General features: G+C 38.3%; 7 protein-coding genes across 15 annotated transcripts; all 7 read left to right on the forward strand.

The window, feature by feature from the left end:
* Positions 1-13,931: 13,931 nt before the first annotated feature.
* siae (sialic acid acetylesterase) lies at positions 13,932-19,717 on the forward strand. Its single transcript, XM_079873975.1, has 10 exons — positions 13,932-14,135; positions 15,479-15,640; positions 15,768-15,928; positions 16,013-16,151; positions 16,346-16,529; positions 17,194-17,330; positions 17,413-17,546; positions 17,805-17,959; positions 18,063-18,249; positions 18,665-19,717. Exons 1-10 carry the CDS (start codon positions 14,006-14,008, stop codon positions 18,899-18,901), a joined length of 1,626 nt encoding a protein of 541 aa, XP_079730101.1. The 5' UTR covers positions 13,932-14,005; the 3' UTR covers positions 18,902-19,717.
* A 781-nt stretch (positions 19,718-20,498) lies between these two features.
* Positions 20,499-33,818, forward strand: clasrp (CLK4-associating serine/arginine rich protein). Of its 2 annotated transcripts, none has more exons than XR_013821508.1 (21): positions 20,499-20,639; positions 21,864-22,003; positions 22,124-22,221; positions 22,345-22,446; positions 23,139-23,218; positions 23,332-23,416; positions 23,505-23,644; positions 23,779-23,875; positions 25,046-25,124; positions 25,224-25,297; positions 25,639-25,680; positions 26,432-26,614; positions 26,941-27,258; positions 27,360-27,530; positions 28,535-28,578; positions 29,538-29,598; positions 32,318-32,376; positions 32,472-32,518; positions 32,625-32,713; positions 32,903-32,927; positions 33,028-33,818. XR_013821508.1 is itself a non-coding variant. In XM_079874059.1 (21 exons), exons 2-21 carry the CDS (start codon positions 21,905-21,907, stop codon positions 33,068-33,070), a joined length of 1,932 nt encoding a protein of 643 aa, XP_079730185.1. In that variant the 5' UTR covers positions 20,499-20,639; positions 21,864-21,904; the 3' UTR covers positions 33,071-33,818. The 2 variants fall into 2 exon arrangements, 1 of the variants encoding a protein (XP_079730185.1); XM_079874059.1 differs by having other exon boundaries at positions 28,535-28,574.
* Positions 33,819-34,201: 383 nt separating this feature from the next.
* On the forward strand, positions 34,202-47,975 carry znf296 (zinc finger protein 296). Of its 3 annotated transcripts, none has more exons than XM_079874767.1 (3): positions 34,202-34,591; positions 39,002-39,313; positions 45,894-47,975. In XM_079874767.1, the coding sequence occupies exons 1-3, from the start codon at positions 34,540-34,542 to the stop codon at positions 47,414-47,416; spliced, it is 1,887 nt and encodes a 628-aa protein (XP_079730893.1). In that variant the 5' UTR covers positions 34,202-34,539; the 3' UTR covers positions 47,417-47,975. The 3 variants fall into 3 exon arrangements, with proteins under 3 accessions (XP_079730893.1, XP_079730894.1, XP_079730895.1); XM_079874768.1 differs by having other exon boundaries at positions 45,897-47,975; XM_079874769.1 differs by lacking the exon at positions 34,202-34,591 and adding an exon at positions 35,811-35,963.
* Positions 47,976-55,828: 7,853 nt separating this feature from the next.
* On the forward strand, positions 55,829-79,609 carry capn12 (calpain 12). Its single transcript, XM_079873992.1, has 21 exons — positions 55,829-56,122; positions 57,272-57,341; positions 59,727-59,845; positions 63,434-63,567; positions 63,789-63,960; positions 64,273-64,356; positions 65,069-65,154; positions 65,251-65,328; positions 65,786-65,961; positions 66,789-67,048; positions 68,545-68,556; positions 68,671-68,879; positions 68,983-69,019; positions 69,130-69,204; positions 69,297-69,342; positions 69,855-69,916; positions 71,510-71,578; positions 71,883-71,961; positions 72,713-72,829; positions 76,649-76,701; positions 78,817-79,609. The coding sequence occupies exons 1-21, from the start codon at positions 55,937-55,939 to the stop codon at positions 78,841-78,843; spliced, it is 2,151 nt and encodes a 716-aa protein (XP_079730118.1). The 5' UTR covers positions 55,829-55,936; the 3' UTR covers positions 78,844-79,609.
* Positions 79,610-97,130: 17,521 nt separating this feature from the next.
* fosb (FBJ murine osteosarcoma viral oncogene homolog B) lies at positions 97,131-101,773 on the forward strand. 3 transcript variants are annotated; one of them, XM_079874626.1, is made up of 6 exons: positions 97,131-97,387; positions 97,530-97,717; positions 99,350-99,682; positions 99,764-99,871; positions 100,260-100,631; positions 101,491-101,773. In XM_079874626.1, exons 1-6 carry the CDS (start codon positions 97,324-97,326, stop codon positions 101,542-101,544), a joined length of 1,119 nt encoding a protein of 372 aa, XP_079730752.1. In that variant the 5' UTR covers positions 97,131-97,323; the 3' UTR covers positions 101,545-101,773. The 3 variants fall into 3 exon arrangements, with proteins under 3 accessions (XP_079730752.1, XP_079730750.1, XP_079730751.1); XM_079874625.1 differs by having other exon boundaries at positions 97,173-97,387; positions 100,771-101,773; XM_079874624.1 differs by having other exon boundaries at positions 100,260-101,773.
* A 3,498-nt stretch (positions 101,774-105,271) lies between these two features.
* cUnh19orf47 (chromosome Un C19orf47 homolog) lies at positions 105,272-114,332 on the forward strand. Of its 4 annotated transcripts, none has more exons than XM_079874184.1 (9): positions 105,272-105,369; positions 107,313-107,400; positions 108,087-108,201; positions 108,539-108,620; positions 108,776-108,889; positions 109,581-109,730; positions 109,879-109,955; positions 111,951-113,268; positions 114,090-114,332. In XM_079874184.1, exons 1-8 carry the CDS (start codon positions 105,351-105,353, stop codon positions 112,485-112,487), a joined length of 1,182 nt encoding a protein of 393 aa, XP_079730310.1. In that variant the 5' UTR covers positions 105,272-105,350; the 3' UTR covers positions 112,488-113,268; positions 114,090-114,332. The 4 variants fall into 4 exon arrangements, with proteins under 4 accessions (XP_079730310.1, XP_079730311.1, XP_079730312.1 ...); XM_079874185.1 differs by having other exon boundaries at positions 111,951-113,258; positions 114,082-114,332; XM_079874186.1 differs by having other exon boundaries at positions 109,587-109,730; positions 111,951-113,258; positions 114,082-114,332.
* Positions 114,333-115,864: 1,532 nt separating this feature from the next.
* Positions 115,865-143,198, forward strand: ttc9b (tetratricopeptide repeat domain 9B). The gene is made up of 3 exons (XM_079873982.1): positions 115,865-116,705; positions 137,820-138,002; positions 140,475-143,198. The coding sequence occupies exons 1-3, from the start codon at positions 116,258-116,260 to the stop codon at positions 140,567-140,569; spliced, it is 726 nt and encodes a 241-aa protein (XP_079730108.1). The 5' UTR covers positions 115,865-116,257; the 3' UTR covers positions 140,570-143,198.
* Positions 143,199-144,179: the final 981 nt, after the last annotated feature.

The following is a 144,179-nucleotide window of genomic DNA, read 5'->3' on the forward strand; positions in this document are numbered from 1 at the left end:
ACAGGATCATCTAGAGAGACCCAGTGATAATCCTGATGCTTTGCCATGAGCTCAAGAGAGCAATTCACACCAAATATCCCTAGAATATTGCTGAAATTAAACTGTTTTGTAGTGCAAAACTCTTCCTGATTGTTGTGCAGGTCTATTCTACAATTATGTGAAACTTTTGGTGGAGGTTATTAGAAAAAATAACCATATTTGGCAAGCAATCCAGTGCATATCTGTGTTTGCGCTCTGGAAAACGTCAAAGGTTTCTATTTACAACATGTTTTTGCAGCGTTGAGCAATGTAGCCAATCACAAAAATATCTGTTGATTTCTTGAACACAATAGCGTGTTTAGAGGTGTTTAAGTTAGCACTGAACAAAAACTGAATCTGAGTTCTGCACGCTTGCAAATCCTCTCATAACAAACAATATGCAAATAAGAGATTCATCGTGCTGTCAACTTCAGTGATTATATCGGAACTTTGTGAGATCGCAATGAAATATGAGTGACAGCTTTTTAGTGATTATAAAGGGGGTGATCTTTGCACGCTTTCTGCCACATCCCTAGTTGCTTTTCTGTTGAAATAAACAGTGGTTTGTGAACTATTTAGAGGAAATCTATTTCAAATGTGTTTTTAAAGAGGAAGAGCATCTTGTTAGCCTTACCCTGGAGCCTTACTGCCTACGAATGTGTTGTTCAATTATTGAAACATTATCAGATTTATACATTTTAAGAGTACACGTAAATATTTTAGGTTTTGGTGGACCAAACCCTTTGGGAATCCCTGCTTTAAAGGGATATAAATAATATTTTTTCCTCATCATTTACTCACTCTAAGGTCGTTCCAAACCTGTAGGACTTTCTTTGTTCTGTGGAACACAAAATAAGATTTTGTTAACAAAATGCCCATATTAATTAAAGTAAATGGGGTCCAAAATTATTTTTGACCCCAATGACTTTCACTTTATTGAAGAAAGCAATTGAAACATTCTTTAAAATATCGTCTTTTGTGTTCTACGGAATAAAGAAAGTGATATAAGTTTGAAACAACATGAAGGTGAATAAATGATGACAGGACTTTGGGGAGAAATGTCTCTTTAAATGCTTATAAAAACATCTGCCACATGTATACTTGTAAATGCAAACATAAGGATCGATTTATCCATAAATCTTCATAATATTTACTCTTTCTAACGGTTCGAGCTGTCAGAGCATAATGCTTTCCAGCTAATGTTATTTTCATGCAGGGCATACTGCATAGCGTTTAGATATGAAGATTGCCCACTAGGGATTATGTGTTTTCATCACAAATATTTCCAGCTTCAGATCTTCCCCGTGAGTTAACAACAGAGGAATGTTATCTACCAAGGTCTGAGACACTCTCTGGCCCCCAAACAATAAAAGTGATTAACTATAATGAGCACCAAAAGTGTTTGGACAACAAGCCTCTGCTGTGTACAACAGCTCATTATATTGAAATGACCTGGTAACACCACCACCACATGCATTGTGGGAGTGTCAGTAATTTATTGAAGTGCTGGTCAGCTGTGCGTGATTTTCCATACATTAAATAAGAGAGAAAGAGTGAGAGCATTGTGTAGAAGTTTGATTTTAGATTCAGAGCAACTGCGTCTCACATGCTAATGGATTCACAGCGGTCCAGGTTGGTGATGCTGAAATGCTCTGGGATTTTATGTGAACCCCACAAAGCTGTTTATGGGGAAACCTCAAAGCTGGGGTTATATCACAGCACTCCCTGCTCTTATCCATGCTAGGTTGCATGGATGTTCATGTTTTGTCCAGAACAGAACCATACCACCAATCCAAACTGTATGCTAATTGTCAGTTATCTTTGATGGAAGTGGTCCTGGCAGAATGAGCTGATTCTTCTCAATGAATCTGTTGAATCAGTTTGCACATCACACTGAACGATTAATTCGCTACTTTGGCTGATCCGATTGCAACTGTTCTTGAGTCAACAACAAACTCACTGGTCTGGTCAGAGTGAGTCTTCATGTCTGACTCAAATTTAGCTAAGAAGATCCTTGCAGCTTGAATGTCTGCACGACTAATGGCATGCAAAAGTTAGTAATGCTGAATTTTAGTACTAGTTATTGTAAATGAAAATCATATTAAGGGCATTTGTCAACTAACCCTGCTTTAAAAGGGTGATCATTGTAAGTCATTTGTATGTCATTGTCTATATGTCTATAAAAAACTGTAAAATAATGCAAATTAGCACCCACGAATCTTCCCCAATGTCAGAGCAAAAAAAATGGGCCAAGCTCAAAATGGCTAAACACTAAGCTTTTAATTTTCTTATCCACAAATTATTTTTTAACAGGACAATCCTCCTGCCCACACAGCAAAAACAATCAAGAAGTGGCTTGAACAAGTCCATCAGGCTCATGTTTTGGCCACAAAGTCCAGATTTGAACCCTATAGTGAATATTTGGTTTCACAATAAACTCAAACAAACTGGGAGACATTTTTCAACTACTCATGAACAGTTTGAAGTCATTAACATTGAGTGGAACAACACTGGCTCTTCTTCCTGTAAAAAGCTGTCTGTAAGTTAGGTAAGGCTCTTCCATGCGGTTACTTTAATTTGTTACAAGTTACTTTATTTGTGCAATTCTTGATAATTTCCTGACCAGTGATTTGTGATTAAAATGGTTAAGACCATTAATAGACCACAAAATATTTTGGCATTTTGCCCAGGATTGTACACAGAGATATATCATAAATTATATGGGAAAGTTGCTGACCACTAAAATAATTCCATCTTGCCGTCAACAATGATGTATAGACTGATCAAGTGCGCTCCTATTGGTTGTCGCTCCCAAACAGTCGCTCTGTATTTGCATAAAGTTAAGCATATCTCACTGGACACGCCTACATCCCGTCACTGTCACTCGTGTCGCCGGATATCGCCAGCCCTCCATTGAAATAAATGGGATCATGTCACTTTGTCGCTGCATGTTTCTGGCAGTGTGAACGAAGCTTTAGAAGTGCTTTAATCTAATGAAAGCCAAAAGCTTAATATAAATAGCATAATTCACTTACAAGGACCTTTATCATATAAATTACAATTTGACGTTCTCTAAAGAAAATGTGGTGTTTGCCCATGCAAAACTCTGGGTATTCTGGGTGGTTGTCGGTTGCAAAGGTGTTCTGAGTGGTTGTAACCTGTTGCTATGCGGTTGCCAGGGTTGTGGGCGGTTGCTTAGGTCTCATGTCAAAAAAGCCCATCTCTAAGACTCTATGATATTCTGGTCTAGACATTGCTGGAGTCCATCTATTGATGTAAACCCCTCTATTCACAAGGAAGTTTAATACTTAAAGGGTTTTAAAATAGTAATAGCAATGCTTTCCTTAACAAGCACATACGAATCAATTCTAACCCCCTATTTCTACAATCTTACTGTCCAGTGATGTCAAATCAGGTTGAGTAAGGATGCAAATTTCAAATGGCATTATTCCTTATTCACAAATAGACTTGAATAGATAACAGGCCTGCTGGATTTGAGTATGTGACTGGAAAAATAAACCCCAGATCTCCTACCCAGAGTAGATGAGCTTGTCAGAGTTTTATTTTTTATTTTTTTCTCTCCTCATCCTTTCTTTCTCCAGGCATATTTCTCAGCAGAACCATGTTGAAAATATGTGTGACTATTGTGTATGTCAGCTATGAAATTGGTTTGGATGCTGATAGGGCGGCTGCTCCACATCGGCCTGAAAGAAATCCGAGAAGTGTCATATTACAGTTGAGACAGCTTTTGTTTCGACAATTGCTTTATACTTTCCTCCCTGCCAAATTAGAAACACTATAAACTGCCTAGAAGAACCATGCACAGATATCCTTACGAAACATCATGCTTTCTAATTAAAGAGGGCAAGTACAGTCAAATTAATTAGAAATTAAACTGTTCGGAAGTGCACTCTGCAACTGAAGCACATTGAGAATTTTAAAGATGTTTGGTACAAGATTAAAACATCATATATCTTTCTAAAGCGAAACTTTGCCATATGCGAATTTCAGATACTGTCAGTTTTGAAATGCAAATGCAGATTGGCTGTGAATGTATAATCAGCTTGTTTATTCTGAATTGGTGCAGTTGCTGAAAGATCCTAAACGGCCTTCTCAAAGCCGACATTCTGTGAATTTCAATATGAATCGTGAAGTAATGAAATGCAAATACAGAGGACTGGTCCGTTTGTTTCACCGAGTATCATGCTTGAGCAAACCCTGTGTTGAATGGTGGCAGAACTTTGAACTTTTTGCGCTTTTTCCAAGGACAGCCATATGCTCACTCATGAATATTAATCTTTTCTCTGCAGGGTTTCATATTCTACTTCCCTGACATAGTTGTCATCGGCCATATTCATCCCCACCCCTGATATCCCCCTCTAACTAAAGAAGGAAAAGCTTTCAGGAGGCCAGTGGGCATGGCTGATAGGAGCTGGAGGGTTTGTGCAGATGGCTGGACCATGACGGTCCACAGGCGAGCACTGAGACAGCCCTGTTCCACTTCTTGCCCTCAGATAATTCCAAGACATCTGACTTGGGAACGGATTTCACAGTTGAAGTGTATATTGGCAAGGCAATCTGCAGCATTTTTCACTGTAGCCAAGGCCATGATTTGCCTTAAAGGGATTTGATAAAAAAAAAAAAAAAAAAAAAGATTTAATTTGCTCACCCTCATGCTGTCCCAGATGTATATGACTTTATTTCTTCAGAAGAAAACAAACCCATGTTTCAAACAACGTACATAATGCAAGTTTACAGAACCTTAAAGTTGACACTTCAAAAATCACAACCGGTAATTCATACGACCCCAGTTGATGAATCAATGTCTTCTGAAGCAAACAATACTAGTGTGTGTAAACAATAAATGAATATTTTAAAGACCCCCTGTGGTGTTTATATGTCTATGTGGTGTTTTTAATATGCTTTAGGACAAACCATGTGCAAATTCATCATTCAACACCATTGCTGAGTATTTTCTCCTTAAAACTGCAGTGAACCAAAGACAGTCTCAAAAACGCGGTTTCCTACCGTCACAAACATGTAATCAATCCCATCATAAACCCGCATTTCACAGTTGGCCAGAAGCAATGGTTTACAGTTTCAATTGTTAGAAGTTTTGCTTCCGAACACATTGATCCATCAACTTGGGGTGGTGTGGATTACTGTCATATTCACTTTAAAGTGTCAGCTTTGGAGGTCCTGTACACTTGCTTTGTATTGGACTTCCAGAGATGGATTATTTTTCAAAAATTCTTGGTTTGTGTTCATCTAAAGAGAGAAAGTCATGAGACGATGAGAATTTTTTCATTTTCGGGTGGAGTATACCTTTAACAATGCTTTCCCTCCACATGAGTCATAAATATCACTAGAGATTTTCCTCTTAAAAGGGAAACAGAGAATGCATTTAGCATACAGTATGTGCTACCAAAAAGTGGTTCAAATGAATACCTTTCACATGGCTATTATCCCCATGCTGTCCCATGGAGCATGCAATCAATTTTACCACTCACTGTTTTGCATTTGCAATGCATCATTAGAAGCACCCTGACTGTTTGCATGACACTACACACTGAAACGCTGCAATATGAGCTGAATACTGGCCATTAGATTGGGATCATACAGCATATTCCTGCTGCTGGGATTTATGATGGCCTTATTGCTGTTTGTGTCATTTTATTTGCCTACATGATAGAGCTGTCAGGCCCTGGTATGATGAAGAGCATGCAGTGGGTCGGACATTTCTGCTGGGATTTTCCACTGTCATGTTACAGAGCTCGTCTCTCTCAGAAATTGCTCACTGGTTTATTGCCTGCCTGTGAGATTAAATCTTGGGCAAAGACACACTCTTTTTGAACATTAGGCCAACAGTTTCCAAATACTGACACAGGCCTTTATTGTTAGCAACTTTATGTCAGTGGATGAATTTCTTGGGTGTCACTTTGTTGTAAAAAGGGCAGCAATAAATCTTACAAACTCATTCAATTGCTCAACCGAACATGTGAAATATTTCATTTCATAACCTTATCGTCCATCTTTGCCAACCATATTGTAATTTTCTGTAGGTCAGTGGATAAATACATAATTAACTGATGACGTGTAACCATTGGCAAGTTTTGTCAGTGCATGTACATTAGGAACGAGGACCAAATTTGCTTGCTGTAATCCTCTAATGTACCTTATTATCAATGCAGAAGTAAGCTATTTTACGTGAATATGCAAATGAATTTGCTGCCCAGAGTGTTACGGCCAGGATCCGCCACTTGACATCCTCATGAATTTAAAATTCATTAAGATGTTTTAAGGTTAAAAATATTGCTGCGTGCGATTTAAAGACATAAATTAATCAAATTTGGCAGTGTTATGCAAAATAACTTCTGTCACTTGTCGTCATTTGATGCAAAGAGGCTTTGTCATTTATTTATTTTGCAGGTTTTCAGCATAAGAAGTCCATGCAGTGCCGCTTCTGCAAGTTTTCATCACATCACCAAGACATCCTTTTACAGAATTTGCCATTGGTCAGTTAATGCAACTTCCTTTCCCTGTTTACAGCCAGAATGTGTTTGTATTTTCAATAGAATTGGGGCTTTAAAAACACATCCAAAGACTGGCATTAAAGGGGGGGTGAAATGCTCATTTTCACTCAATCTCCTGTTAATCTTGAGTACCTATAGAGTAGTATTGCATCCTTCATATCTCCAAAACGTCTTTAGTTTTATTATATTTATAAGTGAAAGATTGGCTGTACCGAGTCTTTCCGGAAAAAAACGAGTGGCTGGGGGCGGGCCGTGTGGGCGGTGTGCTATAGCTGTGCTAACTGATCTAACAACAACACAGAGAGACATTTGAAGTAGTTTACTCACCGTGACTGCTCGATCCTTAAGCATTAGACGATCTGCAAATAAGTCGATCTGGGCTTTGTTTATAAAACAATCATCGTCGAAATGCAGGGAACAAAGAGTCGTGCACAACCTCCGTTGATGCTTCGAAAAAACAAACTCCATCCACTATTCCCTTAACGCTGGGTTCTTTGGGAATCTGTGCAGGGTTGTCTTGCCCTGCCAACCAAAAACCCACTTCTTTGGTGACATTGACTTCCCTAAAAGCCGAGCAGAGCGCTTTGAGGTAACGTACTGCTTTCGCCCTCTTCTCTCTCTGGTCTGCGAGTGCGCGCGCGGCCGCGGAGAAGTGCCCTTAGGACCATAAGGAAATTCCGCTCTATCTTACGTAAGACAGAGCCATACTCGAAAAAAACTTTCCGAAACTTGTGACAAACCGGAAGGAGTATTTTTGGAACAAAAATACTCCTTCAAACGTACAACTTAACTTTTGAAACTTTGTCCATGTTTAGCATGGGAATCCAACTCTTTAACAGTGTAAAAAACTCAGTATGCATGAAACAGCAATTCACCCCCCCTTTAAAGAAAATGCCACATTTTCTTGTGACAATTGTGATTTTAAGGACATCTGCTCTCAATCAACATTTCTTTACCATTTAAGAGAACATCGTGAGCTCAAAGTACCTCCTGTGAGAATACTATAATTCAGATGAAATTACACTAAACACTGAGTGAAGTAACCCTGAAGTACTTCCCGGTTTTCCTTTTTGTGTGTGTGTGTGTGTGTGTGTGTGTGTGTGTGTGTGTGTGTGTGTGTGTGTGTGTGTGTGTGTGTGTGTGTGTGTGTGTGTGTCACATTTTATATTTTTTGATGTTTTTGCAGATAATTGATGTTTTTCAAATAAAAAAATACAATTTCTTCAAGGTTGGCAGGTCTGCACTCGGTGTCCGAATTCGCTCACTCATTTTCATCCTCTTATTCAGTGGACTAAATATATAAATAGTGAATGAGGGTATAGGGTGCGATTTTGAATAAGGCCTCGACCCATTTGTGGACCCTTTGATTGTTCATGACACCAAGTGTTGCTATGCAGATTGTATGCGCCAGAGAAACAAGCACACCAGAAACAAGGAGCCATATTTAGAATTTTGTGTTTGAGCTTCAATTTTTTGGGAATTCCATTTTTTTATTTCTATGGCATCGCTGTCGAAGAGTAATTAGCTAGTGAAGTGGATTTATTTATTGTAGACTTAACAAAAGTCATCATGAGCATTGTAATGTTTGAAGCGGATGTCATAACAAATGATTTTAAAACGAGCGGTTCATTCATAAATTCGTAAGATCTTACCTTCATGCTGTGGAAATACAAACGTGCTGAAAAGGGGCGGGGCTATAAGGTCTATAGACCTTATTCACAGCAGCGCCATCTTTAACTTTTAACAGGAATGAAAGTGAGGCTGTGAGAGATAGATATAGACAGATTGATCTGCTGACGAAACACTGCAAAAATACCTTTCCAGGACATTTCAGTAGGCACAAAAACTCCAAACAACATGATATAGGAGCTTTATTATACAGCTTTCTACAGCGAGCCTAGCTTTTATACTGTCATGGCGCTACTCTGAATAAGGTCTATTGATGAGGGCTAGTATTCAAGTACACTGAAATCAAGTATTCCAGAGAGCCAAGTTATATCAAATTCAAGCTGATCTCTAGAAAATGGCTACAAAAATCGGTACATTTAAAAATAATAATAATAATTTTATGACATTTTATGTGACAATAAAATGACATAAAACATAAGAACTCTGTTAAATTTCTCTTCACATATGAAGGAGCAACCGCTAGGCAATTCAATTGTTCTCTCAGTGCTCTCCCCAACGTGTTTTTAAAATGTTCTTCTCTCCTAAATCATGTTAATTATACCTACAAAGCCCTCAGCTCTCCAAATACCTGTCGGCATGATGAAACAGCTTAGCAATTCTCTCAAATTTTTAAAGCAAATTTAGACTCATATTCCTTTAAACCAAGAAGTGCAGCTTCACAGAGCGAGTTAAACGAGTTCTCCTTCGAGTACAGGCACAAATTTGGCCTCATTTAAGCCAGCAGTCTCTCCTCTCCTCATTAAGGGTTGCACTCAATTAAGTCTTGTTGGGTGACGGCAAAATTACAGCAACAAAATCTAACCTTCTCTCTTCTGTCCAGAATGAATGAGTATCAGGTGAGTAGAGAAGTAAAGAGAAGTGGATAATTGAATGTATTGCTGTAGAGTGGCTACTACATCTCTATTTGAAGGCACTGGTAGCTGTGTAGGATAATATGTCTCCCATACACACGTTTCAGTGTCATTTGAGCTCCCCCTGCTGGCCAGGAGTCTAACTGCAGCTAGTAGATCAACCATCAACATACGTCTGTCTTTGTACCACATCCAGCCTGATTTTCACCGCTCCATAACTCACAGACATGTGCTCCTGCAGTTTTAAAGTAGTCTATCTTTGCTGTTTAAACAATGCTTTATTTTATTAATGCCAGCCCTATATTTTATGTTTGAAAGCACTGAATCATTTAACAGAAGCTGGGAACATTGCCATCCAGTAGAAATGAGAATCTGTCCATCTAGATTGTGACAGGCAGACATTGGGGATTTAGATTAATAATAAAAGGCAGCTGAGGCTGTAAAATATTGTATTATTATTATTATTGAGTGACCTGATAGGTCATGTTGACAAGATTTAAGGGTCCATGACATGAATGACATGACATTTTTTCACTCTATTATTTGTCCTGTTGTCGACAGACTCAAGCGTGTGGAGTGTGTCAGAAACTGAACACACATCTGTATACTGTATCAGTGTAGACAGCGGCAGTGATTATAATGGGTTTTATTTGCTTTTGACGTGACGTTCACATCCAGTGAAGGCGAAAGCCAAACGTTAAGCGACTGAACGCCAGTGGGCGGGGCCTATGGTGTGATGATGTATAATTATTCGTCGATGTCTTGCTCTGGAGGCGGTCATATGCAAATTTATTTGATCATGTGACGTGACGTCACAGATCCTGCAATATCAAAACAAGCTGTTTTTGGAGCTTGATTAAATAAAAGCTTTGTTTATATGAGGAGGATGTTTTAAGCTATGAAAATTGCAGGATGTTTTAATGGTACAAAGACCTCTTATATGTCAAAAGATCAAGGCAAATTTGATTTCTCATGTCATGACAACTTTAACATGAAAACAAAAACCTGTGATTTGTTTCAGGCTAAAAGTCATATTCGGTCATGAAGCAAAATTTGATGTTACTTTTAGGAACACATCTCTGGGCTGTTTTTTTCCTACTAGCTAAATATCAAATGCATCACAGCAGATGCAACGGCTGCGTTCAAAATTTATTTAATTAGCAATGCTTGTCCTCATAGAAGACATGCAGTGAATCTCAGGTTAACATCTGCAATGGAGATAACAGTGACTAAGCGATGCATATAATTAAATTCCACCCAATTAATGAGATTTTTTGCTGTGAATGAACACGGTGTCATTGTCAGTCCAATTTCGTGCTGGAGTCTAAAGAGTTTGATAACGTTTTTTTTTTACAGAATGTCTTTTGTTTGCGGATTCTGTTTTTATAGAATCAATTTTTAATCTGCAGTTTTATCATTCTTCCTTTGCATTCATTGTAAGCAGAAGAAGATAAAAGGTTAGCAAATATGAAATTAACTCCGTTTGTATAGGCACTGTAGAGCATTATGTCTACATTAAGTCAAATGATTTGCACTTTCATCCTTGATCCACTTCCAGTTTTCTGAAGAATGTTCTTGATATCAAACATTAAAATATGCAGAGCACAGCAGGGTGTCATAGTAAGGTATTACACCAAATAAATCATTTATTTTCTAATATTTAAAAGACTTGAAGCAGAAAAAAATATGCATTTCTTTTTTTAAATGCATTCATTTTTTGCAACAGACAAATACTGACTCTGGACCAGCAGTTTTATCATGATGACAAAAGCTGTGTTAGATTTATGCTTGAAATTGGTCTGAAAATATATGATGCTGGTCAGTTATGACTATTTGTCAAACTAATGTATATGTCTTCAGTCTCGAGATAGATGGAGCTGATGTTCAAGAAACTGGCCCTTTTCCAAGCGCACCGTTCAATTGCATCTAATTAAAGCCATCTAATAGATCAGCATGCTGGTGTTAAAATTCAGGCCTCATGCTCCCTCTCTGACGCGTCTTGATTTATAATGCCGGAGGACTCAATTAAACGCTAATGGCCATTACGATTGCTCACTTTGCATTTAAATTTTCTTCTCAAATCATTCTTTCTCCCACCATCAACTTGTTCACTTTCCATTATAGAGAAACTTACACGGTAAAAGAGTTAGGGTTAAGGTTACAATTTTCTAACCAAATTTTTAAGATAAATATTTGAAATGTGAGATGTAATTATAAAACAAATAGTAGAGAATATATTAAAAACATGTTTTTAAAAAAAGGAGGACTGATGGTGCTTTTGTTCCTCTCCCAAGCTAAAGCTAGTGTGTAAAACATCTCCATTAACTGAAGTCCTAAGCACAGCATTTTCGTTTAATATAAAAGCAACTGCCTTAGCTATGTGCTTCAACTTCCCCTAATGACCTAATTATCCAGTAATGATTCGCTGACCATTTAAAACCCCTGTTTCTTCATCCCTTCCCGCTGGGTTTTAACTAGCTGATTGATCGACATATTTCTTGCACTTCATCCAAAGTGCAAACTGACTGGATTGTGTGGAAGTTGTGTAAAATGGCTCTCCAGTCAAGTTCAAATTACAGACATTTCCAGCTTATGTCACTCAAAAAGATGTGTAGAAGTCTCTCTCTCTCTCTCTCTCTCTCTCTCTCTCTCTCTCTCTCTCTCTCTCTCTCTCTCTCTCTCTCTCTCTCTCTCTCGAATACCATCCCATCAGCTGTAATGATGTTGCAAAGTTAGGCGGTCAATTAGCCTCTGCCAGGATGCAATTAGACTGATGGGATGCCATGTTTACTGAAATGTAAGCAAAGATGATGAAGTGGGTCATTGGTGTCTGCATTGACAGCGTGATTGGTGCTATTTAGATTCGACATGCACATTGCAATGCTGAAAAGGACACACTGTAAAAAAAAAAAAATATATATATATAGTGGAATTTTAACTGTAAAATAATGTAATAAGTTTGTTTTTTTATTATTGTTTTGTTTAAATTTAAATTGTAATAGATCTAACTGGACATTTCATGTAATTTTACAGTAAAATACTGTTAATTGTACAGTTTTTAGAGGAAAAAAAAAAGAACAAATCAATATATTAGCTATTTGGTCAAAACCTGTGACAGAATTCTATACGTAACACTTCACATTTGAAGGTATTTTGTTTAAATAATCATGTTTCTTAGTTTTTGTAATCAGTTATGCACATTTGGGTTTTATGTTACATCTTCTGTTGTTTAATGAATGTTTATTGCTTTATTCAATGTGTGTTACCGTGATGTTTGTGTGAATGACCTTCTAGATTAGTATAATTGAGCTTGTGAACACCACACCAAAAGAACACCACAGACACAGTGTAATCACCATGGGAAAATCTCAGAATTTATATGCCACAGGTGCTGGTCATAAAATTAGAATATCATCAAAAAGTTGATTTATTTCAGTAATTCCGTTAAAAAAGTTAAACTTGTATATTATATAGACTCATTACATGCAAAGTGAGATATCTCAAGCCTTTATTTGTTATAATTTTGATGATTATGGCTTACAGCTTATGAAAACCACAAAATCAAAATCTCAGAAAATTAGAATATTACATGAAATCACACAGTAATTACACAGTGATACCATGGTCATTGAACCAGGTTTTGGTTATTTTGCCAGTGTGGGCAGGTGCAAATCCTGCTGGAAAATGAAGTCAGCATCTCCATAAAGCTTGTCTGCTGAAGGAAGCATATGCTCTGAAAATGTCCTGGTAGACGGCTGCGTTGAGTGGACAGCACAGTGGACCAACACCAGCCGATGACATGGTTCCCCAAACCAACACAGACTGTGGAAACTTCACACTGGACTTCAAGCATCTTGGATTGTGTGCCTCTCCATTCTTCCTCCAGACTCTGGGACCTTGGTTTCCAAATGAGATGCAAAATTTGCTCTCATCAGAAAAGAGGACTTTGGTCCACTGTGCTTTATTAAATCCAGAGTCAACGCAGCCGTCTACCAGGACATTTCCAGAGCACTTCATGCTTCCTTCAGCAGACAAGCTTTATGGAGATGCTGACTTCATTTTCCAGCAGGATTTGCACCGGCCCACACTGCCAAAATAACCAAAACCTGGTTCAATGACCATGGTATCACTGTGTAATTACTGTGTGATTTCATGTAATATTCTAATTTTCTGAGATTTTGATTTTGTGGTTTTCATAAGCTGTAAGCCATAATCATCAAAATTATAACAAATAAAGGCTTGAGATATCTCACTTTGCATGTAATGAGTCTATATAATATACAAGTTTCACTTTTTTAACGGAATTACTGAAATAAATCAACTTTTTGATGATATTCTAATTTTATGACCAGCACCTGTATATATAAATAAACTTGCCTTGCCTTGTGGAAAAGCTATACTTGTGATGAATTTCTTTTACCACCTGCATTATTATAGTGGTTGTCATGTTAAAATTACAAAACTGATTTTTGTATTGTTGAATTTATTTGCATTGTTGAATTTACTGGTTTAAATTAAAATGTTCTTGTTTGTAAATTACAGTTTTATACTGTAAAGATTGTTATGTAAATATTACAGAATTATTCTGACAACCATGCACAGTGTCCAAAATATTATTATTATTATTATTATTATTTTACAGTGCAATCAGACATGAGATATGATTGCAATAACATGAGATATCAGACATGCAATAAATGTCTGGTATTAATATGCATTAATACCAAAACAATTAAGCTATAGACTGTAGGATAAAAAATTAATAAAAACGGCATGTCATTTAAGTTAGGCTATATAAAGGGGACAAAGGTCGCTTAGAAAATCCAAAGAGCCTATTTGGATGTGCACATTTGTGACAATATCCGGTAAAACTGTTGAGGAACGTTAAGATACTGGTTTGGCACCATGGTGTGAATGCTCAGTTCTGCGAAGACTGCACTGCGGTGTTCACACGCACTTCCTTGTTTTGAAGCACTTGTGAAGATGTTGATTCCGCTGATCTTCTCATTAGTTTTGAGCGCATTTTCTAGTGTTTTCTCGGCAGGTAGGTCACAATATAGCCTACAACTAATTACATTGATTGAATTGTTTCAGCGTGTCTTGCAATGCCTTTTTAAAGTAGGTTTTGACATGCATATGTGCATATTCTGTCTGACGCTGTACAAATGGTTTTATTGAACTCGAACGCAAACAGAAATGAGTTAAGCGTAAACTTGTGCAATTTTACATTATGTGAAATCCAGACCAGCTGGAAGTGCAAGTATGTGGCAATGCAGTATCGGTGTTTGTGAAAGAGTCTGGATATTTTCGGTGAACGAATGAATGAATGAATGAATGAATGGCCACTAAACCGGTCGTTTTGTTCACGAATCGGTCGGAACGAGCTGTTCCCTAAAACTAAGCTTGAGCTGATTCTAAACATTTAGTGTAAATGCGTATAAACGGAGTGTTCCAATAATTTGACTGAGGGACGCAAAGTAATTACTTTAAAAACAAGATAGCAGAAATACTACAAATAAAACATCCTGATTGTATAAGTTTTAGCAACGCGTAATAAACATCAGTGTGTGCTATAGCTGACACAGGATTTTTTTTTTTTAGGACGTGTTTGTAATATTTACAGCATGCATGTGACATGTCAAAAAAAAGCATGTGATATGTCACGCGGGCAGGGATGTGGAGGATCACGTCATGACGTATTAGCGTCATGACGTATTTTTTATTTATTTTTTTGCCCAGCATGGCTTAGTTTAGTCTTCCTCAGCATTAAATGCTAGATAGAATGATAAAGTCTAGTAATGCCGCCTTAAATACTCATAACACGGAGGTATACAAAACACAAGAATTAGCCTATTTTGTAAAAAATAAATAAAAAATAAACCCAAATAACTACATCTAAAAATGATTGCAATGCAGCTTGTAAATTAATGTACACTTAATGCAATACTGCAAATGACAACCAATCACGTCATGGGCAGTTTAGAATTATGTGACTTATTTACAGCATGCCTTCGTCTTCGAAAATGTTTTACATTTTTTCCTTGCGTTTCATAATGAAATTGGACAAGCTCAGTGCAGACTCATTTTCTGCCAATTTTGATTGTGGGTAATTGGGAGATGTGAATGATACACTTGATGCATCTTTCAAAATATGCCGAAATAAGGATGCAAAATAAAGATCCTTCAAACTGATACGGCCTTCAATGGTGTTTCAACTTTCATGACATGGCAGCCTTACTATAGGATGCAGCCAGAAACACCCAAAATCTTTTCAATTACTGTAACTGTTCGAAGAACCAATTCATAGTTGGTCTTCCCCATCACTACAATGCAATCTTATCTTACCATGATTTAAAAGCTTATGTTCATTTCTTTTTGTATTCCCAGCGGAAGTGTTACGATTCTCTTCTTATTATGGGAATCACATGGTTCTGCAGAAAGCCCCAGCCAAAGCAGTTGTGTGGGGATTTGGACAGACAGGAGCCAAGGTTGTGGTGTCATTGTCTGGATCACACAAAGTGTCTGCACACTCTGTTCCTGTAATCAATGGTAAGTGTCATATGAGTCTTGTCATTTCAAACATGTATGACTGACGTTCTTCTGCGAAACATAAAAGGAGATAATTTAATGAATAATTTGGAAGAATTCAGAACAATGACAGTGCAATGTCTCACAGGTATTTGGCGCACAACTCTCAATCCTGTGGAGGCCGGTGGTCCCTACAAATTGACTGCATCTCAGAGTACAACTAACAGCTCAGTCACTCTTACAGATGTGCTCTTTGGAGACATCTGGTTATGTAGTGGACAAAGTAACATGGCATTCACTGTTGGTCAAGTGAGTAAATTTATCTTAACTCTTAAAGTTGACATCTTTCAGATCTTTCAGTTAACCCCCAAAATGCCTCTTGTTCTTCAAAAGTTGATCAATGCAACAGAGGAGCTGGCCTTGGCGTCTAAGTTCCCTGACGTGAGGATCTTCCAGGCTGCGTTGGAGATGAGCGAGAAGGAACTAATTGATCTCGCAGGAGTGGAAATTCCTTGGTCCCGACCAACAGCAAGTATGGAATACCGAATACGTTCTTACAAATCAGCTAAAATGGGATATTTGTTGCATTCCATTATAGTTCTCAAGAACGATGTCCAACCTGTTTTTTGTTTTCTAGATGATAAATTGTTAGCAAAAGGTATGCATAACACTGTACATTTCCCTGAAGAGATATGTCTGTTTGTCTTTTTGTGTTCCTCATTCAAGAATTACTTGGTGGAAAGGAATTCACCCATTTCTCTGCAGTTTGCTGGCTCTTTGGTCGCTATCTCTATGAGACACTGAAATATCCCATCGGACTAGTAGAGACGTGTTGGGGAGGCACACCTGTGGAAGCCTGGTCAACACCAAGGTCGCTTCACAAGTGTGGATTGAAGAGCTCAATGACCGGGTATAATACTGAAACACCCAGTTTTTAAGTTGGAGGGGTGGGGATGAAATTCTGAAAGGAAAACTTTCAAGTGTTTGGTATAAGTAGGACTTTTTTTCCACAAAGATGCATTAAATTGATCAAAAGTGAGAGTAAAGATTTATAATGTTGATAATAATGTTTATAATGTTACAAAAGAGTTCTATTTTAAATAGAACTTTCGATTCTTCAAAGAAAATATTTTAACAAAACTTGCTGAAAAAAAAGGAAATTAAATTAAAATTAAAATTAAAAAAGAACCTTGCACACCATCGTGACTGTGTGTCTAGGTCAGTAAGTATATAGTGTCTAGGTCAGTAAGTATATAAAAATATTAGAATATTTTACCTGTGTATGACAAGGTGGGTTTAGTTCAGGTTTAAACTCCCCAAAAAACTTTAATAAGTACCATACCAAACGTTAAATGAACTTTCTTGAAACCAACAAGCAGTACATTTCCAAGAACTTGGCACATTTTTTTAAACTTCTTTTTTAAAAGATACTTCTTTTCTTTATCATGAACACTCTTGTATAATATGTTATTGACCTACATAAGCAAATGTGGTTGAATGAATAGTTTGTAAAATACAGACTTGAATTGCTTCTCATTTAACATTCTCATCTTCTGTACCTGAATTCACTACAGTGTTCCTTTTAGCCCTCCGCCTGTGCAAAGTTACTTCTTGGGGAACATCTCTGCTGAATGGAGGAGTTCAGTGCTGTGGAATGCCATGATCCATCCATTACTCAACATGACCATTACAGGAGCCATATGGTACCAAGGTAGTACTTTTCAGGTGAAGAATTATAGCCCTTTAAAACATGTGCAAAGACTGGCTATTTTAACCTTTGCTCTTTGTCTCAGGTGAGGCTAATACAGGCTACAACAGGGATTTATACAACTGCTCTTTCCCTGCCATGATCGACGACTGGAGGATGGCTTTCCATGAAGGCTCAGATGGCCAAACTGCACTAGACTTCCCATTTGGATTCGTACAGGTACTCTTAAATAGAGAGGCTGCCCACTGCAGAGCCAATGGGAGGAGCTTGACGTCCAGCTCCCCCTCGCTGGATGTAATGGGTGGAGCTAGAAAGTACAACAACACACTAAACATACTTAACTCCACCCATTACATCAAGAGAGTGGGATCTGACCATTTTCTTAAATAGTCAGTAATGGAAGGAAAATATCTTAAGAGCTATATGTCATCAATACTTATAACATGAAATTAAAATGAACTTCCATTTCATTTCTAGCTAAGCACATATCGCAAAAACAATCAGCTTGATGGGTTCAGAGAAATACGCTGGCATCAGACAGCAGACTATGGCTTTGCCCCTAATGAGCGCATGAAGAACACCTTTATGGCTGTTGCTATCGATCTACCTGATATAAAGTCCCCCTGGGGAAGGTGAGGAGGAGCAGAAACTGGTAGTTAAAGTGTTATTCCAATAGTTTAATGGAAGTGCTGGACTCTAACATGCTGATTTGCCTGTTTTTTGGGGGTTCAATAGTATCCACCCAGAGGATAAACAGGACGTGGCGTTCAGACTTGTGCTAGGAGCAAGAGCTGTCGCCTATGGGGAGAAGAACGTGTCTTTCCAAGGACCTTTCCCTACTCAGGCCATGCTCACCCAGTCTTTCATTAGCATCGTGTTTAATCAGGATGTTAATGCCATTCTTAAAGATGATTTTTTTGAGGTAAGGTAACCTTTAAAAACATTAAAGTACATGTTCAATTAGAAAACTGTGATTTAAAAAAAAAAAATATTCAAACAAGTGCTAGTTTTAAAGGTTGGGTAGGCAACACTATTTGTTATACTGGTGTAAACTATCTTCACATCCTGATAGCAATCAATAGAAGAGGTCTAATATTAAAACAATTATAATATTAAAAGTCTTCTGTGGAAAAAGATTTCATCCAATCACTGTATTCGGTCTGAATGCAATTATAGGCTGTCCTACCTGCCTGTCAAGCTAACTATTTGCATACCTCCGCGCACCTGCTCGTGCTATTGCTATTGCTAGCCTCTCCAAATTTGCCTACCCTTCCTTTAAGATGAGGATGCTACTGTTAGACTTGCCTTGACTGTGTATGTTTTCTTTTCTACCGTAGATCTGCTGCTCTGAGGATAAAAAGTGTGGATCGGACAACAATTGGTTGCCTGTTCCCATTATAAAACATGGCTTAAATTATGTCTTTGTATCTAAACCACCATGTACAGCTGCTTCAATCACTGCGGTGCGTTATCTCTGGACAGACTGGCCCTGTGAATTTAAAGCCTGCCCCATCTACAGCTCTAATGGACTCTTACCTGCACCACCATTCATCCTGGCCATTACAAAACCGTGACCAGCAGTATACTGAACCATCATGTTTTAAAAATGTCTCTTCATATCATGTAGCAGTGATTTAAAAATATATAAATGAGTAAAATATATGAGAGAGAGAGAGAAAGATTTGGATGCACTTCTACAAATCTTTTTGAGTGACATAAGCTGGAAATGTCTGTAATTTGAACTTGACTGGAGATCCATTTTACACAACTTCCACACAATCCAGTCAGTTTTGCACTTTGGATGTGTCCTTTTTTGAAAGGTCACACTTTTTGTGTGGTATAATATTAAATACCACTGTGTCTAATGTTTATGTTTCATAAATTGTTTGCGGTTTATTTTATTCAGTGGAGAATTCATATTATGATATTTTTATATTGATTAATAAAATAAATCAATGTAAAGTGGAGCGTTATCTGGCACTAATCAGAAAGTATGATTTGTCTTTCACTGAGATGCAAAACAGAGAAAGAGGTCACACTTTAATTTAATGGTCCACTTTAGACATTCTACTAACTATAAGTAACTTAGCAACTACATGTCAACTAGTAGACAGGTTAGGATTTGGGTTTGTAGAATAAGTTGACATGTAGTTGCAAAGTTACTAATAATAGTTATAGTTATATACACAGACAAACATGAATTTAAGACGAGGGAGTCTGGTTGATTTGAGACTTGAGGGGTTAAAACAGATGCACTTTTTGTATTTGGACATTTTTTGGTGGAAACGTTCAAACTACGATTTAGAATGTAGACGGTCGACGACGCCAGGTGATTAGAGTTCAATATGTAAAATATATATAATAAACTATTGTATATGTCATAAAATACCAATTCAAGTATTTTTATTCATACATTCCTATAGAATTAGTAGCAGAGCAGAGGACAACAATATTAGTTTGTTAAGGTTAAAGTTATTAACCTTATTGAAAAGATTTTCATCTCACATGAGATAAATGGCCTCTGTCATATCAGTAGCCTAATAAAACTGTTTTACTTTACATGGAGCAGTTAGCCGACATGTTGAGATCACACAACCATCTGTATACCTGTTATTGGAGTCTATCCCTTGCATAATTAACTGTGTTCAGAAATGGAAAGCAGTGGCAAGTGAAACTTTTAGCGTTTATGTGAAGTCCAAGACAAATCTCATATCAGGCAGCACAACATATATAGCTCTTGAGTGCATCTTTAATACATTTTGCTGTAACTTTCCAGCCATTGTGCCATATTTTATGACATAGCTTAGCTATAGTCCAAATATCTTCTTCTGACTCTTTACAAAAACACTAAAAAAAACAAAAACAAAAAACACTTTACAACCAAAAGTCTGATAACCAACAGTAGACAGATCACTGTCCACTTTGCTTACTAAACTCAATAAATGGCCTATTCTAGTAGATACATGCATCCTATGACAAATGATGACATCCTTATATGTTATTTGACTTTTCAAATATCTCTAAACAGCCTAAAACGTCTTTAGAGTATATAAAATTACACTGATATTCAAACATGGTCTTTATGAGCCAGAGTGTACCGCCTTTTAGAGAATCTAGATTCTCAAATACAACGAAGTGTACTAGCGCCTCTAGTTGTTTTCTCAGCTTATTGCTCTGAGCTGCGCATGCGCTGGGAGGCGTGTGTGCACGCGCATGTATGTAAACTAGCGGCCTGTTTCAGTTGGTGGTGACCGACGTATGTGCTTTTCTGTGACGAAAAATCAGATTATACATACTTGTAAACATAAACAGGTAATTCATTTGATCATATAAAGCGCAAAAGGAATTTGGTGACTCACACAGCTTCATCGTCGGCTGTTAGCTAATGCTAGATGTGAAATATAGCAGCTAGCACGTTAGCGTTAGCGGGTAACTTACGTCCTCCAGCTTTTTGCAACATTATACATAATCGCACGTGAGCTGTGAATCTTAACTTTGCACGGGAGTTAGGCGAGCTGAATACTCGACAGTCCTTGCTGTGTGTTCATAAATACAGTATGAATCACTTACAGAATTGGCATGTAACGTTAAGTGTTGTTAGCCTGTGAGGCTATCAACACTTCATTTGGTTACCGAGTAACGTTATTTAAAAATGTGTTATGCAATTTTAATGTGAAGACCAAGCGTTTCAAACATTGTTATATAGTTCTGATGTTATTAGGGTAGCGAACGCTACTATTTTTACTCAAAAGATGGCCGTGTCAAACTTTATTGATCAGGTTTGTTAATCTGTAACCTAACACCCTTGCCTTTAAGTGGTTAGGCACTTCTTCGGTGTTCAGCAATGACGGTTAATGACTAGTTTCCTTAATATTTTTGTGACAGTTGTATTGTTGATTGACACGGATGACACACAAGTGGCGTATTTTCCTTATACAGTTACTGCAGATCATAACGTGCAGTGGTGTATAATACCACATTTACTATGCACAGAAGGTGGCAAAGAAGCGCTTCTGAAGTGGCAATTAGGTGTCTTCACACAGATTGTTTAATGCTGCTCAGAGGTGGCATTAATGGATTTACACACAATTTTTAACTGCATATTGTTAGGTGCTGAGATGGGTTAGTGCAGGGATATATTAGTCTGGCTTTTATGCTGCAGTGTGTCTTTACACAGAACTGAGCAGCACCTACTCAAAATTCTGTGTGAAGATGCAATGCCACATAAAAGCCAGACTGAACTATGCCTGCTCTGACCCACCTAAGCCACTTGTTTAACAATATGCACTGCAGTTAAAACTGCTGTGTAAATGCATTTATGCCACCTCTGAGCAGCATTAAACGGTCTGTGTAAAGACACCTAATTGCCGCTTCAGAAAAGCTTCTGTTCCACCTTTGCGGTGTAAATTCACCATGTTTTCCCATGGTGAAATATACTTTTCTCCAAGTGTAAAGATTCAGAATGGCACTGTATGTGGCAACTATTGTGTTTGTAGGGTTGGTTGGTTGATTTGAATCATCTGTGTGCCCTAATAGCAGCCCTGCCCCGACGCGGCCCAACCCCAAGCGGAGCCGTCATGTGGCAGGAGGCCCGCAAACATGAGCGGAAACTGCGCGGGATGATGGTGGACTACAAGCGGCGTGGGGAGAGACGCAGAGAGTACTATGAGAAAATCGTAAGTCAAAAGTCTGTGACCTTGACATGACTTTCATGCTTTGTTTTCTGAGCACAGCTTAATCCTGGTACTGGACAGAGACTTTTGAATGAAGAAACGCTTTTCTCTTGTTCTGTGTAGAAAAAGGATCCGGCCCAGTTCCTGCAGGTTCATGGTCGAGCGTACAAAATCCACCTGGATTCAGCTGTGGCCCTGGCAGCTGAGAGTCCCATCAACATGTATGTCACTAGCATACAGATCAGTCTGCATAAATGTTCACAGTTCTCACACCAACATAAAATCAGCCCATTTTAATGGGTTTTCTTGGAAAACTGTCACAAATTCATCTTATGTTCTAACAGGATGCCTTGGCAAGGAGATACCAACAACATGATTGATAGATTTGATGTCAGGGCACACCTGGACTACATCCCCACCTATACGCCACCTCTCCTGAACACTACGTGAGTAGTCTGATCTGAATGCATCTCAGGTTGGAAAATAAAATAAATATGCAAATACACAGGCACAGTGTATTATTATTAATTATTATTCAATTTAACTCTAGTATTTCTCATTTAGGGGTCACACTTGTTATCCTCGGCATTCAAAACAGACCAAAGATGATAGGGATTCTGTTTCAGTATTATTTATTCCTTAATATTTAGGATTTTCAGTTGTACTAGACAGTATTCACCTCTAAATTATGCACTGTTTATTTCTATATAAAATAATTAAAATATATGATATTTGTATTTCATATTTTAATTCATAATATGACTATTCATTATTTTAGTCATAAGTAATTCTTGTTGCTTATAAGATTATTTACAGACATAACTACTTTTTTGTTTTGCATTTGAATATATATTTAGACATTGTCAAGTACTGCTTTTGTTTTGTTTTGTAGACACTAGACATTTCCCATTAATTTCCTATGGTTGTAATTTTGGACCATGAAGATCACAAGTGTGACTTTAAGACCATTTAAACTTTTCTAATCATGTTCACATTTTTGTTTTTCAATTGAAAATGTAACATTTCTGGCCTAAAATGACTGTAGACCACCAGATATTTAAAGATGTTTTGATAAAATTATGCAGAACTGGTTGCTACTTTGTGTCATTGTTGATAGAGCTCATTGTTTCTTTCACAGCACCCCAGAGCAGGAATCAGAGGAGAGGAAGTGCAATTATGAACGCTATAGAGGTCTGGTGCAGAATGACTTCGCGACCAGTGAGTCCCCTTTAATTTCAGCATGCTTCAATCACATTTTGACCCGTGTAATGTGACTAGATGCCGTTGATAAACTTGGAAGAACCCACAAAAATGTTCTTGTCGTTTTGTAGTCTCTGAGGAGCAGTGTTTGTACCAGATCTATGTGGATGAACTCTACGGTGGCCTACAGAAACCAAATGAGGATGAAAAGAAAAAGTATGATCTTATGAATCAGTAGTTACCAAATGTATGCCTGAAAATACATTCAGTCAGAAGGATCACATCTTATGTTTTTCTCTGTTAGACTCTCTGAGAAGAAAGCTCAGATCGGCTATACATACGAGGACAGCACAGTGACTGAACCAGATGAAGAGGCGGAGAAGGGAAACGAGGAGGACTCAGAAAACAGTGATTCTGAGGAAGACGAAGTCATCCCTGACATTGGTGTGTCCTTCATATACAATAAACACTTCCACACAATGCTTTTTTTTATAATTTACTAACACTCTAGATATGTGATTTACTTAAATAGGATATAGAAGGTAACCAATGTGTGTGAATGCTTTCTCATGTTGTAGATGTTGAGGTGGATGTAGATGAACTGACCCCAGAGCAGGTGACGGATATTAACAAGATGGGCACCACTTACGGCATGGCAGAGGGGGACTTTGTATGGTTCGTTCACGCATTCTTCAGCTAAACCATTATAAAGCAAATTGATTGTTATATTGATTGACTCTTAGGGTGCTTTCACGCTTGCATTTTTGGTGCTCACCTGGGTCCGATTGAGGCAGAAGAGTTCAGTTTATCTGGGTGATGAACGGGTACTGTACCCGAGTCCACATAAACAGGGTGATCTGGGGTACGGTTCGCTGCTGATATGAACTCAATTATACTAAATTGCGGACGTGAACCACTGTTGATGACGTGGGGTTAAACCACTGCTTCTTTGTGTGTTCACACTCTGCATGTTTGGTTGGATTAAAACGAACCCTGGTACGATTGCTCTGTTAGTGCGGCTCATTTGAATAAGTGTGAACGCTGCCATCTGAACCCTGGTGACACCAAACAAGCGGACCGAGACGCTGAAAAGATGGGTCTTGGTCCTCTTCCAAACGAACTCTAGTGCTGTTTTAATGAAATATGAACGCAACACGGACCAAAGACATGTATGCTAATCAAAAACTGGACATGATGTCACAAGATGCGACCCTAAAAAGGACAGAATGCTCAAGCATACCTGTTTTTTCTCGTGACAGTGGCGATGTTGCCCATCACAGTTCAGTACAAGCATCAGAACCGCGTCTCCTCACAGCAGATCTTCATTTGTGTGTGACGGAGGGATTCCTGATGCTGTTTTTACTCCTTTTACACATTTTATAAGCTCTTCACGAGTTCTCAGCTAGTCAAAATACCATCATATGTAGCTACATTCATACAACCAGCGCATTTAGCCCAGAACACAGCATCATTTTGTATGTTTGGCAAGTTCCGTCACGAAATATACGTAATAAAAGCTAAAAAACGATCAGGTTGTGTATGTATCCCTATGCCTTTTGGTCCGATGTTAAAATGGCAATTTGAACGCTAAGCTGACCAGGACTGAATGTTTTTGGGGGTTTTTGGTCCAGACCAAATGATGCAAGTGTACGGCAGCTCGGACCCAAATAATGTAATGTGAACACAGTCCGGAGGGGGGAGGGGGGAGCAATCGAACTCGAGGTCGGACCAGGCAATCGAAACAAGTGTGAAAGCACCCGTAATGAACACACTGTATTTTTCTTGTAATTCTTCTATAAAAAAAAACTTGAAGTGTAGTTAAAGTGTGATGTGTCTTTGTGGCAGGATGTTGAGGAAGGACAAGGAGGAAGTGGAGGCCATTAAGCATGCTAAAGCACTGGAAGCAGAGAAGGCCATGTACTCTGTATGGGCAGAAGCTTTTCAACTGTTCTTCTCTCCCATTAAGTTGTTTGCGTTTGAGATTCGTATTGGTAATACTGTATTGTTGCTTTGCATCCATCAGGGCCGGCGGTCTCGCAGACAGCGAAGAGAGTTTAGAGAGAAGTATATGAAAGGCCGGCAGATCAGCCCACCAAGGTAACAGCACCACAAATATGAGCTACAAGTTTTTAGATAGGTGACAAAGTTTTAATGTCTTTACTCATAAATAATAATCCCAGACTTCTTAGTAGTGTCTTGTATTGTTACTTGTATTCAGTCTCTTTTTCTGGTTCCATAACCACCACCCAATTAACTAACCTTTTAAACATTCATATATATATATATATATATGTATATATATATATATATACACACACTTATTTGACTCTGAAATTATTCCTAAAACGACAAAAAAAAGTTATGTTGCACCACCTACACATTGCTGATGTTTTGATTGAAAATGTATTAACTGAAATGAATGTGAATTTCATAAACAGCTATGCCAGAAGAGACAGTCCTACATACGACCCCTACAAACGGTAAGTGTTTTTGATGGATTGATATTTCGCACATTACTTTTGAATGATGTTCAAATGATGTAAAAATGAGCACAAAAACCATTACAATTCAGGTTGCATCTATATTCAAATTCTGGCCTATACTGATAAACTCATTTTCATGGTGTAGCTGATAACCAATAAATGGCCATTATTAAAAAGTATAAAGTATTTTGTCTAAAAAACTTAAAATCAATTTTAAATGCAAGTCAATATAGGTGTTATAATGTACATTATGATAAATTGATATTTTGATTACATGTAACAGTGTTAAGTTATTAGTGTTTTTAAAGATTCATTTTGAGGGTTAAAGGTTGGCAAAGGTCAAAATAGGGTAAATGACAATGCACAATACAATATGACCAATGATGATAAATAAATAAAAAACTCCACCATGAATAATTGCTATGGGACAGATATATTGTGCATTACTGATTAAAATTACATATTCTACATTTGAAAGAAATTCCTTCTTTTATTCACAATTTGACCAGAAGTGACAATGATGAAGTTTATAAAATCACAAAAGATTTCTTCGTAAAAATAAATGTCATTCTTTTAAACTTTCTTTTCATCCTGAAATTATTTTTTATCCCTGTTTCCACAAAAATATTAAACAGCCCAATTCCACCAGATCATATTAAAATGTAATGAGCCCAAACCTATGAACAGTAATGTACATCATGTATTAATGTGTCTTGCTACTCTCTCTTTTCTCTCCTTCATGTCCCAGGCCAGAGTCAGACTCAAGTTCCGAGTCACGCTCTCGTTCCCGAACCCCAGGCAATGATAAGATCACCTTCATCACCAGCTTCGGGGGCAGTGAGGATGAGGGAGCCACAGCTGCACAACCTCCGCCTGCAGCGGCGTCTAGCCAAACCTCCTCCAACACTGCAGGTCATAGCAGGGGCTCCCGGTCGGTAACTTCCCCTTTCTACTCTCTGGCTCCTTAGTGGCTTTTTCTCCATTTATTTATAAGCGTGTTCAGCTGTGATAGCATGTAGTCCACTGTGCGAAGAGAATTGCCACAGGTTGAGCTTTAAAATGATTGGTGATATGGTTGAGAGAGAGCCAACCGAGTTGGCTTTTTAGTCTGTTGATGATATTTTGTGGCATATTCAGGGTTAAAAACAGCTTGGAATCATTTAATCCTGAAAACTAGAAGCTCTTTGGCTTGTCTTGTGATTTAATCGGTTTTATAGGTTTCTCATAATAACATAGCGCTTTGTGTATATCTTTCAGCCGAAGACGGTCTTCCTCCAGTCACTCGTCCTCTTCCTCCCGCTCCTCTTCGCACCGGTCCTCACGCTCATCCTCACGTTCCCGTCGGAGTCGTCGTTCTCGCGGGGGCAGGGACCGGGACAGCCGTTACTCCAGGTCTCGATCTCGCTCTCGACGGCGGTCTGACTCTCGTTCACGGCAGCGCAGCGGAGGAGTTGGCTCGAGGAGACGATACGACAGGACGAGGTCTCGTTCCACGGATCGAGGTAGAGACAGAAACCGGGAAAGAGACCGAGACCGGGATAGGGGGAGGCGCTACACGGGCCGTAGACGAACCAGGCAAGGAACTTCCTTGAATTCAAAGCTGTAGATTCTTTGATTGTAAAAATGTATAATTTGTCTTTGGTGAATTTGATCGGATGAAACACTCCCTCCCTCAGGTCTCGCTCGCGTTCACGTTCGGGTGATCGTTACCAGCGTCGGAGTCGCAGCTCTGCGTACAGGAGGGGTGGCAGCGTCAGTCAAAGCCCCTCACACTCGCCTGCGATCAGCCACAGCCCCTCCCCCTCCTCACATTCTGCTACGCCTGCTTCTGCAGACAAGCTGAGAAAGTAAGTTGCGAAAGAACTACCGACTTGAATGTCAGGGATGTGATTTCCATATTTTCTACCCTGAGAAATATGAACCATATGAATTGTGCAAATTGCTACATGTCCGTCTTGTCAAAAAAAACCACATTAATTTTACTCGAGAGGCCCAAACTGAGCAGTTGTTATTTATTTGGCCAGAAAATAAGATGAAATCCTGATAGCTTGCAATGTAAATCTGATAAATCTTTTTAACAGTAGAGCAGACTAACACAAAATGCATGTAATTATCAGTTGTCACTCTATATCTCCCAATAATATGTCTAAGTATGATATTTAACTGCTCAGTTTTATGATCAAAGCTGTTGCATACAACTAAGGAAAGTATATAATTCAATGAACTACAATAATGCTTCAGAGATTTACTAATAAACACTCTTTTAAAGCCTAATGTATCATATTTGGTATATTTTAACATGAATTGAAACCCAAGTTGCTTCAGTCCTAGTAAGTGTTTGTTTAGAAATATTACTTGCAATATAAGTTATTCCCACAATTACCTTATAAAAATATGTAGCAATTTCACAGCAAAAAGACCTGAAGGTGGGTGTTTTTAGAATAATACTAAAAGGCATTTTGCTTGCAAAAAAATATCATCAATCAGACGTCAGAAGGCATGTAGTGGATTGTGTACAACTGGTTTTTCAGCAGTTTTGATCTTATTAATAGTTAAGCAATTTTCAGAAATCAGAAATTTGCAGCTCAAATATGATACAGTAGACCAGTGGTTCCCAAACCTGTCCTGAAGGCACCCCAATACTGCACGTTTTCTTTGTCTCCCTAATCAAACACACCTGATTCAACTCATCAGGTCATTATCACATGGGTTAAGAAAATGTGCAGTGTTGGGGTGCCTTCAGGACAGGTTTGGGAACCACTGCAGTAGACTTTATTATTGTCTTAAGCAGATCCACATGCCTGAAAAGTGACAACTGACAAAATGTTCTTCTTATTTCTCTCTCTCGTAGGCCTGAAACTCCGGGTGGTAAAGAGACTGGAGCTGCCAAAGTCAGTAAGAATTTGATATATCTCGATTTGTTGCTAAAGACTCCGCCTCCCTCACCCCTGACAGGCTGATGCAGTTAACAATCAGGCTGGGGCTCCTGCCCATCTCTCGGCTCTTCAGAGAGCCGTTCTCATTTGAAATGTGTGTGTGATTGGCTGTCCACTTGGTGATCAACTGCCCTCTGTTTGCAGAATGGCAGCCATATCTGAACTTACCTGACTTTTTTTTTGGTATGCGTGTAAGAAAGAGGCCGGGAGTGACCAGAGTTATCTCTAAAGAACACAATATTTCTGTGCTCTTCTTTGGAAGCGCTATAGATTTCTCTTCTATTTAAGGAAATGATACTTGTATTTAACTAAGTATAATTATCTGAATGATGGGTTGTTGATAGACACCGATGAATGGAAAACTACAAAGGAATAATGGTTCCTAGCCGGTTTGCCCTGAGTTTCCCAACTCAGGTGTTGCTTCTGCCCTGGGCTTGTCAAGACAGGCAGAGCAACTTCACTCGCTCGCACACCTAAACACACCTGCATAAGTCAATACACATTTTCCTTGTATGTAAAGGTTGAACAGCTTTAAGCTTCTTCTGCAATGGCTAAAGTTGCTGCCATTTTGTAACTGTTCCATCGAGTTGGTGTATCTGACCTGGAGAGGAGACGAGTCAACAGTTCTGTACTGTTCAAAATGGCTGCCTTCATTTGTCTGTTCACACCTTTCCATATACCTAAAAATACATCCAGAACATAAACATCACAGGCGTTTCTACGTAACGGGACCATCTGGTGCTATTCAACATGCAGAATAATAGATGATCTGTATGTAGTTTAAAGCTCTCTCGTATTTCTGCATGACGTGACACAAGCTTAACCCAGTAAATTAGATGTCTTGTTGTCAGTCGCTGTTCTTTGCCTGAACAAGAGCTTTCCCATCCTGCTTGTTCTAAAGTCTTTTGTCCATTGCAGCCCAAGATGACCCCTCAAGAGAAGCTCAAAATCCGAATGCAGAAGGCCCTAAACAAACAATGTGAGTTACTCATTCAGGCATCCAGGAACCAACATCTCGTACAATATTTATGCCAAGAGTAATATATCGGTACCATATCGGTTAGCATTTATTTATCAGTCGGAATTGGATATTTAAATGTACACTTATGTAACTCTAGCAGTTCAACAACAAAACTGCATGTATTTTGCATGTATATGTATTGCGTAAGAGGAACGTTGTTTTAGTTGTGCTTCGGCTCTGTGTGGATGAATATCGTTCTTTCTCATTTTACCTATTTACTGATCTTAAAGGGTTAGTTCACCCAAAAATGAAAATTCTGTCAGTAATTACTCACCCTCATGTTGTTCCAACCATGTAAGTCTTTCGTTCATCTTCGGATCACAAATTAAAGATATTTTTTATTAAATCTGAGAGCTGTCTCACTCCTCCATAGGCTTTCAGAGGGACCGAAACTCGCCGGCCCAGAATAGTTATTAAAAACATTGTTAAAATAGTCCAAGTGACTACAGTGGCTCTACATTACGTTTATCATGCGACGACAATACTTTTTGTGCGGAAAAACAACAAAAATAACAACTTTATCCAACTATTAGTGTTCTTCAATGTGGGCCTCTGACGAGAGTTCACGGGAGCGCCAGGACGCATGCACGTGAACTGAGATTACGGCGTTCTTCTTCTACTACTACTTGTTACTGGCTGCTCACTCCTTGGGAGTATTACCGCCATCTACTGTACAAGATGACGTCCCGACATCATCGAGACCTAAATCACAATAAGTGTCGAATTCAATAGCTTACATACAGCGCGCGTCTTCCTCTGCTTATAAACAGACCGTTTTGCGCTTCCGGCAATGTCGGGACGTCATCTTGTACAGTATTCACCTTATTCCGGAAGTAGCACTGGGTGGCGCCATCCGCGTAATCTCACTTCCTGGTTTAGCTACTTAGCGCTTTGTTTGCCCTGGTCCAATCTGTTATCTGTCTTGATATAAGTAGATAGACTATAATATTATAGCCAAATGCGTTGGCCTATGGTTATTAACAACTGCTGCAACGTACTTAAGTACATTTCACTTGAAGCTTTTGAAACAATGCCACAATCAAATTATTTAATAGCTGTGTCTTTCTAATAGCTATTACTTATTAGTTATGAAGATGTGCACAAACACTACTACATGTAAAGTTTGAAACATTATTACACCACAGTTTGTTTGCTTAATCACCAGATACATTTGCAGTGTATAGCCAACAGATGAGAAAAAAATAGCCACGAACTGGTGTAGAAAGAAAGTAGAGCCTCAACTAGATGAACAAGAGGGTAACGTTAGCTTAGCTAACTGCTAGGAGCAATTTCTTATGGTTTGATCTCTAACACAAGTAATGGCTGTAAAATAAATCCAGCGACTGAATTCTAGAGGACCATAGCTTTCAAACAAGGTATAGCATGTGTATGTGTCCTGTAGTGAGACCATTACAACATTAGATGTTTGTGGCTAATGTAGGCTAAACACTACACATCGGCCGGGCTGCGATCAGACAGGCAGACGGGTCATATAAACACCTAAAAGTCGTTTAAAAATTACCCCGAGAAACAGTGCATTGCTGTGCTGTTGGTACACACGTACATAGCACATTTGGCACAAATTAGCTCATCTTATGTGACATTTTATCAGTGAGACTTCTCTGCAGTTCTCCTCGAAATTGAATGAGGGTCCGCTAAACCGGAAGTTGGTTTACAACGGAAGTACTGGACAGAAGTAAAAGTGGGCGGGGCGGAATAAGGTGAATATGGCGGTAATACTCCCAAGGAGTGAGCAGCCAGTAACAGTAATATCTTAATTTGTGATCCGAAGATGAACGAAAGACTTACATGGTTGGAACAACATGAGGGAGAGTAATTACTGACAGAATTTTCATTTTTGGGTGAACTATCCCTTTAATACTGAATAATACAGAATTATAAGTGTGTGTGTACAGGTTTGACTTTACCTGTTGAGGGCTTAATGTCCATATAGTGAAATATTATGACAACCAACTAGTGAGGACATTTTCACTAGTAGTTAAAAAGCTCATAAATCTGTCTTTATTTAAATCTAGTGATTTGCTCGTTTCTGTGATGGGTTGGGCCATAGAAAATATCATTAACCTTATATAAAATCAATGCAAGTCTATGCAATCTCCTTACTAATATAGTGAAACAAACATGTGCTGTGTGTTAATTAAGGTTCATTCATTTGACTAGACATGAGGCATTAATGTATCAGCTTTTTTGTTTGATCTTATCTTTGGACCCTCTCTGTTTTTAAGTCAAAATCAAAAATACTGCAAAAAACAGTGATATTATGAAATATTACTACGACGATTAAATGTATAATTTATTCCTGTGATGCAAAGCATCATTACTTCATTCAGTGTCACATGATCCTTCAGAAATTATTCTAATATGCTGATTTGCTGCTCGTGAAACATTTCTTATTTAAGTTTTGCTGCTTATTTTTGTGAAAACCGTGATACATTTTTCCTGGATTCTTTGATGAAAAGAAAGTTCAAAAGAGCAGAATTTATTTAAAATGGAAATGTTTTGTTACTTCACTGTCACCTTTGATCAAGTTTTCAAAATCTTACTGACCCAAAGGTTTTGAATAGTAGTGTATACCACATGTTTCTAAGCTATGGGAAAGACATCTGAAATAAAAGCCTGTTGACCCTGCCTCACTCTCTGCTTTCACCTTCATCAGCCAAGGCGGATAAGAAGGCAGCGCAAGCCAAGATCCAGCAACAAGAGAACAAGCGGCAGGTAAAGGCATGGGTGTACATTTGGTATGTGTGGGTGGGGAGTTCCAGGTAGTTCTGAACTTTAACACTCATGCTTTTTCCCCCCTCCCATCACAGGAACGAGAAGGAGTTCTTCGCGCAATGGCACGGAAAATACGCATGAAGTGAGTCCCAACATGTATATACATGTGCAACGTGTTCATGTTGTGGGAACTGTCCTCTCGGTTTGCAACGGAGAAGATACAGTTTGGTCATTGTTTGGTCTTGTAGGGAGCGGGAGCGGCGGGAAAAAGAAAGGGATGAATGGGAGAGGCAGTATGGACGTCAGAGTCACTCGCCCTCTCCCAACGCTAAACACGGTGAGTTTAAATCCCATCTCCGTACAGTGATACTTGATGTTATCGTCCACATAATGAAAGAACTGAATCGAGACACTTTTGTGGAATTAATTGTGCTCTACTATGGTAAAGGATTCTGTAGGGTAATAAAACATATGAACAAAGAAACTCATGAAGAAGATTCTAATCATAAATCTTGAAAACCCACAGGTCGAGACTACGGCTCATCTAGAAGGTATGCAGAAACCAGTTTGGACCAGCCACACTTGTCCATTTGATCTAAACGTACTGCCGTTCAGGCTCATTTCAACCATTTCTACTGTCTTCCTCAACAGGAGATCACGCTCAAGATCACGGAGTCCGCATTACCGGTACTGAAGAATCGGCTGATAAAACACAAGACATTTTAGGAGTGAATGCTGACCAGAATGGCAAGAGTTTACATGCAAGTTGGGGAAAAAATACCAATAAAATTCATTTCACTCACTTCAGCTTCGTACATCTTCTGAAGGTTGCAATGGAAACAAATACAAATAATTTCTAAAAATGTGAAAATGAATACCACCATGCTCTAAAAACACATTTTGCCTCGATTTCTTGATATTTCACAGCAGGAATGCTTAAAGCTGCTATGATCCTAATCAAGCTTTGCTGATTGAGTTGGTCTGTGTTGAGTTTTGTGACATAAGATTGGGATGGACCTAATCTCTCCCTTGTGTCTCATACCCTATTTTAAGATGGAGTTCCCCCAAAACTGCAAATACTTGTCATTTACTCACTCTCATATTGTTCTAAACTCGCATGACTGACTGACTTTTTGTGAAACGCGTCATTCTGCCTAAGTACGTGTTCTATGGAAAAAGAAGTCAGTGAGGGTGAATAAATGACAGACTTGGGGGTTTTTTTGGCGGGTAAACGACGGTGAATCTGCCCATTTTACCTCATCATTTGTAAATAATCCCTTCATTAAAGAGTGAGGAAAAAATCTTTTACAGAAAACGCAGATTCTAAATGCTCATAATCTTTTTCACTCAGCAATGTAAATGTCTAGTGGTTATTTCTTGAATTGGAAACAATCATCGATGGTCACAGATTTTTGACATTGAAATAAAAAGCTAATCATGATAAAAAAAAACGTTGGTTTGTGTGTGTGTTTTTTCCCGCGTTCTCTTCTTTGCCGTCACGTGCTGTATCCGCCAGATGGCGCACGTCACTATTAGAACTACTCGTGATTCTATGCAAATTGCTGTTCTTAATGTGAATTTGATCAGTTTATACACAAAGACACATGTAAACAGTGGCAATCAGCCTGTATTTACCCCCGTCATTCACAAAATAAAAGCACGCCTCTGAAAGTAAAGCGACAGTTACTTTGGGTTTTGAAACAAGCCGGACAGCCAAACAAACACCTGTCTCAGTCGACCTCGATAAAGCCACTTCCTCTTCACCCACATCCTTAACCAGCACATTTTTATTGGTGTCAGAGTAGCAGCTGCGCGCCATCAAAACGACTATTTACATAAGTCCTCCAATACGACAGGTAGATAAGGAATAGAATGAGTTTGAATCATTTAAAGTGGCTCTAATATTGTTGCCTAAGCACAACAGAGTTGCTTAATGAGGTCAGTGATGATAAGACCGATGAGGATGATGATGATGATGGGCGGGCTGAAGGCGTTGCTCATGCCCTCCTCCTCCTCCTCCTCCTGTAGGGCCAGCACACAGACACAGTGTGTGAACTTGAATACTGACGGGGCTCAGCAGCAGCAGTCACACATCATTGCAGTTTTATGAGATTTAAAGTGTTCGCTTAGTTTTGGTGTAGTTCTAGAGGAGCTTGTCTCACTATGTCCAGACGCAAACTCGGCAGCAGACCGCAACACCTGAGCGCAATGCAAGGTAAGCTGGATTCAAGACAACTTCATTCACATTTAAACGACAAATCCCCAACATATGCATGGAGAACCGAATATGGATAATGTGGGAGGAGAGAGCATAACCAATAACGAGAAATCAATGTAACGTTAGCCTAATAACTTTTCACGTGGTTTGTGTCTCACTCAGAACTTGACATTGGAGTTGAAATGATAACATAACCTCATGTTTTTTATTTATCAATATTTAAATGTGTTGAAGTGTCGAATCATTCCGTGTTAAATATGCTATAGTTTTTTTTAGGTTAAAGTTCCGAGTTGGAGCAATAACATTGCACTTCCTTATTGCATCTTCACGATATCTTTATGTTTTGGTGTCGTCACTCATACCTTAGTGGCTACTTTTTAATGTTTACAATTAGTTTTTATATTTTTACACACCCTCATTCTCGGATGGTATCCTTAATTTTACCTGCTGACATGCTCTTGCTTCACTTCCAGTATTTCTGCTGTTGTTGTTGTTATTGTTGTTGTTTATTGATATTAATAATTGATTGATAAACAGTAGGCGTACTAAGACTTATGAGTGAATATGAAATATTGTTTTGATCATCGTTTTTGTTTTGTTTTATCTTCTAACTGTGGGCAGCTGTGCGTGCCTCACCTGACCACAAGACTTCAGTCTAGTTTGATGTGTGTGTGTGTGTGTGTGTGTGTGTGTGTGTGTGTGTGTGTGTTAGTGGAGTCTGATTTGTGAATCGGATCTGTTCAATGAATCGGTTCAACCAATTTATTGACTGACGGGGCTAAAAGGCAAAGTTACTTTAAAAGCCGAATGTCAAAAATATTTAAGTTAACGTACGTAAAATGTGTTTTTGTAATGTTGCTATGACATTTTATCAACACGGGTTTTACTTCATTGCATTTTACTAACATTTATTTATCTATTTAATTTGAGGTATACGTTTATTTTAGTATTCCAATGAAAGTGATCATTATATTTAGGATTTAAACGACCTTTCTTTGTGATCTGAACTGAGACATATGAAATTGTAATAAACATCCCTAATAATGAAAAAAAAAACCGTGATAAACCGCATTACATATGGCTTTACTGATCAAATATCCCCAACGAGATGCCAAAGGCCATGTGAAAACAACCGCTAAACGCGTGAAACGAACTGTTCGAAAGAACCGATTCATTTGAATAAATCGGACTTCCAGTCACTTATTTGTGAGAGAGAGCAGCCGCGCCTTTTGCGTGTCGGCACAAACAACCAGAGCTGTTGAAACAGGAAAGGTGACATTTTTGAGTAACCACAGGTGAAATCCTCCCCTTCCCAGGACTGTCTGTACCTGCATCGGCATGGACAGCCTAGCCCGGGCAGTTGGATCCAGTCCAGGCTCTCTCTCTCTCTCTCTGTGTGTGTGTGTGTTGTGTGTTGTGTGTTGTGTGTTGTGTGTGTGTGTGTGTGTGTGTGTGTGTGGGTGGGTGTGCGCTCTGGAGTCCATGACCACAGCAGCGGCACCCAGGTCAAAGGGCAAGTTCCTCTTAGCTCGCCGTCTTTACAGTCAAATTAAATGTGCTCTGAGCAGGATCTGTGTCTGCAGCAAATTCAGTGCGTATAAAAATGAAATCCTCCATAAAAGATGTAGCCTACTAAAATATGGAGATTTGATTCACCCCAGGCGGCCCTGATGCTGATTTGCTTCCGTATAATGAAATTAAGCAGCATTGCAGCCTTAAATGTTGCCTTTATCATCGCATAGTATTTGTAGTGTAATGTTTATATTTTCGTAATTCATATTTCAAATGTAAATTTCATCAATTATTTTTTTTTTTGAGTAAATTAGTTTATTTCATCCTATGTTTATGCAGCTTCTGTGTCACTTTCACAGTGCATGAAGGGGCAAAGGGCAATGCATGAAACTTTCAGTTTAGGCACAGATATTCATAAATACATATTTAAAACATTAGGGCCTGGTTTCACAGACAGGGTTTAGATTAAGCCAGGATTAGGCCTTAGTTCAATTAGGACATTTAAGTAGCTTTTCTAATCATGCCTTAGGAAAAACAAAACATTAGTGATGTATATCTTGAGACAAAACGATGGCACTGACGGTTAAAACAGCTCAAACATGCATTTTAGTCTGGGGGTAATTTGATTTAAAAAATGTAATTATTGTGTAAATGTATTTATTTAACCTCTTTACAGCAATAATCAGTGTTTAAATGCACTTTTTGTAGTACACTGTAAAAAATATTATATGATCAATAAGTTATGACAAAGGTTTTTACATTTCTTTAACTCAAATAAATGGGAAAAACAGCAATTTTCAACTTATTTTATAAGTTATACAAGATTCAACTCATTTTTTAAAACCAGAAATGACTTAAACATTCAAGTTGATTGAACTTAATTTAAGTCAGCAACTTTTTTCTTTTTTTTTAAATACAATCTACATGCAGCTTCTGTGCCACCGCAGTGTAAAAATGACATTAGATGCACTAAGGGACAGAATATGAAAGTGACTTTCTCTTTAGACACTTTGAAAAGTTTGTAAACTAGCTTGTTTTGGTAGCAAACTCATCTTTGACGTGGCTTGATTTACAGACTGCATTTGCTCATTCGCCCCGGCGGTTATGAGTGGTGTGAAAGACACCTTGTGTATGTCAGCAGACTTGTGAGCTTGGCAGGACGACTACAGTGCAAAGAGCCTGATATATCAGCATGCACTAATGGGCGAATTGCTCAAGCAGGTCGGAGCTGCATCGCTCTACTTCCTGTCACAGCAGCCCTCAGTGGCAGAGACACAGGAAGTGGTCAGTATCTGCTGACCAGACAGAGCCGTGCTGATGCTGACAGTTTAGCAGTACACCGACAAATGCAGAGAACTGAAAGTAGCACATTAGAAGAGAAGCGAAGCTGTTGCAAAGCCGCTCAGTTGGGTCATTTCTAGACTTCCCAGGGCTCCTTGCACTGTGCTTAACCCCTGGTTATGTCGTTTTAAACCCCGCTTGAGATTAGAAGTGGGATTGGCACCACCTTTTTACCCTGTGGTTATGAAACTGCTCAACTTTTGTGGTGTTGACCCTGAAAAACGAAGCAAAGTGAGAATGTTGCAGCAACAGGCTCCCAATCATGTACCTCACATTCACATGCTTTGGACAGTAACAGAAACACCCTGTACTGTGTATGTACAGTAGTTTCAGGATGTGTATTATATATGATATAATATTAGTATATTATATAAATATAGCCAATCACTGACATTGACACTGCGAATATGCAAATTAAAAGGGTTTAGAAATGTCATATTGTTATTAGTTTATAAATAACAAGCATTAATTGTTGACACCATGTAACATGAAAGGGTTGCTTTAACCCAGGGTTTAGAATGACCCAGGGTTAACTCTTATAGCGCTAAAGCAGGGCTGGACATTAACTTTTTTTGCTCTCCAGCCACTTTGGCTAGTAAGTTACTAGCTACATATACTAGATTTGTATGTACATTTCTGAAATACATAACTTGGACACAGTCACCTCTGATAACAGATCACTCTAAGACATGCATTTTTTTTTGTAAAGCTGATTTGAAACAATATGTATTGTGAAAAGAACTATACAAATTATCGAACAAATACAAATTGAATTGAATTGAATTGAACTCAGCATTTTCACAGGCCACAATTTTGACATCGATACCATGGGGAAAAACTGCCGTATAGATTTCTTTAATATTATCTCATAATTTGTAAGCAGGTTTATTAGGCTGCTGTCACTTTAAGACCCGACGCACGGATCCATTATACTGCTAAACATGCGTTTTCTTTATCAAGTATTTACGTTCGCTTAACATAACTGGCTCGATGGTGTTTTAAGCCCCCAATGGCTCCTTAGAGGCAGCTAACCCTACCCTCAACCTTAAACCTACCCATCCCCTCGCTGCCTGGAAGGCGCCGTTGGGGGCATAAAACACCAAAGACCACATAACTGACTGTGTTTACGTGAATACTCACCATTTTGTGTGTGTTTGACTGTTTAAAATCAATAAGCAGCAAAAAACTCCATTTAGTACTGAGGCGGCTTTATGTGCATGCACTAAAATTATGCTCAATATGTGCAATCCCACACTGAAATTCAAGCCCTGCAACACCAACAATATTCATCCGGAGAGACTGAAATGAGTGAGTGAGAGGAGGCGGGTTTGTGTGTCAGAGATGAGAGAGTGAGAAAGCGCTGCTGGAATCGTGTATTCTGTGGAAAATTAGTATCGGAAGCGTTTCAGATATTTAAGTATTGAAAAATGGCTATTTTTGACAACGCTACATTGCACTTAGTTTATAATTTCAGATGTTTTTTGATCTGGTGTTAAAGTCAAGCCCTGCACTAAAGTGTGTTTTTACAGCAATGTCGTGTTGTTCTGCTCACAGACGCTCCGGATCCCACGGTCGTCCCTGTCGTCTCCTCGCCGTCGCCCGAGCGGATGCCTCCGCCTGAGGATGGAGGTCGTGACCTGCTGACCTGTGGCCAGTGTGGTCAGGCGTTCCCGCTGGCACACATCCTCACCTTCATCCAGCACAAACAGGGCGGGTGTAGCACAGCCAGAGCCCAGCCTCAGGGCCACACCCCTCCCTCTCCGGCCAATCGCACGCAGGTGGAGGCGGGGTTTGTGGAGCTGCGGCGCGTGACGGGCAGGAGATGGAAGGAAGAGCCAGGTGTGAGGGTGGAGGCCAACCGAGCCGGTGAGTTCTAGCTGCTAATTAGTGTCTTTTTTTGTAAAACTGTCCCCTCGTTTAACAGCCTCGTCCCCAGTCCGGCTCATTAGGCCGCCGTTGCTGTGGCGCTGAGGCCTTGGTGAGTTGGAGAGTTAGAGACGCCGGGTCTAATTGTGTGGAAGGGATAGGTAGTCCTGCGACACACGCGAGCAAACGTACACTTATACACACACCCCAGGGGATGCTGGAAGACACCTGAGCACACCTGAGCATCTCCTTAGCTCTGTCTCTCAGGTGAAGTGGCCAGGTAAACACCGCACAGTCAGGCCAGCAAACTGCACAACTCCCAGAGCGCAAAGCCCTCATTATTCCTGCGCTGTCAGTCATACAGCTGCTGCTGACCTGGGCTGTTATTCCCACAGTCCCATCCGCTCAGAATAAAGTACACTCTTAAATATAAAGGTCCCAAAAGGTTTTTTTTGTTGTTGCATCGATTCCATAGAAAAACAAATATTTTGGGTGAAGAACATTTTAATAATCTGAAAAAGAACTGCATGGTTAATCAAAATAACACCAAAATCGCGATATGACCCCGAAAGGCTGCAAGGTAATTAAATAAATCATGAATGGGTGATTCTTTCCCACGAGCATCTGAACATCACAGTAAATGCAGTTTCCGTCAAAATAAAAGTTTTGAAGAATTTAAGTAACGTAAATATTAGTATTGTAATTTTGTAGTTGTAGTGTAAAATTAAATTATTATAATATTTTTTTTTAATTTGAGTCAAGTATTACTGTTGTAATATTTCTTTAGTTTTTTAGTAATGTCATTATTTTTGCAATAATAATAATTATTATTTTATAGCCACAAAATTGACCAAATTGTGAAGCACTACAAAAGAAGCACAGAATTTTTAATGTCAAACTATTTTTATCAGAAAAATACAAATTAGATTTTTTTTTTTTTTACCCCAATCGTGCGCCTCTTCTCTGAACACCTATGCCAATAAACCTTTAAGATTGTAAAAAAAAAAATTGGGGTGAAACACTGAACTCTTTCGACTGTTAAACAGGATGTTGGTGTGTGTGTCATAGTGTGTGTGTGAGTGTTTTTCAGTGCAGTAGTGGGCCGTAGAGGGACTCGTCAGCCTGTGCAGGTGTTGGTGTTTCTCAGTTTGATGCTATTGAACCGTGACCTGAACCGCTTCCTCATACGGGCAGGATTCTTTCCCCTTACAACACGAGCAAAGCAAACATTATTAGTTTATCATTACTGACCGTTTATACAGGCAAGCAAATGATCACGGTTGATTGTGATCAACAAAACGCATGCTTTCGGATCACTCCCTCTTACACATGTTTGCGCTTCCTTCCCTTTCGTGCTCTGCATCCGTCCGTCCACGTTTCTTGATTCTCTGGGGTTCATTCCCTCTCACGTTTTTTTTTTTTTTATGTGTGTGAAGGTGTATGTCGCTGATAAAGGTGTCAGGGTGAGAGGTGCAAAATATGCCAATGTGTTACTTCCTTTTGGGTTATTATTGAGACTATCAGAGACTGTAGAATGAGATGAGAGATGGGGTCTGATAAAGACATAAAACTTGTGCTTGAATTACAGTTCAAAATGAGTATGTGATATATGAGAGTGAGAGATAATTTGTTTAGGGTTGCCAGGTCTGCGTGACAAACACACTCCACTGGAAGAATATACACTGCCATTCAAAAGTTAGTGGTAGGTGAGATCTTTATCATTATTATCAGTGTTCAAAATTGTTGAACAGCATTTTTTTTTCTTTTTTTTTTTTTTCACTTTTGATCAACTTAATGAATCCTTGCTGAAGATTACTGCAAATTGCTGAGCGGTGGTAAATGCCTCTCCATAACCAAACAATTTGAACTATTTTCCATTTATTTGTAGGTATAGGCATAACATATAATGTAGGTTATCTCATTAAAAATAACAAAATGACAAGTTTGTAACCATAGAAGAAAGGGGAAGCCAAAGCCAATGTCATATTTATATGTATTTTACTTGTGCTACATGTAGTAGATTCGGAATATATCCATACCATATCGGTTATCTCTTGATATTAGACTTTTAAATAAAAATATATGCCCATATTTGATTGTAAGTATTTTTTTTCCGTAACACACACACATAGTTGATCTTTAAAAAATTATTTAATAACACTATCAAATGTAATCTTTAGCAAAATCATTAAATAATACTTTTTTCATACTGTATTATAATGTTGTGATTCCTATATTCGCTATATATATTCAGCATTTAAAACATTTGATTTTAGTGTTTTACTATTCATTTATTCAAACAAAATAGTATAGAATTTTAATATCAGCTTATCGGTCATTGGTCAGAACATTTTCAAACGTACACATGTTAAATTATGTAAAAAAGTGGCATCGCCATCTACTGGCCTGGCAGCAGAATGAGGCGTTTTTAATCGTTTTTCGCGGATTTTTAGTACATCGCGGTCGTGTAAACATACCAATAAAAACAAAATATTTGTATCAGTTATAAATGTATTATTACTAAACGAATCTAATTTGTTCCATTTAAATGCAACAACAAATCTATCGGTGACGGAGTTTAAAAGTAGCTCAACTCTTGGCAACTCTTGAACCCCAGAAGGATACATTTTTGTTCTGCTTGGATGAGGGCGTTTTGTATGCACGTCGTATTTGCGCTTTCATTTTGACTCATCCAATGAAAAATCAGTTAACCCACAAACCATTCAGACTGGAGTGTGTGTGTGTGTGTGTGCTTATATGTGGGTGTAAAAGAGTGACATAGAGAGATTTTGGGAGAGGAATGGATTATTGAATTAGTTTAGACAATGTATCAATAGTCTTATTTATATTTCCTCCAGCCCTCTCTTTGCTCTTCATTTCAACTGTCCTTTTATTCTCTCTCTCTCTCTCTCTCTCTTTTTCTCTCTGTTCCCTAGAGAGAGAAGATTCTGCCTGCTGCTCGTTAGCGCTCTCAGCCAATCTGCATTTTTAATTAGCGGTTATTGCTTCTGCTTAATATGCAATTGCTACCCTGGGCCAAATGGGAATCCTTACAAAAAGAGTGAGGGGAAAGAATGAAAGAAAGGGAGAGGGAAGAGAGAGAGAGAGACAGGCTGGGTATTGTGTTTCACTCCAAGACCCTGAGACAAAAGCCCCTCCACCCGTCCTCGCACCCTCCACCCGAGGGAGAGATTTGGAGGCAGAAGGGGTGTGTGTGTGTGTGTGTGTGTGTGAAGGTGCAGTCACAGGGGCGATGATTTTTCTCTTGTTTTTCATGACCTGTGCAGCTATTTCTTTTTTGTTCTTAAATTAAACGCTTTTCCTCCGTCTGTTTTAACCTCAGAGATCTGCCTCTTGCTTTTTGACTCTCGTTCTTCTCCAGGCACAGAGAACGAGAGAAGAGAATAGGAGAGGCTCTTTTTAATCTTCTTCTTTTGCCCCCTCCCAATAAAATGCAGAAGGATTTTGACTTGAGGAGATGTAAAAGAGGCTTATAGCGCTCTGCTTTGAACCCTTTGTAAGAGAATGGGGAAAAAATGAAATGAATTTTCCTCTCAGTTTTGGGATCCTCTTTGCAGACGGGCCCCATTTATCAAGGAGGCTGAGTCAGGACTCATTTGCATAAAACCTTCGTTTGCTCCGTTCCGCTAATTAGCAATTTGCAGCTTAATTGGCGAGCGGCTCTCTGAAATAGAGACAAAGCTAACCACGTTTAAAAATACCAGCAGAGCCGCTGAAGGAGCCCATCCGTGGACGATCTCTCCTGTGAACACACATTTAATCAGGAGAGCCTTTCTGACATTACCAGCTCATTATTGCTCTGACACCTGCAGGGGTTTGTGACATACAGCTTTTCTAACCGAAAGACAATTTGCCTGAAAAATGAGGAAAACGTGTTCTCTTGAGGGGATACAGTAAAACAGTACTAATCAATAATCAATTCTTGGATTATTTTAGCAAGGTGCAGATGTGATGGGTGATTAGCACGAAAACAATGAACCGATCACATTTCACTCCAAGATCAGAAAGAAATATTTTTTTTAGGGCTGTTAAACGATTAATCGCGATTAATCGCATCCAAAATAAAAGTTTGTTTTTACATAATACATGTCTGTGTACGGTGTATAATTATTTTCTATATATAAATACGCACACATGCATGTATATATTTAAGAAATATTTGCATGTATATACTATGTATATATATTTATATTATATATAATTTATATTATATATAAATATTTTATATATAAATAACACATTTTCTTAAATATATATATGCATGTGTGTGTATTTATATATAGAAAATAATTATACGCCGTACACAGACATAAATTATGCAAACACAAACTTTTATTTTGGATGCGATTAATCGCGATTAATCGTTTGACAGCCCTAATTTTTTTATACATTGTGAGAATGTTTTCATGAAAGGAATGTTTTCCTCCAAAGTTTTCATTACTGTTACGTCCCCATAGTTCTTTTTTTTTTTTTTTTTTTTTTTGACAGAAAAACAAATGCATTCATGATGTATAAATACAATTTATATAATATATGATATAATATATTATTCCACTTTACCATTATATTACTGTAATGACAACTTGGAAGGAATGGCATGAAAATATCACAATGCAAAAAACTTTTTTAGTCAAGCAAAATTTCTGCATTTGGATTTTGGGGTTCAACATTTATTTATTTATTTATGTATTAATTTATTTGACAGGGACAGTGTACATTAATTAACATTGCTGCAAATGCACCAGAATTAGCCAAAAGGCTATTTTTCATCCGTTGTCCCTGGACAGATCTTAAAATTGTCTACCTAAAAAAACACAATAAGAAGATTACAGTGAACAATACAAATATAAAAAGCAGTAAAACAGATATAACTCCTGTTGATAAATACAGTGTACAATATGATCATCATGTTCTTGCCCTGCACAGGAATACATGAATAACTTACTACTTTTGCCCAAATGTACAGTATACAGCGGGTATACAACAAGATTTCTCTTGCTTTTGTTATTTTTACAGGACTGGTGAAAATTGATGATGTTTTTACACAAAATCTGATATAAACTAAACCACATAATCTCTTAGATCAAGGCATGCAGTGTATTTAGGTCATGTGATAGCATTGTTGCTGATTGAAACATTTATTATTGCATTCAGCATACTGTTACATTTAATGTAATATTATTTTTTTAATAATGTGTAATATGACATAAGAAGACCAGTGTGTTAGCATTCTCTTCTAAACATAGCCACGGACTGTACCTGCCCCGTTTTCACAAGTGTTTGTGGTTTTACCTGTTTTGTTCTGTTTTCTGTAAATGACCAAGTTCGCCTGCAGCCTTTCCTTTCTGCCGTTTCATTTTCAATGCGTCATGATAGACATCTTTCCAGTTCACTCAGCATAATTAGTCAGATATGTACAGCATGAGAAAGGCTCTGTTTGTTTGCACATTTAGTATAGGCATTCACACAACCTAGAAATGAAGATTCAGTTAATGGACCTCATCAGTTGGCCGTCACATGGCTAGCTAGTGATATATGCATGTTATGGACCATTTATTGATTCAAGTACTAAATCAAGGAGTTAATTGTTATTATTTTGAAAATAGACATGACCAGGTTGTATAGACGAGATGCCGAATTGGACGTTGAAGACTCACTTATTCATATTTATTGAAAGGGGAAGAGAAACCGTTTTTAATTTTTTTTGTAACAACAACATCAACAACATTTATTTATAAAGCACATTTAAACACAATATAGATTGATCCAAAGTGCTGTACATAGTACAAAGCAGGTCTACACTATCAAAAAAAAGAAAGAATTATGTGTAAAACATATTTCAATAGAAAGTCCTTTTTAAAATGATATTAGACAACATTTTTATTCAGAAAATATATTAATGGACTTTTCTTTTCTTTTTTTAAAGGTTTCTCCTGGAATAATTGTAGAATTTTTGACAAATGTTAAATTGAAAGATTCTATGTACATGTTATTATTACTGTTGTTACTATTAGTATACATGTCTGATTTTGCATATTGATTGTTTTATAAGAAAAATTGTTAAATTATTGTAAACAATGTATTGAATTGATTGTAATCAATTATTTTTAAATTGAAATACTGTTGATTGCCATGAATATAGCCATTGCTCCTGATATGGTGTTAAATCATTAAATAAATAAATAAATATGGACCATTTATTAGTCAAACAAGTTTGGTTTTCTTTTCTGAATGTCCTGCTATTTTAAAAAATGCCATTTGTTTGGGTGTTTTTGAGTGATTTTAGGTGTTTGTTTGACTGATAAATTAATTCTCTCTCTCTCTCTCTCTCTCTCTCTCTCTCTCTCTCTCTCTCTCTCTCTCTCTCTCTCTCTCTCTCTCTCTCTCTCTCTCTCTCTCTCTCTCTCTCTCTCTCTCTCTCTCTCTCTCTCTCTCTCTCTCTCTCTCTCTCTCTCTCTCTCTCTCTCTCTCTCTCTCTCTCTCTCTCTCTCTCTCTCTCTCTCTCTCTCTCTCTCTCTCTCTCTCTCTCTCTCTCTCTCTCTCTCTCTCTCCAAAACAGAAGAGCCCTCCATTTTCACCTGCCAGGTGTGTCAGTGTGTGTTCTCCAGCGCATGGACTCTCCTCCAGCACGCTCAGAACGCACATTCTCTCAGCATCTACCAGGTGGAGGACGACACCATCGCGCACACGTCTAAACCGCCGGCCACGATGGATCCGCGACACCTGGGCGCCGCTCTGGCCTCTGCGTTCCAGCCGTCCTCCGTGAGATCGGCTCGCTCTCACAAACCTCACGTCTCCACCCCTGCGCCGCGCGATCTCCAGAGCCTGAACTTCTCCATGTGTTTACAGCGCCTGGCGGAGGTGAGCTGTAACAGCGGCGGAGTGGTGCCGTCTCCATCCCCGTCTCCTCCAGCCGCTTCACCGTTTCCCCTGTCCTCTCCTCCGCTTCACACAGGCTTCTCCTGCCAGCTGTGCGGCCAGGGCTTTCAGTCTCTGCGTAGCCTGTCCGCGCACCGGCGCACTCACGCCTGCGATAGACCGTATCACTGCGGCGTGTGTCAGCTCACGTTCTCTCAGAGCGGCGAACTCGCACGACACATGAGAAGCCACCGTCGTTCTGCAGCTGGACCGGAAACATCTGATCCCAGCCCTGCCAGTGCAGATGAGGACAGAAAGCTTTCTGGTCTGGGAGATAATGATATTTCCGGTGGTCACAACGCCAGCTTGGAGGCTGGGAAGCATCCAGGAGGAACCAGCCTGATCTTGATATCTTCTCAGTCCAGGGGTGCGGATCGCAATCTGCTGCGGTACTACCAGCCTCTGAGAGAAGCTGAAGAAGAGGGTCAAGGTGAACCTCAACAGGCTTCTCCCTATGGCAGCCCCTCGGAGGGCTCTCTGGAGAGCGGAGATACAGGTGGAAGCGGAGAGAGCGGGATCGCCAGCGGGAACTGCACACCGAAGCGCCCGGAACGGGAGGATCGTCCTCAAGGCGAATGGGAGCAAGAGGTGGAGGCGGTGGAGATAGTCACGGACTGGCAGCGGGAGAACGAAAGGAGGCAGGTCACCAGCGGAGGGGGCAAGAAGAAAAAAGAAGAGGCGTGCGAATTCTGCGGAAAGTGTTTCCGTAACAGCAGCAACCTCACGGTTCACCGGCGCAGCCACACGGGGGAAAGGCCGTACCGCTGCGGACTCTGTAGCTACGCCTGCGCTCAGAGCAGCAAACTCACACGCCACATGAAAACACACGGTGCCCGCGGGACACGCGCTCCCTTTCAGTGTCAGCTTTGCTCTGTCCCGTTCACCGTCTATGCCACGCTGGAGAAACACCTCAAGAAGGTCCACGGACTCACTCACGCCAGTGCAGGAGCCTACAGCCAGGGCTCGCTTGCCGACTACAACGGCCTCAACGTCAAAATGGAGGATGAGAAATCAGGAGCTCCAATCACAGTGCTCACAGATTCGAATGTGGACCTATCAGAGCAGCTGAAAGAGGAGGACGCTGAAATGAGGGTGAGTGCTGATGTGCACCCTTCTTCTGAAGAAACAGGTTGTACTGCGGCTCTGGGTGAAACCGCGGTATAAAAACAGCAACATGACACTCTGATAATGACCAAAACCACCATCTTTTGCCCACAACTCAGTATGCCCATCTTATCAAAAAACCAAGAAGACCTTACCCGCCTTCACCTCAAGTCACTCTAGGGGAGGGAAGCTGGTACTGACCGAGACTTGATAGATTCTCATATCAGTACAAGTGCCTACTGTTAAATCCTGACTTAACAGCAATAGACTCCTTAGTCCCGGCCACCGTCGTACAAGGCACTTCGAACCCAGAACGTGAACGTTTGAACGTATACGGAGATGGTTACAAACCATTTGAGCCTTTTGTTGAGCCCGAAAGACAATCAGACAGGAAGGCCTGCAGGTGATCTGTCAATGTGATTTTCAATTCTGCAATGCAATCCTGGACACTGTTGTAGCACTCTTATCACAGAGCCTTAAAGGTTCATGGTTCATAGAAATCTGTGCGTGATAACAAAAAAAAAAAAAGAGAATGGATGTCCAATCCTGCTTCAGGAGGGCGTCTGTCCTGCAGAGCTTAATTAAACACACCTGAAACGGCTCATCAAAGTCTTCAGGACCTTTGCTTAAAACTTTCAGGCTGAATCTCTTCAGGAATCGTCCGTCCAGGAGCAGGATTGGACACCCCTGGTCTACATCAGTGTAGAAAGAGTAAGACTTGCACAGATGAATTTGAGCTTGTGTTTTCCCACCTATCTGACAGGGTTGTTTCCTTATTTTGATACTGTATATTCAACAGGACTGATTGGGTCTGTGGCAATACATGTTCACTGTCACATATCACTGTTAAAGAGCATTTGTTTGCCATTTAGTTCATGTCAGAATTGTGTAAATGTATATTTTGCAACTTATTCCACAAAAATGTATAACATTTTTTTTCTACTGCACAACAAATTAATTTTCGTTGTATTTTGTGAGCCTGTTTAGTCTGTTTGCAGACATTTGTTTTACTGCCCGAGCACATAGAAATACTATGAAAAGTTTTGTTAATTTTTTTATTTTTGTCAATTGTGTTTTGTGGAATGAAAAGCCTTGGTTTCTGATGAAATACTGGATAGGGAACAGCGCTGTTGAATGGTGAACCCACTGAGAGAGCACTTGTGTTTGTTTGTGTATATGTGAGAAAGAGTTAGAGACCAGATATATGATAAATCTATACAGGGAAAGTCTGCTTTGTTACGTTTTTTTTTTTTATGAATATCAATGTCAGGGATCTGTTATGTTACACTTATGTTTGCGTGGTAACAAATATGGTGGAATAAGTCATCAAATGGAATTTAAAAAAGCAATTTTTTTTGTATTAATAAGCAAATGTGAAAATAGTTGGACATCCAGTTGTGTCCGTTTCTTCAGGGAGCAGCGAAAACAAAGCTCTTTTTGTCCTCTGAATAATTTCTGTTGATTGAAATGTCATGTCTTATATGTGATTTCTCCCAGAAATCCCTGTGTGGCTACACCACTTTGTCTATTTTGTATTTCTATGGCTATTTGTACGATAATTAAAAGACTGAGGTTAAGTCAGAGGGTGTGTGTGTGTTTGAGTATGTGAGAACCAGAAAGTGTGACGGCAAGTCGAGCCTGTCGCTACATGTCTCAGATCACATCACAAATACAGCAGTATTTGCACAGATGAGCCACTCTCCTCTAACGGCTATCGTTGTCGAGTCATAGTCCGCTAGTGGTACAGTCATATCTGACTAAACCACTGGGTCATTCAGGTTGGCCTTCAAGGAACAGGGTTTGATGGAAAACATTAGATTAGATCAGGTCTAAGAAAGTGTGATTGTACATCTGGAGAGAGAAAGACAAAGCCGGGAAGGAGTTCTGGGATTGAAATGGGTGGGAGTCGGAGGGGGAGCAGAGTCATCTTAACAGCTCTTTTCTTTTGTAACAAAACCTTCACGCCGGTATCTCTGGCCCCTCTAATGAGTGGGACGCTCTATGATCCCTATAGCTTATTAACAAGCAACCTTTTTAATGAGCTTTCAGCCTGGGCTGGGGGAGGTTGGATTGAAGGGACCATATGTAGCTCTCACCCCATCTCCAATTATCGCCGTTTCGGGGAACGAGAGAAAGATAGCGAGGCGTAAGGGAGGGCTCTAAAGCGACATTTAACTGGTAGTTCAGAAGAAATTCTTGATTCTGTGAATCACAGGTGATCGCCCTGGGACCAGCATCGCTTCTCCTCTATCAAAACCTTATACACCCACCTCAGCCGAGCACCATTTGGTGGCGCGCGGTCCCAATTACATAATGTAACACGAGCTTCTGCGAGCTAAGATGGCCTCTGGCTGATGAAAACATTCCCAGGTGCCCTTTGTCTCTTTTGGCCGCCTCTCTGCACCTTTTCTCTGCACACAGAACTGGCCTGTGTTTATCTTCACTGACCAATCACGACGTCCCGTTCCTGTCAGGGTGTGGTGACGGGTAACTGACCGTTCAAACCTGCAGACGCACATGGACTTTGAGGTGTGTTTTGAGTTTAAGCACAGACCACAATAACTAGCACTGTTTCCGGGTGAAAAGAGAAAGTTTGTGGTTTGGGGGTTTCAAGAAACCTGCATGATCTCTCAGGGTGGGAGTTGTCTGAATTGATTTATTCGTAACCATGTTTATTCATTTACCTTATGTCTTCACAACGCTCTCAAGACGTCCTTAATGGGAGATTAAGCCAAGAAACCCTTTGGATAGAGAGACAGAGAATTTAATATTTTAAAATATAGCATCATATTTACATATTGTGTTAAATTGTTTACATTTCATATGCCTTAAAATAATATTGATTTTCTAATGTGTTTTTCATAATTTTATATGTTTTATTATTTATAAATATTTTTAGATTTGGGTTATGAGGATTACATTGCATATACATAAAAATAAAAAATAAATGTATTCATATTGATTTATCACCTGTAATGATTAGGGCAATTTATTTAATTATTCTATTTTTCATATATTTGCATTATAATTTATAAATGTTTTACATGTGTTGTGATGTTTAAACCATATTCATTAAAATAACATTTTTGAATCTACTGATTTATTATGGGTTAGATGGGTTAGTATACAGGTACATGTATTTTATTTTATTTTATTGAAATTTTCATAGATTTTAGTATTTATAAGTTATGTATAAATTTTTATTTATAATTTTTAATTATTATATTTAACTGTGTTATAATGATTACACTGCAGTTTAAATATTTATAATTTAATTTTTCATCTTTTAAAATGATTATTAACAATTTAATGTAAAAATACAATGTAGGAGAAACAACATTTAGCTGAATTTTTAAACCTCAATAAAGAATTTTTAGCACTTACTGTAATGTTTTTCCACAAATATTTGTTTCAGAATAAACCATATTTCGCAGGCCTTCTGCAGTAACACAGCAAACTCTCTAGGGGTCATGGACTTCCGCTGTGACTGCTGCTGAAATCGCTTTCTCTCATTGCAAGATCAAAACATGCAATACCAGTTCTCATGAAACCTGATGTGAATAGTAAGACGGTTGGTGATCGTCAGACTGGTGGTAGATCATATCACATATAGGCCTACATCTATTAAATTGCTGCATATCACTGCATTATAGGGTTGTGCTAAATGGCATTTAAAGGGATAGTTCACTCAAAAATTGTAATTCTGTCCTCATTTACTCACCCAAACCTGTATGAGTTTCTTCTGCTGAACACCTTCTTCTTGCCTTCCATGGGAAAACAATACTATGGAAGTCAATGGGGTACATCAACCATTTGGTTACTGACATTCGTCAAAATATCTTCTTTTGTGTTCAGCAGAAGAAAGAAACTCATACATGTTTGAAACAAATTGAGGGAGAGTTAATGATTTTAATTTTTGGGTGAGCTAGCTATTCCTTAATGTGGATTACTGACGGAGGTCTACTGTTGGCCAAGCTTAATAAAGACGATGTAGAAAATATGATATAGAGACCTATTATTTTATATTTCAAAAACCTGTTAATTACATTTTATAAAGAAGTGCCACTGAATTCTTTCTTCCCACAGGACAATTTCTGGTGTGACAGAATCAATGAGATGGAGGGAATGAGCAAAGGGAGGTTGTGTGAATGGGATAAACCACAGAAAGGCTCTCAAGTGTTTTTTGAGAGGGTTGTTTCCCAACCCTGCATCCAATATCCTCCTCCTCCTCCTTGTGGTAACGTCCCTCCTTTCCTCCGCAAGGACCACAGAGAGAAACCTGAACCCTAAAATTACCCCCTGCCTCACTGATGTTGTAGTGGCCTTGCGTGCGATAGGAAGACAACAGTCCAGCTGTCCGCTAATACTGTGCTGGATGGAGGGAGCGGCCACAAATAAGGGTTAAAACATGACCATCTCACCACAAAAAACAAGCTGATAATCCTGTTACCGATGCTCCAGGATGGTCACATTCCCAGCGGCTGTGGTGGAAGAGGTTTGGAATTTCATATTTTCATTTCAATGTGATCATTCCAAACCAAATCCAATCGTCAATTATTTTTCTTCCAAAAAACAAATTCACGTAGAACGGAATAAATATATTTCCAAACTTTTTCGCTCGCAAAACTTTTACGTTCACAAAAGCATTTCCTCATATCTCAATTTTATCCCATCACTTTAGTACGGAGCCCCTTACACCTTGGGATATGGTGGAAGAAAAAATATGAGATGAGAGGAAATCATATAATTTAGAACTTTTGCGTTCATTCACATAAGTTTTGCGTTCCCCGAGAAACTCTACCTTCGCTCACCCAACATTTGAGTTCCCCTCAGAAACGTTTGTTCGCTCGCCAACTTTAGAGTTTTGCGAGTGAACGCCAAGTCTCTCCGGGGAAAGCAAAGCACTGAAAATATATATTTTTCTCCCATTTTCTATTTGTTTCCATTAGCTTGTCCCTTTACGGGCTCCATAATGCAGCTGCTTTGATCATTTTGAAGAAAATGGATTTTAAAGGAACAGTTCAACTAAAAATTAAACTACTGTCATTATTTACCAGCCTATGCTTTTCTATTTTCAGGGGAAAATATTTTTTGTTGGAAAGCTTAATGTAGAGATCAACCTGATGAAATGAACTTTAAATCTGAACTTGAAGTCACAGAATTGTAATCTTTGGGTGAACTATCCCTTTAAACCAATAATGACTGACTGATATATGATTCAAAATGAATGTTTAGCCTAGCTAGTTTGTGCATCATTGCTCTTCAGTGTCACATGATCCTTCAGAAACCGTAGTATGCTGGTTTTCTGCTCAAGAAACATTTTTATTATCAATGTTGAAAACAGTTGAGCTGCTTAAAATTTTGGTGGAAAGCTCAAAAGAACATGCATTTATTTGACAGAAATCTTTAGTAACATAGTAATGTATTTAATGTCACTTTTGATCAATTTATGGCAAGTATAAGTGTTATTATTATTATTATTATTATTACTTTTGAAAGGTAAATTAGCTAGAGAAACTGACTATATAAACTGTGGTAAGACTTTACATTGTTCTAGCCTTGGAACAAATGTGACACAAATTAGGTGAAAGAAAATCTGCTTTCACACACACACACACACACACACACAAGCGTTCTATGCCACTCCTTCATAACCTCTGAAACGATCTGCATGTGATACTGAGAAACGGAGGGGAAATCACACAGCACCTGGTGACCTTTACTCTCACACTTGAGCAAGAAACAGGTCAAAACAGCCGCCTGACGCCGGACAGAGACTGGTTAAACTAGCCTTTACTCCAGAGCAGAGCTCACAGGTCTCATTGTCATGTCCACAATACTGTGACCTGCCCTGAGGGATCAACCCATACTCATGACTTAACTGACTTGTCCTTCGCCCCCCAGAAAATTACACCTTTTTCGGTGTCTTCAAGGAGCGTCTACTAGGAAAGGAGAGTAAATGTAAAGTGTTTCTACTCATTTGAGTGCATTGCGTGACTGAATAGCATTTGGACATCAGTTCTTTCTACATATGCATGTGTTTAAATAGAGAGAGTGCAATAGGGAGACACAAATATAAAGAGTAAATACTGATAGCAAGCGACGTATTGAGGCAGGATAGTTAAATAGCGAGATATAGAGTAATTGTCTTTCTGTTCTTGACCTCCTGACCTTTTTTCATGCATCCTTCCATCGGGCACCACTGCGGTGCCTGGGAACGACTGGTGTTAATTGATGCCTGTGAGCAGACAGGCTCTGGGTTTGGGTCGTGGGAGCAGTAGGGGTCGTGGACGTGCCGGGAGTGTAATAATGTTCTGGGCGGGTCAGCAACCTTTGTCGTTACCACATAATCCTCTCGAACTGAAAGACCATATGTAGCTCACAGAACATATAAGCATCAATAACACCAGTTACTCGTGAGCGCTTGTTCACATCCGTCTCATTATGAGCGGTGTTTGTTTAGCCCCTGTAAGCTTGTCTGAATGTCTTTAGCAAGGCGTGGGCAACCAGTGAAAGAAAGGCAAAGTACTGTTTCGAGGTCAGGTGATTTTCTTGGTACAAATGGATTTATTTCCACTATGTTTACCTTCAAATTAACCTATTTAGTATCACTGCTTACTTTTGTGACCAAACCTTTGAGGTTCCACTTCATATTAAGTGTCTTGATGGACTAGAATTGACATCATTTGATATAATGCACTTATTTTGTACATGCATGTTTTTAGATTGTACATATATATTTTGTTAAAACTACATGTAATTACACTGTTGATCCTTCCCATACCCCTTAACCCCCCCCCCCCCCCCCCTAATCTACCCATACCACCAAACCTGTGCTAACCACATCCCATCTCAATAGCAGCAAAAGTGTTTTGTATGGAAGCTTGTTTCCACCACTGAATAATTTTTTTTCTCCGAATTGTGGAATATAAACTCGCAATTGCATGAAAAAAGTCAGAATTGCGAGACATAAACTCGCAATTGTTAGAAAAAATTTAATAATTGCGAGATATAAACTCATAATTGTGAGGGGGAAAAAGACATAATTGCGAGATATAACCTCGCAATTGTTAGAAAAAAGTAATAATTGCGGGATATAAACTCTTAATCACGAAAAAAAAAAATAATTGCGAGATATAAACTTGTTGCAGGGAAAAAGTCATAATTGCAAGATATAAACTTGTAATTGTCAGAAAAAAAGTCAGAATTGCGAGATAAAAACTCATATTTGCGAGAAAAAAGTAAAAATTACGAGATACAAATGAGTAAATGCGAGAAAAAAGTCATAATTGCAAGATATAAACTCGTAATTGCGAGAAAGAAGTCATAATTGCGAGATATAAACTTGAAATTGCGAGAAAAAAGTTAGAATTGTGAGATTTAAACTCTTAATTGTAAGGGCAAAAAGTCAGAATTGCGGGATATAAACTCGCAAAAGTCACAATTGCAAGATATAGCCTATAAACTCATAATTGTAAGGGGAAAAAAGTCAGTACTTGTGTTGTTGTGTGACTGAGGTCAGTTTCTAAAATATGATGTCCCACAATCCTGTGTGGTTTGACTGTTGGTGGAATGAATAAAAATGGCATCTGACCGAGCAGCTACATGAAATGAATAGGCTTTCATTTTATTAAATTTATGACTTCACTTCTATCTAGAAATAAGCATTGTAATCATCAAATATTTTCTTAGTTATCTCTAAGGCTCGCTTGAGTGACAGGCATTTGCCTTCGGTTTCAGACGTGCCACTGTCTGGTCAAAACTCGTTATAGGGAAGTAGGCCTATCATAAAACGTCATGATAGACACAAAAATTGTAGATTGTAAAACTATTTAAACATCAAATGAAACAAAAGGGTAAAAATAAATGAATACACATTTATTATTAGATATCACTTCCTTTAAAAATAAACACTTCCTTTAACACTTCCTTTCTAATTGGGTCTTATGCAATAATGAATGACTCTGCAGTTGTGCTTTTTTAAATAGAAAAGGTACGGAGGTCGTTTTATAAGGCTATTAAAACATAGCTGGGAAGAATTTGGGTTTGTCGTGTTTATTCTGGATACTGTAGGAAGGAATAACTGAGGTAGTGTCATCGCAGTGCCATCTAGTGGTGAATGTGTTATTTCACAGTCACACATATAACAGATGTTAATTTGTTGGTTTGTTTGAATAAAACTCCCCGTTGTATAAATGAAAGAATATATATTCGTCGACACCTATCTTTTATTTTTTATTTTTGTCCGAAAATATCCCTCAATGGCTTGCTATGTTGATATCGAAACGTATTTCATTTGCTAGCAACAGACAATTGAATTATGTAAACTTTAGCACGACTAATTTAGATCGATTAGCAGCCCAGGAAGACAAGATAGTCTGACATTATCATATAGGTTATTATTCTACGTCTCAGGTTTCTACGCCTCCCAGGCCAGTAAACTCGGGAGGGTGGGGATTGGGATTGGGATTGGGATTGGGTGGGATGTGCAGCTCCAAACTTTTCTGAGCTAAAGCCCAGATTCAGAAAGTTGAGCACAGGCTGTGAGTGACAGGACTGACGCGATCTGATTCTGAAGAGATGTCTGAGTTAGGCTCCATTGATAATCCGGTGAAGTTCAAGGATCAAGACTATGACTCCCTGCTGCAGAAGTGTCTGAAAGCTGCCCTTCTCTTCTCAGACACGGTGTTTGCAGCGAACCAAAGCTCCCTCGGGATTCCTGCGGATCCTGATCCTAAAAAAGCAGTAAAGTGGCTGCGCCCAAAGGTAACTTATCATGAATATTCTTCTTCTTTTTTTTATCATCAGATGGGCTTGATTTATCAGAAAGAATGTTTCTATGCCTTTAATTTACAGCAGATTGATTTAATTGGTAACAGCATCCACTGTAAGAAAAAGTTGCTGCCTTAAATGGACTGCAATCAACTTGTGCAATTGGATGTTTAAGTCATTTCAAATTAAATTACATTAAGCAATGTTAAAACATATTTTGTCATAACTTATTGATCTTTTTTTTTTTTTTTTTTTTTTTTACAGTGTATAAGAGTAATTATTGACCATATTTTACAATAAATTACTATTTAAATAAAAGACACATCAGAGAGTGATGCAGAAAACAGGAGGAATTGTCATTGATAACAAGCTAGTAAAGCCCACAGAACTTTATGGGGTCATTAAAGGTGATGTTGCACCTCAGGGGAAAATTCAGTTCCTCTGTTACTCTGCCTTAAATATTTAAGGTATAATCACAAATACAACCTGCATTATTTTCAACCACTTTTTGAATGTATTTATGGTTAAAGAATATATGATAACGCATTCAGTAGAATCAACAGAAAAGTGAAATGGATGGGGAAAAAAAGCTTTTATATATGTATATATATATATATATATATATATATATATATATATATATATATATATATATATATATATTAAAGCAAAAAGGCCAAACCATGGGGCATTTATAGTATGTTTTTTTAAATTCCTTTAAAAAATACTCGAGTGCAATGAGAAGATTTGGGGGGACAATTTAATCACCCTCATGTCATTCCAAACCTGTGTGGAACACAAAAGAAGATATTTAGAAGAATGTTGATAACCAAAGCATTTCAGTTCCCATACAATGGAAGCCAATGGGAAACGAAACAGTTTAGTTACAAACATTTTTCAGAATATCTTCTTTTTTGTTCAGCAGAAGAAAGTAAGTCATACAGGTCTGGAATGACATGAGGGTGAATAAATGATGACAGAATTTTCATTTTGGTGTGAACTATCCCTTTAAGACAGTCAGCCAGACCCTAAACCTGAAAAGTTCTCCTACGCATGCATATGCTTTCAGATGTTCTGATCAACCCATCGCATGTACTTGCAAATTGTTTTTGGCTCACACCCATCTCCTCTCCCCCTCTTCAGGAAATCACCAGTAATGCTGTCTTTGTTGAGGGCACCATGGGCACCACCGATATCTGCCAGGGCCAGCTGGGTGAGTGCATGCTCGTGTTAGCGCACGCTTGTTCATACTTCATGCCAGGATAATGGGATAACGCCTTACTGCACCTCTCAAAAACCAAATCACCCGAAAGCACCCTCAAGGCTTGAGGGCTATCAGAGAAATATCCGTCTTTGGCAACGCTCCCACTCTTCCTCTCCTTATCATGCAGATGCCCTCCCCCATCTCCTTCCACTCAGATCTTCCTCATCATGCTTAATGTACTGTCCCTATTCTAGCCCTTGTAGCCGCGAGACACTGCGCGGATCTCTGAGTCCCCGCTGAGAGACGCAACACGAGCCGCCGCAGGCAACGCACATCAAAAACACCACAAATGTACTAGAGACAGGGAGGGATGAAAGCAGAGGGAGCGAGGGGTTGGGTTGGCATCATCTGTACCCCCCTCCCTCACCCGTCCCCCGTTTCCACCCACCTAAAGAATAACAATTATAGTGCACAGCGGGGATTGTTTTATTGTTTTGCCTCTCTCTTCCTCTGCACATATGGCGTCGATTTGGTGCTGATGGAAAGTGTTTTTGTTGACGTACAATGTTCAACATTTAGCTTTATTCAGTGTTTCCCAACCTTTCTTTGTCTTATGTACCCCCAAAGATCCATCAGAAAGGGTCAAGTACCTCTTTATCAACACCAAACCAAAAATGTGTGCCTTTTAAACTCAACAAAGTATACAGTGAAATCATAATTTACATGAATAAGTAAATAAAATGTCTTATTATTAATAATATATATGTGTAATAGTTTTTGCTGAATGAATTCAGTGTTTCACTTAACATGCATTTTGATGAATGTAACAACAAAATCATTGAATTTTTCAGTTACACTTTATTTGATTACGCTTTATTTTAATGTGTACTTGTTACAGTGTAATTATACATTGAAGTACTGAGTAATATTAATTAACTACATGTATTTACTATTAGGGTTTGGTTTTAGGGTTAGTTGCATGTAATTATGCATAATTTACTGTTATTACTATAGTAAGTACATGTAACGTGTAACAAGGACACTGTACAATAAAGTGTTACCCTTTATAAGGTGTCCATGTTACAGTTTAATTAGTACTGAGTAATAATAGCATAATTAACTACATGTGCTAACTATAGGGTTAGGGTTAGGATGAGGGTTTGGTTTAGGGTTAGTTGCATGTAATTATGCATAATTTAATGTTGAATTATTCAGCATTTTTCTCAGAAATAAGTTGCGCTCGTGTCCTTTGCAATGTCTCACGCGTGACACGCCATTCTACAAATGTGACGCTCAAGTTTTAAGTTCAACTTTTAAAAATGTCCTCTTTAACATTTGCTGCGTCAGAAATCGTGGTCTCAGTGGCGATCGTTAAAAAAGCGTGTTATGTATAGTATGAATATGGGTAGAATGAATGAAATTCAGACGTACTACATCCACCATGTTGTTACCGTCATGTGACCTACCAGCATCACTTCCATTCACAAAACCCCTCCTGTGGCCTCATGGGACAGTAAAGTGTCCATCGAATGCTCGGCGGAAGTTGTAGGTCATCCGGGGAGTCTTCGCCTACTATTTTTCGAATACTATGTATTCGGACATAATACTGTTTTGGCGTACTGTTTTTCACATGCTATATAGTAGGGACATAGTCGGTTTTGGATGTAGCGATGACATTTCATGTTTTCACAAAGGTCCCGTTCACACATAATATACCAGTAAAAATCTGCTTCTCTTTTGGTATTCCCCAGGATACAGTACCATTTAAAAGATACTTATCAATAATTATCAGTGTCTCAGCAACATCTGGCTACCATTTATTGCGAAACTCAACATTTCCGAGTGTTCTTGTGCCCAACTGTGGGCATGTTGTATCAAAGCAGTCGGATCTGATCTTAAATCATGAAGTGTGCGTTTGCCACTCAGGATTTGGATGGCCTCTCTAAATAATATATGAACATCGCAACGCACAACTAGAATAACAAACGCATGTAAATAATCTCATTTGAATGGAAATCTACCCAAATAATGCCTTATTCTTGGCACTTCAAGCAGAAATTTTAATTATTTGTTTTCAAGTGACTTTCCACATCAACATATCCAGGCCGTTTTCTTGCGGTCGGTAGATTAATTGGACGTACTCAGTTGTAGAGCTCTGTTTGGGGTTGTTCCTATGGGAGTTGGTGTGTTAAGTATTGTTTTTTGTGAAGTGTTGTTTCCCCCACACGGAGCAAACGGACATCTGTTACCTGTTACAGAGGAATGTCTCAGTGCGTGTGACACACAGCATGCCTCCTGCTTCTTCAAAGCTTGACCTTCCACTTTGTGTTTGAGGCTGTGGTCATAAATGTTGAGAGGATTGTGTAACCGTGCTGTCTTGGTGTCTTACTTCAGGTAACTGCTGGCTGCTGGCGGCCCTGTCCTGTCTCACCATGCACCCGACTCTGTTCGTCAAAGTGGTTCCCTGTGGACAAAGCCTGAGTGAATCCTACGCTGGCATCTTCCGTTTCAGGGTAAGGAGAGCAAGAAACCGACAATAAAAAAATGACAGTAATGAGACGCTCACAAATTTATGAGATTATTCTTTTGAAATGGTTAAATATGTCATGCTTTTCTTCCACAGTTACTATTTAATCTTATATAAAATTAGATCAGTGACTGTAATGAGTGATTGATAGGGAAAGCATGAAAGAACCCATGAATTTTACATAAAGCGGTCCATTTTTTATAATGTCCATTTTGAGAGAGGGTCGAATCAGGCTAGAATTTATATCCTCGTCTATTTGGTACGTACTACGTACGTCCTCGGGAATGGTAATTAAAATCAGTCTTCTTTGACCTTACCATCACTAACAGCTGAGGTTCATTCCAGAAACAGCTCCTGTCATCTTCCCTTTGTCCCGATGACATGTACATCTGCATGTCCCTCCCCCTTTAAACATGCACCGCATTGGCACAAATTATCATAATTCAGTTGTCTGTTTTTCATTCACAGAGAAAGAACATTGTGTTTCTGTTTGTATATTTGTCACAGGCCCCTTTAAAATCAGCCTTAAACCTATTTGCTTAGTCTACTAATGATCTGATTGGTCAATAAAATCCAAAGTTTGGAATGATTACAATGAGCATAAAGTTGCCAACTTTTCATGTATTAAAGGGATAGTTCGGCCAAAAATGATATTTAAAGGAATAGTTCACTTTAAAATGAAAATTCTGTCATCATATACTCACCCTCATGTTGTTTCAAACCTGTATGAATTTCTTTCTTCTGCTGAACAGAAAGGAAGATATTTAGAAGTAGGAAAAAAATATACTATGGAAGTCAATGGGACCCAGAAACTGTGTGGTTACTGACATTCTTCTAAATATCTTCCTTTCTGTTCAGCAGAAGAAAGAAATTCATACAGGTTTGAAACAACATGAGGGTGAGTATATGATGACAGAATTTTCATTTTAAAGTGAACTATTCCTTTAACCCATGATTTACTCACCCTCAAGCCGTTCGAGATGCATATGTCAATCATTTTTCAGACGAACACATTTTCAGTTATTTTAGAAAATGTCTTAGATCTTTCAGTGGTTATAATGTGAAGCTATGGGGTCCACTCCTTCAAGTCCCAAAATGTGCATGCATCCTTCACAAAAGTAATCCATCCGGCTCCAGGGGGATAAACGAAGGCCTTCTGAGGGTAATCCGTGCGGTTTTGTCGTAAAAATATACATATTTAAAACTTTATAAATGAAAATATCTTGCTTCCGGCAACGGTCGACGCGCGTTCACGGAGATGGATGCCGGTGTATGACGTAGGATGTAGCGTAGGAAGCGTCGTGACGTAGAACGAAGTACAGCTAAATCCATCAAACGCTACGTCCTACGTCATACGCCGGCATCCATCTGCCGTGAACGCGCGTCGACCGTTGCCGGAAGCAAGATATTTTAATTTATAAAGTTTCAGATTTTCCCGGCAAAAACGATCCAAATCCTTCACATAAAAATCAGACTACAGGCTTTCATAGACAAGCTGGGAAGGTCTCGTTTTTAAAGTTTCGTTAAGCTGTTCACACATGTTCATATATAGCTCCTTTAAGCTGTTCTCTAGAAAAAGATAAATGAGATGGAGGAAAATAATAGGTGCATAATTATATAGTAAATTAGAAAAACAAAAACATTTACTAATGCATAATTGTATCACAATTGAAATGATATGAAGAGTTCATATGCAAAAGCCTCTAAGTGCCATCTGAAATTTTCTTCTAGAATGATCATTTTTATCAAGCTCGTATATTTAAAGTCAATAATTTCACTTAAATGGCAATGAAGATTACCTATTATTTGTCATTTAAGTGAAATTACTGAACTTAAATATACGAGCTTGATAAAAATGATCATTCTAGAAGAAAATTTCAGATGGCACTTAGAGGCTTTTGCATCTGAACTCTTCATATATATTTTTAGACTTTGATAAGTTCACCGACAAATTTCACTTCAAACACCATGTACACAATTGCAAAAATAAAACAAAACCCATACAAAACAATCACTTTTTCATGTGCATATTTCAATAACAGGTTTATGTTATACAATGAGACACGGTATATGTGATTAAGAACATTTTTCTCACCTGCTCCTCAGGGTTTTTTGTTCTGAAGCACAAAGTGATGGATGAACTACTGCGAGTTGTCTGTAATTATTACTGCAATGTTATTTGTTTCAGAGAGTTCACCTTGAAGCCTCGCAGTAAAACAAGCCACTACAGCTGTCGTGGCTTGTGTGCTGTCGTGTGCGTGGTTATGAGCTGAGGTTAAACTTGTGAGATAACATCACAGTTAATTAAACAATCAAAACATATTAGCACTGAAGAGCTCTTATGGAAGGTTGCTCAGCGTTATGTAATTGTTATGCCATTCTCATTATATACTTACATTCCACCTGCCGTAGTATTACATTCGGAGGCTAAACAGGTATGTGCAACATGACTTGACCTGATCCAGAGAGTTAGAGAGGTGAGGAAAGAAAGAGAGTGACAGGAGATAAATGGGAAAACAAGGAGTTAGAGGACTGTTGATTGGTGGACGATTCCTGAAATGTCTAGGCTTGTTACTGTATGGCCCAAGGACATGGACACAGACATTTGGACACACACACACACACACACACACACACACACACACACACACACACACACACACACACACACACACACACACACACACACACACACACACACAGTGCAGTGCTACCTGCAGGCTGACATGTTCTAACATCACATAAAGTCTTTCAGCTTCACGTTTAAATGGTCATTCATACAGTTTCATTACTTTCATTATTAATATGGATAAAGTGTTTTACACCAAAACATATTGATATTTTCCACCCTAAATAGTATGTTTTTGTTGCTGTGCCTTTATGACTCTTATGTAAGTTAAAGTACACTATCATTAAAACGTTTGGGTCAGTATTTTCTTTTTTTTTAAAGAAAGAATGAAATTAAGGCTTTTTTGATTCGGCATAGATGCATTAAATCAACCAAAAGTGACATTAAATAAATGACACAAGATTTATCTTTCAAATAAATGCTGTTCTTTTAAACTTTCTATTCATCAAAGAATCCTGGAAAAAAAAAAAAAATATATATATATATATATATATATCATGGTTTCCACAAAAATATTACCCAGCACAACTTTTGAGCTGAAGCACAACCGAAACAATGTTCTTCCACAAAATGCATGCAGTTTAATGCATGCGAGATAGTGTACCTTTAAATTGTAATAATATTTCACAATTTTAATGGGTTTTTTTTGGTTCTAATAAATGCAGCCTTTGCAATCATAAGACTGTTTTTTATATAAAAAACATAAAAATCTTACCAACCCCCCATTTTCCGTTTTCAAGTAAATGTTCGATTCTCCTAATATGACTCATTTAAAACAGAGGAAATATTCTGGCTCAAACTGAAAAGATACTTTGGAGACCCATAAAGCAGAAAAGCATCCCACTTTTTCAGGTGCATCAGCACCCGAATGTGCTTGTACAGAGCAAATGTCACCCTGCTCTCTCTCTCTCTCTCTCTCTCTCTCTGTCTCTGTGTGTGGTGTAGTTCTGGCAGTATGGTGAGTGGGTGGAGGTGGTAGTGGATGACAGGCTGCCTGTGAGAGAGGGCCGTCTGCTTTTCAGCTACTCTCGCACCACCAACGAGTTCTGGAGCGCCCTGGTGGAGAAAGCTTATGCCAAGTCAGTTCCAGCATATGTGTCCTCGACTGTGTGGGCCCGTGACTATTCAATAGTGACACTGCTCACGTGAAGGCCATTGTTCCTTTGCGTTATTTAAGGACTGATATTTTTAGATGAAAAATCATCAAATACGTAGAGTAATTAATGTGGAATCAATCCAACCAATAGAAGCCAATTATTAATGTGTGTGTGTGTCTTTCTCTGTCTGTCTGTTCTTAAAGGCTGATGGGTTCTTATGGCAGTCTGAAAGGGGGGATTATCTCGGAGGGAATGGAGGATTTCACGGGGGGTATTGCCTACTCCCTCCCGGTGTCTTCTCGACCCCCACGCATGCTCTGGAGAGCCATCACTGCTGCCCTGGCCAGGGACAGTCTGATCAGCTGCTTCATACAAGTACACATATTCACATCGCCACAGTATATGGCCATAATCCTAATCCTATCCATGATTTCCCTGCTGAAAAATCCAGCATTGCTGGTCACTAGCATAAAGTATGTTTTGCATGCTATAGGACCAGCATGTGAATCAGTTTTGCTTGAGAACAGTATGACTGTGCTGGTCCACCAGGACTATCCGGTTACTACACTATTCACTGTACTACACTATATGCAGATCTAACCAGCCTGGACCAACATGCAATTTTATGCTGGATTTTTCAGCAGGGTGTGTACAATACTGTACACACATACTGTGTTTTGTGTGCAGGCGACCAGTGTGAAGGACATTGGCATTGTGACGTCAGAGGGTCTCATCAAAGGTCATGCTTACGCCATCACTGATACAGATAAGGTATGAGAATGAGGCAAATACACACGATTTCACAAACATGAACATTGTAGGAATTTCACAAAGAAACATATTTAAGAATTGTGACTATTTTCTTTTGAATGTGTTTCTTTTGAATTTGGGGTGAAAATGATCTGGATGTTTCATCACAGTTTTTGGATGATTTATACAATTTGTGATTTTTTTAATAGCTTTTGGTAAATATCTCTGTTTGTTAGTAGATTAAGAGCCTAATAAATACCAAATAGGTTTTCACATGCTCTGTTTTGTGTGTGTGTGTGCGTGTGTGAGTGCAGAGATGGCAATTTCCAAAGTCCTTGACCTTGTGGGGACATTTTTTGTAAGCTTATAAATTGTGGAGTGATGTTTTTTGAAAATGTAAAAATGCAGGAAGTTTAGTATAAAAATCATGGAAAGTCTATGGAAAGTCACCATAAAACATGAAAACGCAATGCGTGTGTGTCTGGCCTGGTAAACCCTATGATGTGGGGACAAAATGTTCCCCGAAATATAGTAATATACCAGAAATCTTTGACCTTGTGGGGGCATTTTTTGGTCCCCAATGAGAAAAACAGCTTATAAATCATACAGAATAATGTTTTTTGAAAATGTAAAAATGCAGAACGTTTTCTGTGAGGGTTGTGTTTAGGGGTATGGTTAGTCATGACTATGGAAAGTCCCCATATAACATGGAAACATGTGTGTGTGTGTGTAGGTCCAGAAGGCGTCTGAAGAGGTCTTCCTGCTGAGGCTGCGTAACCCCTGGGGGTTTGTTGAGTACTGTGGACCCTGGAGTGACAAGTGAGAAAGACTAAAGCAGATCATGTTGTTACCAGCACTGCATCTCAGAGCTGCCAAAGACTGGGCACTTGTGTTTGTGTGTGTGTGTGTGTGCAGGTGTAAAGACTGGGACTTTATAGACAATGCTCAGAAGGCCAGACTTGAGTTGGCCAAAGCTGAAGATGGAGAATTCTGGTAGGTGTACAAGACACTTTCCCACTGTTCAAATAGTCAAACAGGGGCTCCTGTAGAATGTAATCTTGGGACATGCACACAAACATATATTTGTAAAATAAAAACATTGTATTTCAGACAAATGGGGAAAATAAAGTGGCTTTAGTAGCTCTGCAGAACGTCAAAAATAGAAACAGGCTGATCATTAACTGAAGACGCAACCTGTGCTTCCGGTGTAGACAGCGCTATTGATTGTATAACACACACACACACACACACACACACACACACACACACACACACACACATCTCTCGCTCTATCTCTTATTATTGTGGAGCATTGCCAAACCTAAATCAATTAAATGCCAAGAATTACAGTGTATAACACTACTAAGACTACTAATAATAATAATAATTAACAGGCCATCTAGTTAAAATCTGCCTGTGTCTGGACTTCATAAGCACTCGTGTTTTTCAGGATTGGAGTAGAGGACTTTTGCCGTCTGTTTAATACAGTGGAAATGTGCAGTGTGAATCCGGACTCCATGTCGGGGGAGGCGAGTGACGACACGGCCACCCCGTCCTGGACACTGAGCTCACATCAAGGCACCTGGGTCCCAATGTGCTCTGCTGGGGGCTGCCGAAAATACCCCAGTAAGTGCATGTTTATTATGAATAAGTCCATATCAGCGGCTCTCATCCCACTAGGGGGCCTCAGCGAACTTCCAAGGGGGTCTCAAGGTGACTTAAAATGATTTAGACAAAACATTAAACAAAATAAACTAATTTAAATCAAGATTTTTTTTTTTTTTTTTGGGGAACGAGGCTTTCCACAGTCTTCCCACAAGAAAAGGTTCTATATAGGTTCAGTCAGGAGCTTCATATATAGAACCTTCCTATTTTAATTACATTTTCTAAAATAAACGGCTTGTAAACATACTTTATCACTAGAAAATAACTGAAATAACTTATAAAACATAAAAGTATAATGCAATCATTTAAGAGATTTGTCATTATATAGAACCTTTTTGGCATTAAGGGTTCTTTAAAATTGAGTCAAGAACACTTATTTCTTTATAGAAGCCCATTGAAGCTTGTTTTAAGAGTGCACAGTCTAATTTTATAGAAATAGTGTTATTTCTAGACCTGGAAAAGTAATGTAAATGAATAAAATCTTGCTAAAATCCATGGGCATTTTTATAATGAGCATATATTCAAGTTATGCCAAGCTCTACAATATTTTATTGAGGGTCCTTGGAGTCAAAAAAGATGAGAATGTCAGAGTATAATATAATATAATATAATATAATATAATATAATATAATATAATATAATATAATATAATATAATATACACTCAGACAATAATAAAGTAAATGTTTGGTTATTTTTGCTCTAAGAATATTTTGTACTGTAATTTCTTCCTCTGCTTCCCTTAACCTGCTTCTCCCTGTATTCCTCCTTTACCTTTCATCCCTGCAGGATCTTTCTGGAAAAACCCTCAGTTCCAGATGATTCTGTCTGAGAAAGATGTGGATGACAATGACTATGGAGAGGATGAGGAAGGGGAGGAAGGGGATGGAGAAGAGGATGAAGACGTCAGTTTAGTGCGTCCTGTGAGCAAGCCTGGGAAACCGGGAGAGAAGAAGAAGAAGTGCACGATTCTGGTGGAGCTTCTGCAGAAATACCGCAGACAGAAAGATAAAATAAACTTCCTCTACATCGCATTTCACATCTACAAGGTAAGACAATTATAACTTTGAGGGTTTATTTAACCTTTAGAGATGGAGTAGGGAGCCTGTTACAAAAGAGTTAGCTTTGGTTGAAGTTAACAAAATATTTGTTTTTGGTTAATGTTTTTTAATTAGTTTGAGAGCACCCCCTTTTAAAGGAGAACTCCGGTCAATTTTAACATTGAGCTCATTTTTTTGTACATTTGGAGTGCTGTCAATACAGAGAACAACGACAAAAATCGGTGTTGCCTACACCGAGTTATTCTATTTTTAAAATTTGCACCCTGTTGACTTCAATGGGGCAAGTTTTAAACCTGCTTTTAGCCTCTTAATATCCTTGATGTGTCATTACAAGTGCACAGGTCATGTGAGTGATTCCTTCAGAGTGAACACGGTGAATCTGACTGCAGTAGATGTGCAAGATATGAATAAAAATGATGTTATTTCAGCCAGCGCTCATACCTGTATTTACATCCTGTTTTCGGTCAAAGTCTATAGTAATCGATTGTCGAGTTCACGCGCATTGGTTTAGTACCTATGATCATGCGCGTGAACTCGACAATCGATTACTATGGACTTCGACCGAAAACAGGATGTAAATACAGGTATGAGCGCTGGCTGAAATAACATCATTTTTATTCATATCTTGCACATCTACTGCAGTCAGATTGACCCGCGTTCACTCAGAAGGAATCACTCACATGACCTGTGCACTTGTAATGACACATCAAGGATGTTAAGAGGCTAAAAGCAGGTTTAAAACTTGCCCCATTGAAGTCAACAGGGTGCAAATTTAACAAGAGGATAACACGGTGTAGGCAACACCGATTTTTGTCGTTGTTCTCTGTATTGACAGCACTCCAAATGTACAAAAAAATTACCTCAATGTTAAAATTGACCGGAGTTCTCCTTTAACTCTTTCCCCGCCATTGACAGAAATTCCCCGCAATCCATGTTTTCACTGTTATACGCTAGGGGGCGCTGTTATACATCTACTAAAAAAATACAGTTTCTGGATCAAAAACACAGGAGAAGAAGTAGCAGAAACAAGCAATATAAGCATTGCTAACGCACATGTGAAATAATGCGATCATCAAACATTAAACAGCATATAAATTAAAACCGCCTATTGTTACTGAATGAAATGTCGACTCAGTACGAGGAATGGGTCTGTGAAGCTTTGAGTGCTGAATCCGTAGATTTTCTCAGCATTTTGTTTTAAAATGTTAAAACTTACCTACATTTAAGTTGATAAAAGAATGCGTGAAGCTAGTTTTTTTTTTAAAGCAGAGGCTCTGTTCTTTCTTTAGACATATTGTTTGTTCACATATTCATACAGCTAAATATTCTGAGGGCCAAAATGATAAAAAATGCCGGCTTTGGCTGGAAACTTTTTTGTTTTTGAGCGCTGGCGGGGAAAGAGTTAAAGGCCCCTGCTCTAGTTGCGAATTCAGCTGGCCCTTTTATATTTAACCCTCGTCTTACCTCTTCATTCTCTCTTTCAGGTCCCCTCTGAGGTGAGCGGCTGAATGAATAATGAATACAAAACACTCATCTAAAACATTTCTTAATACATGACACTAATGAGATATAAACACCTACACGCTCTTTCACATCTTTTCTACGTTTAGCTGCAGGAAAAACCAGGATCTCTGGACCAGCAGTTCTTCTCCAACAACCGTGCTGTTGCTCGCTCTGGAAAGTACCGGAGCATCAGGAGCGTGTGGAGGAAGGTTCACCTGGAGCCTGGAAATTACGCCATCCTAGCCTCCACTTTCAGGCCCAACCAGCAGGGGGAGTTCTTCCTCCGCATTTACACCAAAACCGGCAACATACAGGCGTACGAACAACAACAACACACATCTTATGTTTCTGTCAGCTCTCTGTTGTGATTATGTCTGTCCAGTGGTTAACTGTATGAAAGTTTCAAATCTGCTTTACAGATTCCAGGATTTCCCCTGCACCAACAACTACTCTGTGGTAAGACATGTACTGACTGAAAAGAGAAAGAAGAACAACCGTCTGAGCGTAAATATGATATTATTATGTGTGTGACTGTCTGCATTTTGTGTGTATTTGTCTGTCCATAGATGGTCATGTCAAAGCCAGCTTTACCTGAGGACCAGTATCGGGTGCAGAAGTGGTTTGATGAAAAGGCTGGATCTGTAAGCATCTCAATCCCATCCAGTCACAATTTGTGGGATTCAAGTGTTTATTAGTAAAAACAACTGTTGTCTTGTTGTTTTTCACTTTCCAGGATGACAGAGTGAATGCTGTGCAATTTATGAATCTGATGAATTCAGGTCAGGATTTACACATTTTAGCACAAGCTGTCAGTCAAGCAAACATGGTTGCTGTACCATTAATGGCCACAAGGTGGAAGTGTCTTTTAGTGCCACCTAGAATAAACTCAAGCTGCACTATATATTCACCCACTATAAGAAAAAGGTACAACAGCAACTTTTTAGCCTGTAAAAATGTTTTATCCTTAAATAAATGATTAGCACTGTTACTGTATACAAATATGTTGTACACTCAAATGACACTAACATCCATATCTGTTACTAGCTCTTTTATTTGGCATGGGATAGGTTGACATGTGATAAACCCCCTATTATCAGACACATTCAGTTTCAGAATAAATCAGTTGTGACAAAAATACATCTGCAAAAACAGTATTCCTGTGATGATATTAGTAAACACATATGTTTGCTTCTGGTTCACAAGAAGTGTCAGAATAGTCTCTCTAAGACCTCTTAAAAACAAGTGCTATATACAATCATATTCCTGTTTATGTGTTTTAATTATGTTTTAGTGCTGGAAAAAGACTATGAACTTCCTCTGGAGACCTGCAGACAGCTCATCTTTGGAGAAGATGTATCCTTCTTTCATCTTGATGCAATGTTGATGCAAAATTATGTTTAATATTCATTACTGTTTAAAAGGTTATGGTCAATAAGATTTTTTTAATTAAAAAAATAATGCTTTTATTCAGCAAGGATGCATTAAACTAATCAATAGTGACATGAAAGACTTTTATAATGTTACAAAAGATTTCTATTTCAAATAAATGCTGTTCTTTCAGAATATTTGTTTAAAAAAAATGTATCATGGTCAAAAATCAAAATGGTTCAAAAATATTTGTGGCACAGCTTTTTCAACAATGTTAATAAGAAAAGTTTTTTGAGCAGAAAATCAGCATTTTAGAATAATTTCTGAAGGATCATGTGACACTGAAGACAGGAATAAGTTACATTTAAAATATATATATTAAAAAAAGTTATCTTACATTTTTATTAAATGACTCTGAACCTGAACTTTTGAACTGTTCTGTGTGTGTGTGTGTGTGTGTGTGTGTGTATATATGGTTTTTATCACGGTTTTAGTGTCACGGTTTTGGTACAGTTCAGTGTGTGCTATGTTCAGGGTAAAAAGGACAACTGTCAAATAAAAATAAAGAAAATAATACATAATCAAACTACAAGCAACAGCGCAAATTAGATACAAATAAAATAAAAAGTGCTTTTCAGGTACAGAAATTGAATAAAGTAATCAAATGTAAAACAAAATTGCATATAATCTCCACTGTGTAAATTAAATAAAGTTGAATCATTATTAAATATTAGATACACATGCGTTGGTTATCGACTGTTTACATTCACTTAAGACATAACCTACTATGTTTGCTAGGATACTTGCCAAGACCGGCATGTTGACATCATTTTTGTGTGAAGTTGAAGCACAAGACTTAAAAGAGAACTCAATATTTGTGCACTTTCTTGTCTTCTTGTGCTTGAATGTTTAAATTGGCAAGACTTAAATGAGTTTAGTAACATGTTAAACACAGATAGTAACGTGCTGTTCAGGTCTCACCTGTGCTCACGTGTATATATACACTACCGTTCTAAAGTTTGGGGTCAGTAAGAATTTTCATTTTATTTTTGTGGGAAATAAATTAAATAAATCAATACTTTTATTCATCAAGGATGAGTTAAACTGATCAAAAGTTACAGACATTTATAATGTTAGAAAATATTCTATTTTAAATAAATGCTGTTCTTTTGAACTTTCTATTCATCAAAAAAATTTGTACACAACTGTTTTCAACATTGGTAATAATAATGAATGTTTCTTGAGCATCAAATCATCATATTAGAATGATTTCTGAAGGATCATGTGACTCTGAAGACTGGAGTAATGATGCTGAAAATTCACAGGAATAAATTACAGTTTAAAATATATTAAAATAGAAAACAGTCATTTTAAATTGTCATAATATTTCACAATATTACTGTTTTTTTATTGTTTTTATCAAATAAATGCAGCCTTGGTGAGCAGAAGATACTTCTATTAAAAACATTCAAAAATCTTACTGACCCCAAACTTTTGAACGCTAGTGTATAAGTATATATTATTAACTTTTTAGTTTTTCTCCCATTATTTGTGTATATTCTTAACGGCGGTGTGTAGACCGGAGGCAGAGGCCGTCTGAACAGAGCTCAAGCAGAGAAGCTGCTCACCTCCCTACGCAATCTGCAGGTATCTCAGTTCTCATGCGTGAAAAGGTCACTCTCAGCTTTGGCACAGTGTTAGAGAACACTGAGGACACTGAGCGGTGGCAATTATCAGGTTGTGTTTGGTTACATGGAGCTCGTCTTGCACAGACAAAAAGACCTTGAAATGTTGTTGTTGTTGTTGTTGTTTGTCCTGTTGACGAACTCAATTGCTTTAGAGCTCTGTGCCAGTGTCATATTGAAGCTAAATCCCGATCACAGGCTTCCTTTCAAGTGCCGAGAAAACATGGGGAAATGACTTTCTGACATTTTTTTTCCTTCTTCCACAGTCTATCTTTTTTCAGTTTGATGAGGATTCGTCAGGAACTATGAGTCCGTTTGAACTCAGTTTGGCTCTGAATGCTGCAGGTGAGCACATACACAACAGCAGAATGCAGTTGCCAGTCCTGTATTTGAGTCCTTAATATGGTTACGTTCACACACAGTTCAGTTATTTATGGGAGTGACAACCGCATTAACCAAACTCACACCCGTAAATTTTCAGACATTCTCAGAAAACCTGCGCTTAGTGAACAGAACCGGACTGGACGACTAGTTTTCTGTGACGTCCTACAGTGCGAGAGAGCCGCTCTGCTGCACAAACACGTGTCTAATGAGTGTTGTGGGTTTTCATGTGTGGTTTTGCTGAGTGTGATGGAGAAGATACAAGGCTTTTAGATTAACCGCAGCTGCTTCTCTCAGATTTCTGTTCTACTCATGACTCAAATGCTCCGATCTCCACCAGATATAAACACTGGAAGATTGACGGGTGAACTCGTGGCTCGAGTCTCAGACTCTTGTCGTATCAAAAGTGATAAGACTTTTCAGTTTTATGGACGTGGCCATCTTTGATATTACTTGTCTCGGTGGTTACTGGTTAGAGAATATGAACTTGTCTCCCGTTGCACGTTCATACAGACAGTATTCGAGACGCTACTGTTAGTTGCAGTGTGAACGGGACATTTCGAGACACACCTGTGAGTAAATGTGGTTGTCAATCCCAAAAACTGACAGTGTGAACGTTACCATAAGCAAAGACCACACCCTGTGTTATATACAAAGAGAAATGTACTTTCTCTCACGTTCCCTCCCCCTCTTCTGTGTCCGTTCTTACCCTCAGGTGTGGAGTGTGACAGTGTTGTGGAGCAGATGTTGTGGGAGAGGTTTGGCGCAGGTGAACAGTACCTGCCCTTCTGTAGCTTTGTGTCTTGTGTTGCCAGACTGCAGGTGCTCTTCGGTAAGTCCTTCCATGACCAGAGAGACCACACTGTCATCTATAGTCAAAAATAAAATAAATAACCGCCCATATTTACTGGGAACTTAAAATGTGTCTTATTTGTGCTCCTGGAAAGTGTCTACTACTTAAAGTCACCATAAAATCAAAATTGATAATTCTTATGTTTTTTATGAAATGGACAAAATCAAGTCCCGCCAAACCAATTTTGGTTAGGATAAAAAATGGATAAAACATTTATTTTTTTGAGCAATTAATTAATTTTTACACTTCCTGGCAGAGGATTTCTAATACATCATAATGAAAAGTAAAGGATGTACATTAGGTGTTTCATTGATGATATGTTTTATATAATTCTTCACAGAGAATGATGGGAAGTGTATATATATGTGTGAATATACATTTTTCACTGGTGTTTTACTCGTATTTTGAATTACGCATTACTTTTTTTTTTAGGGTTAAAGGAAACGTCTGGTTTCCATTTTTCTATAGATTTTTTTCTTACAGTGTATTTTCGTCATGCAAGTAGTGTTTTCTGGCAACCTTTATTTCCATTCTTTATCAACAGTAAACAAAACGCATTCTGACTAAATTTTATAACCTTTTAAATTATTTAGGATCAGAACTGGTATGATTTTTAAATTAAAATGCCTAAAATTCAGAAAGTGACTCGATGTAATTTGAAGGTTGCATACAATACTGTTCAAATGTTTTGGATAAGTTTGATTTTTTTGAAAGAAAGCTTTTACTCAGCAAGGACGCAATAAACTGATCAAATGTGACGGTAAAAACATTTAGAATCTTTCAAAAGATTTCCATTTCAAATAAATGAACTTTCTGTTCATCAAAGTATTAAGATAATATTAAAATATTAAAGGTGCTGTATGTAACTTTTTCACTCTACTAAAGCACAAAAATACCATAATATGTTTGCATATATTGGGGAAACATGCTAACTTCACGTACTTGTTTCTCTGAAAAACACTTCTACAGCCAGTTATTTTACCAAGAAATGTGCGTTTCCAGGCTGGAATGTGTTTTATTGTTTTGGTCTGTGATATTGCACGTTGCCAATTTGCCCATTTTAATTGTCCATTGCACTTGTTCCTGATGCGTGTGCTCAAACTGGCAACCCGTGTGAGCGCCGTCCAGTCTGAGCCGGAGAAACAACGATCTCCAATATTTTGAATTTGACTGCAATACCTATTTCGACCACTAGTTGTCATTCTTACACACTGCACCTTTAAGCAGCACGATTGTTTTCAACATCGATAATAATAAGAAATGTTTCAAATCATCATATTAGAATGATTTCTGAATGATGCTGAAAATTAAGCTTCGCATCACAGTAATAATATTGTAATAATATTTCTCAATATTACTGTTTTTACTGCACTCATTTGATCAAATATTTGCATCCTTGGTGAGCATAAGAGACCTCAAAAACAATAAAAAAAAAATTGTACCAGCCCCAAACTTTTGAACAGTAGGGTGTGTCTATTTATAATACAGTACATGTGAACACACTTTATGAGATACACCTGCTTGTTAATGCAAATTTTCCAAACAGCCAATCATGCAGCAGCGTATCAGTGCATAAAGGCATTCACACATTTGAATGACAATCAGTTGTTGTTCAAACTAAAAAAACAGAATATAAAAAGGAATATAATCTAAGTGACTTTGACTGTAAAAATGATTGCTTGTGCGAGACGCAATGGTTTTAGTTTTTCAAATCCTGCTGATCTTTTGTTCACGGCGGTCTCTAGAATCTGCAGAGAATGGTGTAAAGAAACACAAAAACATCCAGTGCTGTGGACAAAAATGCCTATTTATTCAGAGAGGTCAGAGGGGAATGACCAGACTGGATCAAGCGGACAGGAAGGTGACAGTAACTGAAATAACCAGACGTTACAGCAGAGCCTTTCTGAACACACATAGCATGTCAAATGTGGCAGTGGATGTTCAGCAGCAGAAGATCATGTTCTGCTCCTGTCAGGACACAAACTCACCAAAACTTGTCAGTAGAAGACTGGAAAAACATTTCCTGGTCTAAAGAGTCCTTTGGTGACATTCAGATGAAGGGGTCAAAGTTTCTTGTGGACAGTGTGAATCTATGGCAGCGTAGGAAGGCACATCCGAATCCAATGATCGTGTCACATCCTGTTTACCGAGGTCCTGTTTACAGCAGGTGTTAAGATGCGTTTTGGTCGATTGGATCACAAGTTGACGAGGGAGACACATTCCCGTTGTTTCAATCTCTTTTGTCCACTTTCTGTCCACTTCTGTCCTGATTTCTTCGAGTGAAGGGTCTATGGGCGGATAAATGTACGGACTTTTTCAGATCTTTCAATCTAATGGACAAAAATAAGCTCACTCAATTTACATATGAACACGAGCGGAGACGACAAAAACACACGGAGAGCATCAGCTTTAGTTTCCAAGACCAGCCGAACGCTGTGAGTGTGTTAGAAATCAGGAATGGTGAGAGAACATTGTGCTTGGTACATTTTTCTTCTTCAAACCAAACTTGAGTCTCTAGCCGACATAAAGTCCCATAAAGTTTTACGCATTAGGTCAGTAGACGGAGAGTAGACGTCTTTTGCGGCTGTTCGACCACATGAGCATTTACTCTATGAAAGCAATCCGGTAGAATGCGTTTTGGACTACTTAGTAGTAGTAGTGTTTATTTATCCCCATAGGGAAAGTAGTTTGCAGCAAGCTCACACAGACAGTTGGCATATACAAACAATAATTTAAAGGGGTCATGAACTGGCTTTAAAATTTTTTTTATATTGTTATATAACTTCTGACGTTCGCTTGGTTTTTACATTAAAAAACATAAAAATGAATATGTAATAGGCTATTTTCTATCCTGGTTTTAAGCTTAGCTCCTGAAACGTTCGGTTTTTATGGGCGTGCCGCATTGAAGACTTGGAAGTAAACGCCCACTGCTATGAGTGGATAACAGATTTGCATATTATAATGAGTTTCATTTAATGCGCGAATCGGTGGGCGGGGGCTAAACAGGCAGTGTTGAAGTAGGCGTTGATCGGAGGCGGTGTTTGATACCCTTTGACGTCATAGATATGACGACATACTTTGAAAAACCTGTTGTTCGCTGTGCCTGGTGTCAATAAAAGCTCTTATTGGACTAACAAGGAAGTTTTCAGTTCTGAAACTTACAGGATATTCTTATAGTATGATGACCTCTTATATGTCAAAAGCTCAAGGAAAATTTTATTTCTCAGTTCATCACCCCTTTAAAGCAAATAAATCTAATTTAGGATAACCAGACCAGCTGACCATCAATCAACACTAGAAGAAGTGTTGTTTTAGACCCCGTTTGCTCCTGTATTGAGATACCTTCATCTGATGGATCTGCTTATGAATCCTTTAAGCACAGGAATGCTGCTCATTCAAACACACACATACCTGTACACAAACAAAATGAAAATTCAATCAGATACGTCACTTTCATAAAGGGTTGAGTACAAAACCCGCTTTTTATGCATAAACGGCACTTTTTCCTAAGCTACTTATTAGAAATGTGTACCTTTTAAAGTAGGCACTGATTATATGTAGTCATTTTGTTTAGATTGAATTTACGGTATGACCATTTCCATATGGTTATCGCTATCTGCATCCAGTGTGAAGGTAAATATAATCATGTAGCACTGCATCTCATCATGATGTTCATTGGCAGGCTTCAAAGCTGTCGAGATGATGCCCGTGACGTCATTATCGGTGATGCGAGTGTGTGCGCATTGTCTGTAAGCATGTTAATTGGGAGGATTCAGCTTGCTGATTGTTTCTTCTCAGATCTTTACGAGTCGGAGACCAACCCAGAGGTGAAGGACAAGGGCATCAACGCTGTAAGATCTTCTCCAACTGCCTTGTTTGTCAAAACCATCTTCGAATCCCCTCTGACTGATGTTAAAATGATTAACACTAAATAATAATATCAATCACACACAGCATAGTCAAGATCAATTTGATATAAATGTGTCTTACAGATATTTATAGTCAATAAAAGTACAGTAAACAAGGCAAGCTGTGTGATTTTTTATGTATATTATTAATATTATATTAATACTAAAATAAATAAATCCTGTTTTGATTTTTTCAGTCCTAGAGTTGGTTTAAAAGGATAGTTCACCCAAAATGTAATCCCTCATGTCATTCTGTATTTCTTTCTTATGTGGGACATAAAAGACAATTTTGAGAAATGTCTCTTAGGTTTTGTTTTGGTTACTAACATTTTTCTAAATATTTTTATATTCCACAGAAGAAAGTAAGTAATACGGGTTTAGATCAAAATGTGAGAAAAAAACCTACTTTTCACGTGGCGCTCAAGAATGAACGTTTTTTTTAATTAAATAAATGAGCTATATTTTAATTCGATAATGTTTTTTATTTAATATTTTGTATGTTTTGTGGGGATTTCATGGTACTAAATTATATTTACGCAGTAGTTATAATCCATTTATTCACTTTTTGAGCATAGACCTGAAAATGAAATTTCCAATTTAACTCGTCATAAATCTTGAATGCTTTGGAGCACACTTAAGTTTGGTCTCTTTTTAAAGACGACACTTTAAAGAAGACACACAAAAATACTATTTTAAATTTTTATATGAAATATGTATTTTCCAAACCATGTTTTACTCTAAAACTGCGAGATAATCAAATCAAAGTTGTGTTCCAACACTCAAAAAAATGGCTCTTTGGTTGAACATGATTCAGTCATAGACAGTGGTTCCACGTGATTGAATCAAGTTATTTGCCATGAGTAAAAGTATTTAAGGCTTAATGTACACTTGATATAGATTTATGTATTAACTATTGTTTATGTTTTTATTTGATTAGCTTTTAGTTTAGTTATGAAAGAAAGCGGCATAACAAAATGAGCCCTATAGCCATACAAACGTAATTTCTCAGAGAAAATTATTTTTAAAAGAAATTAGAAACCATGGAGCAAGTTCAAATTACTTTTAAATATTTTGTGGTCAGGCATAGACGTAAGATTCTAGATTAAATTAATTTCTGAGTTACTTGATTTGAAACATGTTCTTTCAAAATGAAAACATCGAGTTAAGCCAAAGAGTAACCGTTTCAAGTCAGTTTCACATGGTGCAATAGTGTTTGAACATGAAACCTGATACAATGGTGTTAAATCAAAATGAATGGTTTAAACAAAGTGAACAACATCAAAAAATACTTTTTTTTGAGTGAATTTTGGGTTAATTTCTCAAAAAAAAAAAAAGCTTTCAGTAAGATTTTGTTTGGGCGGAGTACCAAACGTTTAAACTAGATGAAATTATTTCCCAATCATTTCCAATGCCATAATTTTTTACCACGGGAAGTTCAAGTGTGACTTTTTTTTTTCCAGTGTGTGTGTGTTCACATAGCAAGTGCCAAAACCTTTACCAAGTTTCATCTTTTGAAAAATGCAAAAAATCCAAAACAAAACCAAAAAGGCACCAGCAGGATAAATTCAAAGTTCTGTCATGTAACTCTAGATGTCGCAGGCTAATAGGTCCTTAACTCAATCTTCTTGCAGTTACATCATTCTCTATAGGGCACAGCTGATTGGTTCCTGCTGTATCAGTAGCCAATGAACTCGCTGCTCAATCTTCAAACTCTTGGTCAGTATTTGCATAGAAATATAGCAGTTGCAGCGCACTTTCTGAAACCCTCCACCTTCCCCAGCTCCACCTGTATAAATCTGCTACTGGTAATTTATGTACCCTATATTGTACAGCAGTAGCAAGTCCTGTACTTGATCTATTTCGCCAAGACCAAACATATCAACATAGTCATATCCATTACCATGCCAAACACCTCGAGAGTTTTCATGACAGAAATGACATTTTTAGGTGAACTATCCCTAAGGTTATATGTATCTGTAGCATGTATGTACAATATAAGCATATATTTATTAGTGTGCACAGCACATTTACTGAATTGTTTCTGTGATCTCTGTGCAGTGGCTGCTCAAGCTGTTGGCTGTGTGAGCCTGTCCAGACCCGACACCTCAGCGGGACAGTTCTGCTAGGCCAAGACTACTCTGACGTCATCCACCTGGGTCTACGTCTCCGACATCTCCCCCCTTCTATCTCATTTGGGATCTGTGGACCTTTGCCCTGCAGTTGCATCAACCCACTCACTGCTCCATTAGTTGGTCAACACTGCCTGGATACACAACATTTCATCCCCCTTGCATATACATTCACATTTAAGATATTTTAAAGAGATATTTTACATGAAATATGTACATTCTGTCATCATTAACTCACACTCATGTCGTTCCAAACCCATATGACACTTTTTCTTCTGTGGACCAAAAGACGTAATTCAAGCAGAATGTCCAAGTTGCTATTTTTGCCATTCACTTTCATTGCAAGGAAAAGAGCAGCTTGGACATTCTGCTAAATATCTACTTATGTCTTCTACAGATGAAAGAAATACATACGGGTTTGTAATGAAGGTAAATGATGACAAAAAATGTAAAAAAAATAAAAATAATAATCAATCTATATCTAAAAAGCATTGTAACACATTTATACATTTATACCACTTTAACCTGTGATTTAGTGGCAGCAAATGTTGATATATCCCTAGTAACAAGCAGCCTAATTGAATTTTTTTTTCATTCGTACAGCATGACTCGTACTTCCTCTTGTACTTTTTCCCTCTTACGAACATTATGTATCTCTGCTTAATGTCATTAAAAGTCAAGAATGTTTTTTTGCTTCCAAATATAAAAGCACCAAGTCATAATCTTTCATCACAGGGCATTTCTATATTAAAATGTTTCTGTGCGTATACCTACACCTCCACACACACACACACACACACACACACACACACACTCTCTCACACACACATTGTTCAGAGAGCGAGATAGTAGCTGTGGGTATTAAAAGCGATGTCTCAGCAGCCCTGCACGCACCGGCTCTATTCTTATCGCTCTGACGCCACGCACAGCGTCATCACGCCATCGCTCCCTCCTCCGCTACGCTCTCCCTGCATCCCTCCCTCCAGCTCTCTCTCTAGTAACTGTCTCATTCTCACAATCTGCTTCCTCCTCCTCGCGTACCTTGCGCTCGCTCGCTTGCTCACACATGCGCGTATGCTCACACACACACACACACACTCGTACGCTCTTGTCCTCTCTCCCGCTGCTCCTATTAATAGAAACCTCACACAATGCTTCCTCCCTGTCGTAAGGTGACCGAACAGAGGTTGCCCCCAGCAACAGTCCACACATGTCTGTCATTGCTCTCTTGATCACTTCCTCTTCCATACTTTGCCAGTTACATCTTGTACTTTTTAGGGCATAATCCCTTTGTGTATTGGCTTTTCTAAAAGCTACTTTTGACTCGGTTATTCCTTTCTGCCCGTCCTGCTCTCTGTCTGTCTGCGAGTAATAACTTTTTAATAATATCTGGAGAAAGTCATCCGTTACTGTTGACCTAATGCGTTTTGAAATCGGCCATCTTTGCTCATGGGACGCTCATTTCGGCTACTTGTTTTTTTGGACCAATCACTTGAGTTGCAAATGCCATGTGACTGATTACTCTAGAGTTGATTGGCGGATGGCGACATAAGAACGCTAACAATCCCAAATCCTGAACTCGGATGTGAAAATCAGCATAAAACATTCCCTATAATGAAATATTGGGCATATACAGACACCTAATTTTAAATACTATGTTTCCATCCACCTATTTATATGTGCATTTTGGGGATATCACATAAAATTACACTGGATGGGAACCCCACAATGCACATAAATTCTAAAAATGCACATAAAAAAACTGCATGGAAATGGTGCTCTATTCGCCAATGTTTTTTGTGATATCCCAATTTTGCGCATAAGTTAATTTAGCAACTTTGGATGAAAATGTAGCTAATGAAGAAAGTTGCTTTTGTGGCCCAAATAGTGTAGTTACTGCATCTACTATAGGACACATTCTTGCATTTAAATAATAAATATATATTTATATGCTCTGTCCGCCAATGAAAAACTAAGACTTAATCAAACATCTAACCCATGAATGTCACTTATCCTCAATGTAAGAATAATATTACTGAATTCCACACTATAAAACTGCAAAAGACGTGCCCATGCCACCAAATACATACCATTTTAAAGCAGTCACAATGTTTTATCAGAGTGATTTGCACTAAAATAGAAGCATTAAAGGGTTAGTGTTTTCCTGTGGACAGAATGAACGTCTGCCAAAATCACTGCAGACCAAGGTTATTCACACAGACACAGTAGCTCCCGTACACATATTGCATTTCACATTTAACCGTTCTGAAGAAATATTCATTCGTTGACCATTTGAAAAATTCAGCAGTTTAATAATATTAATAATTAAAGCTGCAAGCAGCATTTATCGGGGTTCAAGCATTTAAGGCTTTTAAGCACATAAGCATTTAAGACATTAAGTTTTATTTAGCAAGCTTTTAACCACTGAAATAATAGATGGAAAAGTCCATTTACAGCCAATACAGGCAATTTACCATAGGAAATATGTGGTTTTCAAAGCTTTTTTTCTACTGTCCGATCTCCATAAAAATTTGCTTGCTTGTTTAGAATGTTATGACACATATGCTCACCAATTTTTGTGAAGTTGTGAGTTTTCCTTTAGGATTTATAGGCTTTTGAGTGTATTTTGCCACGCCCCTTTTCTAAATTACCCTGTTACAGCCACCCAAATGCAAAAGTTCAACTTTTTTTAGTTCAAATTGTCCTAGACTGGTTTGGTTCCGATCGGGCCAAAAACCAGGGACTAGTTCGCAAAAGTAGGTTTTGGACAATATTCGACATAGCAGAAAATGTTTCCTGCCTAAATCGAAATTGGAGATACACATTTTGTCCGACTCGAGCCAGGGATCACAGTGGTTCACAGGTCAAGCGGTCTAAGAGTTATGAGCGATTTTGTACTTTTGGTTGCTGTAGCGCCACCTATGGGCCAATCGGGGTCATACTCTGATAGGTTTTCCCCAAATTTTGGCCTACCATCTGGCCAGGTTTCAAGTCTCAAGGCCTTACGGTTTGGCCTGCACGATGCGTTTTACAAATCCTTACAATTACAATAGGGTTTCAGCATTTCATGCTTGAACCCCTAATAATTACTCTTTTAGAACAAAGATATATTCTCCCTTTAACTGAGATGTGAAATCTGTCTCTGACGCAATGACTGATGTTTTAAACCTTTTCCTACAGCCATGTCTGTGTATAAGATATGCGTACTAATCAGATGAACCTGACTTGTTTAAAAATACCTATTAAAAAGTTTGCCTACGTGAATATGTACAGGCCAAGATGACAGATGGCCGTAAATATCAAATTCTGTATGGGGGTTTTCTGAGAAAGGACTAAAATAACCAAAGAATTAGCATCGGGGTATCTGGCAGAACATTTACTTTGATTGAATCTAATTAGTAAGGAGGAAAGTGGCACAGCAGCTTGCCTAACATGTGTCTGTGTGACTGATTCCTCCAACCTTTTCTCCACCTCCCTCCATCTGTGCTCATGTTATCATTCTTTTCTCCGTCACCCCTCGCTTCATTCCCCCATTGATCCCATTGGTGCGCAGCAGTGACATGTTTTGTCTCTATTTCTTGCCGACACTTTGTAATTCGGTACAGTTGTATGGGGGTGGCGACAGGAATAGCTCCAGAGTTGTAGCGTGTGTGGGAGCGTTTTCCAGAGTGGAAGCTCCGTAAGGAAGGTGCCTTCTTCAAGTTGACTGCCAAGATGCATTTTTAGACCTGGCTGGAGAACACAATACTACTGAAATTGATGTCACTGGATGTATTTATAGATATTTACCTGAAATATTTTAATGCGACGCAATTGTGCCATTTTGGGCTGTCTCTGAGCTTCATCACCCTGAGAATATGTATCAGTCAAACCAAAAGTAAATGAAGTGAGCGTTTGGGCTATGAACAACAACAATATGGGTAAAATGTCAACTCTTTGGGTGTGAGTGCATCACACATTGACTAATGCGTCACTCAAACTGCATTTGACTGTTTGCCCCCACAATGACTACTTTGTTAAATGTGTTCACTTTTACGTCAACTCATTAGGGGCTGACGCATTGATGAAACTGGGGTGAACTTGATACTTTTTTATGCATGTTTTAAAAATACATGCCGATAAATTGGCAGGATGGTGTTGGTATTTGTGCGCCCACTGCAGTGAGGTTGCAGTGCAGGAGGAAAAGAGTAATATGATATCAAAGTAATAGGCTGATAATCAGCAGGTAGATTTCTTTTCTCAGCCCTGTTCTAATTGCTAACTTACATCTGTATTTATCGAATAACAACTACGATAATTGCTCATAATTGCACTGGTAAAGGTACGTTAATGCTATATAATTAAAGACTGAAGTGCCTTTAGTTCAGTATAATGAGAAAAGTGCAGTTTTGCCTAAATTGCTCAATTATTTAGGCTACATGCATATGCGACTACAGTCTATTTCACAAGTCTGAACGCTTTGTCTGAACCAGGCACTCAAAGAAGCTTCAAATCTCTGAGGAATGAATCTTCCGGCATTAAATGTCAACCTTCTACAACCATAATGCCTTGGGCCATCAGTAAGCATCTCCAGGCTTGTGTCTTAGAACTAAAGAAACTGAAAACTGTGCAGTTTGTGTTATACGGAGCTAGCTAATTCTATCTGACAGACGCTTTCAATTTCATCTCGACCTTAATTTGTGATTCACTCAGCTGTTATCTCCAAAATTTGTAATCACTTTTGCCTGATTAAAATTTAAGATTAGGTGATCTCTCTCCATGTGCTAAAAACAGTTCGGGACATTTAACGTAGCTATAGATAATGAGGAGTTACGTCACAATGTTTTCACTCCGCGTTGCATTTCGGGAAGGCGCCGCCATATTAGAAGGATACGCTATCCGTTGCCATGGTTACTTCGACAGAGAGAGAGAGAGAGAGAGAGCAGCTTTGTTTGCATTTTGCGATACGACACAGTTTCCTGGGAATAAATAGAGAAGGAGGGAGCGAAAGGAAAGAGGCTCTATCAGAAGAGACTAAATAACAACGCCAGGCAGCGTTATTTAGAGAAATTGCTTGACATCAATGTGTATGTGCTTGATGTGATGTGTAAAAATTCTGTATTATAAATTTTAAGGCCAGACAAGTAGTTTGTTGAGGGTTGGTTTGTAAAGAAGGACTACACGCCTGCACACATATATATTCAAACATGCATAGACTAAACACGTAATACGCATGTGCACGCCATCAGCGTTCTCACAGGTTCGCGTTTTTAAAGTTTGAGAACTTAAGAGTTTTCTGTTAGAACGGTGTCGTGTTAGCAGCCCCTAAGTTAATAACTTAATGATTGTTGCGACGGAAGTGAATCAATCAAAACCAAAAGCTCAAAGTCACACCAAAGGGAGTCATTCTCTATATCAGTGCGCACTGAAAACCCAGGGTCGTCTTGAGTTTTCTTCCGGGAACAAAATGTAGTGTGTTAAAACTCATGGTTATAGTAAGGGACATTTCCCAAACACGCTCAAAGTGGTTGACCAATCACAAAACACTGGTCCAGCCGACCAATCAGAGCACATTGTGCTTTTCAGAAGGAGGGGCTTCATAGAGACAGGAACTAAACAGAGTGTTATACTGACAGACTGGGAAGAGAGGATCTGTAACAGAAAGTTCAGATTTGTGAGATATAAACTCGCAAATAAAAAAGGTAATGTACTTTTTAAGTTTATATCTCAAAATTCTGACTTTTTAAAATTCCAAGATTATATCCCACAAGTCAGAATTGAGAGATAAAAAGTTGTAATTACCTTTTTTGGTTTTGTATTGTATTTTTTGTATTGGAAACAAGCTTCCATATGTTTACCCAGACATCGCTCTCCACTGCAGTGAAATAATTAAAAATGCAACTGTTTCCTTATGCAGATTTACTAACAAACTCATATGGATTTTCCCCTTATATTTAATTATAATTTTAATAATAATATTAAAATTATTTTCAACATATTTTTAAATATAATTCATAGATGAAGGCTCTTTGTCTGATTTTGATTTTGATATTAGTTTATAAACCTATAAAACAGAAATATTTGACTTGTATAGCTGAATAAAGATGCCAGAGGTGGTTTTCTGCACAGTGCTGTTCACTCATCTCACTCGCACCCCTCTTGTTTTCAAGACAACACCACCCTCTTTTCTTCTCCCAGCACAAGTCTGAGCCAATCAGAGCACAGAAACCAAAATTATATGCAGTTCTAAAATATCAAACACAGATTTTGCATCAAAATGCACAGGAGATGCAAACACACACTCTGCAGTAATGCAATTCAAATGAAGGTGTGTTTCACTTCTTGGAGACATTTGTGATGATACTAAGCTTTTGATAGACAAACAAGCTTGGGTGTTTCTTCAAATGAGAGGAAACTACTTACTTAAAGGAGAAGTTTATCCAAAAATGAAAATTCTGCCACTTATTCATCCTCATATCGTTCCGAACCTGTACGAACACAAAAGAGGAGATGTATTAAAAAAAAACACCAAGACATACAGGAGTAATGATTTGATTTGGGGGTAAACTATCCTTTTAAAGGTGCAGTCACATTAGTGAATTTTCACAGGGAAAAAATGGTCCATTGACAATAGTGTAGAGATGTATGAAGCACTTCTCACATCAAAATCACTTTGTTTCAAACTAATCATCTTTCTGTTGGTCAACGAGGCAATTTGACATGGCCAACTTGACCATGAGTGAAATCTGTGTAGGGAAATGTTTTGCCTACGCAAAACTCCCGATTGGACGGATTCCTATTGGACTGACTGGATTTTGTGAAATTTCACAGAGCAATGGTAAATGTGACTGTTTCTTAAGTCTGTTTTTCCTCCCATAGTCTTGATGTTTTTTCATTTAAAGAGTTAGTTCACCCAAAAATGAAATTCTGTCATTAATTACCCTCATATTGTTCCAAACCAGTAAGACTTTCGTTCATCAACACAAATGAAGATATTTTTAATGAAATCTGAGAGCTTTCTGTCCCTCCATTGACAGCTACACAACTACTTTGACTCTTCATGAAAGTTTGAAAGTATGAACTTTGAAAGTTCATAAAGAGATTTTAAAACTATATGAGGTTTAATCCAAATTTTCTGAAGAGACTTGATCGCTTTATATGATGAACAGATTAAATTTAGGCTTTTATTCACATATAAACACTGATCAGCGAACATAAACAGAAGCTCAAATGAACCTGCTTGATGCAAGAGAACAAACTCTTGCTGAAGCTCAAACGTGCTGCGTAACGCGAGAAGGAATCTCATTGGTTCTCACGTGAACATACTTCCGTTTTCCACAGCTGATGTGTGAGGTCATGAATGTTTATTAGTATGTAACTATTTAAAACTGAATATTTTTCCCTTCCAGTTTTGTCAAGCATAGTCCTAAGTGACATTCATTATAATACGAGTTCAAAGTAACCTTTTTATTTAGAGTCCCACAGCAATCTCTCGCGATTGTTTCTGAGAACGAGGCTTGTCTAGACTCGACTGCGGGTGAGCGAGCGGTGAGGGGGAGGGTGGGGCGGTCGGGGGAGTCAGAAAGGGACAATTTGTCGTTCACCTGACGTTTGCAGTGCTCTCAGACAGCACTCCTGGACCCCCCTTCCTCCTTTCTCCATCATTGCCTCCCACCTGCTCTTTCCATCTCTCTTCCCTCACAACCTCCCGCATTAAAATAGGGCAACTGTTGCATAAGCATTGGAGGAGTGGGGGAGACGGATGCGAAGAGCAGGAGAGAATGTGGGGGTTGAGAGAAAGAATTGCTGGAGACTGATGGATATGTAGAGAGGTGGAAGAGAAAGGATACAATCTCTCTCTCTCTCTCCCTAAACCAGCGCTGTGTCTCTCTGTCTGGCATGCGGCCTGCTGAAAGTAGGCTATGTTTGACGCGCTTGAGGTTTACGCTGTCTGAGTCACACTACGCTGCTGAATACTAAACCCACTGATTGCATTTCTGTAATGCTTGAGCCCGCCGGATTGCACAGTCTTGCATTGAACAAAATGGCAATTCATGTTCTTCTACACAATGGAATGACAGTGATAGCTGGATTTAGACAGACAATTGGCGACGTTGAATTTAAATTATGGTGTGACGTTCACGTCAGATTTAACTTTTTATTTATTTAAACAAACGGTTCTGTTCAATCACTTATCAGTGTTTATTTCCTAAAACACATTCCAGAGGTCTGATTTTGTTCTGAATGCGGAAAAAAATTCCATCGTGCCGCGGGTTTATCAAAGTCGGCACGCAGTTTCCTTTTCCTTTACAGTTTCCTCGAACACTCAGATGGGAATCCTGACGGGAAGTTGTGAATGTAATGGAGAATCACATACCTCCCGTCACTGGTCTGCGGTCTAATATTGGGCAATCAAAAATATTTGATTGTGTTGGTCAGGGTCACTCAGACCAGACCACGCTGTTACTTTTAGGATGTTTATGAAGAACTATTAGGGCTCCAAAACTGGGTTTTCACGGCAATGCCATATAGAAGAACCGTTGTGTTCCCCAAATAAGCTTTCAGAGAACAGTTCCTAAAAGAACCATTGTTTTGAAACTGTTGTGCAATGGAAAGTGGATGTGAAAAGTTCTTCATGGAACCATAGATGCCAATACAGAACAGTAGGCCAATTATTTTGGCCTTATTTTGTGCCCTCAGCCACATGGGATTTGTTAAAGCAACAATTTAAAGAGATAGTTCACTTAAAAATGAACATTCTGTCATCATTTAATCACCCTCAAGTTGTTTCAAACCTGTATGAATTTCTTTCTTCTGCATCCATACAGTTGATGGACCCCATTGACTTCCGTATAGGCTACTATGGAAGTCAATGTGGTCCATCAACTGACAGTTCTTCAAAATATCTTTCTTTGTGTTCAGCAGAAGAAAGAAATTGTTTGAAACAACTTGAGGGTGAGTAAATGATGACAGAATTTTCATTTTTAAGTGAACTATTCCTTTAAAGTCCAGTTTGTCTAAACAAGTTATCAGGAAAAAAAAGCACATAGATGCAGGGGAGCGAATCACGTGACTCTAAATTCCGCAGCTTCTCTCTCACATTCTTTGGGAGCCAGACGTACACGCGTGGCGAACCCGGACGATGAGAACACAGGGGAGGTAGAGCAATGACCTCATGCTGTCTGCCCCTCCAGATGTTTCCAGACACGACTGAGAGTTTCCCCATTTACCAGACAGAAGCAAAGGGAGAAAAAAAGGAGACTCGTTTCTTTATGGGGTGTGATGGATAAAGATAATATGTTATATAATATGTAGATATCCAAAAGAATCCAATCTGGAAACGGGACAACTTCGCCAAATGTTTAACATGTTGAAAAATGTGAAAGATCAGCGATTACCGTAGTTCCCACATGCTACTCTTTCAGAAAATAAAGTACATAATTGTACCTTTAGGGGTACAATGGTTTGTCACTGGGGCTGTACATTGTACCTTAACCTTTAAAAAAAACGGTACATATATGTACCTTTTAATGCTTTTTGACCCATATATGTACCTTGAGGTCCAATAATAAGCCCTATGGGGTACGTTAGTGTAGGTTGTACCTTGGGGGACAGGTACACCTTGAAAATAAACCAGCCTAAATTGAGCTGGTTTTGATTTAGATTTAGAGTTAGATCAGTGTACAAACCCCTAAACTTTAAAGGGGGGCATAAGATAACTTAAAATCATTTAAAATAAGGCAAAATACAACAAAAAATCAAGATCTAATTCACACCCTAAACAAAAGTTGTTGGGTTTTTTTTTTTTTTTTTTGAAGAACCAGGATTATATACATGTTAAGTTCTAAAATATTTTACAGAGCATAAATTGTGAGTAAAAAAAACTATTTTTTTTAAATCCTTTTTTTAAATATGAAGAACATTCCGCTTTTAAAACTTCTGGAATTCTGAAACTTATTTTAATTATAATTATTAAGTTAGTTTCTATGGATACTCCTACCCTTGGTGTCACAGACAATGCTTAAACTAGTCTCAGAATAAAATGCATGTTTGAGTTGTTTTAACTGAAAGCAACTTATTATGTCAGAGTCATTGTTTTGTCTCAAGATGCACAACAGTAATTTTTTCTAAGTCAGTTTTATAAAAAGCCACTTAAATGTCCTAATTGAACTAAGGCCAAATCTTGGCTTAATCTAAACCCTGTCTGTAAAACCAGGCCATAGTGTCTTTAAATAAAAATAAAACAAAATGAAATGAAAACAAAACTATTATTATTGTTGACCCTTTACTGTGCATTTCCACAGTTATCAGCATCACAAATCCAAGTTTTTCATATTTTCATAATAAATTTACTATCCATTTATAACGCTTTGTGTTTGGCAGTTAATAAAAAAAATAAAAAAATATAGCTGCGAGCAGCGATTACGGGCCCAAGCCGGTGGCACCGCAATCCTGGTGCCAGGGTGGCGGTACCGCCGGCTTTGGCCCTCCTTCGCTGCTCGCAGCTATATTTATATTTATATATATATATATACATACACACACACACATATATATATATATATATATATATATATATATATATATATATATATATATATATATATATATATATATATATACACACACACACACACACACACACATATATATATATATATATAAATTTAAGGGACAAGACACAGATAATTTTACTTGCCTGACCTGATTAGAACAAAGAAAAAATAATAATAATAATAAGTAGGGGATCACTAAATCGAGAGAATATTCTGATTTTATGATACACTCAAAATATTCCACAACAAATCCTTTAAATGTAATGACATTCAGAACGGAACAAGAATAAAAAAATAAAAAATAAACTATAAACAAAGCCAAAACGAAAAAATAAATATAATAAAAAAATTAAATTTCAAGCAATCCATGGCATGATTTATTTATTTTTTGGACTAAAACATTCTGGCTTTTTTTAAACTCAAACATAATTCTTAAATTGAATAATAATAATAATAAAAGAATAAAATGGGTTTAGTTCTGATTTCATTGAAATCGCTCGCTCTCCGTACCTAACTTTTCCTGAATACAATCACAATTGAAACTGTGACATTGATTTCATACAACAGGATATTAACAGTTAAAATGAAGTCATTTACATTTTAGATACAATATTGACTGTTTTTGTTCTGTTTCAGCAGCGAAAATAGTTAAACAAAGATCACAGAAGAACGCATGATCTCACAGGAACGTGTTTTCTCATAACTGAATGATTCAGCATTTTGAACGAATTGGTTGACTCAAAGATTGAATGATCAATCCATAAACATCTGTTTATGTTTATGGATTGGATGTTTATGGATCCATGTTTATGGATCTGTATATGTTTATGGATTACGAATCGTTTGAACGAATGAATCAATGACTCGCTCATTAAGACGGTCACTTGGCGACATCTAATGGCGGTTTAGTGTTGTTTAAAAGCATAATTCTTTCCAACGTGTGTGTGATTTGTGTGTGCACCATTATAAATGTCCGTGCGGACGTCCGTATTTTTCTTTCACTTTTATATTAGCGATTTAAAAGCACCCGCTCGTGTCACACACGTCGATTAACCGGTGGGAAAATATCCTCAGACACATACCTAATAAATGTATATTTAAATACATTATTGGCCTAGCTGGTAAAAAGTTTTATATATTATTTTGATGTCCTTTTGGACACTAGAGGGCAGTATAGCCCTATGTATGACTTGAATTTTTTTTTTACTTTACTGTTTTAAAATTTAGAATAAAATTAGAATAAAATTCTTTTTAAAAACAGAATAAAATGGGTTTAGTTGTGATATTTGTATACTTTTATATAGAAATAAATGGTATAAAATTACATTTTTAGAAGATTTGAGGCTTTTAGTGCCTTTTGGAGGCTGATTTTGCAACAAATCCACATTCAAACCAAAATATCTGACTTCCTGATGGTCGGAGCTAATGACTTTAAATTAGAAAGTTGTCCGGGTCGATGAGATCAACATACGTACTGAGTTGTGCTACTGTAGGTAAAACGACCCCCCCCACTTTTGTCAAAAGCATTTTGAAAGTGACACATTTCCTGCTGCCAGTTGGTGGCGCTTTAACTTTGACACACAATAGTTACATCCATCTGATAGGCCTCTTACCATGAACAAACTGCTGAAGTTTCATCAAGATCAGTTAATGTATGCATTAGTTATAACACTTCGTGTTTCTCTTTTCTCGCCATTAATTTGTTTCCTCGCCACAGCCAAACCGTTCGAGATATCAAAAATCCGTCCGCAGTTCGGCCTCTTACAACGAACACACTGCTGAAGTTTCATCAAGATCAGATAATGTATGCTGAAGTTATAACACACTTCCTGTGTCCCTTATTCGCCATAAATTCGTTTCCTTGCCACGGCCAAACCGTTCGAGATATCAAAAATCCGTCCGCAATTTAGCATCCTCAATGTCTTGACTTCATGCTGACCGAGATTGGAGGCGATTGGATGAATTCTCTAGGAGGAGTACATTAAATTCCACAGCATGCATTTCAAAACAACCCATAATAGCCGACTTCCTGTTGGGCTGGCGTAAAAAGTAAAAGTACGAAAGTTGTTCGGCCCGATGAGATCTATATGTGTACCGAGTTTCATATTATTACATGCAAGCGTGTCTGATTTATGGACCAAGTTTTCGGACCCCGTTCAAGGGGGCGCTGTCGAGCCCCCCTGCCACGCCCGGGTACCAGCTTCAGCCCGGCCCTGATGGCCGCGGGTTCTGACCCGTGTGCAAAGTTTCAAGAGTTTTCGAGCACGTTAAGGGTCTCAAAAGTGCCCGAAAGGTTGACAGAAAAATAATAATAATAATAATAATAATAAATAATCCTACCGAAAACAATAGGGCCTTCGCCCTTTCAGGGCTTGGGCCCTAATGAACACTGCTTCAAGGGTGTTTATAATACGATGGCTAATAGAGTGACAGCAAATTTCTCATAATTCTCTCTTCTGGCCGAACAATCTCTCGATATTTATTCCCTTTTTTCGAAAGTCGTGGAAAAGCTATCATGCATTTCATCCTTTGCTATTGGAGCAAATGGGAAATCTCACCATTATAGAAGTTTACCCAACTACGACGACTTCCGCTTCTGGGAACCCCGGAAATGTGAAAAAGGTCCTTGTGGGTTAAAAAGATTGAGAACCACTGCTCTAAAACCAGCCAGGGAGGTTTATCAGTCGGGTGATTTTAAGATTTAAGCTCATCTTCACAACAGAGACTATTTCCTAACACATTAGCATTGCACTCACTGTACTTTATGCTTCAATGCAAGTATTGTTTTCTTAACTTCACAACATGTCTGCAGGGAAGCCTGTGTTAATGGAGGATACAGCAGCAGACAGTCAGTTTCAGTTCAGCTGCAGATGTTCCGGTTCTCTGCAACTCCGTCCGTCTGTGCAAACACAGTCGTCTAAACCCAGAAAGTAAACGAAGGTCCAGGGCAATAACCATAGATGTATAAAATGCAATAGCACACTGTTGTGCAGGTTTCTTCGAGAATGCACAGAGTATTATGAGACCGTTTCGGCTCATTGGGAAGTTAGAGAAAGAGGTTATGCAACGCTGTTAGGGTGAGCATGCCAAGATGGGTGTCAACAACACAGAGCTATTGTGGGATGGGCCTTGCTGTTGCCTGGTTACAAATATTTTGGGCAGGGAACCAGGCAAACATGTCCCGCCTCTCCAGGAAACAAGACACTCTCGTGATTGATGCAGGGGTTCAAGTTGTACAAAGAGCGGAGAGAGAAAAACACAGAGAGAAAACAAAACACACGGCCCTCCCCTGCATTATGGAACTTTTTTTTTTTGGAGCAAGATGGCAAGGGTTAATTAAAAAAAACAAGGCAGACAATATGGCTCTTAAGTAATGACAAAACAGGACAACTAAGCTTTATTTTTGCATAAAGCCAAATGAATGCATGAGAACACCCAAGACCCGGGAGCGCAGTTGGGCTGTTCGAACTGAAATGCAAATAAACATATTTTCCTATTCATTGTTCTGCCAGTAACTCACAAACTGCAGCAACTGTAGTCACGTATAGAAACAACAAAACATGTGCCGAAACATTTGTTCTACAGGACAAATCAGCACGATAAATGACATGCTTATATCTCTTGGGTTAACTTACTTAACTAAGAGAGAAACACATTTTTATTTATACAGCATGTTTAAAACCGCTGATACGTTTGATAAAAACTTTAAAAAGGAGCAAACTTCTAATATAGCATAGGTGCACAAGCTATTTATATATTAAAAAAAAATATTAATAAAAAAATTAACATTAAAACAATTCAAAAATACAGTAAAAATAGCCTTATACACATGTATAGAACACACTAAATGTTGGCGGCCTGTTTTAGTCTTGTTCTAGAGATTGAGATTTTTTTACACTTCCATATCATCACAGTCTTTTACTAGAGCTTTAATGACTTGCAGTGTCAATCAATTCTGAGTCATTTTTTTTGTACTTCACACCACAGCTTCTGTCTTTGGAACAGCTAGACTGTCAATGCATTAACTGAATTTTTTATTAATATTCTGTTGTAGTTCATCCACTTTCTGGTTTTGTGGGTTTGTCCAGTTGATTTACTGTGGAGACTGCACCTCTTAAATCAGTGATGTTCATAATAACAAATCAAAGATAACTTTGATAACAGATTAAAGAATGCTTGATGTACAAAGAGCAGTGCATTACATTTCAATTAAATTTAAATTGTATATTAAACTGAGTTAATTACAGTAATAAGAGGACATTAATAATGTCTTAATCAAAAATATGATGATAAGTTCAGCCAATAGTTTGTGCATTGAATTAAACCAGTTACACCTGGATTTCCTGCTGTGTAAGCAACATGTTTCAATTATTAAAAAACTAAGTTTTGTTTTAGTTAAGAATATCAATGCAAGTAACTATTGTGCATATCTAGATCTAAAAACATTAAACCTTATTTAATATCGATGGCTTGTTGTTTTATAGAATATCAACTACTTAAAAGATGCCTGATCCATGTAGTAAAGTAAAATAGCCACCAGCCACAGTCTTTTGTGTTTATGCAAACCTAGAGTTACTCAACAGACATAAACATAGTTGGCATAAATTGTGTAAAAGATCCAAAAAGTATGACTTATTGTGGACTATAACAGGCAAACTAGGTTTTGAAATCATTAATTTTGTTACTAACATGACAGCTACTATCCGTCTGCATGCAACAGTTGCACGGTTATGTAGACGGGACGATTAGCACGCTAGCTAAAAAAAGAAAAAGATTAGCACGCTAGCTACAGCTAATGGGACTAACTACAAAAATAAACGACGACTAAAAAAAGCCTACGTGTGGTCTACTCATAATAAACTAAAACATGTAACTATGCGCCTTTTAATATCTTGTAAAAGTCACAAGAATGTAAACACACACACACACAACTGAAAGCGCGCTTTCCCACAGGCAAAACTCTCACAGTTTAACCACTGTGTGTGTGGCTGTGCCGCCCCTTTAAGGGTTACCGCGGAAACCGGTTGCTACGCAGCAAAAACAAAAAAGAACCAATCGTCGTGACGTCCTTGCGTCAGACGCGCGGGAACGCCGTTTCCTCGGCGACGAGACGTTGTATACATACGCAGGTTTGGTTGTAAACGTCGCGGGATTGTTTGCTTTAAAGAATCCGTTTACTTGGTTTTGCATTAAACCATAGAATGTGAGACGGTTAACAGGAGTTTGTTTATTATTATCGTATTGTTTCCCTCGGTCTGTACGTTTCCTGACTGGAATGGAAATGTTGTAATGCAGATCAACGGAATTTAAAGAGACAGTTCACTCAAAATGAAAAATCACAATTTACTTGTGTCGTTCCAACACAGTATGCATTTATTTTGATTGTTAAACTAAAATACGTTAGTGTTAATGAATTTATTTCGCTTGTTAAACAAGTGACTGTGAGCCTCAGACACCACAATGTTAGACACGATAACAGTCACCATTCATTTTTATTGTAGTGAAAGTGAATGCATTCTGAAAAATGCCCGGTTGTTTCAACGGTAATATATATATATATATACATTTTGGGGTTTAAAATCTAATTTAAAGTCCATATTTGCCCGTCGAAACAACCCAGCATTTCCAGAATGCATTCACTTTCACTACAATGAAAATGAATGGTGACTGTTTTCCTGTCTAACATCACATTCTGTGGTCCACAGAAAAACGGGGGAAAGGGTTTGGTGAGTAATTTAAATGATGACTTTTCATCTCACTCACAGCTAAGTCTCAAATTTTCCAAGTTATCAAACTAACATGTTATTTGCATTAACGGGCCGCCTAAAGCACCTGTCACACTGTTTTAACGCTATAGATGCGTCTCCTTATCTAGTTCATCTTTAAACATCCCACATATAATTTCTCTGACGCTTTAACGTGGATCTGACGGATTTTGGTAAAATGTTTGAAGTATCCTACTCCGCATTAGTCACTCTTGTTCGGTCGTTATAACGTCTAGCACAGGACACGGCGTTCTCCGCCGGTGACGCTCAAGAGCTGCTGACTAATTGTTGTTTTCCCCACCCTTCCTTTCCTTGCCCACCGTCGAGATATAGCCTAAGGTATTGGTTGGTACACCGTTTTACCTTGCATATTATACCGCGTTTATTTGAGTAAGGCTACCTTATTAATAAGCCACGCTCGTTTCCCTGCACACAGAGCAATGAATCACCTTTGTTCCTACATGAAGTGAAATGTGACAGTAGCCTATGTGACACTCACTATGACTTCCGTCACTACATCCCACTGCCCGGCCTGGAACTTGTACTACATGCTTCTAGTAAATGGCGCATAATAATGAGCGCTTTGTTTGCTGAACAATCCTGACAGATCCCACTGATCGCCGTGCATTATCATTTTAAGCATATAGAGACTGTCTTAAAACTAGGATGTCATTGAATATAACCACTGTGATTATAACATATTTATATAACATGATAATAACAAAGAGATAGATGCATATAGTTCCCACACTTACCCACAACAGAAAACAGGCAATGTAAATCACTGCACCGACCGGTTCTCAAGACTGTTAGCAGCGAGTGAAGATCCAGTGTATCGGGGAATCCGCGGGGCGTGTCGCTGAGAAGTTTACAAGTGAGTCAAAACAGCTGAAAGAGGGTTTCCCTCGTGTGCTACTGCTTACCTCAGCGAAATATCCTTCTTAAATTAGCTTTACAATTGCTCAGGTGTTTTATATAGGTGTGCCATATGCATATGCACATCTTTTTTGAGTCAGTATGTAATGTAAGTTGAAATGACTTAAACATCCAAGTTGACTGTACTTAAAAATTTAAAGCAGCAGCTTTTTTTTACAGTGTGTGTAGGCTATATATATATATATAGGCCTACTGTATATATAAACACACACACATATACATATATGCACTATAAATAATATTAAACTGAAAAACTTAAATTCAACTGTTAATTCAACTAAGTAAATGTTGTGCCAAAGTTAAAACATGCAAAATAAAAACGGACTAAAATCGAGTAGACATGGCAAATTATTGTAACTATTAAATGATATTACACTATAAAATTAAATTTTTGTACAGTGTGTAGTTTTCATAGCTCTAAACAGAAACAAGGTTTTTAAATTTGTTTTATTATTCTGTTCCGATCTCTTGTCTTTAATATTTTAATGATTAATATTAGTCTACTTTTTAAGTGTAATTTAAATATACAGTGTATAGTAAAATAATTTAGGAGAGAAACCTGATATATAAATGACATAAAGCTACATTTAAACATAAAGCATGTTAGGCCAATAATGTAGGAGAGAAAACAGGTGAAGTAATTTAGGAGAGAAAATGGTTTATTTAGAGCTGATATAGTGACATATAAATGACATAAAGCTACAGTTAAACATAACGCATTTTTAGGCAAAATATGTGCAAACCGTGTCGTTTCTAAATATTGTCCGTGAAAACCATGTAACACTTAAAAATATCTTGTGGAAGTAATAGTAAACCTACCTATTCTTGACCGCGAGCTCTTCTCGTCTCTTTCTGTGGGTGAGGGAATCCCTTACACGTCATATTGCTTAGATACCGAAAACAAAAACAGTGCTTTTAGACCATATATGGGCATCTACGTCAGCGGAACACCAGTAAGAGGAGGAGCCAGGACTCCCTACTTTACAATGCGTTCTCAGGCTTCATTCACAAGAGCGCTTCGCTGCTGCCGAAACACCGCACACTTTCTACTCCCGTTTCTAATATAAACACATGCCGGATTATTTTTTATGGATTTATAAATGCACATTTCACGGATTGTACCAAGACCTGGGAAGTGTTATCCAAGGAGCGATTGGAATATAGAAGTTTCCTCCAGCAGGGAACTGGATTGATGTCTTAATGCAACTATTTTGGAAAGAGACCAAGGGCATCTTCACGAAGACTCAAAATAAAACTGGTTACGGTAGGTGACTTTAATATAGGCTGATAAAACATATTTAAATACAACGCACCCGGTTTCGCTTTTATAGTGCATTACGGTTTACAAAAGCAAATAGTTAATGCCCTGGCAAAACGCTTCAGGTGTGTCTTGTGTTGCGTGACAGGTGACTACCCGTTCTCACCGGGCACGCTAGGTGTTTCGGCTTCTTTCGGCTCCACCGGGGAGATGTATCAGGGGTTCCCCGGAGACCCCGACACCGGCTCCCGTGGAAGCTCATCTCCTTCTCTTGAATCTCAGTACCTGTCTTCCGTGGAATCCTTCGGGAGTCCGCCCACCACCAGCGCACCGCAAGTAAGTCACAGTATTTAAACGCATTTAAAACATCGTGTAGCTACAAAGAATTGTTTTTGCTAAACAGCACGGTCGCTGCGAGTTTCGTGTCTGAGTGAAGCTGCAAAGGCTATGCATTTGATTTATTTTGCGTGTGTTTAGATGTGTAAAGTCGGAATAGAATTGAATAGAATTCTGACATGTCAGCATGCGCGCGGAATCAGGCCGGTAGCAACGTGGTGGGTTTACAGCAGCACGCCGAGAAACAGATGACAAACCGTGGAACTCTCCGACTCGCGCATTCGAAGCTCCGCCTCGCGCTCGCTGCTACTGCTCTGCTGCGTGACGTCAATGCGTTCTATTTTGGAGTGTTACGTTGGGTTGCTAAGGGGAACACCGGGGGTGTGACGGGGGCGGAGGAACAGGCACGGGAGGGCGACTCTAGGCCGCTGATTGGCTGCGTCACACTGCGCACGCTCTGCCTAACACGCTTTCATATGAATATTAATGAAACTTGGACTCGCAACTGGCATCACTGAAATAAGAAACCGTACTAATATAGTTTTGCCTCCTAAATATCTTTTAAAGAGATAGTTCACCCAAAAATGAAAACTGTGTCATCATTTACTCACTCTCATGTTGTTCTAAACCTGTATGAGTTTCTTTCTTCTTGGTGAACACAGAAGAAGATTTTTTTTTTTAAGAATGTATTTGACAGTAGCCATTGACTTCTGTGTTCATGAGGGTGAGTAAATGATGACACAATTTTCATTTTTGAACGAACTATCCCTTTAATAGTCGTGCACAGATCATTTATTAAATGGCTAAATAGTCACTGGAACTCTTTCTCACAAAACAGAAAGCTCTGATAAGGATCCATGTTTTTAAAAAAAAATGTTTGTTTGATTCTATTAACATAATGTTTAGTCTGTTATCTTTATATGGAGGCACTGGGAAATCTAGCTTTACCGCAGTGTTATTTTCATATCATTGATATTCCATTATAGTTTTTGTTAATATTTTGAATTAGACTTCATTTTTCTATTTAGGGAAAAAATCGTTTTTTTTTTCTCCATATTTAGCCTACAATGGAAAATTGGCGTAGAAACTATTTTCGTTTTCACTCGGAAATTGCTAGTAAATTTTACAATTATTTACAAAGGAACTGCAAGTAACACATTGAATTAAAGTTTACATTTTGAAGTGGAACGATTGAAATAGTATTTTCCTGTAAAACATACTGCAATAATCTTTGTTGCATTCCCAACTTCGAAAAAGTATTTCTACAGTGTAGTTTGTATAAATGTTCATTTTAGGGAAACACTTTATTTTACAGTGTATTTTACATATGCGTAATTACATGCAATTAACCCTAAAACAAACCCTAACCCTATAGTAAGTACATGTAGTTAATTAATATTACTACACTGTAACATTGACAACTTAAAATAAAGTGTAACCCATTTTAGTTATTTTAGCATTTCAAGTTAAACTAAATGAATATGCGAAAGTGTTGCCTTAGCTGAAATAATTGTATTTCAGTTAACATTCAATTTGTTTAATTTTTTTATGTTTTAGTTAACAATATTAATCCTGTGGATGCCAAGTTGGTGAGGCCCATAGTTTTATGCTGCTCATTTCTTCTGATTCCAGGAGTGTGTATCAGCCACTGGCGGGGTAGCGTTGGGTGGAGGGTCGACCGGCACCGGGGCAGGGGTGGACATGCCCAGCTCATTTGTACCCACAGTGACGGCCATCACCACCAGCCAGGATCTGCAGTGGATGGTGCAGCCCACTCTCATCTCCTCCATGGCCCCGGGGCAAAGCGGCTCGGGCTCCAGCACCATGACACAGCCCGTTGCCTTGGATCCTTACGACCTCCCAGGCCCGAGCTTTTCATCTCCGGGAAGCTTCACCCCACCAAGCTCGGATACTCCTGGCCCGGTGCGGCAGTCTCGGAGCCGCCGTCGTGCGCGGGATGAAGCGGTGAGTGGGGACCACGACGGCACGGCTAGTCGTTTGATTCGAAAAGCCTAAAACAAGATACTGAATTTGTTCTGTTTCCAGCTGACCCCTGAGGAGGAGGAGAAAAGACGTGTGAGACGAGAGAGAAATAAACTGGCCGCCGCTAAGTGTAGGAACCGACGGCGTGAGCTCACAGACAGGTTACAGTCGGTGAGCGATGCTGTACTCACATATAATTACACTTGTTACATTACATCTTACACAATATTTGATCCATGATAACAGGCATCATAATTACTGGATTCATAACATGCCATTCTGCTCTTCACAATGATAGTTTGTAAATGATCCCAACGCACATGTGCATTGTAATTTGAAAGGGCTAGCATATAAACCCGCCGTAATTATACTGTGGGAACAGAGTTTAGCAATTTCGCAATTAAGAAAATAAAGTTTATTTGTGTTGTTGCTCTCTGAAACTATAGCAACACGCACTTTGAAGCAGTGCTTTAAGGAAAGCCTTGTTTTTGTGCTCATTTCATGTGATCATATAATTCTCTGTCCCCTTGTGTCCCTCCTCTTGTCTCTCCAACATAAGGAGACAGACATTTTGGAGGAGGAGAAGGCCGAGCTAGAGGCGGAAATATCCGAGCTGCAGAAGGAGAAGGAGCGTCTGGAGTTCGTCCTGGTCGCCCACCAGCCCGGTTGCAAAATGCCCTATCAGGACCAGCCCCCCGCTCCGCTGCCGCAGACGTCCCCACAGGCGCCTTCTGTCTCCGTGGTGGGTTTGACTGTGAAGGAGGACTCTTTCTACCTGCCGCCCGCCTACTCGTCCCACCACCACCACCACCACCACCAACAGCAACACCACCACCAACAGCAGCAGCAGCAACAGCACATCCCGGTTTCACAGCCCACGCAGACACAGCCGGCCCCAGCACAACAACAGCAGCCAGGGATGATGCAGGAGGTAGCCTTTTCTAGTTCTTTCTATGGGCAGGGCCAGCCGGCGCCGGACGGCCCGTGTCTTGTTGCCGACGGTGGCGGTAACCCTGACGCCGGCAGCTACATCCCCTCATACACATCTTCATTTGTGTTCACCTACCCAGAGGGAGCCTGCGGGGCCAGCGCTAACCAGCGAACCAGCAGCAGCGATCAGTCGTCTGATTCCCTGAACTCACCCTCGCTTCTTGCGCTCTGAGAGCTCTGCATCTCTGCTTGCCTATCGACAGCACCACATATGTACATACACATTCAAACGTCCACCATGACACCTCTCAGACATCGCATTGATCGTTCACAGTTAAGCCCTGCGAGGCCCAGATGCGTTAGTGTCTGAGTGACTTCATCAGATGATGTAAGTGTATATTAATTCACAATGAATTCAGGCTTAATATCAAGATGAGTCAGTAGCCCACACACACACACACTCACACACACACTTAAATTGTCATAGACATTTAAATCCGTTTGACACATATCAATGCAAGCACATCTTTTATCTTTTTCTCGCTCCAGCTTACATTGGTGCACCATCTCCCTCCTTCTCTCTCTTCACGCCTGGTGCCTGCTGTGTATTTGTCTAAGCAAAAAAAAAAAAAACGTGGGGGTACAGAATTGCTTTGTGGGTTTTGTTTTGGGCTACCTTGCTACCCTTTCTGTCTCCATCCAGTTCATCCACACCTCGTCTGACGTCTTCCTATGACAAAAGAACATGACCACACACTCTACCTACCTAGCTATCTCTCTTTTTTTTCTCCCTCCGTTGTCCATCTCCACATCTGTTTCTCCTCTCTCCTGTCTTTATGTACCTCTGGTTCTCACTGAAGCCTTCAGCCCCCGAGAGTCCGTTGGACCCTGAAAACCCATGGATCCTTGAGTGAGCGCCATCCGACACCACAAACCTCCCCCCCCCCCTCGCACGGACCGGCCCACAGAGGAACTTCACAATGAGCGGACAACTAAACGAACCAGCCACCGCGCGCAGATCAAATGCCGTCTCAGATGCCACCACACAGGCTAAAGGAACGGGACTCTTTACTCCTCCTCAGCGCTGAGGATTTGATTTGGGATGAGCGGAGGAAAGCAAACACACTAGCTAGACCTCAGCAAGGCCGACAGAGGATCTGGAGGTATGAGATGATGAGAGTATTCGCATTGGTCAAGCTTTCACACCGTGTTACGCCCCTTTCCCCTTTCTTGGGGTTTCATTCTGTGTTTTCAACCATAGTATTATCTTAAAAGCGGCTTGTATGAGAGTGGATCTACACTCTGGGTTTGAAGAGCATTATAATGAGTTGACCCAAAACAAAACAAAAAATAAAGAGAAAAAAAAGGACAACCTCTTGGTTTTGGATGAGTGGCCTCTGTGCTTCTAAAAGTCCTTGACATTGTCCTTGAGTTGAGGCCTCTAGGCTTTGATTGTGAATGGAAGCCACAGAGGACTACATGTCCAGTTGATTTCTTTCTTTAGGGGGTTGTTCTTGTTCTTATTGTTGTTGTTGTTGTTGTTAAAATGGAAAAAGCACAAATGTCGGCAGCAGAGGGAAGGAACACGTAACGGTGACCTACCTAAAGGACGGGATGTGCTTTTGAATATGAACTGTTTACTTTCCTGTGAATGTTTTTGATGTTTTGAGTTACTGTTTTTTTTTTATTATTATTATTTTTTTCATGATGCTTTTTCTCTTTTGCTCTTGATTGTGCCGTTGCTGCCAAATGGAAGAATTTTGTGGGGCTTTTTGCTGCTCCTTCTGTTACTGTTGTCTTTCTGCAGTTATCACGAATATTGTTATTATGGTTATTATTATTATTATTATTATTTCATAATTATCTCATGTTGGCAACTAAAAAGGCATGTTGTGCACTATGAACCTTTTTTATGTCTAAAACTATATATATATAAATATATATTATGTATGCATATATATATACATATTCAGTGTATATATATACACAATGATTGTAATGTAATATATGAATGTTCAGAAAATGTTATTTTTGTCAATGAAGACAGAAGGGAGAGCTTGATGCACTTGGTTTTGGTTTAAATATAGATATTTTTCTAAAAGAACAAAAATATATTATAATAAACAATAACAGCCCCGCTTTACCTTAATATGAAAAGCATTGTCACTGCCTTTCATTGGAAACGTGTAATATGTATGATGACTGTATTGAAACTGTGGTGCACGTATATGTATCACAGGTTTGTGATTTGTCAATGAGGTTGGTCCCACAGCCCTTGTTCATCAAACCCTGTGGACAAAACACACTGGACGCAAAATATCTATAAATGCATAAACAGATCAATAAATATGCTATAAAGAAAAAGAAGAAATGAATTGAGTGTCTCAATGTATTCTAGATGATCATATGATATTCAGCTGTGTTTCTCAATCAGTGGCGTTGCATTGATTTATCATGTCCAGTGTGTGCTGTCTGCCCTTTGGCTTGTGTGTGTGTGTGAGTGTGTGCGTGCGTGCATGTGTGTGTGAGAGAGATAGTCCGGGCTTGATGGACAACTTTTAACCAGCCCTAATTAATTCATGTAACGGAAATGATCACATAGTATTTTGCCAAACAGACGAGGTCCATTGTTCTCATTGACTTCTTCGTGTGGGATATTTTACGGGGTGGGAACAATAATATCTGTACAGTTGTTTAAATCGAAATGCCTTTTCTTGCTACATTTATATACACAAGTGCACCAATGCCTTGTTGGTCGAATTTAGACCCAGAGGTTCAAATATAAGCAGAGAATGAGCTCTTTCCAACAGAGCCATTTGATGAAATTATGTTCTCATTTAGCATTGAAAACCGAATTATGGCGTCTCAAAGAGTGACGTAATGAAGGCAGAGCTGTGATTTCACAAAGTGGGACATTATATGATATCAGAAAGCACGTTGTCAAACATGTGTGTCACAACAGTTTTATGTTGTTTTGATTTTTCAGCTGTTGGTGCTTTTGTTCCTCCTGCACCAAAACATATTATTACTGTATCTTTACGAATATGATCTGTCTCTGATATTATAGCATAAGGAGATGTCGGTTAAATGATACAGTATCAGTGACTCTGTGGTCTTCCACTTTGCAGAAGCTCTGTTCTAGCTATGGTCATCCTAGGTATTTTCAAATTCACAGTGCTTTGAATTGACACAGTGCAATGCAATATATCAGATACTCTGAACCATGTAGCAAATCAAGCAAATTGTATATGATAAAAGTCATTTCTGATGCTACAGTGTCACAGTGAAGATTTGAGACAACTTGGTTTGTCTTTCCAGTTTACCTTGTGTATGATTTACTCTGCTGAGACCTCAGTGATGGGACGGTTATGTATGTCAGTGCACGGATTGATAAGTGAACTGTTTCACTTTCTAATGCACATTTTAAGATTGCCTTCAGTATGAGTGAAATAGACTACTTGTTAAAGAGCTATTTCTCCTATCATCAAAGTTAGCTGTAACAAGAATCATCACGAAACATTTCAAACTGAAAATAATATGGTGCTTTTTCAATACTGTTTGTATATTCTTGACTAAGAAAGCTGATGACAGACGTGTCGTTGGAGATTTGAGGTTGTGTGTTTAGGGCACTCGTGATTTCAGAGTGCTTTGCAGAGTGAGTTTCAGAGTTCTCATATTGAACAGCATATTTAATACATACTGAACAACCCTTGTGAATTATATAATCTGACGTTCTACACTCTCTCTCTTTTCACCCTTTCTCCATTATGCTATATTTCTAGCCCTTTAATGAATGGAGAATGGCATTTCATATTGTTAGACTGTGAAATCTTGGTGTACTGTCCTATCTTATAATATCTTTGTATGACGTCCAATTTTTCTTGTAAAGGAAATGTCTACAAAATAAACATATTCACAAAGACTCTATCTGTTAGTTTTTCAAACATATTAGAATTTTTTTTTTTCATGGTATAAATTGAATTGGGTAACGCTTTATTTGTATGTTTTCTTGTTACACATGGTACATGTATTTACTATTGTAATAACCATAAATTAGGCATAATTACATGCAACTAACCCTAAACAAACCACCCTAACCCATAGTAAGTACATGTAATTAATTAATATTACTCAGTACTTAAATGTATAACTACATTGTAACAGGGACACATTAAAATAAAGTGTAACCATATTTTGGGGTCTACCCTTAGCTCAGACACTCAAACATACAGTATATGATTTCATATAGATATGTAATTAATGAGCTTTTAACGGCATCTAGTGGATACAATAGAAACAGCACATTGAGTTATAAAATCAGAGAGATGGTTCACCCCCCCAAAAATACAGCATTATCCTAATTTACTAACCCTTTTGTTGTTTATAAAGCCGTAAGGCGTTCTTTCACAGGTGAAAAAGGAAAACAGATGAGTAAAACAGAATTACACCATTAACTAGCATTGCATCTCTTTTCCATGTAATGAATGGCGATGGCGACTGAGGTTGTCATGGAAGATTCCGCTTAATAACAACCTTCCAGTTGTACGAGTAATTGCACACAAATTGACCCACTGGAGCAACAAAACGTTAAATAAAACATGTTTTGGAGCCAGATATTGCCCAGTTCATTCGGAACATTCCGGTCAGCCGATTCGTTCCGAAGACGGAGAGGATGTGACGTCACGAGATTTCCGCAACGCGTCGGTTTTTCCCTGGCAAGATGGCGACCGTCACAACAGGTAAGAGAAAGAAATGACCCTTATTTTTGGAATAAGGTGACTGTACAGGTCCGTAAAGCGGCTTAAATCAATATTTAGCTTTCTGTGATGGGACATTCAGAGGGGAATGGCTTGCAGAGGTTCACGTTTGGTCTTCAGGAAGGGCTAAAGCGCAATAACAGCAGCCGGGTTCAATGAAACAGGCCCCGCGCTGTATTACTATTGTCTCGTTTTTACACAACATTGCTATTAATATGCTATTTATATCCCCCAAACTTGCTTTAATATATCTTATTAGCGAATAGAGTAAAATATGTTTGTGTTGTGAAGTTTAGTGGTGTAACTTACACTGTTAATAGACAGACTATATGTTACGTTAGCCTGTTTATTAGTAACTGTTAGTATTATTTTTAAAAGAATGTCTAGATGTCTACAGACCATTATGCTTTTTATTCTAAAACCATTTTCAGTAATTTTGGTGTTACTGTATATGTAAATATGTTTATAGAACAATTCCCTTAAAATAATTGTGTCTTTCTGTATGAGTAAGAGTAATAATTATTTGATACTCCACTAAAAATAATAAACTGGTTTGTTGTTCTTATCTAGTCTCAGTGCCTGCCTGGTGAGGTTGGCTGGTTTATGAAGGATTTTTGCACCTTTTCAGCTGTGAGACCAGCTTTCTGACCAGTCTTGAGATCAATTAAGACCAGCAAACCATTTTAAGGCGTTTTTCAGCCAGGTTTAGAATATACTCTAGTGTGGACGAGTAATACGACTGACATACTGAACACTGACAGGTTAATACTAACTAGAAATAAAACCTTAGACACCTTATGGTTTATTTTTGTTTCAATATAAATAATATTTTGACTATATCCATGCAGCTAGTTTTGTTAAAGAAATTCTGTCCTCCTTTACTCACCCTTGAGTTGTGTCAAACCTGTATGAGTTTCTGTCTTCTGCTGAACACAAAAGAAAATATTTTTAAGAATATGGTTAACACTACAGTTGATGGACCCTATTGACTTACATATTATGGAAAAAATACTTTTTCCCAAGAGTTGTTTAGTTACAGACATTCTTTAAAATATCTTCTTTTGTGTTCAGCAGAAGAAAGAATTTCATGCATGTTTGAAACAACTTGAGGGTGAGTAAGTGATGACAGGGTTTTTGGGTGAACTATCCCTTTAAGCTTGTGAATGACCTTCAGTTACTGACACAAGACTCACAGCTTTAAAAATAACACCCATGCAGCTGCTCTGGCTGACCATGTGTTCGCTCTTTGTCGTTCATATCCTATATGCTGCTGACCTCTTTTCCATGTTGAGTTGGGTCTACACCAATTATTATTTTTTTTGGCCCCATAGAATTGATTTTCTGTGCCTATTTTTATCCATATCCAATTATCCAATTAATGGCAAATATGCAAATTAAAATAAATTCTCAATCTGTGCAATATAATACAATATATAATATGTATATTTTTATTTGCACATTCATCAACACTTTCCTCTGAGACATTAAATAGTCAAATCTAAAAGCCATGATAAACAAATAAGATAGTGTAAAACTGCTGTACTGATTGCTTTCATTTTACAGTCATTTGTAACATAAAATTAGGTGCATCCCAGTTTGCATCTTATGTATTCTGAGTGTTTTGTTGTATAAATACTGCGATTAGTATGTTCACACTGAAAATTCCAAAAAGAAAAAGTGCACACTAAATATCCGGATGATGCATTTAATTAACTGTAAACAACAAGTGTGGGTTTTTTGGACACTTTATGCACTTAACTGTCGCAGTTTCCCTCACGTAGCTGATAGGGAGGTGCTATATCAGTCTCCTTATAAAATTCATACACTACACAGTTAAGTAAGTGTATAGTGTGTCATTTGAGAGACAACTTCAATTAAAAAATTTCATAATGTATATAATCACTGTGTTTTCCTTGGTGCTTTAGCCACCTCAGAATGGATCCAGTTCTTCAAAGATGCTGGGATCCCTCCTGGACTGGCTGTCAACTATGCCGTGTCTTTTGTTGATAACAGGTAAAAACAAATGATTGCCTTTTAATGTAGTGATCATGAACATCTGTACTGTTCCTGTTGGGGAAAGTTACTTTTAAAAGTAATGTGTTACAATATTGCATTACCCCCTAAAAATGAACTGCTACTTGGTTGCATTTTATGGAAAGTAATACGTTACATTACTTTTGCATTACTTTTTTTTTCTGCTGGGCTTGCTTGTTTGTTTGATTAATTTTTTTATTCATTTTGAGGAATTCTGAATCTGTGTTTGTGCAAGTGAAATGAGTAAACGCATGCACGCATTTAGTCTTAATCTACAATACCCATCATGTTCACACAAAACACCTCTGCTCTTACTCCTGATTTCTCTCAACATCAGGACAGGAGAGTTGTCAGTCAATACATGGGAAAACAGCGTAACTTGCATTACTTATTTGAAAAAGTAACTCTGATATTTTGTTGTAAATTTGAAAGTAATGAGTTACTTGTGACTTGTGACGTAACTCACGTTACTTGTAATGCATTACTACCCCCAACATTGCCTGTTTTTAAGAGAATGTTCAAAAAAGGATTGATCTCAGCCTGCTTATGTGTGCTTTAATTTGCTGGATGTTTTTCACTATTTTGAAAAGTTAGGATCTGGTCTGCTCTGAAATGTGAACAAACAACATTCTCATGTCTCAAAGTACCTTTTTTTTTCTGTCCAGGATTCAGAAAAACATGCTCATGGACCTCAGTAAAGAAATAATGATGGACTTGGGAATCACAGTCATCGGGGACATCATAGCTATTCTCAAACATGCAAAGCAAGTGTATAGACAGGTTGGTGCAAATGCTGGATTTTGATGCATTTACGTCTGTAATGGGTCTTTTAGTAAAACCCTAATAAATGTGCCAATATTTTTGGCAGTTTGACATTATTGACTGTTGACTATCTATGCTTGCCAGGTTAACGTAAGTGTTCCAATATTTACAGACAGAATTATTAATAGATTGAATTTTTAAATGTCAATTTGGAATAAAATAGATGAAAATAATATAGTACATAAATCAGCAGCAATCAGAAACCCTGGTCTCTAGATATTGGTATCAGTATTTGTTGACCAGTGACCACTAAAGTTTGGCATGCTTGAACTACTCTTCCTTTCTCTTAATATAGGATATGTGTAAAATGGCAACCGAGGCTATTACGGCTGGACAAACTAGTGTACAGGCTGAACTGAGACGTACCGCTAAAACTCGTAAGTATTAAGTTGTTTTGCATATACTTGTTCCTCATGTCCTTAATTGACAGTTTCCCTGCAGTTCTTTACTGGTTGCTCATACAGGGAGTGATTTATCTTTGTCTGAATGGGCTGAAGCTGTAGCTCTGGTAATGTTCATGTTACTCTGACAGCTGCCACACGCATGATTGCCAATGCTCTGAGTCGGGACTCCCCGCCAAGCACTCCTGCCCGGCGCCCTGACAACCGGATATCAGTGACGGTCTCCAACGCCAGTGCCAAACCAGGTACCGGTGATTGAACTTTATGTAGATCAGTAGAGACGCCAGTCAAGGGTTTAGTGAATGCACCTTGCTAGTCTTTAACTGCTCCGATTATTACAGGACACAGAAATTATATATATATATATTATTTATATATTAATTATTTACACTATTGTTCAAAAAATTGGGGTTGGTAAGATTAACAACAAAAAAAAAAAAAATAGAAGTCTGTTATGTTCACCAAGGATGCATTTATTTGATCAAAATACAGTACTAACAGTAATATTGTGGGAATATTAGAATAATTTAAAATACTGTTTTCTATTTTTAAAATGTAATTTATTTATGTGATTCTGTCTCATTCTAATATGCTGATTTGATGCTCAAGAAATATTTCTAATTATTATCAATGTTAGAAGCTGCTGCTTAATATATTTGTGGAAACCGTGACACATTTTATTTTCAGGATTGTTGATGAATCCTGAAAATGAAAGTTCAAATGAACAACATTTATTTGAAAACTTGAAATAGAAACTCTTTTTAACAATGCAAAAGTATTTATTTACATATTCAAATATTTCACTTTTGATCAATTTAATGCATCTTTATTTCTTTCTTTAAAAACCCCAGCATTGACCCCAAGGCTTTGAACAGTAGAGTAGATGGGTTTGGATGAACTCTTTAAATGGAATGGGATGATTTAAAACTTTCCCAGTTTTAGTTCCCAGCAAGCCAGCAGAAGAAAATGGGTTGCAAAAGAAGCGCCGGCGAGTCACTAGAGAAATGGAGGGGAAATATATCATAAACATGCCAAAAGGCACGACCGATCGCACCCGACGCATCCTGGCACAGCAGGCCAAGAAAGGTGCCCTGACATAGTATATTTGTTGAGGCTTAGAGCTGATATGATATTACAGTAATTTTAAGTATTGAAATTAAACATGCCTAATTAAAAATTTGCAGTTGGTACAGATGAGATTGATTTAATCTTATCTTCCCTTTCATTGCCACAGCCAAGGTTTTAAAGCGTACTTCAGTGTTTGACAGACTTGGGGCAGAGTCTAAGACTGACACCGTCTCGGCCAATAAGGTGAGAAATTGTATTGATTTTTCCTATCAGATAAACGAGAGCATAAACCCATACACTGATAATTGTTTTCTCTTTATTACACACATTGTTGTTTATTGACTGTAACACTACATTGTTCATGGAGGTAACATTAGTTGATGTATTGGGTCTCATGAAACATTTTTTTTTTTTTACATCATTGCTAAATTTTAAACGAGCTATATGTAAGAATGTTCATGTATTAATCTCTTTTTTTATTGCCAATGTGTGAACAGCTTGTAATGAAACTTTAAAAACAAGACCTTCCCCGACTTCCTAGCTTGTCTATGAAAGCCTCTAGACTGATTTTTATGTGAAGGATTCGGGTCGTTTTTGCCGGGAAAATCAAAAGCATGTGACGTTTACTCTCCCGAGAGCCTCTCTTCCGTTCAGTGACACATGATATGAATTCTTAATGTTCAGGATAATGCTGAAAGAGATTCAAACTATAGTCTCACATAGCCAGATCTAAATAGTCTATAGTCTCAAATATACTTAATAATCAAACTATCATAACAGTGTAATGTTAATGAGCTCATCTGCTGACATGATGCCGAGCTTGTGCATGAGCTGGTGCAAACATCCACATCGCTATGATCAGATGCTTTCTCACCGCTGTAATTTTTGCTGTTTATTTTGTTATTGAGAGTAAAGTGTGCAGGGCATTTTTACATATTAATCTAAACGTCGCTCTCAGCAGAGTGAACGGTGTCTGTTTGTTAAGGGTATTTCCAACTTCTTTTACCCCTAAACAACAATTTGTTATTTGCTCAACGACCACCAGTGTTGCTAATATCAAGTGTTTCTGAATTCTACATATAGCTCTTATAAATAAAAGGGGAATCTATTCGCCCCCCCCCCCAATACTTTGTGTACAGAGTTATGTAAAGGCAGTTATCCACAACCTCAAATAATAGGACTCTGTATAAAAATAGATGATTATATATAATGGAAGTAGAAAGAAAATATTCAGTGTTTGAAAATAGCTAACTTTACTATGCTTATAAATGCAAATTTGAACAAATTATAAAGAATATATAATGCTTGCTGGCTCTGGGAGAGAGTGAAACAGAGAAACGTATTTTGTATCATATACAAAGTTTACAACATTTAAATAGACATCAAATGGTAAAAATGTGTATGATTCAGTATTTTAGCTGATATTACTCTTGACAAAGGTCTGATTTCTGAGAGAGACACAGAAGACAGCAATACAGACCCTGGATCACAAAACCAGTCATGAGTCGCACGGGTATATTTGTGTCAATAGCCAACACTGTATGGGTCAAAATGACCGATTTTTCTTTTATGCCAAAAATCATTAGGATATTAAATAAAGATCATGTTCCATGAAGATATTTTGTAAATTTCCTACCGTAAATATATAAGACATTTATTTTTGTGAGTGAATGCAGCACAATCGCCAACATAAATGCACAACTTTAAAGGAGATTTTCTCAATGTTTCGATTTTTTTTGCACCCTCAGATTCCAGATTTTCAAATAGTTGTATCTCTGCCAAATATTGTCCACCATACATCAATAGAAAGCTTATTTATTCAGCTTTCGTGTGATGTATAAATCCCAATTAAAAAAAATTGACCCATGCGACTCGTTTTGTCATCCAGGGCCACATATATATTTGCGTTCGTGCAGTCCATCATTTCATTCATGTAGTTTACACTCATTCACTTCACACTCTCATTACTATTTTTATAGCGTAGGGATTTTAGATGTTTATGTGTAATATCATGCTATCCCCTGGATTAGCTTCTATCCAGCAAACACGAGGAGTGACTGTGTCTGCCTCTGTATATGGGATGATATTTTCCCATCATTTGGTAGAATTCATGAAGCCATTATCGAATAAGGTATTCAGAAGAGTAGTATTTGTTGATCGCTAATGTGAACTAATTATAAAGTGTTTCAAAAAATAACTTTTTTGCATCGTTGTCTTCCTGTCTCTTTTGTCTTGCAGCAGCCAACAGGCGTGTTTAGCCGACTGGGTGAAGCAGAGGAGGATGAAGAGCGTGGAGGGAAGACCGTTAATGTCACTGACTCCTTCGAGGACAATGAAAGCGATGATGAAGGCTCAGTGCTGCAGTACGCCGGCGTCCTCAAACGACCTCCACCTTCTTCTAAAAAAGAGACTGTAAACACCAAATCAAAACCTCTCACTCTGCGTCGACTGGGCCACAAGTACAAACTCCCCCCATCTGAAGGCACACCACCAATATCCTCTACCTCCTCCTCCATCCAGGAGGGCACACCTAAACTGGGTGTGCTGCAGAGACTGGGAAAGGCACCGTCAGTCAACCCTACCTCCTCTACTCCTCTAGTCAGTCAGCCTGCAGACACGCAGGACAGTCGAGTCACGAGTAGCAGAAGCAAAGCCCAGGGCAGCTTCGCTCTGGCCAGCCCTAAGGTCAGTAGCAGCACAGGTGACACTCACGGGGCTCAGATGGACGCTGGGGCAGTCAGTGTATTTAAGAGGCTGGGCACCCGGAAAACCTAATGCACAAAAACTGAAAAGGGCACCCCTTTTTATCCTGCTTGCTCCTTTTATAACCTAAAACCCACCTGAATTTCCATTTGAGTGAGTGGAGAAACTCTAGGACCACCCTTGATGGATTGGGAAGTCGATATGCTGTACCTCATTAAGCGTTATGATTATGATATTAGGGGACGAAAAGGGACGGCTGCAATATGTTAAATGTCAGTGTGTGTGTGGACATACCTGATTTTTGGTTGTAGGAATCGTTCTTTATCCTGCTTTCCTACTTTGATAGCTGCTCTCCTGCGTGAAACATTTTCCCACATTAAAGGGGTTAATAATGAAGATTTTAAAATGCATGGCGCCCAGCATCAAATGCTCAAAATATAATTTTTTTTTTTACTACAGTAGCTAAGAGACGTAAGTGAAAGCATGTGTTCTGTTTACCACAAACACCTCCATGAAGAAAGCTCATGTTCAACCATCCTCTTACCTCCTCCTGTTTTTGAAGAGATAGTTCACCTAAAAATGGCTATTGTCATCATTTACTCACCCATTTACTCATTTCAAAACTCTGACTTCCTTCTGCGGAACACAAAAGATGTTTAAGAAATGTCTTTTTGTTGATTAAATAGTGGACACTAGTGATTTGGTTATCAACATACTTCTGCAGAACAAAAAAGAAAATAAGTCATACAGGTTTGGACACGAGGGTGGGTAAATGACGACAGAATTGTGCTTTTTTGGTAACCTATCTCTTTAACTTAAAGGATCAGAAAAGCCTTTTAATGCGCCTTAACCCCTTAAGTGTCACCGGCCCACCGGTGGGCCCAAAATCATTACATATTTAAAACAGTAATATCCTATAACAAACATAAACTAATCTTGACAAACTATATATCATTTGAAAGCTTACAAACTCTAGTTTTCATATTTGGTGAATGATTTTTAAAATAAATTACAGAGGAGCTGTAATTTATCAATTTGCAACAAAAATATTTTCATATTCCTAAGGCGTGTTCAGACCTTTATTTTGAAATAGCAATGAACATGAAAAATCATGAAAGAATGGTTGAAACCTCAGTTTGTTTTCATGCCAAGAGGTCAAAAGGTATCATCCATTGAATTATTTTAGAAAAAAAGATATTAAAATGTTTTTAATAACAATGGAGGAAATGGAGGCGCCCTTATATGGGCAGTAATGGAGTCTGGTTGTCACCTAGTGAAAATGTTTGGTACTGCGCCCAAACAAAATCTCACTGAAAGCTCATTTTTTGAGATATCAACCTAAAATTTGAAACACAACTTACTCAGATTTTTGGCTTTGATTTTCTAGCAGTTTTAGAGTCGGCCAGGTTTTAAAAATATATATTTTATATAAATTATGAATAATTAATTTTTTTACATTGTACATTTTCATACACTCAAACTTCTATAACTTTTTTTTTGTTTCACTTGCTTAATTTATTTCACTTCAACAAAAATCTGCCAAATGTCTTCTTTAAAACAAGACCAATTTTATGTCTATACTCCAAAGCATTCTTTAATTACAACCATTTAAAGTCGAAATGTGCATTTTCATGTATATTTAAAAAAAGGGGGGTGACACTTAAAGGGTTAAGCTGTGGTCACACTGGACTTTAAAAAAAGAAAATTCAATATTTAATAAGTGATCTATAAATATGCATTTAAATATCTACTGCATACCTGCAGCTTGAACGTTTGTGTTCCTTGCAATCCGATAAGAGGTCATGCCGTGTCTTAGCATGTCTTTACCATACAAATTCAAAGGATCATGTTCCCTAAAGTTGGGCTTTTGAACGCCATGTAACAAGATGTAAAACTTCTCCCACATTCGCATGCATATGATTAGAATTTAAGTGTCGTGTGACCGCCCCTTTATGACCACAACTGTTACTTTGCTTGAAATTGCACAGTCAGTGTGTAAAAGAGCCTCTGCTATCAAATTTCCACATTTGAAATGCCACCCAATGGAAATTTGTGATGTACTCGGGCAAGCAGAGCAAATATAGCATTGGTAATAGCATGCTGTTGCCAAGCAACACACGTGGAGGTGGACCCTTGTGTCTTGTGTACGTTTACTACAGTATCCACTAATCATCCTGTTCTTATAGGTATTCACCTTCACTTTCTGTGTTTTATGTCATGGTTATTATGTTTTTATAAATATTTTAATTTGAAGCATCTCAAATGCAGAATTTAAGTTAGATTGTTTAAGGAAAAATAACTGAGAAAACATTTTAACTGGGTAAGTTTATAAAATATTAAGATTATTTGTTTTTGGAATGGATTGAATATAAAAAGATAAAACAGAAAAAACCTTGAATTGTGTCTTTTATTTTTCAAATGTCACGTGAAATGCATGAATATATAAATTGAACTGGGTTTTAGAGCGTATTATAGTTGCATCATGCTTATTATTGTATCTTGGTGGTTTGAAGGGCCCTCGTTATAATCCTTTCTGAATTTGAGTGCATTTCACAATGGAAGAACTGATCGGCGCAATATACGCTTGAAAGCGTTTAAAGGGATATTTCACTTAAAATAAAAATTCTGTAATTAATTACCTATCATGTCGTTACAAACATACAAATTTCGTTCATCTTAAGAACACAAATGAAATGAAAATTTTACGTGTTTGTTACAACGTGAGGAGTAATTAATGACAGAATTTTCATTTTTGGGGAACTGTCTCTTTAAAGACGTTTACTGCATAATTAATTTGATAAAGAAGGTCACTATAGAGATGACAATTTTTTCTCCAAAATGAAAGGATAGATGAGTCGAAACTGTTGTGCTTGCAAAAAAGCATTGCACTGAAGTGTGTTTAATGCATGCTCTAGTCAATGACAGATGGCGAGGACTACACAAGCCCTTGTGTCTATAGTGTTGTACAGCGACTTCAGCAGTTCATCACTGTTCAACATTTGGCTCTTAATGCTGACTCGGTGTTTGCATTTAGGCTGTTATTAATTACAATGTATTATTAATTACAATCTATTACTAACACCAAAGAGATTCACTTGTATTTTTATGTTGTTAGTAATAGATTAAAGCAAAGTAATATATCTTTTGGATACACAACAATTCAGCCTTTAGATGTGTATTAGTCAATTATCTCTCCAGCTTCAGCAGACTTGGGTGTTTCGCCAGGAAAATTAATCATTCAAGCTCCCAGGGAGATTAATTCCACTTGGATCTGGGAGACAATTGACATGCCTCATGAACCGCCTTTTTTATTTATTTATTTTTTTTAACTATATAGCGACCCGCAACAAACCAGCTGGTCATACCATGTTGATTTTATTGATTTATTTTTATTACATGTTTGATCAACCAGCTACCATGTTCCAAAACAGTGATGAGCTGGATTGCCTCACTTTTGCTTTTGCTTTTTAACGATAATGATGTAAAGATGGGCAGCCTTTGCATTTTTTTTAATTCATGTTTGGCTTTACGCATGTAGATTTTCCTCTTTAATGTAATCGTGATCCACCAGTAGCAGCAGCATCTCGCCACGATTAAATCCTTCCCATAATGCCTCGCTCTCGTTGTCGCTGTCTGTGGTGCTGAAGCTGCTCTGGCCGGAGGCACGAGTCCTCTCCTCCTCCAGCTTCTCCTCCACGTTACCAGAGACACCCGTCCTCTATTTGTTTAAAGTTCTTTGTCTCTTTTACGCGTTTTACAGCCGGGAATCATTAGTGTTGTATTTACTTCCTACTATCCGGTCGCGCCTGTGTTTTTCTTCGCTCGTTTGGCTCGCATCCTTTATGCACAGCACGCTGCTCCAGCCCTTAAAGCGAACACAGGCACCCGTGTCGGACCAGCATGGCTTCCTGAGCGAGATGGAAGCGAAGCAGCACTCGATCAAGAGCCTGAAGAGCTACCCGGAGGCTGGGGGCCGGAGTCTGGCGGCGGCGGCGGCGGGTGGGGACGGCGGAGGGTATCGCGTCGGCGGCGCGGAGATGGAGATGGAGGCGAAAATACAGAAAGCAATCGACTTCAAAGTGGAGGGTCACCGATGCTACAAGGAGAAGAAATTCCGGGAAGCTATTGGGAAATATCACAGGGCGCTGCTGCAACTGAAAGGGGTCCATGTCGTCGACGGGACCACCGGATCCGAGGTGAACCTCCTCAACCAAGCCGCTGCCAAGCTGACAGAAGAGCAGAGGAGAGCGGTGGAGAGCACCGAGATCGAGTGCTACGACAGCCTGACAGGTGAGACTCGGGAACGGCCGCTGCCATTGTTCTGAACCGCTCGCTGGAGGTTGGCATAAGGCTGAAGCCACTCTGAGATGCTGTTGATAAGGGGAAGGTGCTGGAGGCTACATAGAGGGCTAATAAAGGGCTTAAATATAGATGTAATTCCCCTGCAAGAAAACGATTGTTTTTATACAGACAAGACTGAAAACAATCGATCAAGCATTTCCCAGCAATTTCTGGTTCCCAGAACGTTAGTGTTTGGTTCTCAGAAGGTTCTATTAAGGTTTGTTTATGGTTTGCCAGGAAAGTTTTCTTAACGGAAATGGAACGTTCGTTTTTGGTTAGTAGAACGTTATTCTAACGTTGCTTTAACGTTCCCCAAACCTCTGTAGCGACTCCGATATCTTTACTGTGATTTCTGTGCTTTTCACACTATATGCTTAACCCTGGCTTAATATTTTAGCTAGAAAGTTGGATTTATATGATCGTTATAACGCGTTTTGATTGATCTCATTTCAACATAAACGCATATAGCCTATTAAACTTATTTCAGAGCTCTGTATATGTCATTACACAAAAACCATTAAAATAACCATGAAAGAACGTTCTTTAGCCTATAAGTTATTTTTAGGTTTTAAAAGTAACGTTCTGCGACGTTCTGGGAATGTTATTTTATGGTTGAAAAAAAAAAAACCCTAAAAAGAACATTCCTAGAACGTTATTATTTGGTTCTAAAAAATATAAATATGGGAAAATACCAAATGGGAACAAGATACTAACGTTAGGGGAACGTTCTTTGTGCGCTGGGTTGTTTGCGCTTATAACAACCAGTTTGGCCTTCATTGTTCCTGAGCCAGTGAGATTCAGCCAGTGTCATAATAATCCAAGCTCATTTAATGTCACGTTGCTTTATATTGAGAGAGCAAGCAGATTAAACGCACCACGTGAACTAATATTTTGATACGTAGCCTAGTATGCTAATCTCTTTATTCATTTTTTTCTTTCAAGTTCTTGGTAATGTGAGGTAAAAGGTTGGAGTGTCAGTTCTATAAGATTCCATATCCATTGAGAGGAATAAAGCTACCCGAAGAGACTTCCACGCTTTGTTCTTCAACTATAATAACTCAACATCATACCTCTGGTGTAAAAGCATGCTGCTGTTTGTTTTGTGGATGGAAAATGTTGAAATTCCCCATAAGTCCAATTTTTTTAAACCTGAAACAAATGTTACATTTTCAAAAACATTAATTAATTTCCTTATGGTTGTTTTAGTCTTTGTTAATACATGTTAGCAAATGGCATTTTTAAACAAAGCAGCTTCAAAGTTAAAGCTTAGGGTGGATTACAACATTTTTCATTCAGAAAACAATCAAAACCATATTGATATGGCTTCAAAATCATAGTCTAATGAGCATTATTGTGTCTACAATCTGTAAGTAATATTCCATTATAATAAACACACCCTCTCTATGTGATTACACACCGATGCATATTGTTACCCAAAAGTCATTTGAAGTTAATTTAGTGAGTTTAGTTGTCGATAAAGAGGGGATAACATAAAACGGATCACAGATGCCAACTGTGTTTGAATATTGGTTAATACTCCTGCACATCTGCTCGATCTGGATGTGTGTGATGCCTGGTGTTTGTGGCCCTTGATGTCTCTAGCGGTCTCACACGGGGTTCGATTTGAGGTTCGGCTTGAATGTCACAAAAGTGGCGAACACTTCAGGCCCGCTGGGGGAAGCATCAAGGCGTGAAAGAGTCTCGACACTGCAAAATTTCCATTTGTGTGAACTCCCTCCCTCCGTCACCTTCTTTTGTTTGTCCTCCTGCAGTCATGATGATGGATGAGCAGGGAATATATATAGAGAGAAATTATATAAATGCTTATATAAAGATGCATTTTATAGTGTCATACTGTATTTAGGCTCGTTGAGGTGCAATGTAGGATGCAAACAGAGTTTTGTGTTTCGTCTAGTTTTTATCAGTTATGTGTATCTCCCATTCAAGACTTTAAGAAAAACTCATGGCAATGTTCTTCACTTAGGGGTAGCTAACTTTGCAGTTAACAAACATCCTGACACCATCCACACTGCTGAGAGCGATGTTTAGATGAACATGTAAATGTGTTCTGCACGATTTCCACGTTTATTTATGCGCACATTTAGATAGCTTTAAAGCAACAGCTTTACAGTATTAAACATGAACAAACAGTGGCAGTGTCACTTTCAGTTAGAAGTACAGCTTCAATTTCTCCTATAAAGCGACTCTCCAGTGTGTTCATGTTTTTACCTCGTGGACGTCTGACCTCGATGGACTGAACAGAAGAAATGAACTGGAGAAGATTTCCACGTCATAGTTGTTTACCAACCGGAGCAAACTTTTCCAGAAAATTCACTTTGGCTCCCAAATGAACTCCAAAGGAACTTGGCTGAATTTGTTCAAAATGACGTCACACCAGTTCGTTCTTCGATTTCTCTCATCAGGTCCTTGGACGACGTGTAAAGTCATGCTAGTTTTAATAGATCGTTCTCAGAATTATCTTAGGGCTGTGAAACGATTAATCGCGATTAATCGCATCCAAAATAAAAGTTTGTGTTTACATAATATATGTGTGTGTACTGTGCATAATTATTTTGTATATATAAATATACACACATGCATATATTTAAGAAATAGTTGCTTATATATACTGTGTATATATATATATACACTGTAAAAAGTGAACAGTTGGATGAAATTAAGTTAAAGAAACTTAATTAACTTAATTATTAAAGAAATTAAGTTTTCTCAACTTAAATTATCACGTTTTTCATGATAAAACATGATAACTTAAGTTGAGAACTTAATTTCTTTAGGTGTTACCAATTGAAGTACTTTTTTAAAGTTGATCCAACTGTTCACTTTTTACAGTGTATATATATAATTTATATTAAAAATATGATCAATAAGTTATGACAAGATATGTTTTTACATTACTTTAACTCATCAAAATAAGTTAAGCAATTTTGAACTTTTTTTATTTTTTTATACAAGATTCAACAATTTTTTTTAAGTCAGTTTGATGAATTCAAGTTGAACAAGTCAAGTTAAACATCCAAGTTGATTGAACTTTTTTTTTTTTTTTTTTTTGAAAAATTGTTTTTTGGAGTGTATACATGCATGTGTGTGTATTTATATATACAAAATAATTATGCACAGTACACACACATATATTATGTAAACACAAACTTTTATTTTGGATACGATTAATCGCGATTAATCGTTTCACAGCCCTACAATCCTTGATCCATAACACAACTGATTTTGTATTTCTGTATTGTGCGTTCATGGCGTTTGCAACAATCACGTGACTCTCTCGCTGTCCTCAGCGATTGTTCTGTGTGTTACCCAAGTAAAGGGTGATGAGGAGAGAGAGAGAGAGAGAGCCAGATGAATAGCCTACTGTGTGTTCTGTGAATCTGAACGAGGCTGTTGTGTGTTTGCGCGAGGGAAACGGCCTTCTAAACTCGGGTTGTTGTGACAAGGCCAGGCCTTCCATCTGTATTGTTCAACTTCAGCCAGCCACAGCAACTTCTGCTCCACTCTTTTCTAAAGCCTGCTGAGTCGCCGCTAGCGAACACGCGAGTCTTAGCTCAGCAAGGTGGCATGAGTCAGTCTCGACAGGACCAAGAGACCGTACAAAATCCTATATCTGAAACTCAACTGAAAGAGGAAGATGTCAAAGCGGCGTTATGAAAGAGAGCGGAAGATAGCTTACAAGAAAGTACAGGTGAAAACCTTTTGCATTATTCATATGATAAACAAAAATCAAGAAATACATGTGCCAAGTACAGTTTTCTAAATCTGTCTGGACAGCAAGAAGATGAATGGTTTATTTGCCATGCTGCTTCAAAACACCACGTCTAAGCCGAGAATTCCCGAGACGACAAAACAGGATTTCTAAGTGGGTTATGTCTACATTGAAACTTTTTTTTTGGTTGTGCAGTTATGCAAGATACGCTAGAAACTCTGATTTACTTTTCCAGCACACACCCTGACTAGCTTTTGGGTAGCTTTTCACTGAAGCCAGAAATTATGAATAATAATATATTGTATATATGATGTATTACACTTTTGCATTTAGTTTCCAGCATCTACTGACCACAGCGAAACTATTCATTATACTGACTAACATGTTCTTCAATAGTGTATGGTGGGAATGGTGGGAATAGTGGATGTTTGGGAATATGTAGTGATTTATATTGATATTAATATTCATTAAGAGGCAGTGCCAGATATAAGTGCTGAAACTGAGAGATTTTGAAGTCACTAAAAGTCATAAATCAACACTGTAATTTTAGCCCATTTCAAGCTGTATGTATTATTAGAGATGACTAAAACAATAATACTAGTGTGAGTAGAATTGGATAAGCTTTTATTTTATTATTACGCACAAAACCAGCTTTTGTGCTTTTATCAAGCTTGTGTTTTGACACGTTTTCATTTAAATTTTCATCTTGTTTTTCAGTATTAATATCTAAGCAATTTTAAACTAGATGAATTTACTTAAAGAAAAAAAATGTAGGGTGGGACTTGATTTCATCCTTCTGGCTGTTATTTTTGTTGTTTATTTTGTTCTTGAGAAACATGTTCATCTACACATCGCTCTCAGCAGTGTGGACGGTGTCGGGATGTTGGTTAACTGCAAAGGTATTTCAAACTTATTTTTACCCCTAAGCAAAGAAAAAGAGACTATAGATATCACAAAATGAATCTTTGCTAACTTGGTTTCTCCACTCTCTCTTTCAATTTATTCTCCTTCGTTCTTAACTTATTGTATAAGGTTTGCAACTTCATGAAAACAATATTTGAACTCCATAACCTTAGACCTATTGCTTATTGTTCTCGAACCAGCATATCACAAAGAGCATTCTGGGTTGAGCGGCCAGAATCTTCAGAAAGCCGCTCTGGAGGAAATATTAGCGCTCTGATGCTCACGCGGCGGCCATTGTGAAGTCCACACACCTCGGGTGCTTCTCAATATCCCTCCTCGTCTCCTGGCTCCTCCGTCCTCCATCCTATGACCCGGAAACCGATCAACTCAGCCATCTTAAAGGACATCTCAATTCTCTAATCGCACCGCGAGGAGTCGAGGATCGAGGAGTGAGGAGCTTCCTGAGGAGTCATGAGCGAAGACACACGGGTGTATCCTATATGCGGAAGAGTTTTATCGACTAAACGTGACGCACGTATTCATTCTCCTCCCCCTTCACATCGGTCACAATCATTTTAATCTATACTTTACCTTTGCAGTTTATATAAACCACACATCTCACATATTTCAACAGGGTATCTTGCTTTATTATTATTTATTATGAATTTCTTAAATAACCAAGCTTTAACAACATAAGGGCAGATCCTTTGAGCGCTGCTGATGACGCTGTGAAGTGACGCTCGAGTGATCAAGTATTCCAATGTATGAAAAAGCTTTCCTTCGATTCCTCCGTCCTCATTTTCTTTCCTTCCAGCCTTCCCTCGCATCCTACAGGAGTGGAGCTGAGACGCGAGGAAAGGAAACGAGGATGGACAAATAAGAATTGAGAAGCGAAGTGCACATGAGTGGGCCATTCGGGACAGGGCCTGTGCAGTCAGTATTGGAGGATATAAAGCCCCTCCCTCCACAGAGTCCTATAAGAGAACAGATGTTGGGGGTGGGTTAACGTTTGTGATTTAAAGATTACGAATGCACATTAATAAAAAAAAAAAAAAAGTGCACAGATCAATCATTTATTATAAACATTCTGCATAAAAAATTAAAAAATAATTGTCAATTTTGATTTCATGGTGACTTTAAAAAAACTAAATTTCTTTTTGTCAGAGAAAAAGTTTGGGGTTGGTGCGTTTTTGGAAAGAAGTCTCATATTTATCAAAATAGATTAAAACAGTAATATGGTGAATGTAATTGTAATTTAAAATAAGAGTTTTCTATTTGAATATATATATATATATATTTTATATGAATTATATAATAATTCATGTGACTGTAAAAAATATATGTTCAATAATTTGTTATTAACATATGTTTTTACATTGCTTTAACTAATCAAAATAAGTTAAGCAATTTTCAAAATTCTTTTATAAGTTATACAAGATTCAATTCATTTTTTAAGTCAGTTTAATATAATTTAAGTTGAAATGACTTAAACATCCAAGTTGATGGTAAATGTAAGGCAACTTTCAGAATCATTACTCCAGTCTTCAGTGTCACATGATCCTTCAGAAATCATTATTATATGCTGATTATTATAATCAATGTTGAAAACGGTTGATACAGTTTCTTTCAGTATTCTTTTCATCACATAAGGCCTTGGAGAAATCATGCGAATATAACTCTCACTGACCTTTTGCTCTCTCATTACAACTGACAGCGACAATCAATGAACTTCTCAACCCTGATGTCCAATTAGAAGCGGCCGTGTTAAACTGAAATCAAGACTTCCTCTCTGTATTCCTCTCTTTCTGTGCTTGGCTGACTCTGGAGAGTCCTGATAGTGGTTTGCGTTACATTCATCAACTCAAGGTCTTATCACTGTCCCGATAGCCAAATGCTTAAAAAGGAAAGCAATATTAAACACGCTCTTTTCATCTGTCAGATGACTCTCGGTCTGGAAGACCGTCTGATGTGAAGAGTATAGAAATGTGATGAGGTGAGGTGTCTGTTATTATCATGGTGGTTGTTGAGCTGGTGCCAGGCCCGCAGATGGCATGGCATCGCCATAGGGTTCCTCTGGGCACAGGCTTTACTTACTGTACAGTACATTGTATTATGTTATAGCGCTCTGCCATGACCTGGGGGGATGGAGGAGAAAATGAGAGAGATCATAAAGTACTGGATGAGAGGAGGTTTGGCAGTGTGTGTGTGTGTGCGTAGAGAGACTGAATGCCTGCTTCCCTTTTCTGGGTCTGTAGGACCTGAACATGTTGTTTAGGTCCCTCTGCACTCTCAAGTTTTGGGCCATTTTTCATCGTTGGCCAACAAAGCTAAGAATGCTTGCAAGGCATCCGTAAGAACTGCTTAAACTGCAATTAAGTTGGTTGAGAGAAGAAGTGGTATGAAGAAATAAAGGCAGTAAGGGAAGGAATATGAGAGCTTTAGTCAACCAGAGTTACTTGGCTGGTAAATATGCTTGCATTAAAAGCATATTTGTTTGATATGTTCACTTTTCCACCGAGATGAGCTCAAGAGATGAGATGAGCTCAATATCTGGATTCATTATTTATTAGTATTAAAAGATCATACAGGAATATCTGGGTAAATGTAAAACTGGATTGATATTATATCTAAATGCCAAATCAGTGTGGAACATTTTCAGGCCGCACGACTCGTATCAAGGTGAAAACTTCAAGGTTCAAGAATAGATAATGCAATTAAAATGTCTAGTATGAGCTTTCCCCGTCTAGTGACATCCCTCCTCTCTAAAACTCAGTGGAGAGATTATATGAATAACATAAGCAATATATAACATAAAAAGTTTGGGGTCAGTAATATTTCATGTTTTTGAAAGAAGCCTCTTGCTCACCAAGGCTTCATTTATTTGATCAAAAAGACAATATAAACTGTAATATTGTAAAATATTATTACAATTTAAAACAACTGATTTCTATCTTAATATATATTAAAATGTAATTTATTCCTGTGATGCAAAGCTGAATTTTCAGCATCATTACTCCAGTCTTCATTGTCACATGATACTTCAGAAATCATTTGAATATTTCTAATTATTAACAGTGCTCAATATTTCTTATAATGCATTGTGGTAAACTGAGATACAACAGAACGTGTAAAAGAACAGCATTTGTTTTTAATATTAATCTTTGTAACATTACAAATGTCTTTACTGTCACTTTTGACCATGCATCCTTGCAAATTAAAATAATTTATTTAAAAAGAAATAATTAAATATTTCAGACCCCAGCTGATATTTTAATAGTCATAGCTCTTACATGCTGCTGCAGTTTTATATCCTGCAATGCAGTGGTTATTGTTGAATGTTAGTGTTGAAACCTATTGTAAGCATGTCATAAAAACAGAAAGCTCTCCCGTAAGGACTCTAGCAACTCCCGGCAATGTCTTATGATGCTGAGTCATGTACTGATGGGTGTTTGCGAGAGGGAGAGAGGGAGCACACCCCTGTGCGTCAACACGACGCTAAGATAACCTCTCCAAGGGCCACTTAAGGCTTATCTTGACCTCAAACAACACTGTGTAAACAGGTTAGTGGAGTGAGAAGCCACCATAGTGTCTCCAAATTAGAGGCATAGTTCAACCAAAACCTTAAAACCTATTTTATCCCTTAAAACTCATCTTTGATCACCAAAATTACATATTTAAATGTTTTTTTTCCTTGGAAAAAAAAATCGTCATGCCTTAAAAAAGCTTGAATGTAACTCGACACCCTTGCCTAATTTAGTATACGCGGTTCTATGAATATGCAAATTAGCCCCGCCTCCACTCACTCACTCAGCTCAGAGATCCACTGGTTGACGATCACACGTTGATCTGATTGGCTACAAGGTAGTTTGTGACGTCAGAAACACCGTCAGACCGTCTTTGGTTCACTGCAGTTTTAAGGAGAAAGTACTCAGTAATGGTGTTACTACATGGTTTGTCTTAAAGCATATTAAAAACACCACATAGACATATAAACAACATTAAAAGCTTGATTTTCACCACAGGGGGACTTTAAGGATAGTTTGTCTCTGTGATGTTGTATATTTTAATCTTTGATGCGCCTTGGGGAAGCTCTGCACCCTTTCATGTGAGCTTGCACATTTATGTGAGTGTGTTGTAGATAAGTACTGTAGGTTTCAGCTCTAGATGGTCGTAATGATGCTGACAGCAGCACACAGCTCCAGATGCAGCATTTGTGTGCAGGGTTTAAAATCAAAACCCTGGAAAAGTCCGGTGTTGCATTGGTATTTCAAACAGAAACAGGATTTTCCTAAAAACATAGGTTAAAAATAAGGCATAATTCGTTTGGTAACATAAAAAGAAAGTTCAGACATCATGTATTCACACTCATTTCGCTGCATTTCACCAGCTTTACAATACAATAAAGGGCTTCTGGGATGAAGTCTTTTTGTTGGTCAATCCAGAAGTTAGTTTTTCTCTCGATAAAAAAGCAATAGGATTTTTCCATTGGCTTTTGCAATGTTGCAGATATTAAGGTCTGTGATCTACAACAGCTTTTGATTCTTACTTGTTTTTTTCATCGTGATAATCATGAACACAACTTATGAGTTTGAAAGCTTAAATATAATCAGCTTCAGAAGAATTAGAATATGGTGCATGATTCGCTTTGTGATATTTTTATGGTGATGCAGCTTGAACACTTCGGTCCACATTTATTATAACTGCATGTAAATCACAACCTGATCTCATAAAAAACATAACTATTTTAGGTTCTTGCGTATTGGTGTGCGAATTCATATGATTAGAGAATATTTAGAAAAAAACCTAAACTTCAGTGGGGCACCAAGAATATTTTAAGATCATCGGAAGCTGGCCAGTGTGATGGTCCTGAGAACTTAAATATATCGCTATAGCAAAACAGGGCATGTCTACTTGAGTCTGCATAACCACGAACGTCCAGGATGATTATAGTTCCTGGTGCGTGAGTTGTTCACAGAGTTGTAATGATGCTGTCTTTAGTGGAGGTTGTAATGTTCCCTGCCTAGTCATGGCAGAAAGCTGTTGTCTGGTGGTGTTTGTCCTCTGAATGCGAGCCGTGTGCGACCGCTGTACCGCTGATTCACCGTTGGCCATTTCTAGGACGCGGAGTCATTCAGGGACAGTCCTCAGCCCTCCTCATTTAACTCAACCCGACGGGTCCGAGACACAACACTTTTCCGCCTGGAGATGTCGAAGTGAAAACCTCCCTGTGTTGCAGTCATTAATTCTCAAATCTCTGATTTACACTCACTCAGTGTAGCTGTCAGCTTTTAATGTGCACGCTTTTGTTCCTTATTTACTTCTAAAGGGGCCATAGTAGTACCTTAAGTATAGTCCTAAATACAGTATTAGTACCTATATGGTACATATTAGTGCTTTTTGAAAGAATACAGTTACAGCTTTTGTACCATTTTTTTCTGAGAGTGGTAAAAAGCTTGGTAACACTTTTGTCACTATTAACTAGTTGCTTATTAGCATGCATATTACTAGGATATTGGTTGTTTATTAGTACTTATAAAGCACATATTAATTCCTTATTCGCAATGACCATATTCTACATCCCTTAATCCTATCAAATATCTAAACTTAACAACTACCTTACTAACTATTAATAAGCAGTAATTAGGAGTTTATCAAGGCAAAAGTTGTAGTTAATAGTAAGTTAATAGTGAGAATTGGACCCTAAACTAAAGTGTGACCAAAAGTTCATTTGTCCTATGTTTTCTGATGCCATAGAAAATACACTGCAAAAAGTAAAAAATATCAGGTCTCATTTCTTAACATTAGTTATATTAGTTATATATAGAAATATATATTTTACAGCATTTATTAACCTTTGTTAATGTTAGTTAATAAAAATACAATTCTTCAGTGTTTGTTCATATTATTTCAAAGTGCATTAATTAATGTTAACAGATACAACTTTTGATTTTAATAATGTATTAGTAAATGTAGAAATTAACATTAACTACAATTAATAAATTCCTTATAAGTATTGCTTAGTTTTAGTTCATGTTAACTATATATATATATATATATATATATATATATATATATAACAGTTTATGCTTCAAATATCCTGATTAAGAAAATACTGGTAATTATGCACAACCACCAGACTTTAGCATTTTTAAAGCCATCAAGTCGAATACAAGTAATCAGTTTCAAAACCATATATTGAATATTCGAATATAAGAAATGAATCAGTGTGCATCATGTAGTTGTAAGCATTTTGAAAATGTTCGCCCAAAAAGACAAAAATCACAGAAAGTAGTATTCATGGGATGGTTCGGAGTAAAATCAACCTAGGGTCCTTTGCACCATGACCTCGAGCCAAACACCCCCCAGAAGCCTTTTTTCCCTTGCTCGAGATATCAGCCGGATGGCTTAGTGTAGGCGCTAATGGATCCAAGGTTGTATCTCGTAAATTACCCCACTAATAATGCCCAGAATGGTACCAAACTTCTACAGTAGTGCAAATAGGTTTTGTACTCATAAAACGAGGCATTGGAAAGTTTGGAAGTACATCAGGAGTTTATTTAAATAACACTTGCCTGACGGCTAACCCGGACGTAAAGGTCACTTCCATGATTTGGGAAAAGCACGTAAAAAAGTCCTGGCAGAAAGCGATGCATAAGGATCTAGTGTAACGTTGAAATTATTATTTTTTGACAACTTAGTGTTAACTAATAATTGTTGCAAACTGGTACTGCCAACAAAATATTAGTGCATTCCTGTAACTGGGCGTCGTTACACTACATCCTTATGCATCGCTTTCTGCCAGGACTTTTACGTGCTTTTCCCAAATCATGGAAGTGACCTCTGTGTCTGGTGTTTGGCTCGAGGTCATGGTGCAAAGGACCCTAGATTGATTTTACTCCGAACCCTCCCTTTAAGGGACCTCTCTAAGGATCTACATCAATCTCTTTCTGCTATTATGCATATTCATCAATTCTCTGTTAATGCCCTTGTCTAAGTGAAGTTACATCGTGATGTTTCCATACAGTCATAATGGTTTACTGAAACCTCTGGTGATAAGTGCATCGCTTAAGGGCTTTCGACTGGAAATCCAGCCAGCATCATCCTCTAACATCAGCATCAAAATTCAATCAAGGCATATATATATATATATATAAAAAAAACTATCTCTGCACATTTCAAATCACAGGCATACGATCAAGTGTCCATACCGGGATGTTTTGATTACAGTCAGCATGTGCATATGGTGTTTGGGGGAATTATGGGAGTAAGCTGCATTAATATTTCATCCTCTCCTCTTAAACATGCTCAACGATTCTCTCTCTTCTGAGATGTTTTCTGGAGCTTACGAGCAGATCTGACTGTGCAATCTAGGCTTTTTCTTCCCGCAAACCATGTTGCACTGTGGGTAATCCCTGCAGATAGGGGTGATGTGAGGCTGGTTTCCATAAACAACAATGACTGTGAGGGTTTTGTGGGAAGAGGAGGGAAATATCACAGTCTTTAACAGCTTTAGATCAGTTGCAACAGTGATTTTTTATTTATAATTAAGGTGACAAGGACATTCTCATTCCAGAGAGCATTTTTACACGCCCCAATGGACAAAAATTTGTGTACACCCATGTGGAGAAGATGAGTCATCAATATTTCTGGCCCACTTTCCAGGGACTTTTTAATGCATATATACATGCAAAATGTGTATTTTGTCTGCTTGAGATGTCAAAAGTGGTGATAATATTCTGTACTAACATGAAATAAGGATCTGAGATGGTTGTTTTTTCTCATTAGGTCAAAAACTGCAGAGTCATATATGCTGTCCGCTCCCCCGGAGTGTATGTGCATGGTGTGGTGATCAAGGCTGTCGTTCTGTGATTACAGATGGTCAGAGAGAGAGAGAAAGGCTGAGGGAAAAGACAAGAGGGGGAAGGGGGTGGTAAGCAAAATATGGTGAGTGGGCTTCATCGAGTCCCTTCAGAGAACAGCAGTGAGCTCAGTGTTCAGTGCATGACCGCAGCCTTCACCATCACACACTCAAGCAATCACTGTTACTTCAGTCTCTTACTAAAGAGCTTTCTCCAAACCCCACCCCTTCCACCAGTAACATTCACATTCATTTTCTCCATAGAGAAACTGTTTTGTTTTTTTATTGCAAGAAAAGAAACAGCACTGCATTGAATATATTAACATAAAATGAAAAGAAAAGAAAAGGAAAAAAACAACACAGAGAAATAATGACACCTCAACCAGTAAGAAAAATATATAGTTCTTAAGAAACTTGTTGTTCTTATTGTTGTCAATGAGTTTAAGAGATTTTACAAAAAGGGAGATCTCAGCGAGTATTGAGAAATTTGTTTTTGTGAATATAAAATGTATAATGCAACACTAAGAAATTAACAAGCGTATTCACTCCTAGAAAAATAAAGAATTATATCTTCCAATGAAAGAAACGGGTACGTTTAAACGACAATGTTGTACTAAAAACGGAACGTTCTTCCTTCGCGTTTTTCAAAAGTTTTGCGTACAGACGACAACGTTGTCAAACGATTCCCGTTCACATGGATCAGCGAAAACGACTATGGCCCTGTTTACAGCTGGTTTTAATATGCGTTTTGTTCAGTCGGATCACAAGTAGACGAGGGAGACGGAAACCCGTTTACACCTGGTGTTTTAATCTGTCTCTTTTGTCCACTTTCAACCACTTCTGTCCTGATTTCTTTGAGGGGAGGCTCTATGGGTGGGTAAATGTAACGTTTTACTTTTCTTTCGATCTAATGGACAAAATAAGCTCATGCAATTTACAAATGAATGCGACTGGAGACGACTAAAAAACACACGGAGAGCATCAGCTTTAGTTTCTGCTCTGACGGCCTCAAGACCAGCCGAACGCTGTGAGTGTGTGTTAGAAATCAGGAATGGAGAGAGAACATTGTGCTTGGTACATTTTTCCATCTTCAAACCAAACTTGGGTCTCCAGCCGACAAAGTTTAAATCCCGTCTGGCTAGAGCTCGTCCCATAATGTTTATGCATTAGATCAGTAGGTGGAGAGTAGACAGTTGTTTGATCACATTCGACCACATGAGCGTTTACACTACCAAAGCAATACGGTCGGATGCGTTTTCGACTACCTCTGGAAGTGGTGGAAAGTGGACAAGCTCAAAACATTTTAGACCCCGTTTACACCTGTATTTAGTGTCGTCCACAATACACATCTTAATACCAGGTGTAAACAGGGTCTAAAACGTTGAGTTCTGCTGCCAGGCCAGTAGATGGCGATGTGACTTTGTAAAGAAACTCTACACGCCTGCGCGCCTATGCGTTCTTCCACAGAGCGGTGAATACAAGCAAGCAAGATGGCGAAAGCATTGCCATTGAGACATTTTGTCTGTATGGATGATAATGTTGGTTTATTACTACATGTGACCCTGGACTATAAAGGTAGCCTGGAAATCCAAAACTAAATCTGAAAGATTAATGGTCTGGCATCGACTAATGAAAATCGGCCAGCTCAAGGGGCGGCACCAAGCATGCATTTGAAAATCTCACTGCACGCAATTGGATAACACTACGACCAATCACAACAAGCCCCATACGCTTAGCTACCAGCGGAGCTAACTGGGAGATTAGACTCTTGCCGTATCCGGTCGGCAAAACAGCAAAAACGCCCTTCTTGCAAAGGAACGATTCGAGCGCCGTCTTCTGTTCCTCTTTTAGATAAAAAGCCAAGTCTAACTCGTTCATTGTAGCGGCCAAAGCCGTTTCAAACAACTGGTGTTCATCCACAGCCATCCTGCAATGTTTACTAATGACTTCGACGTCACAGCGCTGTCGTCATCTCGCCTCTGGCCCGCCTATATCAGATAACCCGATGTGATTGGTGCAGCTCGGATACAAGGGCATATTTAATGAGCATCATTACTCGACGCCAGAGTAAACTCGCTGAGCAAATTCAACTCGTGCTTTCGCGAGAACTCTGGTTTGCTTCATGGCTTATAATTCATGGCTTATAAGTTTAAATGAATGGGGAAAATACTTCCAGAACCAAGCCTGCTAAAAGTGGACGAACACTCTTGTACTCTTTTGCGAATGTGAAAAATGATTGCGATTGGCTAGGTTTCTGGTTTCTCTTTTTATCCAGTGATATCTGTCAGGTGTGTTATGCGTATGTTTGCCTGTGATACACATGTACATTTATTTATAGCACCTGTAAACTGTTAGAAACGTATTACATTTGTGGTAAATGTGAATATAATAAGAAGACTGTGAAAGGAAGATGATTTTGTATGCGATATGATAAATGAAAATGGGTAAAGTGACTATGCGGTTGCCAGACTCGGAGAGGAAATGAGATTCATTCAATATGAATAGGTAATTTTCTCCTAATCAGAAATAGTGAGCTAAAGAGGAGAAGCTGTGGAGAGGAGGAGGGAGGGATAGAGGGATGGATGGGTGAAAAGACAGTCGATGGTGGCTGCCAAGTCATGATTTAGGGCAGCGTCCTTCAAGCCACAGTGCACCGACTGACAAGGCCATTATCAACAGGCTTCGGTGCAGGGAGAGGAACTAGCACTTAGCAGTTGCTAATGTTTGAATTATACATGTGAGCTCAGGGTCCCTCAGCCTTGTTAAATAAGGCTGAAAACCCTCTCAAGCTCGTCCGCTGCTAAACTATTCTGAGACCTGCTATTGTTGCTTTTAAAGCAGTCTGTTTCTGTTTCTGTTTAGGGTTGATATGTTTTGTTTGCTAAGAGTTGAACTAAAAACTGCATGAGGAGGGAAGCTTATACTGCTGTGTTTTATATGATATTAAAATCATGTGACTAATTAAGTAAACAAGCAAACGCATCATGCTAAAATGGGCAAAATGAGTCATGTGTTTATCATTGCACTGTAAACTGTGAACACATTAATGTGCGATGTCATATGTGGTTGCTTGTGCTGACTAGATCTGACTAGATCACTAGGTGAGATGGAGAAGAGGATGAAGCCTCAGTATATTCTCGATCTGGCAAGCTCTGTTCTGATTGGATGTCGTTATGTAATGCCCGGTATATTTTTTTATGAGAAATTCTGGAAATAAAGTTGTGTTTGTCCATCCATCCATCCATCCATCCATCCATCCATCTATCCATCTATCCATCCATCCATCCATCCATCCATCCATCCATCCATCCATCCATCCATCCATCCATCCATCCATCCATCCATCCATCCATCATTTCAAAGTTTGTTCATGTTGTTTCTTGTTCAGAATAAGCTGCGGTGTGGACCAGACCTTTGCCGTTTAGTAAAAGGTCTGGCTATGTTGAGAGTAGGTGTTAATCAGTGGCGTAGGTGAAGCGGAGGATCAAGACGAGGTCGGGATGCGGGTGAGAAAGGACACAGAGGGAGGGAAGATGTCATTCAGACTGATGGGTCCCTGCATCAGCCATTAAGCACTGAGAGAACTAATTACCACCCGAGTGACAGCAGGGTAATCACCACAAACCAACACCGTTCCACTCCTCTACCTGATGCTGTCAGCCCCGCACCTGTCAATAGAGGAAAACAGCTCAGAGAGGGAGAGAAGATAACAAAAAGTGCAAAAAAGAGAGAGAGAGACGGATGTTCCTGTAGGAGGCGGTTGAAATCGATTACCCTCCAGCTCTCACTCCCTCACCTTGTTGCTATTCTCTGCGCTCCACAAACCACAACGTTCCTGCTTCGCTCATTTCCCTTCCTTTCTACTGACTAACCGGTAGCTTTTCTGCTCATGTTGGTTTTTCTTCTCATGTGAAGGTGTAAAAATGAGGGGAATCCTGAACATTTGCTAACCGATCCCTCCTATTGCACACAACAGCTGTCCCTGCACCTGTTCAGTTTTTGGAAAACTCTAGCAAGCAATCTTCGAAATCATCTTAAAGGGATAGTTTTCCCAAAAATAAACATTCTCTTAGCAAGTCCCTTAGCAAACGTTTGGACAAGATTTGTCCCTAAACCAATACGCTGCTTTTGGTGCCGCTGGATTGCAAAAGTTTTGTATAATAGTTTGGTGGTTGAAAACTTTGCATTTAAGCATCATTTAGTTTTTGGGGTCAGCCTCTATCTTTTTTTACCAAGGTTTCTTAGCCTCCATTAGTTGGGCCTTCCAGTTCGCACGAGTAGTCGGTATAAGCATTGTTCGTTCATTCGGCATTCGTGGCCGAACCACTGTAGCCTGCGCTTTTGGGTTACATACCATTTTTTTGGGGTTCTTTGCACAAGATTCAATCTTTGATTGAAAACTAACGAACCATGAAAGAGAACCGACTTGTCTCTATGTCAATCAGAGGCGGACAGAGTACACAGCTTCATTACTTGAGTTAAAGTACAGATACCCCTTGCTAAATTTTACTCAAGTACAAGTAAAAGTACTACAGTCAGATGTCTACTTAAGTAAAAGTACTGAAGTACTTGTTTTTAAAAGTACTTGAGTATTAAGAGTACAAGAGTACATTTTCTAAATATTGCATTACTACTGCCACAGTGCTTACATTGGTAAACACAGCAAACACTTGAAGCGAAAACTAATAGTCAGCGAAAAATAGCGAAAAGAAATAGTCTGGCGAGGTGGGGCCATGGATTGGCACATTCCCGGGATGGACCTACTACGTCTTCATCCATTGTTTCGTCCATGGTTTCGTCTCTTATATAAATCTGACCCAGGAGTTGACTTTGGCGGAAAGCTGAAGGTGATTGCTGATAGGCTGTCCCAATCAGTGGCGCCTGCGCAATCCAATCATGTTTGAGAGGGAAACTACAAATTGAGGGTGTCCGAGATTTTTCTTTTTTCCTTTTTTTTTCTTTTAGAAGAAGTAACGGGTACTCACGGTTATGGATAGAAATGTAGTGGAGTAAAGAGTACAATATTTGCCTCTCAAATGTACTTGAGTAAAGTCATGAGTACTCCCCAAAAATTATACTCGAGTAAAGTACAGATCCCTCAAAATTGTACTTAAGTATGTACTCAAGTAAATGTACTCCGTTACTGTCCGGCTCTGATGTCAATAAATAGCAGAGCAGATTCTTCATCAAGGGTGACAAATCTATCAAACTCCCTTAGTAAAGTTGGATTATTTCGAGATTGACCCTGTTAGTGTTTGAGGACCAGCTCTGGTTTTCAAGCTGTGCAGTTATGTTCTCATATAACTATGATGTAGCATAAAGAGCATCGGGTCCATTAATATGTGATGCCATCATTATTACACGCATAGAGCCACTCAGCAGACACTTAAGTGCAGTCCTCAATATCCACAACGCCACACCTTATCCATTTGTGTGATGAATCAGGCTGCAGAGTGTGTGTGCGCTTGTAGGTGTGTTGTGGAAAGAGAGAAAGGCCCAGAGAGAAAGATCAGGATATCACAATAGTTAGGATCCATTAGACCATTATTGCCTGAAACTGAATACACTGAGCGCTCGCCAGGGTTTCAGTTGCCCAGAATGAAGATGGACAGGACGCTCGATGAGCGTGATGGTGGTGTGCCGAAAGGCAGTTTCTCTCTCTCTCTCTCTCTCTCTCTCTCGCTCTCTCCATCCCAGACCAAAAGAGGCATGCCTGCCCAGTTAATCACTGGAGATCACGGTTAAGACGCATGAAATGACACCCTTAAAGCTGCAGAAAGTGATTTCTGAGAAACGTTGTTGATTTTTGAAATCACCAAAACAAACACACAATGGTCACACCCCATATCAATAGCCCCGCCCCCAACACAGGCACCTCCCCCTAATGAGTGGACACGCCCCTTACTGCTGATTGGCTACAAGTGTGTTTTGGCGCTCGGTCTGATACACGTCCAACAGCGTTTCTCAGAAAGCACTTACTGTACTTTTTAATCTACAAGTAAATTTCTGTATTGTCTTAGAGGGAAACTCAATACAAACCTTAAAGCCAAATGTTGTTGTGCTGCATGTGACGTTTTCGTGTCCTGAAATGTGTACTGTGTTATCTTGAGGGAAATTATAACAAATGAAAAAAGCCGAAAAAGATAGTGGGAGAGAAAGGATTGACGAACTCTAGTTGGAATGAAATTTCAGCTATAATGAACTCATTTAGATGAGATTTTTTTCTCTCAAAGCTTTTAATTTGTCATCTAATCATCGTTTATCTCACCGCTGCTCTTATTAGTTAGTCCTTCTGTCTGTATAACCTTCATTAGGTTCGGCAAAACATGTTTTTCTCCCCTTTTCCTCCACTGACTATATGTGTCTGATTTAACAGCTGTTAACAGCCGTCAGCAGATGTTTGCTTTATATTAGTTTATGTCTCTACAGCAGCACACGACACGACCTTCCTTTTATCTGCGATCTGCATTTTAAATCATCCTGATCCTGACCCATATATTGGTCTGTCACTCATTTATTTGTGATTTTTATTTGTGTGGTTGTGTCGAGTTCATCTACTGCTGGTTTGGCACTTTCAGTGTAGAGTATGTGGTGAGAAATCGTCGTGGACTGATGTTTTCTGTCCTGTGCTCGGTCACTACTGATGTCCTGCCGAAATCCCTGACTCAGGACTTTCACATGGGTTTCAGCGACAGGATGAGTGATGGTTAGAGGAAGGTAACAGGGAAGGACAGAGTGAGATTGTCAGTATAAAGCTGCGTCTTTTGTCAGTGTGTGTGTTGGTCAGCAGGCTCTGGACTGCACCGACTGACATTAACCTTGGCAAGGGTCAGACCTCAAGAGTGGCGCCGCTCTGATGCAGTAAACAGGTGTTGAACTAGATACACTTTTATGAGATACAGCAAGATCATAGATTTTTACTGTGGTATCACGTGACTGTACTTTGATATTTGATGATGGCAAGAATAGTTCAAATGAACCCTACTAAACCTTAATAATAAAAATAAATACCATATAAATTAAAAATTAAATAGAAATACATGTTTATATATATATATAGTTTTTTTGAGTTTTTGATATGAGTATATGAGTTTTTTTATCAAGTTCGTATATTTAAGTTCAGTAATTTCACTTTAATGACAATTAATAGGCCATTTTCATTGCCATTAAAGTGAAATAAGTGAACATAAACATATAAGCTTGATAAAAATGATCATTCTAGAAGGAAGTTTCAGATGGCACTTAGAGGCTTTTGCATCTGAACTCTTCATATATATATATACTGTTGAAAAAGTTTGGGGTCAACACATTTCTTTAAATGAAATTTTATTCAGCAAGGATGCATTAAATTTATCAAAAGTGACAGTCAAACAAGCAAATTTCTCTCTATTTATCAAAGAATCCTGAAAAAATGTATCGTGGTTTCCACAAAAATATTAAGCAGCACAACTTTTTTTCAACATTTATAACAATAAAAAATGTTTCTTGAGCAGCAAATCATCATATTAAAATGATTTCTGAAGGATCATGTGACACTGAAGACTGGAGTAATAGAAAACCTTTATTTTGAATTGAAATAATATTTCACAATATTACTGTTTTTACTGTATTAAATAAATGAAGCCTTAGCATAAGACTGTGGTACATCATTCCTTAATTTAGCTGGTGCATAAAAATAACGTGAGAGGTGAATTCAGGTCATAATTAGAAGTGAGCTCATACAAGAGATGAATTGAATTGCAGGGTGTTAAACTCCTGAACACATGCCACACACACACACAACACAACCAGTGAGCAAACATGGAAATATGAAATTGAGTTTCCCAGCCCCTGCCATCAGTGTCCAGCCATGTCATCTGCTGTTGGAATAAATAACCCTGATCGGATGAAGGGTTGAAAACACACACACCAGCTGCCTAGCAGGCGCCGCAGTAATTCATTTGCCGTGCAGATGTTCTTTCAGGGCCAATGCTTCTAATTAGCTGCGTTTTTTTTTTTTTAAACCAAAGACTCCAACATTTAATTAATTCAATGACATATTAAAAATGGATGTGGAAAATTTTCCTATAATTATCTGCTATATCTGATCTGTCATTAGATTCATCAGATCTTTTTTTTATTGTGGTTATATATAAACCCTTTAGACCTGCATCCCTGTTAGATACAGCATGCACATTTTCAGACACATCCAACACTTTTAAGCAGATTAGGATGTGTCTCGTTTGGTTTATTTTCTCTTTAGACAGCAGATAAAACAATTACTTCATCTGTGTCACTGAGCCTAGAGTGGCTAAAAGATGCAATTAGACCTTCACTTTGTGCTAATGTGGTTATCTGAAACCAATCGCATTAAAAACTGCTGCTCTCAGAACTTCAGTGCAACTGATGACTGTGAGAAAACACACTGCCCTTTAATTCTGCTTCATCTCTCACACCAGGGTTTTGTACCAATATATTTCATGTCTATTTTTCTCCCTTGCTGTTTGTTGATTTATTTTATTTCAGCTGTTTTATTGTTTAGTCCTTTCATGTATATAGTCCTAATTTCTTCTGTTTCTCTCGTTCCTCATAGCCTGCTTGCTGCAGTCGGAGCTGGTGAATTATGAGCGGGTTAAGGAATACTGTTTGAAGGTCCTCGGACACCAGCAGGATCACTTTAAGGCCATGTACCGTGCTGGGATTGCCTTCTACCACCTTGGAGACTACGAGTGTGCCCTGCGTTACCTACGCGATGCCAAGTGCCGTGAACCCACAGGTGGGCTTTCTGATCGCTTTAATATCATATACAGTGGCGCTTCTCAAATGCTTTTGCATTGTGACTCAACACTAAACTGTGACTCAACACTAAACTGTGACTCAACACTAAACTGTGTGACTCAACACTAAATTGTGTATTAGGGATTCACCAATATTACAATTCTGGCTGATTAGCTGCTAATTATCTTCATGCTGTGGCCAATATTCTGTGTTTTGTCTAAATAAAAAAATGTTTTAAATGCCACCAGTGAAATTAGATACAAACTTATAACATTGAAAAATGATATTCATCTTTGAGATTTGCTAAAGTTTACATTTAACTGTGTTATAAAATTACGAATGTTTTTGAAGATTAACTTAAAGTGAGTGTTAAAGAGGGATGATGCGGAGGTAATGTAATTATAAAAATATATGAGAAATAAGCATGTATTTTTAATAATACAAGCGCAATATTTTATAAAGTTTATTTTACAAAAGTAAACCAAAATGCACTTTAAATCAAACACTGTATATTATTATTATGCATAATATTTATTAATATAGTATTTGCTCCAAAACAGCCACGACCCAGTGTTAGTTTAGTATTATTTATATACAGTTATGTTATTTATTAATATTTTGAATTAGCTTTTATTTTTTATATTTTCAGTTTTTTTATTTATAACTTCAACTTGTTTTATTTCAGTTAGTTTTTCACCTAATATTACATTTTTATTTAATTTCAGCTTTATTTCAATAAATGTTAATAGATTTAGTTAACCATAACGAATCTTCTGCGACCCAAACGTTCAGAACCACTGATATATAGAATATGTGCATGTCCAGTGTTATATTATGGCTGTTATGTTATAAACCATTTACCTGTATTTATGTTTGTTCATGTGCATGCTTACTGAAGCAACTAAACATTTTTAAGAAGGTTTAGTCTTAAGCTGCGTTCACACTGCCAGCGACACGCAGCAACATTGATTTTCAATAGAGAGCTGGCGACTTCTGACAGTGACCATTGGCGATGCGACAAGATATGTTTATCTTTATGCAAATGAAGAGCGGCTTTTGGGAGCAACAACCAATAGGACATGTGATCCATCTATACATCCTGTAGTGGAGAGTGTTGGCGGTGTGATATAGCAAAAGTTTTTTAAGCGATCAGCAACTTTCCTATAATTTATGATATGTTTCTGTGTACATACAGTGAAAGTGGTACTAGCCTAAATGGTTTTGTGAACCCATTAAAACCTTTAAATAAACCAGATAAATAGCCACGACGGCAAAGAGCACTCGTTTTTTTTTCTCGTTCATCTTTAATATTAAGCATTTTATGTTCTGATTTCATAAATATTTAGTCTTTTCCCTCCAACATGTTTTTTAGCAGCAGGCGATCTCTCCACCAGACACTGGCAACATGCAGTAACGAAGACCCTGTTTACACCTGGTATTAAGATGTGTTTTGGTCGATCGTGTCACAAGTGGACGACGCTAAATACAGGTATAAACGGGGTCTAAAACGTTTTGAGCTTGTCCACTCGAAATCGAAATCCGACCGGATTGCTTTCATAGTGTTAAATCTCATGTGATCAAACAGCTGCAAAAGACGCCTACTCACACTGTAAAAAAAATCTAGTTACATTTACGGTAATTTACTGTGGTTGCCAGATATTTACCGTAAAATATGGTAGCAACATTTTAGGTTTTACAGGCTTAACTTAAATTTACAGTAAAAAACATATTTCATTATCTGCTATAATGTTAATTTACCCACCTATTGAAGTACTAATATCTGTTTTGTACCATTGTAATACACTGACATCCACCAATCACAGCGGAGATGAGTCACATGATCAATCAAAGCTCATCACAAGCAGCTTTTCCACAAGAAAGTTAATACTAATGTATTAAGCTGCACAGTGTCATTCACACACACACTAAACACACATAAAATGAAAAAAAAAAATGCAATAAACATTAATTTAACAACATTAAATGTAACATAAAACCCTAATGTACATAACCGATTAGAAAAACAAAGAAAAACTATGATTTCAACAAAAATGCATCAAATGTGAAGTGTCACGCAATGAATTGTGGGAATGTCAATTTATGGTTTTTCACTGTAAATTATACAATCACTTCCAAAAACTATAAATGTAACCGAATTTACTGTAAAAATACATTAAATGTATGGTTAGATATATCACAGTTATTCACCGTATATAGTGCGGAAACTATCTGTGAACCAATTAACAGTTTTTCACCGTAGCATTTTTACAGTCTTTTACTGTTAAAATCACGATCATTGTTTATAGTGTATTTTCCCTCGTCTACCTGTGATGCGATCAGACAAAACGATTAACCTGGTATTAAATCTTAACACCAGGTGTAAAAGGGCCAGTGTGAACGCAGCTAGATCCTGGTGTCTTTACTTCTTCCTCCCTTCTTATTTTCTGTACTTCATCTTCTCTCTATCCAGACACAAACGTGCTGCGATACATCCAGCTGACGGAGATGAAGATGAGTAAGAGCAGTCATCAGGTGCGTGAGAGCGGGAAAGAGTCCTTGGGTTAAAGACACCCACTGCTCCGCCCCTCATGCCTCACGCTCTAACCCTGATAGAAAACCTCTCCTCTCGAGTCTATCCCCCTTTTCCCACAATGCCCCCCATCCCGTGGACAACCAGGACACACGTGCCCTCTGAAAGCGGACTGAAACGGGCACAGCTACAGCACAGCACCCAGCGACTGTCTTTTCTCGCTCTGTCCCTTTAAATCCAACGTCCCCGGTGCTTTCATTTCCCAGGTATTGAGAATCTGACTGATGAACGAAGAACACGTCAACGGAAAAAAAAGAGGAAATGCTCTATTATAATTGTATAAACACTGGGGGGGGGATGACATTAGAATTTAAAACGACATGATCGAATAAGGATATTAAAATGTGCATAATGGAGAATTGAGTCTGTAGGTAAAGAATAGAGTGAAAGCACACGTATCAAAGCCACACTGCTACTTATACTTGCAGATGATGAAGGCCAACGATTAGGCTAGTGACCTTTGAACTCACTCTGATCCATTGAGAAATACCCTCTCAACTCAATACAGAGGAAAAGCAATGTTTCACAACTAGATCTCACGCTCGCCTGTCAACGCTTGTCTCCTTTTTCTCTCTCTTGAATTTGGGCATATCTCAACTCAATCTCTGAACTGTTTCAATTCAAGGGCTAATTCAAGTGTTTGTAATTTGTCCTTTGATATCGATTTTGTTTTTCCTCTCAGTTTGCTGTACTATAGTGGTTTGAGCAAGTTGTTATCTTTCCCTTTCTCAAAGGTACAACATTGTCCGTGCTAATGTTAGCAGGTGTTTTGTGAACCTCGTTGTCCATTTCCCTCGTATTGGACTGTCGCTTAGCCCCGCCCCTTTAAGAGCTTCCTGATGATGTCACAATGGTTATGCAGCCTGTGGGAATATTAATAACTAATGGAGCCATATTGAAACGCTTGTGTTTCCGCAACGGGATCCACAACATACGAAGTGCTTGATATAAGGTCTGTGAAACTTATTATATATTTACCCCAAACATCAGTGTTACAAAATAGCGATAAGTAAAACTCTGAGAATTGTAGTATGCTTCACAAAAGCATTACGTGTTTGTCCTCCTCTTCGTGGTTTGTTATGAAAACTCTGATGATCTTTTGTTGAATGCATTTGAATGTGCAGATGCCTTTGACAGCTCATGTCAGTCTAGTTTGGATTAATGGCTTTGAGAAGATGGGGGAAGACAGATGAAATTATAAATCTGACCTAATATCAGGCAGATTTAATTGTGTCAGTGGGACTCTGGGGATTCAGATGAGAAGACGCACTGATGAGATTCAAAACTAGTTAATCTCTTTATTGCAGTGGCACTGATAAAATAAGGTGCACTGTTATTCTTTCTTCATTCAAAAGTTTAATACCTACACTGAGCAGACCTTTTATTTAGTTTATATTATAAAAATGATGAATACTCACATGCAATCAAGACTCCAGTCATATCAGTAGTCTAATAAAAGCTGATTTATTCCACATGGAGTGGGTTGCCCACTCATGGGGGCCGCCATTTTGTCTAATAGTAATAAAGACGACTATCAATAATAATAATAATATGTTCATTATAATATAGTACTTTTTCAGTGCTCAATGCACTTCACAAAACATAAACAAACGAATACATAAATATCATACATCCTCACCAGTAGGTGTCAGTATATACTTCTCTGGGATGAATAAAAACAAAAACTGGTAAGACTTTATTTGGATGGTCCCCTTTAGATATTCTGTTGACTATAAGTAACGTTGCACCTACATGTCAACTAACTCATTAGATTATTAGTGGAGTGTCTGCTTAATATCTGCTTTACTTTGATTGTTCTCCAACAGACTTTCTACTGACTATAAGTCACTTTGCAAGTATAGCTTTGTCAGCTTATTCCACAACCCCTACCCCCACCCCTAACAGTCTACTAATACTCAACTAAGAGTGTGTTCACACTTGTCATGTTTGGTTGGATTAAAACGAACCCTGGTGCGATTGCTCTGTTAGTGCGGTTCATTTGAATAAGTGTGAACGCTGCCATCCGAACCCTGGTGACGTCAAACAAGCTTTTCACGCTTCCAAACAAACTTGTGCGTTTAGAATGAAATATGAACACAACACGGACCAAAGACATGTAAACAAACCAAAAACGGGACATTATGTCACAAGATGCGACCCTAAAAAGGACAGAATGCTTAAGCACACCTGTTTTTTCTTGTCATAGTCGTGATGTTGCCCATCACAGATCAGTACAGGCATCAGAACTGCATCTCCTCGCAGCAGAGCTGTGTGTGTGTGTGTGTTTGTGTTACGGAGGGATTCCTGACGCTGTTTTGACTCCTTTACACATTTTATAAGCTATTCACGAGTTCTCAGCTGGTCAAAATACCATCATATGTAGGTTACGCACTTACAACGAGCGCATTTAGCCCAGAGTACAGCATGTTTTGGATGTTCGGTAAGTTCTGTTGTGAAATATACTAAATAAAAGCCGTCCAATAAGGTTGTGAACACGTCCCTATGCCTTTAGCTTCGGTGTTAAAATGCCAATGTGAACTCCTAAGTGGACCAGGACAACATTTTTTTTTTTGGTCCAAACGAACTGAACTACAAGTGTGAACACACTAATACACTAATGAGAGTTAGTTGACATGTAGGTGCAACGGGACTTATAGTCAACAGAATGTCTAAAGGTGACCATCAAAATAAAGTATAACCCAAAAGCTTACTTAGTGCACATTTTAATGCTCAAATCAACTCTTGATAATGTAGTCATGAACAAATTGGCATGAGAAATCCAGTGATCTATTTCTGTGCTGTTCCAATTCAATCCTCATGAGGTAATGTAACTATTTTGCGTGGTGGCTATTTCGTATGATGTGATTTGTACGGAAACGTATGATTTTTTCGAAAAAAGTAAGCATGAAGGTCATCCTCTAACCCGACCCTTAAACCTAACCTTCAGTGGGGCGTAAGCAGATCGTACGAAATCCTACAAATGACATTGTACAAATTCATACACCAAAATGTAAAGTGGTTACGAATTGCCATGAGAGTGTGTTGGCTGTTCCGACACTTTCCTTCTTTCCAGCTGTCTCTTGTCTCCGCTGTTTTGTGGCCGTTCTCTCTCCACCTTACCTTTGATATGTTCTTTGGATTTCTGTACATGATAAAGGTCATTTCGTCTGTAACCGAGCAATGCTGACAATGTCCTGTATGGAATATCGGTCGACACCTTTGCTTCTTTCAGCTGTGGTCCATATGTCCCCATGTGCTGGATCTCTTTCTGCACAGATGGAGAAACATTAAATCTGACTGTTGTCAGTAGACAACAACAAAAGCACAAACTGGTTTATGGACAAGCAAATAAACTTAACTGTACTTTACTTTTTCTTGGATGTCACTTGAGGTATGTGTTTGTTGAATGTCAAAGTAGACTTGTGCGGTTTAAAGACATATTAAAATGGTTGTCGAAAGCTTTACTTTATTAAATCGTTTTTTTATCAATATGTGAGAGAGAAAATGAGAAGGATACATAAAGAAGATTTATGGAAAATATATTTAACATTGTGAGGGGGCAGCTTTGTACCTGTGTATATGTTG

This window comes from Squalius cephalus (assembly GCF_949319135.1).
Source record: "Squalius cephalus genome assembly, chromosome: 6".
In the NCBI taxonomy this organism is placed as follows: domain Eukaryota; kingdom Metazoa; phylum Chordata; class Actinopteri; order Cypriniformes; family Leuciscidae; genus Squalius; species Squalius cephalus.

What these genes read in the sequence shown, in the direction of transcription:
- siae (XM_079873975.1), top strand. Translation starts at nt 14,006, where the DNA reads ATGCTCAGTTCTGCGAAGACTGCACTGCGGTGTTCACACGCACTTCCT. An exon ending in CTCTGTTCCTGTAATCAATG is followed by an intron (nt 15,641 to 15,767) that starts GTAAGTGTCATA and finishes AATGTCTCACAG; the next exon opens with GTATTTGGCGCACAACTCTC. An exon ending in TTAAAGATGATTTTTTTGAG is followed by an intron (nt 18,250 to 18,664) that starts GTAAGGTAACCT and finishes TTTCTACCGTAG; the next exon opens with ATCTGCTGCTCTGAGGATAA.
- znf296 (XM_079874767.1), top strand. Translation starts at nt 34,540, where the DNA reads ATGTCCAGACGCAAACTCGGCAGCAGACCGCAACACCTGAGCGCAATG. An exon ending in ACACCTGAGCGCAATGCAAG is followed by an intron (nt 34,592 to 39,001) that starts GTAAGCTGGATT and finishes TTCTGCTCACAG; the next exon opens with ACGCTCCGGATCCCACGGTC. An exon ending in GGTGGAGGCCAACCGAGCCG is followed by an intron (nt 39,314 to 45,893) that starts GTGAGTTCTAGC and finishes TCTCCAAAACAG; the next exon opens with AAGAGCCCTCCATTTTCACC.
- capn12 (XM_079873992.1), top strand. Translation starts at nt 55,937, where the DNA reads ATGTCTGAGTTAGGCTCCATTGATAATCCGGTGAAGTTCAAGGATCAA. An exon ending in CCTCCCTACGCAATCTGCAG is followed by an intron (nt 71,579 to 71,882) that starts GTATCTCAGTTC and finishes CTTCTTCCACAG; the next exon opens with TCTATCTTTTTTCAGTTTGA. An exon ending in AGGACAAGGGCATCAACGCT is followed by an intron (nt 76,702 to 78,816) that starts GTAAGATCTTCT and finishes ATCTCTGTGCAG; the next exon opens with TGGCTGCTCAAGCTGTTGGC.
- cUnh19orf47 (XM_079874184.1), top strand. An exon ending in GAGACGTACCGCTAAAACTC is followed by an intron (nt 108,621 to 108,775) that starts GTAAGTATTAAG and finishes TTACTCTGACAG; the next exon opens with CTGCCACACGCATGATTGCC. An exon ending in CAACGCCAGTGCCAAACCAG is followed by an intron (nt 108,890 to 109,580) that starts GTACCGGTGATT and finishes AAACTTTCCCAG; the next exon opens with TTTTAGTTCCCAGCAAGCCA.
- ttc9b (XM_079873982.1), top strand. Translation starts at nt 116,258, where the DNA reads ATGCACAGCACGCTGCTCCAGCCCTTAAAGCGAACACAGGCACCCGTG. An exon ending in GTGCTACGACAGCCTGACAG is followed by an intron (nt 116,706 to 137,819) that starts GTGAGACTCGGG and finishes CGTTCCTCATAG; the next exon opens with CCTGCTTGCTGCAGTCGGAG. An exon ending in CAAGTGCCGTGAACCCACAG is followed by an intron (nt 138,003 to 140,474) that starts GTGGGCTTTCTG and finishes CTCTCTATCCAG; the next exon opens with ACACAAACGTGCTGCGATAC.
- clasrp (XM_079874059.1), top strand. Translation starts at nt 21,905, where the DNA reads ATGTGGCAGGAGGCCCGCAAACATGAGCGGAAACTGCGCGGGATGATG. An exon ending in TCTGCAGACAAGCTGAGAAA is followed by an intron (nt 27,531 to 28,534) that starts GTAAGTTGCGAA and finishes TCTCTCTCGTAG; the next exon opens with GCCTGAAACTCCGGGTGGTA. An exon ending in AACAAGAGAACAAGCGGCAG is followed by an intron (nt 32,377 to 32,471) that starts GTAAAGGCATGG and finishes CTCCCATCACAG; the next exon opens with GAACGAGAAGGAGTTCTTCG.
- fosb (XM_079874624.1), top strand. Translation starts at nt 97,324, where the DNA reads ATGCAACTATTTTGGAAAGAGACCAAGGGCATCTTCACGAAGACTCAA. An exon ending in TCAAAATAAAACTGGTTACG is followed by an intron (nt 97,388 to 97,529) that starts GTAGGTGACTTT and finishes GTTGCGTGACAG; the next exon opens with GTGACTACCCGTTCTCACCG. An exon ending in GTCGTGCGCGGGATGAAGCG is followed by an intron (nt 99,683 to 99,763) that starts GTGAGTGGGGAC and finishes TTCTGTTTCCAG; the next exon opens with CTGACCCCTGAGGAGGAGGA.